Source organism: Pristiophorus japonicus, chromosome 8 (assembly GCF_044704955.1).
Source record: "Pristiophorus japonicus isolate sPriJap1 chromosome 8, sPriJap1.hap1, whole genome shotgun sequence".
In the NCBI taxonomy this organism is placed as follows: Eukaryota; Metazoa; Chordata; class Chondrichthyes; family Pristiophoridae; genus Pristiophorus; species Pristiophorus japonicus.
Genome location: NC_091984.1, coordinates 69,151,382 through 69,295,560, shown reverse-complemented (window position 1 = coordinate 69,295,560; position 144,179 = coordinate 69,151,382). Strand labels below are relative to the sequence as shown.

The window sequence follows — 144,179 nt, the reverse complement described above, 5'->3', positions numbered from 1 at the left end:
CCAGTGAATACAAGCCCAGTTGATCCAGTCTTTCTTGATAGGTCAGTCCCACCATCCCGGGAATCAGTCTGGTGAATCTTCGCTGCACTCCCTCAATAGCAAGAATGTCCTTCCTCAAGTTAGGAGACCAAAACTGTACACAATACTCCAGGTGTGGCCTCACCAAGGCCCTGTACAACTATAGCAACACCTCCCTGCCCCTGTACTCAAATCCCCTCGCTATGAAGGCCAACATGCCATTTTCTTTCTTAACCGCCTGCTGTACCTGCATGCCAACCTTCAATGACTGATGTACAATGACACCCAGGTCTCGTTGCACCTTCCCTTTTCCTAATCTGTCACCATTCAGATAATAGTCTGTCTCTCTGTTTTTACCACCAAAGTGGATAACCTCACATTTATCCACATTATACTTCATCTGCCATTCATTTGCCCACTCACCTAACCTATCCAAGTCACTCTGCAGCCTCATAGCATCCTCCTCGCAGCTCACACTGACACCCAACTTAGTGTCATCCGCAAATTTGAAGATACTACATTTAATCCCCTCGTCTAAATCATTAATGTACAATGTAAACAGCTGGGGCCCCAGCACAGAACCTTGCGATACCCCACTAGTCACTGCCTGCCATTCTGAAAAGTACCCATTTACTCCGAGTCTTTGCTTCCTGTCTGACAACCAGTTCTCAATCCATGTCAGCACACTACCCCCAATCCCATGTGCTTTAACTTTGCACATTAATCTCTTGTGTGGGACCTTGTCGAAAGCCTTCTGAAAGTCCAAATATACCACATCAACTGGTTCTCCTTTGTCCACTTTACTGGAAACATCCTCAAAAAATTCCAGAAGATTTGTCAAGCATGATTTCCCTCTCACAAATCCATGCTGACTTGGACCTATCATGTCCCCATTTTCTAAATGCACTGCTATGACATCCTTAATAATTGATTCCATCATTTTACCCACTACTGAGGTCAGGCTGACCGGTCTATAATTCCCTGTTTTCTCTCTCCCTCCTTTTTTAAAAAGTGGGGTTACATTGGCTACCCTCCACTCGATAGGAAATGATCCAGAGTCAATGGAATGTTGGAAAATGACTGTCAATGCATCCGCTATTTCCAAGGCCACCTCCTTAAGTACTCTGGGATGCAGTCCATCAGGCCCTGGGGATTTATCGGCCTTCAATCCCATCAATTTCCTCAACACAATTTCCCGATTAATAAAGATTTCCCTCAGTTCCTCCTCCTTACTAGACCCTCTGATCCCTTTTATATCTGGAAGGTTGTTTGTGTCCTCCTTAGTGAATACCGAACCAAAGTACTTGTTCAATTGGTCTGCCATTTCTTTGTTCCCCGTTATGACTTCCCCTGATTCTGACTGCAGGGGACCTACGTTTGTCTTTACTAACCTTTTTCTCTTTACATACCTATAGAAACTTTTGCAATCCGCCTTAATGTTCCCTGCAAGCTTCTTCTCATACTCCATTTTCCCTGCCCTAATCAAACCCTTTGTCCTCCTCTGCTGAGTTCTAAATTTCTCCCAGTCCCCAGGTTCGCTGCTATTTCTGGCCAATTTGTATGCCACTTCCTTGGCTTTAATACTATCCCTGATTTCCCTAGATAGCCACGGTTGAGCCACCTTCCCTTTTTTATTTTTACGCCAGACAGGAATGTACAATTGTTGTCATTCATCCATGCGGTCTCTAAATGTCTGCCATTGCCCATCCACAGTCAACCCCTTAAGTAGCATTCGCCAATCTATCCTAGCCAATTCACGCCTCATACCTTCAAAGTTACCCTTCTTTAAGTTCTGGACCATGGTCTCTGAATTAACTGTTTCATTCTCCATCCTAATGCAGAATTCCACCATATTATGGTCACTCTTCCCCAAGGGGCCTCGCACAATGAGATTGCTAATTAATCCTCTCTCATTACACAACACCCAGTCTAAGATGGCCTCCCCCCTAGTTGGTTCCTCGACATATTGGTCTAGAAAACCATCCCTTATGCACTCCAGGAAATCCTCCTCCACCGTATTGCTTCCAGTTTGGCTAGCCCAATCTATGTGCATATTAAAGTCACCCATTATAACTGCTGCACCTTTATTGCATGCACCCCTAATTTCCTGTTTGATGCCCTCCCCAACATCACTACTACTGTTTGGAGGTATTTCTAGATTGTTTCCAAACCTTTTAGTTTTATTTCCTCCTTTTTTCTTTAAGAGATCAGATTCAATTTAATAACGTTTTTTTCCGTTTGAATCCACCTCAGTATTTTGCTGTGCCTTCTCTTAATATCTCAAAATCCCAATTCAAATTTTGTAATTTCAATCTTTATTTACAACTCTCTTTTTTTGAGCTAGAAGCTTTTTTAAAAGGCATTCTTTATCTCATTCCTAGACTAAATTTATGTCTTTCAACCCAATGTAATCAATCATTGCATGTTTTCTTTCGATAAGTAAGTGAGCGTGTCAAATAAATTCTTTTTTTTTCAACCACCGGGACCATGTTTTTTTTAATCTTTTACTCAACAAACCTATCCTTTGTGCATTTCCTAGCTCCGTAACTTATCATCCGAATAGATCCACATCTGCGTTCCTAACTTATAATGTCTTAAAACTTCCCACATACAGGACAACACTACAAAGGGTTGAAAAAACTTTCACTCTGTTTGGAGAAGTGGGTGGAGCTAAAATTAACAGACAGCTGCACCACTCTTCCAAACAGGCTTTTAAAAACATGAAAACATAAAAATTCATTCCGAGTCAAAAAAATCACACAAGGACTCTCACTCAATGACAGACATTCACAAAAGTCTCTCTTCATTCAACAAAGTTTATTGTTTAGCTGGCTCTATTCTTGGATCCATACTTCACTTAAGATAATCACTATTAGGTTTTTTTTTTATTTCTTACATATTGATTTACTTCCTCTGATAATTTTACATGGGCTCGCAGTATCAAGACCACAGCCTTTTCATTTTTATCTTTCTTTTCCTTCTCCCACCATTTCCGCTGATTTGCTGGCGGGTCCTGGGGGTCCCATCCTGACTTAATCATCTTCTCAATTAGTTTCTTTTGTTTTTCCACCAGATGGCGGGTAAGGGACCCTTCTGGTCCCCACTCAAGGTTATTTGCTTTATTGGCCATTCCTGGGTAGGACTCGAACCGTTAGGAATCTACTCTCAGAGGTTCGCTTTCTACCTAGCGTAACTTGTAGTAGACCGTCTCCTGGCTACTGTCAGGTCACAAGTTCTGCTGTTACACAAACTTATACAATTCTTAAAACGCGTTTAAGCAATTCCCGCAGTGCCCCACGCCTCCTTAACGACTACCTACCACAGTTTTGTCTGTCGGTCCGACCCTGTTCACAGGTTTGGTTTCCGTTGGTTGCTGTGCACCGCCTGGTCTCTGGGGTATATTTTCAAATCACACTACTTGGTCCGGGAAGTGTCGCTCGGTATCACGATCCCACGGTCTAAGTGTGGTCCCTATGCCTACTTAGTTCCTGGCCGTCACGTGGGACTAATGTCCTCTTAATTCAGGCTCAGGCTAGGCGTTTGAGATATTAGACCGTCTCCTCGTGTCGATCAACCGGCTTCGACCTCCCACACCCTTTATAATTAAACATTTTTTATACTCACCCGGGTTTTTCCAAGGGCGTCCAGCGACTCCGGGAAATCCTGTTCGTGACGCCACTGTTAGCGTGAATGTTTTCCTGCAAGAATCACTCAACACTCTGGGTTGGTTCCAACGCCAAAACGGCTTTTATTACGCCGGCGGGGAGAGAGCCTCTGGTCCAACTCTAGGCACTCCACTCCACCGAACAAAGAAATCCATCGATATTTATATGTTTTACAATAGTTCATTACAGTTACTCAGCCCACTTCGGCTAGACACAATCCAATCATAACAATTATAGATTACATATAGGTTTCTTTAACCCAATAGAATTCCCCTGATACCTCAGGGGCTGTATGTTCAGTTCTTGTCAGCTCTGGCTGATTAATGACCTCGTTATGTGACGTAGGCCCCCCCCCCTTATCTCTGTTCCTCGGGGCTCTGCTGTGTGAAGTCCTTGATTAAGGACATTCCATACCAGGTACTATAATGGTTCGTTATAGTTATCGTGTCTCAAGCGGATGATCCAAGGCATTCCCGGTAGTGGGCCTCATTAGGTCATTGTTTGGGCGGCCTCAGTCAACAGTTCATTGCTTGACTAACTGAGTTTCCATCATGCTTGGGCAGCCATTTTATATATGGCCACTTTAAACCTATATGAGTTTAGATATATTTAGCAGGTGCCTAATGCCTACAACACCATGTTCTTGCCCAATCACTTAGCCTGTATATATCCCCATGAAGTCTCTTTGCATCCTCCTCACAACTTGTATTCCCACCTAGCTTTGTATCATCAGTAAACTTGGATATATTACATTTGGTCCCCTCACCCAATCATTGATATAGATTGTGAATAGCTGATGCCCAAGCACTGATCCTCGTGGAACCCCATTGACCTATTTGGGTGTGGTCCATCCATACAGACCTGGAGAGATACAACTGGGAAACTGTGCTGCCTGCTTTCCTGCCATTTTGAGCTTCTTTCAAGGGTTAAATTTAAATATGGGGGACAATACTGATAATGCCATACCTTGGGCGAGCCTTCTACATCATGGTGCTATGTAGGAAACAATTGATTCGACTTCATCGCATCAGGAACATCAGAGCCCGTTGGGTGCTGGGCAGGAGGCCTTACCCACCTCGGGTATATCGAGACAGGCATTCATACCTCCACCTGAGTGATGCAGACTGTGTCAGAAGGTTGCGTTTCTGCAAAGAAGTTGTAAGTGAGATCTGTGAGTTGGTCAAAGCATACCTGCAACCTGCAACTGACTACTTTGTCAGTTGAAGTGAAGGTTACAGCTGCACTTTCATTCGAGGCCTCCGATTCATTTCAAGCTACAACTGGGGATGTGTGCGCCATCTCTCAACATGCAACACATGTCTGCACTCATCAGGTCATGGCTGCACTGTACGTGCGTAGGAATTACTTCATAAAGTTCCCCATGACCGACCAAGCAATCCATGACAGGGCTGTGGGCTTGTCCAGGATTGCTGGCTTCCCAAAGGTACAGGGTTGTATTGATTGTACCCACATCGCCTTGCGAGCACCTTTGAAGGATTTCAAGATGTACAGGAACAGAAAAGGCTTCCACTCCATTAATGTGCAGCTCGTGTGTGACATACATCATATCATGCCACTCGATGCAAGAAACCCTGGCAGCACCCATGATGCGTTCATCCTATGCGACAACGTTATATCTGCCATGTTTCAGCAGCAGCCAGAAGAGCAGAACTGGCTACTGGGAGACAAAGGGTACGGCCTCGCCATCTGGCTCATGACGCCCCTACACGTAACCCGGACAGAATCTGACCGTCAATACAACATGTCACACATTGCAACGTGCAGCATCATTGAGAGGACCATTGGCATATTGAAACAGCGTTTCCGATACCTGGACCCTTCCGGAGGCTACTTGCTGTACTCTCCTGAGATTGTCGGTCAGTTCACTGTTGTGTGCTGCATGCTGCATAACTTAGCCATCACAAGGCAGCAGCACCTGGTAATGGAAGACCCACCTGCGGTGAGTGTGGCTGATGATAATGACGTGGAAGATGCAGGTGATGAGCAGGAGGAGGAGGAGGACGACGAGGATGAGGAAGCCATGTAAGTGCCTGAGGCCGGAGCACGACGGCGGAGGAGGATGGGCCATCGTGCCCCTTTAACGATTGCTTGAGCCTTGTGCCAGCAGCTCATCCGTGAACGCTTTACTGATGCCTGAGGGCTTAGCGACAACTATTCCATATGGACCATGTTTACTACTTGGAGCTGTTCCGTAATGTTGTATTAATGGAACATGATTCAGTTTAAATGTAAAATATATTTTATTCAAAAGTTTACAATGTACTTAACTTTAATAAAATTATTCTTGTATCAAACTTTACTTTAAAATCACTTAAAAACTTTAAGATTACTTATAAACTTGTAGATTTACATAACTTTCAAAATATTTTTAATTTGAGAACAGTTACAACAGTAATAATAATAACAAGAGCAGCAGCAAAGAAAGGCTGCACCCAGCTCTCATCCCCCTTATTCTAAGACCGCCCGCTGCGCTTGGTCTCGGACAATCCACCACCCCTGCCCACAGGCAGTGGCGCAGTGTTTCTGAGCTTGATACCAAGCATATTCTTTCAAACATCTCGGGTACTGCGTACCTCTTGAGGGCGGCAGGGGGGGGTGGGGTGTCGGCGTCAGGTGGCAAGTTTGAGGGCCTAGCGGCAAATTGGAGGGCCCAGCTTTGGGCTCTTCAGAGGCTGGTGTGGGGATTGGAGTGGGAGTGGCAATTTGATTCTGTCAATGGATGTGGGGTCTGGGGGCGTTCCCTTATTGCAGCAGCTAATTCCAACATGCCGTCCCTCATACGCCCTGACAGTGTTTCAACAACCTGCAACATTCCTTCCCTCATGGTCAGTAATGTGGTTTGCACCACCTCTGACACTCCCTCCCTCATGGCCACTATTCCCTCACTGATGGTCCCGGATATCGTTCCCATTTCTCGTGTCATTGCTGTTACTTCTCCCGACAGTTCCGCTACCTCATCACTCACCCTACTGATGGCATCCAGGAGTGATCGGGTAAGGTCAATGCTCTCTGCACTCAATGACATCATCTGAACCACATCTGTTAGATCCTGCACCTCAGGAGAGTGCTGTCGAGCTCTCCTTCCCCTCTTCCCCACGGGTGTGGCTCGCACCCCACCACTGGGACCCGCAGCCTGGGACGGCGGGGCCCTGGGTGTGCCTTGCTGCACCACACCACTGGGACCCGCAACCTCGGAAGGTGTGAAACCATGGAATGTCCCACCAACACTCAAACCACTAGTCACGGAAGGAGCTGTCACCACAATGAGCGGCACCTCCTCCAAAGTCAATACAACAGTGGAAGCTTCATCCAGCTCCATCCCCTCTCCCTCACCCCCATGTTCTTGGTCTGGAGGGTTGGATTGGAAGATCTTCTCCTCTTCAGGCTTATCCTCGTCTGAATCTTCTGCATTGTCAGGGTTGGCCTCAAGTTCTGCAAAAGATAACAGAAATCAAATGGTTAGCAGCAGAGGAGGGGGTAGGGTGGGTGGCATGAGTAGGCTCGCACTTCGCAGGCCAGGCAGCAGGCTGATTTGAAGGGCCACGATGAATTTGCAGGACTTACCCTCTCCCTCGAGTGTGGGCCCAGCTTGTGCAGTGGTGGTTGCTTTTTTCCAGGCAGGACCCGTCAAAGCAGCAACCCTATCTTCCAAAGGTGTCAGTGGGTGCAGATTTGCCGGCCCTCCTCTTGTTCGAGTTCTTTCCCTTTTATTGTGTGCTGCCTTCCTCTGCAAAGATGAAAATGCAACTTTTTAGAGAGGGTGTCTTTCTGCTGGATGGGACATATACAGCTGGTCACATTTACAATTGCAATTCCATTGAATAAATGAAAATATCACTTGCACTAACTACTTGACCAACGTCCTCCCACTTCTTTTTACACTGGCCTCCAGATCCCATTACGCAGTAATCTTCTGCAACTTGGTTCCAGCATTTCTTCTTTTCTTTGGGTGGAACTTTTATGTGACCTCTGCTGGTGTCCAGCTCCTGCCATCTGTTACCAATCACAGTAACTAGTGCCTCCACTTCATCCTGTAAGAAATTCTTGGTCCTTGCACCGCATTGCATCTTGTATTGCTCCAGCTGCGATTTTCCCAATGCTACACAGCACTCCTTCTCACACACAAAACTGGCTCTTTAAAAATGGCTGATTGCCAAATCCGAGCTGTACTGAGCATGTGCGTCCATTGGAACGACGTCACAAAACATAACTTTTTTTCACGCGCATGCGCAGAAGGTGCGGTTTCATTTTTTGGTGCAGACAGCAGGCTCCACCCTCCGAGGTGACTGGACATGCTGCATGGCGCCAAATTTAAATTATACATCGGGGAAACTTTGGCAAAATATTTCTGCCACATTTCTGCCCTAGAAAAACGGGCGTAACTCTGGCAATAGGCCAGAAAATGGGCTTGGGGAAAATTGAGCCCATAGTGTGGTATACAAAACTGGACTGCAAGCTATGCCTCTCTACCTCTCTTTCCTCCTTCAAGATGCAGCTTAAAACATACCTCTTTGACCAAGTTTTTGGTCACCTGCGCTAATTTCTACTTATGCGTCTCAGTGTCAATTTTTAAAATCTCATAATACCCCTGTGAAGCGCCTTGTGTCGTTTCACTATTTTAAAGGCGCTATATAAATATAAGTATTTGTTATTGTTGTTGCAGAGATCATTACACCATACTGAAAACAAAGCTCCGATTTGAATGCAACATGCCCAATGGGAATTGGTTGAACGACAATTTAACAGTCTGTCTCATTGTACTCTCCGTTTACTTTAATGGAGAGTAAAATCAGGCATGGTGAAAAATGGGCATCGGACCCGAACCCGTCCATTGCCGCCGAGAGGGTTAGGTTAGAATGGACGCTTAAATGTCTGTCTTATAGATGATGAGAAAAATGGAGGTCAGGTATGAAAACATATGCTCACCATAATTGTGTTGCAGAAAGGCAAGGTCTTCACTTCCAATTGGTGGAATCAACATTCAACATGATGTGTGAGTTTCCACACTGCAGTCAGAAGAATGGTGGAAATTCACTCATTTTTTGGTGAATTTCTGCTATCTGTTGTCCACCTAATGAGGGCTCAAACTCACAGTTGTCCAATGATTAATTAGTGATTATGCTTCTTGTGAGAAGCTAAGGAATATCTTGACTGCCCACCAAGAACACACACCTGGTGATGGAAGGTTGGAAATGAACATTCTATGGCAAGTTTGGTAATCCGATCCTCAAACCAGATAGGTCATTAATCTCTCGACAGATCAATACTAAAACATTGACCTAGACTTGTCTCTACTAAAGCATTGTTCAGCAAATCAGTACTCATAAATTGATCTAGATCAATCAGTACTGAAACATTGATCTCTAGACAGTTAATTACTGAATCATTGCTATAGACTCGGCAATAATGAAGCATTCATCTAGAATGGTCAATATTTACTTTGCTTCAGTTCTGACAAATCTAGATCATTCAGCTGGACAGATCAGTACTGAAGCATTGATCTAAAGTCGTCAGTAGATTGATTCCTGGGATGAGGGGGTTGTCCTATGAGGTGAGATTGATTAGAATGGACCTATATTCTCTGGAGTTTAGAAGAATGAGAGTTGATCTCATTGAAATGTTTAGCTCGACAGGGTAGCTGCTGAGAGGTTGTTTCTCCTGGCTGGAGAGTCCAGAACTAGGGGTCATACTCTCAGGATATGTGGTCAGGCATATAGGACTGAGATGAAGAGAAATTTCTTCACTCAGAGTGTTTTGAATCTTTGGAATTCTCTACCTCAGAGGGCTGTGGATGCTCAGTTTATGAGTATATTCAAGACAGAGACTGATAGATTTTTGGGCACCAAGAGAATCAAGGGATATGGAGATAGGGCGGAAAAGTGGAAATGAGGTAGAAGATCAGCCATGATCTTATTGAATGTCAGAGCAGGCTCAAGAGACCGTATGGCTGACTCCTGCTCCTATTTCTTATGTTCTTATGGATTCAGTCCTCCAGGATACTGTTAATGATTAGAACCTAGAGGGTACATCTATCACTGGGAGCTGGGATTTCTTTCCTGCTCTATTCCAGATAACCCTGAAAACTAATGTTCAATCAATAGGATGGCCCTAACTGGACAAGTAGCATAACTTGGGAGTGAAACAATGTGAACTTGTGTATATAACCTTGATATATGAAATATTGTGTTCCTTCAATGTACTTCTCCAATCTGCCAAAGGGTAGACTGATTTTAACCTTAGTGAGATGAGGCCAGATACAAAGCATTAAGCTGATTTATTTTACACAGTGAGCATTCAAAGTAACAGTTATAGAAAATTTCACCTTAGCACAACTTAGCTTTAACTCCTCCATGTAAAAAAGAAAAATAAGAAAACACTGCCTAGTTAGCAGCCTAAGTAACACTTTCTTTCAATCAGTCATATCACTGACTCAGATCAAGACCAAGGCTTGGTCAACTCCCATAAGGTAGACCGACCTAGGCTTTACCAGCTCAGCTAACCTTATCAACTGACCTGGAAAATGTATGTCTTTTTTTTGTGACCTTCCCAGTGGACAAAAAGTTGAAGTTTTGGTCTACGGTCGTTTCTCTGTCAAGGGATCGTCCAGTAAAACTGCCTATTAAACCAGCTACCATCTCCCTCTGAATGTGGGTTTCTTAATGGTTATCTCCTCCAGGGCTGAAATATATATGACATTCAGTGTGTGACTGTTTCTTAGATCACCACCCCACCCCCTTCTCAACATTGTGTAAAGCCATCTGGATAATCACTTGGTCTGACTTCTGATCCATGTCCCCAGCATGTGGCTATCCTGTGATCTGAACCCTTGCAAGCAAACTTTAATTTAGAAACACATTTTAATATAAATTATACCAAGCCCTCTTTTTGTGGTAGCATGGTTAAAAATCCCAAAACACAATAACCTTGGATCAAATTAGTTTCTAATTAGTAACAGTCACTTCCCTAGAGCATGTTTCCAGCAAAAAATTCAATACTCAAATATTCATGAGTAACCAAAACACCTATAGCGCCAATTGATGTGTTGGGATAATCGGACTTCAACATTTCTTCTTTACTTTCACTTCAGGGTGTACAGTAGTGTCATGTATGTACATGCTGTTTGTAGCCACCAGATGGTGTCGTTGGAGGCCACTGAGCAGCATGCACATGGTGGTGCTCTGATATAAAAGGCCAGCCATTTTGTGAGTCAGGCACTTTGGGCCGTAATAAAGCAGAACCAAGGTTGTACCTTGTTCAGTTAAACAATACTCAGTTTGTACCTTTATTGCATAATAACATTTGGCGACGAGAATACAAGAAGCTTTGTTTGCAAAATGAGCTTGATTGGATTTTTAGAGCGATTCATGGAGGGAGAAGATTGGGCAGACTTTGTGAGTCATTTGAACCAGTACTTCGTGGCCAACAAAATGAAGGGGGTCGACGATGCAGATCGGCGCCGGTCCGTGTTACTCACTGTGTGCGATTCAAAGATCTATAGTCTTATAAAGAATCTACTCATGCCAACAGAGAAAACGTACGAGGAGTTGTGTACATTGGTACAGGAGCACCTCACGCCAGACGGCGGCAGCATCATCATCTCAAGATACAGGTTTTATACACACGTTCGATCGGAGGGCCAGAGCACGACGAAATTCGTTGCCGACCTGAGACACCTGGGACCGTGCAAGTTCAGGACGGTGTTGGCAGACATGCTGCGGAACTTCTTTGGTATTGGTATCAACCACGAAGTGATCCTGCGCAAACTTCTGGCGGTGGAGGAGTTGGATTTAAAAAGGTCGCTCAGTCATGTATGACGACGGACAGGAATTTATAGCAAATAGCGGTGAAGAACCGAACCTCGGCAAGTACTGTAAATGCGATTGATTCGGTGTTCGGCAGAGAGGCACATGGCAGGGCCTATCCGGCTGCATTTACGAAACCTGTGGCTGCCCAAAGTCCACCAGCGGGAATGTATCCGACTTCTCCGTGTTGGCGTTGTGGGGGAAATTATCGGCACCAACAGTGCTGATTTAAGCAATATAGTTGCAAAGATTGTCTGAGAGTGGGGATCTCCAGCGCAAGTGTCCGCAGATGAGCAAGTGAGCTGCGACACACCACGTGGAGGATGAGAGTCAGACTAGTGCAGATCCGGATACGCAATCAGAGATGCCAGAGGAGGAAGTGTATGGACTGTACTCTTTCATAACCAAGAGTAAACCAATTTTGTTTAATGTGAAGTTTAACGGGATACCGGTATCGATGGAATGGGACACCGGGGCGAGTCAATCAATCATGAACGACAGGGCATTTAATAAGCTGTGTGATACTAAGACTGTGAGGCTCAGGCTGAGCTCTGTTAACGCCAAGCTGCGCACGTACACCAAAGAACTGATAAAGGTGATTGGCAGTGCACAAATTAATGTGTTGCATAACGGTGTGGTTCATGAGTTACCGCTGTGGATTGTTCCAGGCAATGGCCCAATGCTGCTCAGCAGGAGCTGGTTGGAGAAAATCAGATACAACTGGAACGACATAAAGGCGTTGGCATCGGAGGAAGATATATGCGCCCAAGTATTGAGCAAGTTCCCCTCGCTGTTCGAATCGGGTATCAGCAACTTCACGGGAGCCAAGGTGCAGATTCACGTGGACTCAGATACAAGACCTGTCCATCATAAAGCTCGGGCAGTGCCGTATATGATGAGGGAGAAAGTCGAAATTGAACTGGACAGACTCCAGCATGAAGGGATCATATCACCGGTCAAATTTAATGAATGGGTCAGCCCCATTGTTCCTGTGCTGAAAAGTGATGGCACAGTCAGAATCTGTGGAGACTACAAGGCTACGATCAACAGGGTTTCGAAACAAGATCAGTACTCATTACCGAAGGCTGATGACTGGTTTGCGCTGTTAGCCAGAGAGAAGTCGTTCACAAAATTGGACTTGACGTCGGCCTATATGACGCAGGAGATGATGGAGATGTCGAAGAGACTTGCGTGCATTAACACGCACAAAGGACTGTTTATTTACCACAAGTGCACTTTCGGAATTCGCTCGACTGCAGCAATATTCCAGAGGAATATGGAAAGTCTACTGAAGTCCGTTCCCAGAACCGTCGTGTTCCAAGGTGACATCCTGATCACTGGTTGTGACTCCAAGGAACATCTGAACAACCTGGAAGAGGTTCTACTGCATTTGGACAGAGTGGAACTCAGACTTAAACGCTCGAAATGCATCTTCATGGCACTGGAGGTCGAATTCCTCAGGGAGAAAATCGTCGCTGATAGCACCAGACGTACTGACATGAAAACCAAAGCCATCAAGAATGCATCGTGATGGAGCTCGTTCATTCCTGGGTCTACTCAACTACTTTGGTAACTTCCTACCTAAATTGAGCACCTTACTTGAACCACTGCACATGCTATTGAGAAAAGGCAACAACTGGGTGTGGGGCGCATTGCAAGACATAGCTTTCGAGAAAGCCAACAATCTGCTTTGCTTGAACAAGCTGCTGATACATTATGACCCATGTAAACATTTAGTATTGGCCTGTGACGCATCGTCATATGGAATTGGTTACATGTTACAACAAGCCAATGAATCGGGGAAACTTCAACCTGTCGCGTATGCATCCAAAAGTTTGTCTGAAGCAGAAAGAGCCTACAGTATGGTAGAAAAAGAAGCTTTAGCGTGTGTGTACAGTGTTAAAAAGATGCATCAATACCTGTTTGGTCTGAGGTTTGAATTAGAGACCGATCACAAGCCGTTCATTTTGTTGCTTTCCGAGAGCAAAGGTATCAATACCAACGCTTCATCCCACATCCAAAGGTGGGCGCTGACATTATCTGCCTATGATTATGTCATTCGCCACAGACCTGGCACAGAGAATTGTGCCGATGCTTTGAGCCGGTTGCTGTGGAGGTGGAAATGCCACAACCGGCAGATTTAATGTTAATCATGGATACTTTTGAGAGTGAAGGTACCCCTCTCACGGCTCAACAAGTTAAGACCTGGACCAGCCAGGACCTGATATTATCGGTGGTAAAGGGTAAAGGGGATTGGTCTGCCATACCTAAGCAAATGTGCAAGGAGGCCAAACCATACATTCGTCGCAAGGACGAACTGTCTATTCAAGCAGATTGCATATTGTGGGGCAATTGAGTTGCAATGCCTAAGAAAGGGAGAGAGAAGTTTGTGAATGAGTTACACAGCACACATCCTGGTATAGTGATGATGATGGCTATCACCAGATCCCACATATCGTGGCCAGGAATTGATTCTGAGCTGGAAGCATGCATGCATCAGTGCAACACCTCCATGCAGCTCAGCAAAAGCACCAGCGGAATCGTCACTGAGTCTGTGGTCATGGCCATCCAAACCTTGGTCCAGGATCCATGTAGATTTTGCAGGTCCCTTCCTGGGCAAGATGTTTTTAGTGGTGGTGGATGCTTATTCGAAGTGGATAGAATGCATAATCATGTCATCCAGTACATCCATGGCAACCATAGAGAATATCAATGTTATGTTCATGACACATGGTCTGCCTGACATAGTGGTGAGCGACAATGGGTCGTGCTTCATCAGTCAGGAGTTTCAGGAGTTTGTAAAACTTAACGGCATAAAACATGTAAGGTCGGCACCTTTCAAGCCTGCATCCAACAGGCAAGCAGAACGTGCAGTACAAATTATCAAGCAAAGCTTGAGGAGAGTAACCCAAGGGTCACTGCAGACCCACTTGTCTTGCATACTGCTGAGTTACAGGACAAGACCACACACACTCTCAGGGGTCTCACCTGCTGAACTCATGATGAAAAGAGGTCTTAAGACCAAGTTATTTCGTAAACCCAAATTTAAGTAATCATGTTGAATACAGAAGACAGAGTCAACAAGGGTACCATGATCGCACAACTGTGTCATGCAAGATTTCTGTTGATGATCCTGTATATGTGTTGAATTATGGTCAGGGTCCCAAATGGATTGCTGGTACAGTCATGGCCAAGGAGGGCAACAGAGTATTTGTTATTAAGCTTAAGAACGGGCAAACTTGCAGGAAACACATGGATCAAACAAAGCTGAGGCACACAGGCGAGCCAGAGCAGTCAGACGAAGAAATCGTCGACGACCAACCAACCTACCAGCAGCCTTCAGTGGACTCGAGGGTCATCAGTGAACCTGGAATTTCCATCACGGATTTGTTCAATAAAAATGGACTTGCAATTCCTGACATGGCCACTGCCACCGCCAACAAGTCAGCCATCCAGCCACCAGCCACAACAGACTCCGCACATTCATCCAAGGCCGGAATCAAACTGAGACGGTCAACCCGGGAGCATAAAGCACCGGACCGTCTCAACCTGTGAAAGACTATGATAAGATCTCAGAGGAGGGTATTGTCATGTATGTACATGCTGTTTCTAGCCACCAGATGGTGTCATTGTTGGAGGCCACTGAGCAGCACGCACATGGTGCTGCTCTGGTATAAAAGGCCAGTCATTTTGTGAATCAGGCAGTTTGGGTGGTAATAAAGCAGAACCAAGATTGTACCTTGTTCAGTTAAACAGTACTCAGTTTGTACCTTTATTGCATACATAACAAGTAGCATCATCTGTGAATTTAAAATCCACTGAAGTTTCTGGGGGTGGGGAAGTTCAGCTTTCTGGAGCATGGATGGTCAGAAAAGTCTTAGTATCTTTGGTCTGTACACCCTGAATAGTGGCATCTAAAATGGAGTTTCAAACTATATATAAGGAAAGAATAATTGGAAGAGGAGTTGTCACTGGTGTCCTGACCAATGTTTATGCCTCAACATTACTAAAACAGATGATTTGCTAATTTATCTCATTGCTGTTTTTGGGACTTGCTGTGTACAAATTTCCTACTGCATTTTTCTATCTTGCAATAGTGATTACACATTGGTTGTAAAGTGCTTTGGGACATGCTGAGCTTATATAAATGCAAGTTCTTTCTTTCCACTATAATTGTCTTCAACCTCCATAAGCAAGACCAGTCTTCATCTATTTTCACCAATAATTGTATAGGCAACAAATTATTTTTGTTTTACTTATTTGCCAGCAACTGGCTGATGACAAAAGTCATCACAACTGATCATGTGCACCAGTTCATGCACAAGCAGAGTATTTTGACAAATCTGTCTCTGGAGACGTCAGAATAGCCAGGAAGAGTGCGAAGTTCAATTCTGACTGATATTTGTAAATAAATGCTGACAAGTGGACGAAGCATAGAAACAATGATGGCCTGAATGTATGTTTTCTCTCAATAGTGCCACTTGTAGCAACTGCACTGACAGCCTTTCTAATCTCATGCAATGCAGAGAAGAGATCACATTTGGGATGTTCATGGTCTGTACCAGACCTCACCAACTGAACCACTAAGTAAGCCTCACCAAACATGTATGCTTGTATATTTTGTATACTGTCAGCAGAAGAAACAACTTTTGAAAGTATATCCAGACCTACCAACTCTCCTACATTGCCCTTCCCTATCCCTCCAGCCCTATAATCCTCAGAGAACTCTACTCTGGACTCTTGTACATCTCTCATTGGCAGCTGTGCCTTCAGCCATCGAGACCCTAAGTTGTGGAATTACCTCCCCTAACCTCCTCCTTTTACTCAGTTTAAAACCTACCTCTTTGACCAAGCGTTTGGCCAAATATCCTATCTTATTCTTGGTCCTGATGTCAATTTCTGTCTGGTTATGCTACTGTGAAGCACCAATGGGACATTTTACTACATTAAAGGTGTGATGTAAACACAAGTTGTTTTTAATGATAAGGCATAACATCTATTACTACCAGTTACATTAAAGACTATCAGCAAGTTATTGGATTATTGTTGCTTATGAGAGGAATTTCAGTGTTACAATTAAAGAAAAAGATTTACAAGGATGATACCAGAACTGCAGGATTACAACTATCAGGAAAGATTGAACAGGCTTGAGCTATTTTTATCTAGAGAAGCTCTGGTCTTTAAAATTATGAAGGGGTTCAATTTGGTAAATGTAGAGAAGATGTTTGTGGGAGAGTCCAAAACTAGGGGTCACAAATATAAAATAATTGCTAATAAGTAATTCAGGAAAAACTTTGTTACTCAGAGTGTGGCGAGAATGTGGAACTCAATTCCACATAGAGTGGTTGAAGCAAATAGCATAGATGCGTTTAAGCAGAAGATAGTAAGTAAATAGGGGTAGAAAGATTTGTTGATGGAGGTGAAGTAGGGTGAGAGGAGGCTCATGTGGAGCATAAACACAGCTTAGACCAGTTGGGCCAAATGGCCTGTTTCTGTGCTGTGATTTCTATATAGGATGTAGTATTAGAAACATAAAAACATAGAAAATAGGTGCAGGAGTAGGCCATTCGGCCCTTTTAGCCTGCACCGCCATTCAATGAGTTCATGGCTGAACATGCAACTTCAGTACCCCATTCCTGCTTTCTCGCCATACCCCTTGATCCTCCTAGTAGTAAGGACTATATCTAACTCCTTTTTGAATATATTTAGTGAATTGGCCTCAACAACTTTCTGTGGTAGAGAATTTTCTCCTCATCTCGGTCCTAAATGGCTTACCCCTTATCCTTAGACTGTGACCCCTGGTTCTGGATTTCCCCAACATTGGGAACATTCTTCCTGCATCTAACCTGTCTAAACCCATCAGAATTTTAAACGTTTCTATGAGGTCTCCTCTCATTCTTCTGAACTCCAGTGAATACAAGCCCAGTTGATCCAGTCTTTCTTGATAGGTCAGTCCCACCATCCCGGGAATCAGTCTGGTGAATCTTCGCTGCACTCCCTCAATAGCAAGAATGTCCTTCCTCAGGTTAGGAGACAAAAACTGTACACAATACTCCAGGTGTGGCCTCACCAAGGCCCTGTACAACTGTAGCAATACCTCCCTGCTCCTGTACTCAAATCCCCTTGCTATGAAGGCCAACATGCCATTTGCTTTCTTAACCTCCTGGTTCTTGGAACTTCTCACACATCAAGTGCTGGCAAAGATTCTCACCTACAGGGACCCAAACTTTCTAAGATAAATAAATGCAGTAACATTTGCCAATGTCACATGATGAGATGTTGTGGCCGGAATGTCACATGATCAAATCTCCAGGAATACCTCCAACCAGAGTTCGCAACTAATGCAGACTAAAATGTAAATGGGTGAGATAGAGCTTTGAGTGTCTCATATAAAAAAAACGAGATGTAACAAATTGATAACATTTATCATTAATGTGATATATTCACAGAGCACAGCACACACAGCTTCCGAACATGGCAGGCAGGTCTCTCGGAAGTCTCCGGAAATCTGTCTGGTTCTGTTTATTATTAACCCTGCACTTGCAGTACACAATACATCCACATCCACAGTGTGGAGCTACAAACATTATAAGCTCACAGACATTACACTTCTCCCCCCTTAATGAAGAAGCCATCATAACAAACATCACACATAACTTTCATGTTTATACATAACACAGGATATAAACTGATTTTTTTTCCATATTTACAAATTTAACTTTACCACTTGTTTTCTGTTTCGAAGATGATACCTTCGCTCTCGAACAGAACCTTACAAACATGGTTTTGAATCTAAACTCATTCGAGGCTCATCCTGAGGAACGTTTTCCTCCACGGAATTTCCTTGATTTTCATTTGAACTCACTCTAACTTCAGGCTCTTTGTTTTCCTGACTCGGACTCAGACTTTCATGATGATTCTCTCCTGGATTTGTTCCCAGTACATTGGATTTAGGATTTGCTACTGGTGTATCAAAACTATCTGATGGATCAGAAATAATTGAATCATTCCCAACTTCAACTCCTTCCATGTCTGTAGGTAAAATATGATCAATATGAACAAACCTAACCTGTCCATTATCAAACATCTTTCCTAAATATGTGTGAGGACCACATATCTTCACCACTCTTTCTGGTAACCACTTTAACCATTTATGGTGATGGTTCTTCACTCTCACCTTCTGGTTTAATTTCACACTTCTCTCTTTTACTCTACCTTTATCATGATTCTCTTTCTGTCTTAATTGTGTCTCTTCTACGGACTGTGCCAAATTTGGCTTTAACAACGAGAATCTGGTTCGTGGTTGTCGTTTGAGAAACAACTCTGATGGTGTTCTACCAGTAGTTGTATGAGGAGTGTTTCGGTATGTAATCAAAAAATTAGCCAATTTGTGATCCAATGACAACTGTCATTTCCTTGGATTTGGATCTATCATTTGTTTGGTATAACCACTCTTGCACCCCACATGATACAATCTTTATTGACTAATAATTCATTCCTACGAATGAAGAATGGATGTGCATCTTTGTCTGTTACCTGGTTTGGCCATCCATTTGCAATATACTCGTTCACCTTTGACATCACTGGGTCACGTTTGGTTGCTCGACCAATCTCTTCAGCTGTGACTGGCAGTTCATCAATGTATGAAAAATAAAACACTTCTTCCCTATCGGGTGTAACTTGTGATGGGGAAGTCAATCTAGACATTGCTGTGATCAGCTGATCGTCTGTATTCAATAGCATATGTATATGCTGACAAAATCAAAGCCCATCTCTGCATTCGGGCTGCAGCTAATGTTGGAACTGGGGTCTTTGGATGGAGGATTGCTGTTAGGGGCTTATGGTCCATAACGATGGTAAACTTACAACCATACAAGTATTTGTGAAACTTCTTGACCCCAAAAATTAATGCCAAAGCTTCCCTTTCAATTTGCTCATAATTACTCTCACTGGCACTGAGAGTGCGTGAAGCAAAAGCAATTGGTCCCTCCTCCCCATTACGTGATACATGAGAGATCACTGCCCCACTTCCATATGGAGAGGCATCACATGCTAGCTTAATCTCCTTAGATATGTCATAATGAACTAACATGGTGCTCTCTACCAATTTGCTTTTACACTCCTTGAATGCTGTGTCGCATTCTTTTGACCACTTCCAGTGGACCTGTTTTTTCAATAGTTCATTCAGTGGATGTAATACTGTAGCCAAATTTGGTAGGAACTTCCCACAATAGTTCAAAAGACCCAAGAATGAACAAAGTTCAGTGACATTCCTGGGAGTGGGTGCATTTCTGATTACATCCAATTTTTCCATGGTTGGATGGAAACCATCTTTGTCTACTCTGTACTCTAAGTACTCCACTGAGTTTTTAAATAAACTCACACTTACGAGCAGACACTCATACTCTGCTTCTCTAGCCGTTTGAGGACTTCATTCAATATGTTATTATGAATTTGCCTATTTGGTGCTGAAATTAGTATGTCATCCAAATAACATACTACCCTTTCAATACCTTGCAAAATCTGGTTCATTGCCCGTTGGAATATGGCAGGGGCGGAAGACACTCCAAACGGTAGCTTATTAAATTGATATAGGCCTAGATGAGTATTTAGTCAAACATGACTTGGACTCCTCATCTAGTTCAAGCTGTAAGTAGGCATTCGTAAGATCCAGTTTTGAGAAGATCTGACCACCTTTCAGTGTTGTGAACAAATCTTCTATATTCGGCAATGTATTGGGGACATTACCCTCTATAACCTGGTTTACGGTTACTTTATAATCACCACACAATCTTACCTTACCATCGGACTTAGGTACAACAACAATGGGTGTAGCCCAATTACATCGATCTATCTTACAAATAATGTTCTCAGTCTCTAGTCTTTTGAGTTCTTGCTCAACTTTCTCCTTGAGTGCATATGGTATGGAACGTGGCTTGTAGTAAACTGATCTAGCGTCCTTCTGTACCCTGACACTCGCCTTGAAGCCTTGGATCGGACTGCCCGTTTCGCAGAACACCTTTGGATACTTCTTGATAACCTCATCCATTGCTGAAAGTCTCGCTTCCACACAGAAAATCTTACTCCAATCCAGCTTCAATGAGCTCAACCAATTTCTTCCTAGTAAGGCCGGCTTGTCTCCTTTCACTACTATTAGAGGCAAGTTCTGAAATTGATCTTTATATTTCACCAGTACGGTGATACGACCTACCACAGGAATTTTCTCTCCCGAGTAGCCTCGCAGCTCTATCTTGGACTTCTCCAGTTGGAAAACACGCAATTTGTCGAGGTACAGTGACTCTGGTACTACACTCACGGATGCACCCGTGTCAATTTCCATTGGTATGTTGAATCCTGCAACATCTATGTGGATTTTAATGCTTTCCGAATCGTTGTCCGTTAACCTCGTGCTCCTGATGACGTGTAACTCTAACATCTCTTCGTCCTGTTGTTGTTCTTCCATGCTATGTAGTCTCTTGGGATTTCTACTCAAAGCTTTGAACGTTGGACTCATAGCTTTAAAAACTGATTTACTCTTCAGTCGGCATGCCTTCGCAAGATGCCCACCTTCCTGTAGAATAAACACTCTGCTCAAAGATGTCCATACGTGAAGGCAATGTGTTGTCCCAGGCACCTATAGCACGACTTCGACGCTCTGTTATAATTTCCTGTTTCTGAGACTTTGGGCCATTCCCGTCTTTTACTTTGAACCTGCAGGTGATTTACCTCGGTTGACTAACAACCGTAATCATTATTTAATTCTCGGGGATATTGTTCGGCCATGCTCATCGACCTCGCTGTCTGACAAGCAATCTCAAAAGTCAAGTCATCTGTTGTCAATAACTTCCTTCTGATCGCATCATTTTTCACCCCACAAACAAAACGATCCCGTAATGCTTGGTTTTGAAAATTTCCAAAATTACAGTGCATCGATAGCTTTTTTAATGCAACGATGTAATCACTGATACTTTTATCAGCCTTTTGATTCCGAATCCCGAAATGATAGCTTTCAGCAATTTCTAACAGTTTGGGGTTATCGTGCTGCTGCAGCTTCATTAAAATCTCTAAGTGTTGTGTCCTTTGGCTCGTCAGGCACAAGCAGATTCACAGGGGTTTCGTAGAATGTCGGACCCGTCCCCGATAAGAAGATCGCTTTCTTACGTTCCAACACAGCCCGGTTCTGGACTGCATTGTCTGGAACTTCGATTATGTTATTTGCAATAAAATACATTTCTAGCCGATCCACATACGCTTTAAAATGTTCCCGGTTGTGTCTATATTCTCCCAAATATCCCAATACACCCAATTTAATCTCTCGCTGTTCACACCGTGTGCTGTATTTTACCTCGGATTTTGTAGCTTTTTTCCAAAGACAGAAACTTCCAAAGTCTCTCTGTCAGCTGGCTGAACCCTTCACCAACAAAATGTAAGCTTTAAATCATCTGAAAAATTCCATCTCAGTCACCAAATGTGATATATTCACAGAGCACAGCACATATAGCTTCCTAACATGGCAGGCAGCTCTCTCGGAAGTCTCTGGAAATCTGTCTGGTTCTGTTTATTATTAACTGTACACTTGCAGTACACAATCCGTCCACAGCCACAGTGTGGCGCTACAAACATTACAAGCTTGCAGACATTACAATTACATACATCCGAGTTGAAAGGAGTGTTTCACTACATTCTCTTGGGAAAGACACCCATTTCCGAAAATGTATAATTCATCTGTGTTCAGAAAATCTCACTCCAGTAAACGGGACAAGATTAGAGGCTGCACCGTATCAGCGGGCTCCCCATTCGCGGCGGGCGGGGAGCCGCCGGGGGCCGGGCCCTGGAACCTCAGTTGTGAGCCGCTGTTGTGGTGAGGACTCGGTCCGTGCGCTGAACACGTCCGGGTTCTGCAAATGGCGGCACCGTGGAGCGCACGGCTCTGGCGGGCTGTGACGTAAGTAGCGCCAGCAGATTAAAACCGTGAAATGTCAGGGAGCAAAGCGCAGACAGACAGAAAGAGAGAGAGAGAGAGAGAGGAGGGTGGGGACAGCCAGCCAGACAGAGAGGGGCAGACAGACAGGGAAGAGAGTGAGAGAGAAAAAGAGACAGAAAGAGAGAGGAGGGTGGGGCCAGAGGGGCAGTCAGACAGGGGAAAGAGTGAAAGAGAAAAAGACAGGGTGACAGAGAGAGGCAGATAGACGGGGGAAAGCGTGAGAGAGAGAGAGAGGAGGAGGAGGAGGATGGACAGACAGACAGACAAGAGAAAGAGACAGCAACATGGGGGCTTGCTGCATCTATGCTGAAACCAGTGTGTAACTGGTACTGATTACATTGTTCCCATCACTAATTGGAGGGCAGTCCCGGGACCTCCAGAAAGTTTTTAATTAATGTTTTAAAAGAGTGAATCATATCAGTTGCAGTTGTTCCTAAAGTTGATACACTATTAACTAAGTCAGCGAGCGTCAGTGTCTCTGACCCTCTGTACCTCCAGTTAAATTATAGTATTTGCTTTGTTGTAACGTGCAAACCGAAGTGTCATGTGAAAAATAAAACCCATCTGTCCAAGTAAACATGATCAACACATCTAGGGTTCAGCTTTCCTTCCGATCTCTGCCATGTATTTGCCTACTTTGTTGGAGCAACCGATTCCACACAAACTACTTGATAAGGAAAGCAGTATTTATGCAAAAATATCTGCTGCCATTCAACAGTGCTTTTTGTTAGCATGCATATTTTATTTTAAAAATGTGCTCTGTGACAATGTCTATTCCTTTGGGGAAATAAATGGATTCATATCTTTAAAGTAGTTTGCAATCATTTGGTGTTCAGAATTAATCTGATATGACATCCTTTTTTGTGCACCATTTTCCAGAATTTGGAAACCATTATAATATCTTTTGGAAACGTCAACTTTTTTCAAACTAAGATCTCCAGACTTTGGGACGGTGGGGGAGAAGATCCTAGGGGATTATCAGATTTCTGCATGGCCAGCATCTGATTTCTGTATTTCTTAACTTGTTAGCACATTATTTGTGTTTCTAGATGTTAATGATTTTTTTTAATAATATCACTTCTGCTTTTGATAGCTGACACTGATTTTTGGATCTCAGAATAAGTACCCCACAGAAGATAGTTAAAAACCACTGCACTATTATTTTTAATTTTCTAAAATATTGCCAATTTTTTATGCCCGAAGGTTTATAGACCTTTGATAATAGTGAGAAACAATGGTTGGAGGTGGTGGAGCAAAAGTTACTTACTGATAATAAGAATTTTTAGTAACAAGAAATTGCAACAATCCCTTACATATTCACCTTCCCACTATATCCTTTAAGCCATTCTCCAGAAATACATCAAACCGTCTCTTGAATTTATTTCAGTGTCGCTTCTTGGTAACTTATTCTACAACTCCATTGCCCTTTGGATAAAAAAAGTTCCACCTGAATTCCCTTTTCATTCCTAAATAAGTTAACTCACCTAAAACTGTGAAAATATAAGGTGTGCGATACAGAAGTTTCATATCCGCAGTCAGCCATCTGCATTGCTCGTATATCTTCACTGAGCTGAGTGCGAATTGGATCAAGGGTTGACTGTCAAAGCAATGCCCCATGCCGAATAAGAACAATAGAAAGATTCCAAGAAATAAAATATTAAATGGCAGTTTCTTCACCATCGATCACTTTTTCCATTGCTCAGTGGTAGCACTCTAGCCTCTTAGTCAGAAAATGTGTGGGTTTAAGTTCCACTTCAGAAACCTGAGCACAAAATCTAGGCTGATATTTTAGTACTGAAGGAGTGTTGCAGTGTTGGAGGTGCCATCTTTCAGGTGAAATGTTAAACCAAGGTCACATCACAGGTGGACATAAAAGATCCCATGGCACTATTTTGAAAAAGAGCAGGGAGCTATCCCTGGTATCCTGGCCAATATTTATCCTTAAACCAACATAAAAAAAACAAATTATCTGTTCATTATTACATTGTAGGACTTTACTGTGTGCAAATTGGCTGCCACGTTTCCTACATTACAATAGTTACAACACTTCAAAAGTACTTTACATTTGGCTGTACAGTGCTTTAGAACGTCCTGAGATTGTGAAATGCACTATATAAATGCAAGTCTTTCCCAAAAAACTAATATGTAACGAGAAAACTATGATTATTTGACCTCCCTGTATCTCGTAGCATATTAACCTAACTGGAGGGAACCAAAAGTCTGAATTTTAAGTAAGAAGTTAGTTATTTTTGTAAAAGTAATTTTGACAATTTGATTATACATTCAAAGCCAGCCTCTTCCACAATGACTGAATTTCACACAGGATTGGTATGTTGTCTGATTTTGTAAGTGATTTAACTGTTTGGGTAACCATTGCTTTAAATTTATTAGTAAATAATTTTACTTTTTATAGTTCTTTACAGCTAAATTCTTCTGAAAGATTGCTTCCTGCCGTGTATCCCGTGCATAGCATGCCCAGGCGGAACAATTCTAATCGAACTTCAATCGTTCGCTGTGGAAGACAGGCCTATGGCAGGCTGTATCCTGTTTTGCTGGTTCGACCTGACGGATCCGCTATCAATATCCGATACAAGGAGCCTAAAAAAATTTTTATTGTAAGGATTAAATTATTATTGTTTGAGGAGAAACAGGAATTTTGTTGAAAAAAACAGTTAATTCATTGTTTACCAAGTACTTTATAATATTTTGCAAGAGATGCAAAAATTAACAGAAAGCAGAGAGTTGGGATAAATGGGTCCTTTTCGGGTTGGAAATCGGTGGTTAGTGGTGTGCCACAGGGATCGGTGCTGGGACCACAACTGTTTACAATATACATAGATGACCTGGAAGAGGGGACAGAGTGTAGTGTAACAAAATTTGCAGATGACACAAAGATTAGTGGGAAAGCGGGTTGTGTAGAGGACACAGAGAGGCTGCAAAGAGATTTAGATAGGTTAAGCGAATGGGCTAAAGTTTGGCAGATGGAATACAATGTCGGAAAATGTGAGGTCATCCACCTTGGGAAAAAAAACAGTAAAAGGGAATATTATTTGAATGGGGAGAAATTACAACATGCTGCGGTGCAGAGGGACCTGGGGGTCCTTGTGCATGAATCCCAAAAAGTTAGTTTGCAGGTGCAGCAGGTAATCAGGAAGGCGAATGGAATGTTGGCCTTCATTGCGAGAGGGATGGAGTACAAAAGCAGGGAAGTCCTGCTGCAACTGTACAGGGTATTGATGAAGCCGCACCTGGAGTACTGCGTGCAGTTTTGGTCACCTTACTTAAGGAAAGATATACTAGCTTTGTAGGGGGTACAGAGACGATTCACTCGGCTGATTTTGGAGATGTGGGGGTTATCTTATGATGATAGATTGAGTAGACTGGGTCTTTACTTGTTGGAGTTCAGAAGGATGAGGGGTGATCTTATAGAAACATTTAAAATAATGAAAGGGATAGACAAGATAGAGGCAGAGAGGTTGTTTGCACTGGTCGGGGAGACTAGGACTAGGGGGCACAGCCTCAAAATACGGGGGAGCCAATTTAAAACTGAGTTGAGAAGGAATTTATTTTCCCAGAGGGTTGTGAATCTGTGGAAGTCTCTGCCCAAGGAAGCAGTTGAGGCTAGCTCATTGAATGTATTCAAATCACAGATAGATAGATTTTTAACCAATAAGGAAATTAAGGGTTACGGGGAGCGGGCGGGTAAGTGGAGCTGAGTCCACGGCCAGATCAGCCATGATCTTGTTGAATGGCGGAACAGGCTCGAGCGGCTAGATGGCCTACTCCTGTTCCTAATTCTTATGTTCTTATGTAATAAGGTACCATACAAATGCAAGTTTGTTCTTCTTCATCTCTCATTGCAGCAACCACAGCATTTTCACACATTTTAACTCATGAAATATTTCACAAGTTATTTTTAAATGAATATTTTCATAGGATATGCTTTTTTTAAGGTTAAATATTTTTAATGTTCATGGGTTTCCCACACCATACATTATCCTGAGTTGCTGACTTCCAATGTAATCCTGAAACTAGGCATTAGTAAATAAGACATTGGAGGAGGGTGTATGTGCATCTCTTTATTTATTTATGTATTTATCTGTCTATCTATCTATCTGTCTATCTATCTGTCTGTCTATCTGTCTATCTATCCATCCGTCCATTCCTCCATCCCTCCATCCATCTATCTACTTACACATATCTCTTTATCCAGATAGTCTCGAGGATTATAGGGAATACTAGTATCTGGACTCTGTTACCTTTAACAAAAATATTTCCTGTATTACTACTTGCAAAATTTAAGTAAGATGCTTTTTAAGATAAAGAATGAAAATGTAAAATGATCATGATGTTCATACTGTATGTGATGTATGCTTACAGTACAGTTGTATTTTCTGCTATGAAACTGAGGTGTTAAAAGTCTCTGCAGTGGTTGATGCATTTATGGAATACAGGATCCCAGATACACTTGTTACTGTACATATTTGCAGAAGACTATAACTGTTTATTCAAGGAAAGGAATATGTGAAAAGAAATGGGCTTCTATTCATTCTAAGAGTAGTTCTCTCAGATCAACAGAAACAAGTTCTAGATTGAAGTATTCTGTAATTATTTTCCTGTCCTTTGAATCTCCTGAATCTACACTGGGATGCATTTCCCCTCGCTGCCTGATATTGGCAAAAAATGGGGAAGCTCCATCTTGTAGTGATGCTGACTTTTTCATTAACGTTAGTGAATAGGGAAAATATACCCTATGTTCTGCAGTTTTTGTTCTAAGCAATTCTGCATGTACCACTGCAGGTGCTCTGAGTTAAAATGCTTACTTTAACTAAAACATAGGCGCAAACGTGAATTAGACTTCCATTCCTTTTTTTCTGAAACCTGGGGCATCGACTCTACTTAATCGAGGTGAAATCTAAAAAGGAAGATCAGGTGGTGCTGTAGATTTCCTGCAGTAGTAAATAAACATCAGCAAGAGCATCAAGGAGTTTCAGAGCATTGTGAGGGACCATAGTCCCTTTCTTACTGAGCAATAAAACATTACACATTGAGTGAAAAGTTAGATTTAAAGTCAAAATTAATAAGCAGTAATCTTTCTACACTAAATGTTTTGCAGAGTTGATGTATTAGTTATGCTTGACATCACAGACTCACTTCAATGTAATTGACTAGAGCATTAACTAGAGCACCAGGGAACACAGGAACAGGAGTAGGCCATTCAGCCCTTCAACCTTGTTTCGCTATTCAGTTATCATGGCTGATCTGTAGCGTAATATCCTTCTCTGACTTAGCATCAACAACTTTTTAAGAAGATAGTTTCAGATTTCCACTACCTGTTGCTTCCTGACTTCATCCCAGAATGGCATAACTCTAATTTTAAGGTTATGCACCTTTGATCTGGATTTCCCCACCACAGTAAATAGTTTCTACCACATCAAATCTTTAAATTATCTTAAAACACCTCAATTAAATCACCCCCTTAATCTTCTATACTCAAACCCCGCCACTACGTAGAAGTGAAGTCAAATATAAAGAACAGCTGCAAACAAGCTACACAGCATTCTCACAGTAATTTTATTATAGTGGCCATTTCACTCATTGTGAATGATTTTTCATATCCCACTTTTTTTTTTAAACCAAAACATCTTTTGTTCATTTGTATCGCGTGTTGGCCCCAATTGCATGTTTTCCTGTTGTAACTTCTTTGTAGTTCCATGCACTAACACAGGGTAATCGGGGCCACCCAGGTTGTTTTGACAACAATTTCTAGAATACTAATAAAATGATTTGTTACAGATGCCAGTCGATTTTTCCCTTCTGCCAGAAGCTGAACGGAAAGCAAGAATGCGCAAACGTGACCCCAAGAGAGCCAAAATGAAAGAGGAGCAATTTGAAGATGAATTTAAAGTTGACGATTATAGCAAATTCTGGAAGAAAAAGTAGTCTTCAGTGTTTTGGATTTTAGAAAGACGAAACAATCAGTGCACTGCTTGCCTGGTGTTGGTGTGAATAAACCTTGACAGATGGACAGTGCACATATTACTATTGTAATAACTATTAATCTCAATAAATTAATAAGTAGAGGTTTTGTATGATCTGATCCCTCAAGTCAAGTTTGCATTTCTACAGGAAAGCCTCAGAGAATGAATCAACAGCTTCCTGATTTTATTTATCCACCTTTCGGATGAGATGTTAAACCTAGGCCCCATCTGCCCACTCAGGTGGACGTAAAAGATCCCATGGCACTATTTAGAAGACGAGCAGGGGAGGTATCCCCGGTGCCCTGGCCAATATTTATCCCTCAATCAACATAACAAAAAACGGATTATCTAGTCATTATCACATTGCTGTTTGTGGGAGCTTGCTGTGCACAAATTGGCTGCCTTGCTTCCCACATTACAACAGTGACGACACTTCAAAAGTACTTCATTGGTTGCAAAGCGCTTTGAGACTTCCGGTGATCGTGAAAGGTGCTATATAAATGCAAGTCTTTTCTTTATTTCTAGTATGATACGGCTTCAAGACTACATGCTAGGGGAAAAATTTTGAATGTATAGAAACCTTGCCCCCACCATCAGCATACCCATTCATTCTGTGCCTACGTAGAATTGACATGTATGTAATATATTTTGTTAAATTGCTTGAAGCATCATGAAAACTTAGCCACAGCAAAATGGACTTGAGCATTATGTTAGCTATTTATTATCTTATTTACAGAACATTTAATTGGAGGATTACAAGTGCTTTGACTTAATTATTATCCTAGGAGTAGAATGATATTTACAACAATCTCAATAATGAATCAGTAGTGGGTTTGGCACAAAAAGTAAAATCTTTACACTTTGAAGTTCGGTTAGTAAGATTTGACCAGAAAACCGCTGATATTAAGTTTATTTTGTCCACTTATATAAAATCATAGAAGTTTACAGCACGGAAGGAGGCCATTTCGGCCCATCATGTCCGCCCTGGCCAACAAAAGGCTATCCAGCCTAATCCCACTTTCCAGCTCGAGGTCCGTAACCCTGCAGGTTACGACACTTCAAGAACACATCCAAATACTTTTTAAATGTGGTGAGGGTTTCTGTCTCTACCACTCTTTCAGGCAATGAGTTCCAGACCCCCACAACCCTCTGTGTGATGAAATTTCCCCTCAAATCCCCTCAATGACTAAATTTAAGCCCCCTGGTTGTTGACCCCTCTGCTAAGGGAAATAGATCCTTTCTATCCACTATATCTAGGCCCCTCATAATTTTATACACCTCAATGAGGTCTCCCCTTAGCCTCCTCTATTCCAAGGAAAACAAACCCAGCCTATCCAATCTGTCCTCATAGCTAAGATTCTCCACTCCTGGCAATATCCTCGTAAATCTCCTCAGTACCCTTTTCTGTGGAATCACATCCTGCCTGTAATGCGGTGACCAGAACTGCACGCAGTACTCCAGCTGTGGTCTAATTAGTGTTTTATACAGTTCAAGCATCACCTCCCTGGTCTTGTATTCTATGCCTCGGCTAATAAAGGCAAGTATCCTGTATGGCTTCTTAACCACCTTATCTACCTGGCCTGCTACCTTCAGGGATCTGTGGACATGCACTCCCAGGTCCTTTTGTTCCTCTACACTTCTCAGTATCCGACCATATAATGTGTATTTCCTTGTCTTGTTAGCCCTCCCCAAATGCATTACCTCACACTTCTCTGGATTAAATTCCATTTGCCATTGTTCTGCCCAACCGACCAGTTGATTGATATCTTCCTGCAGTCCGCAGCTTTCTTCATTATCAACCACAAAGTCTAGTTTTGCTCAAACTTTTCTCTTTTTTAATTGATAAGGTATATTCAAAAGTAAGAATTTCACTTGTCTTTGACTGAAGTTGCAATGCAGCAAATCCAATTCATGCACGGTGAAGCATATCACATATAATCCTTAGCAAGGAATTGTTTTGCTTGGCACCTACATATAATTAAACAGAAAAAGAAAATGCTGGAAATCTCAGCAGGTCAGGCAGCATTTGTGGAGAGAAACAGTTAATGTTTCGGGTCTGACCTTTCGTCACACCTGGAAAAATTTGAGATGTAACTGATTCTTAAGGAAGTGCAGGGGCACTGAAAGGGGGAGGGGAGGAAAGAACAAAAGGGAAGGTCAATGACAGGGTGGAAGGCAGGAGTGATTTTAGAGACAAAAGGGATGATGGGCCAAAATGAGATGGTAATGGCATAAGTTAGGAAACAAGATGAGTCTGGAATCATTATTAAAGAAGCAATAGCAGGACATTTGGAAAAGCATAATTCAGTCAGGCAGAGTCAGCATGGATTTATGAAGGGGAAGTCCTGTTTGACAAATTTACTGGAATTCTTTGAAGATGTAACAAATAGGGTGGATAAAGGGGAACCAGTGGATGTGGTGTATTTGGACTTCCAGAAGGCATTTGACAAAGTGCCACATAAAAGATTACTACACAAGATAAAAGTTCACGAGGTTGGGGGTAATATATTAGCTTGGATAGAGGATTGACTAACTAACAGAAAACAGAGAGTCGGGATAAATAGTTCAGTCTCGGGTTGACAATCAGTAAGTAGTGGGGTGCCGCAGGGATCAGTGCTGGGACCCCAACTATTTACTCTAAATTCTATATTAAAGACTTGGATGAAGGGACTGAGTGTAACGTAGCCAAGTTTGCTGACGATACAAAGATGGGAGGAAACGCAATGTGTGAGGAGGATACAAAAAACCTGCAAAAGGACATATACAGGCTAAATGAGTGGGCAAAAATTTGGCAGATGGAGTATAATATTGGAAAATGTGAGGTTATGCACTTTGGCAGAAAAAAATCGAAGAGCAAGTTATTATTCAAATAGAGAAAAATTGCAAAGTGCTGCAGTACTACAGGACCTGGGGGTCCTAGTGCATGAAACGCAAAAGGTTAGTATGCAAGTACAGCAAGTGATCAGGAAGGCCAATGGAATCATGGCCTTTATTGCAAAGGGATGGAGTATAAAAGCAGGGAAGTCTTGCTTCAGTTATACATATTGGTGAGGCCACACCTGCGTACAGTTTCGGTTTCCATATTTAAAAAAGGATATACTTTGGAGGCAGTTCAGAGAAGGTCGCTAGGTTGATTCTGGAGATGAGGGGGTTGACTTATGAGGAAAGGTTGAGTAGGTTGAGCCTCTACTCATTGGAATTCAGAAGAATGAGAGGTGATCTTATCGAAACATAAGATTATGAGGGGGCTTGACAAGGTGGATGCAGAGAGGATGTTTCCACTGATGGGGGAAACTAGAACTAGGGGGCATAATCTTAGAATAAGGGGCCGCCCATTTAAAACTGAGATGAGGAATTTTTTCTCTCAGAGGGTTGTAAATCTGTGGAATTCACTGCCACAGAGAGCTGTGGAAGCTGGGTCATTGAATAAAGTTAAGACAGAGATAGACAATTTCTTAACCGATAAGAGATTAAGGGGTTATGGGGAGCGGGCAGGGAAGTGGACTTGAGTCCATGATCGGATCAGCCATGATCGTATTAAATGGCAGAGCAGGCTGGAGGGGCCGTATGGCCTACTCCTAATCCTATTTCTTATGTTCTTATGTAGATTGGGTGTGAATGGGGGAATCATCACCAGCTGCCATGGGAGAGCAAAAAATATAAAGGGGATGGGGGGGGGTTTGTAAAAAAAAAAAGGAGGAAAGGGAAAAGTAAATGGCAGAGGTCATGGTCTGAAATTGTTGAACTCGATGTTGAGTCCAGAAGGCTGTAAAATGCCTAAACAAAAGATGAGGTGCTGTTCCTCAAGTTTGCTTTGAGCTTCATAAGAACAGTGTAGGAGGCCGAGGATGGAGAAGTCGGAGTGGGAGTGGAGCGGAGAATTAAAGTGACAGGTAACTGGAAGCTCGGGGTCATGCTTACGGACTGAACGAAGGTGTTCTGTAAAGTGGTCACCCAATCTGCATTTGGTCTCCCCAATGTAGAGGAGACCACATCATGAGCAGCGAATACAGTATGCTAAATTGAAAGAAGTACAAGTAAATCACTGTTTCACCTGGAAGGAGTATTTGGGGCCCTGGTCAGTGGGAAGGGAGGAGATAAAAGGGCAAATGTTGGATCTCCTGTGCTTACACAGGAAGATGCCGTGGGAATGGGAGGGGGTGCTGGGATGATTGCGGAGTGGACCCTTTGGAATGCTGAGAGGGAAGGGGGAGATGTGATTGGTAGTGGGATCATGCTGGAGATGGCGGAGGATGATCTGTTGAATCTGGTGGGGTGAAAGATGAGGACAAGGGAAACCCTGTCGTGGTTTTGGGAGGAAAGGGAAGGGGTGAGAGCAGAAGTGCGGGAAATAGAATGGACACAGTCGAGGGCCATATTAACCATGGTGGAGGTGAATCCTCGGTTGAGGAAAAGGAAGATATGTCAGCGGCACTAGTGTGGAAGATGGCATCGTCAGAGCAGATGCAACAGAGATGGAGAAACTGGAAGAATGGAATGGAGTCCTCCCAGAACCATGACAGGGTTCCTCGTGTCATGCTACCTTTCATGCTACCAACCGCCATGTTCAACAGATCATCCTCCTCCATTTCCGCCACCTCCAGCATGATCCCACCACCAATCACATCTTCCCTTCCCTTCCCCTCTCAGCATTATCATTCCAAAGGGACCATTCCCTCCGCGAGACACTGATCCACTCTGCAATCACCCCCAGCACCCCCTCCCCTTCCTACGCCATCTTCCCATGCAAGCACAGGAGATGCAACACCTGCCCTTTTACCTCCTCCCTTCCCACTATCCAAGGCCCCAAATACTCCTTCCAGGTGAAACAGCGATTTGCTTGCACTTCTTTCAATTTAGTATACCGTATTCGTTGCTCACGATGTGGTCGCGTCTACATTGGGGAGACCAAATGCAGATTGGGTGACTGCTTTGCAGACACCTTCATTCAGCCTGCAAGCACGACCTCGAGCTTCCGGTCGCCTGTCACTTTAATTCTCCGCTCCGCTCCCACTCTGACCTCTCCATCCTTGGCAAACTACACTGTTCCAATGAAGCTCAATGCATGCACAAGGAACAGCACTTCATCTTTTGTTTAGGCACTTTACAGTCTTCGGGACTCAACATCGATTTTAACAATTTCAGGCCATAAACTTTGTCAATATTTTTTTCCCTTTCCACCTTTTTGTTACAACCCCCCGTCCCCCCAACACGCCCCACCACTTTAAAAAAAAAATGTCTCTTTCCCATGGCAACCCATCTAGACTCATCTTTTGTTTCCTAACTTGTGCCATTACTATTAGGTATGGAGAATGAGTCAGACTGAACACTGTGAGCTCAAAGTAAAGTGTGACCTTAGTCTTTTATTGCAGGTCTCCAGAGTGCCTCTCCAACCTGTGAGACCTCCTTAAATACCTGTGCTCCCAAGGGATTATAGGATCCCTTGGGACGCCAGGGGATGAGCCCTCTGCTGGCTGTACAGAGTAATTACAAGTTTACAAATATAACAACACTCCCCCCCCAAAGTCAATAATGTAACTATTTACAATGTGAGTCGATCTGGGGCCCTTCTTGCCCTGGTTGATCGTCTCGGTGTGAAAGTTGGTATTGTTGAATCATTTGTTGGGCCCTTGCTGGGCTGCTGTGCAGTTGGTCCTGCTGGGCTGCTGTGGATGATGGGTTCTGCTTCGTGTCAACCGTGGTGCCAGTTGCCACTGGTGTGTGTGTTGGGGGATCAAAAAAGGTAGTGTCTAAGGTGGGTTGCTCAGGATAGTCCGTAAATCTGAGTTTGATTTGGTCCAAGTGTTTCCGGTGAATGAGTCCATTTGAAAGTTTGACCCGAAACACCCTGCTCCCCTCTTTGGCCACGACAGTGCCGGGAAGCCACTTGGGACCTTGTCCATAATTCAATACAAATACAGCTTCATTGATTTCAATCTCACATGACACATTTGCGCTATCATGGTATGCACTTTGTTGAAGCCGCCTGCTCTCTACCTGTTCATGTAGATCAGGGTGAATTGAGGAGAGCCTTGTCTTAAATGCTCTTTTCATGAGCAGTTCAGCAGGTGGGATCCCACTGAGTGAGTGGGTCTCGTGCGGTAGCTAAGCAGGACTCAGGATAGGCGAGTCTGCAGTGAGCCTTCAGTTACCCTCTTCAGGCCTTGCTTGATGGTTTGCACTGCTCTCTCTGCCTGACCATTGGACGCTGGTTTAAACGGGGCAGATGTGACATGTTTGATCCCGTTGTGGGTCATGAATTCTTTGAACCCAGCACCGATAAAACATGGCCCGTTGTTGCTCACCAAGATATCGGGTAAGCCGTGAGTGGCAAACATGGCCCGCAGGCTTTCAGTAGTGGCAGCGGACATGCTAGCCGACATTATCTCACAATCAATCCACTTGGAATACACGTCAATAACCACAAGGAACATTTTACCCAAGAACGAGCCTGCATAGTCAATGCGTACCCTAGACCACAGTTTGGAGGGCCTAGACCATAAACTTAGGGCTGCCTCCCTGGGTTCATTGCTTAACTGCGAGCATGTATTACATCTGTGAACGCAGGACTCTAAGTCCGCATCGATACTGGGCCACCACACATGGGATCTGGCTATCGCTTTCATCATCTCGATGCCTGGGTGGGTACTGTGGAGGTCATTGATGAAGGTGTCTCTGCCCTTCTTGGGGACCACTACTCGATTGCCCCAGAGAAGGCATTCTGCCTGTATTGACATTTCATCTTTGCGCCACTGGAACAGCTTTATCTCTTCCTGCATTTCCACTGGGACACTGAACCAGCTCCCGTGAAGCACACAGCTTTTGACTAGAGATAATAAGGGGTCCTGGCTTGTCCAGGTTATGATCTGTTGGGCTGTGACGGGTGATTGCTCACTCTCAAATGCTTCCATAACCATGGCCAAATCTGTGGGTTGCGCCATTTCCACCCCCGTGGTGGGCAATGGCAGCCTACTGAGAGCATCGGCGCAGTTTTCTGTGCCTGGCCTGTGGCAGATGGCGTAGTTGTATGCGGACAACATGAGCGCCCATCTCTGGATGCAGGCTGATGTGTTGGTATTTATCCCTTTACTCTCGGAAAACAGGGATATGTGGCTTATGGTCGGTTTCCAATTCGAATTTTAGCCCAAACAGGTATTGATGCATTTTCTTTACCCCATAGACACACGCTAACGCTTCTTTCTCAATCATGCTGTAGGCTCTCTCAGCCTTAGACAGATTCCTGGCTGCATTAGCAACCAGTTGCAGTTTCCCAAAATCATTAGCTTGTTGCAATACACACCCGACGCCATATGACGCATCACATGCTAGTACCAAACACTTACATGGATCATACACCACAAGCAATTTGTTTGAGCATAACAATTTTCTCACTTTTACAAAGGCATTTTCTTGGCTTTTGCCCCAAACCCATTCGTCCCCTTTCCATTGTAAGACATGCAGTGGTTCTAACAGTGTGATAAGACCCAGTAAGAAGTTACCAAATTAGGTCACCAGTCCCAGAAACAACCGCAGCTCCGTCACGTTCTGTGTCCTCAGTGCATTCTCGATTGCCTCCATCTTCGCGTTGGTGGGCCTGATGCCATCTGCTGCAATCCTCTTTCCCAAGAACTCCACTTCAGGTGCCAGGAAAATGCACTTCGAGCATTTTAGCCTGAGCCCCACGCGGTTGAGTCGACTAAGAACCTCCTCCAGGCGCTGCAGATGCTCGACTGTGTTCCAACCTGCGACCAAGATGTCGTCCTGCAAGACCACGGTGTACGGGACCAACTTCAGTAAACTTTCCATGTTTCTCTGGAATATCGCCGCCACTGATCGGATTCCAAACGGGCATCTGTTATAAACAAAAAGACCTTTGTGCGTGTTGATGCATGTGAGGGCCTTCGATGATTCCTCCAGCTCCTGCGTCATGTAGGCTGAAGTCAGATCCAGCTTCGTGAATATCTTTCCTCCCACCAGTGTTGCAAAGAGGTCGTCGGCCTTTGGTAGTGGGTATTGGTCCTGCAGGGTGAAACGATTGATAGTTACTTTGTAATCGCCACAGATTCTGATGGTGCCGTCTCCCTTGAGGACTGGGACGATAGGACTGGCCCACTCGTTGAACTCGATCGGTGAAATGATGCCCTCTCTTTGCAGCCGGTCTAGCTCGATCTCTACCCTTTCTCTCATCATGTACGGTACTGCTCTCGCCTTGTGATGGATGGGTCGTGCCCCCGGAATTAGGTGGATCTGCACTTTTGCTCCTTGGAATTTCCCGATGCCTGGTTTGAACAGCGAAGGAAATTTGTTTAAGACCTGGGCACACGAAATATCGTCAGCGGGCGATAGCGCTTGGACGTTGTCCCAATTTCAGCGTATCTTTCCCAGCCAGCTCCTGCCGAGCAGCGTGGGACCATCGCCCGGTACCATCCAGAGTAGTAGCTTGTGCACCGCACCATGGTAGGGGACCTTTACGATAGCACTGCCGATTACAGGAATCAATTCTTTTGTGTAAGTTCTCAGTTTCGTGCCAACTGGAGTTAAGACTGGCCTTGAGGCCTTGTTGCACCACAGTCTTTCAAAAGTCTTTTTGCCCATGATGGACTGGCGCGCGCCCGTGTCCAGCTCCATTGACACCGGGAGTCCATTTAGTTCAACATTCAGCATTATCGGGGGACAATTCGTGGTGAATGTGTGTACCCCATGTACCTCTGCCTCCTCGGTCTGAGGCTCTGGTTCGTCGTGATCCTCCGTGGATATGTCCTCCTCTGCAATGTGGTGGTTTGCAGGTTTAGCAGGATTCGCAGTTCACCTGCACACTCGTTGGAGGTGTCCCATTGTTCCACAGCCCTTGCAAATGTACCCTTTGAATTGGCATGAATGGAAATGATGATCACCCCCGCAGCGCCAACAAGGTGTTAATGGCCTTGTATTCATCACCTTTGATGGTGGACTCTGAGACATCTGTGGACGTGCAGCTGCAGGTATGTGTGACCTGCCCTGTACGTTACGATTCGAAAAAAACATCACTTTGTTCACAGTACTTGTAGCAGCACTTGTGTGCTGAGAGATTTGCTTCGTATTATCACTGGTGGCAATGAACGCCTGGGCTATCGCTATGGCCTTACTCAAAGTTGGGATCTCTACAGTCAAAAGTTTGCAAAGTATGGTTTCTTGGCCAATGCCAAGTATGAAAAAGTCTCTGAGCATGTGCTCCAACTGTCCTTCAAATTCGCAATGTCCTGCAAGATGTCTTAGCTCGGCGACATAACTCGCCACTTCCTGGCCTTCAGACCTTTTTTAAGTGTAGAACTGGTACCTCGCCATCAGAACGCTTACTTTCGGGTTCAAATGCTCTCGGACCAGTGTGCACAAATCATCCTATGATTTCTCCGTGGGTTTCGCTGAGTGAGCAGATTCTTCATGAGGCCATACATTGGTGCCCCACAGACAGTGAGGAGGATCGCCCTTCGTTTGGCCGTGTTCTCTTCCCCTTGTAGCTCGTTGGCTACGAAGTATTGGTCGAGTCGCTCCACAAAAGTTTCCCAATCATCTCACTCCGAAAATTTCTCCAGGATGCCCACTGTTCTCTGCATCTTTGGGTTCACTATCTGTATCTCATCGCCAGTTGTTATGTATGGAGAAAGAGTCAGACTGAACACTATGAGCTCAAAGTAAAGTGTGACCGTAGTCTTTTATTGCAGGTCTCCAGAGTGCCTCTCCAACCTGTGAGGCCTCCTTAAATACCTGTGCTCCCAAGGGATTATGGGATCCCTTGGGACTCCAGGGAATGAGCCCTCTGGTGTCTGTACAGAGTAAATATAAGTTTACATATATAACAATTACCATCTCATTTTTGTCCATCACTCCTGCCTTCCACCCTATCACAGACCTTCCCTTTTGTTCTTTCCTCCCCTCCCACTGGAGGGGAGGCTGTTCTAAGAAGGTTCACTGGGTTGATTTCAGAGATAAGGGGATTGACATATGAAGATAGGTTGAGTAGGTTGGGCCTATACTCATTGGCGTTCAGAGGAATGAGAGGTGATCTTATGGAAACATATGAGATAATGAGGGGGCTCGACAAGGTAGACAGAGAGAGGATATTTCCACTCATAGTGGAAACTAAAACTAGGGGACAATGTCTCAGAATAAGGGGCCACCCATTTAAAACTGAGATGAGGAGGAATTTCTTCTCTCAGAGGGTTGTAAATCTATGGAATTCTCTGCCCGAGAGAGCTGTGGAGGCCTGGTCATTGAATATATTTAAGGCGGAGATAGACAGATTTTTGAGCGATAAAGGAATAAAGGGTTGTAGGGAGTGGGCAGGGAAGTGGAGCTGAGTCCATGTCAGATCAGCCATGATCTTAATAAATGGTGGAGCAGGCTCGAGGGGCCAGGTGGCCTACTCCTGCTCCTATTTCTTATGTTCTCTCCCTTTCAGTGCCCCTGCACCTCCTTAAGAATCTGTTACATCTCAAACTTTTTCAGTTTTGACGAAGGATCACAAACTCGAAACATTAATTCTGTTTCTCTCCACAGATGCTGCCTGACCCATTGAGATTTCCGGCAAGTACATCTTGTACTTTACGCTGTTGCACTTTTTGGTGGGAATTTCCATTTGTTTTTACTTCAGATTCCAGCATCAGCAGGATTTTGCTTGTGTATAATTATAACAGGGTAGCCTTACAACAATGCACTCTTTCTTTGGCAAACCTGAATTTTGTTCTAATCATTCAACAGGAGGCTTATTAGTAAAAAAAAAATCAATTGTCACATCTTGGCAGATAATTCAATGGCCATACTTCACCACCACCTTCTCAGGGGCAATTAGGGATGGGCAAAAAATACTAGCCTTGCCAGCCACGCCCACATCCCGGAATGACTAAAAAGTCCAAAGTTCAGTTTAAATGTGTTGCAGCTTACAAAATTCATTCATAGTGATGGACCACAGAATGGAACCGGCAACCAAAGTTTCGAGAATGTTTGCTTTGGAGATACCAGACATCATTGTGATCGTCATTTACTTTGTGTTTGTTTTAAGTGTTGGAATATGGGTGAGTTCAGAGTACTCTGCGTTAAGCAGTCAGATTTCTCAGTTTACAGTTAGTGAAGAGTGTAATTTTGAACTCTGACGTTTATTAATGTAGATTTGTGCTGTTTGAATAAAATTAATGATTGTGCATCTTGTACTTTATGCTGTTTCACTTTTTGGTGGGAATGCATTCCCTCCCCTTTGTAGTCAAACCCTCCTTTGGCTTATATTGGAAACTGGCTTATATTACTCTCACATTACAACAGTGACTACACTCCAAAAAGTACTTAATTGGCTGTAAAGGGCTTTGAGACGTCCGGAGGTCGTGAAATGCGCTATATAAATCCAAGACTTTCTTTTATATTGCCAAAGTAGTACAATAGATTGCACTATAAACGAGACTGTCTGTCAACAGAGCTATCACTCTTCCTGACCTTATGAATTTAGAAAACCTAATCAATTTTCTAATATAAAAGCATTTTAGGAAAAAATAATGTAGTTCTGATATTTTTAGCTTTCTTTCATTTTTGTTAGCTTCTATCTGTAGAATCGTTTTGGAGACTTGCATCTGCATTAAAAAATCAGTTGCCGATTGCCAAACTTTTATGTTACGTCCTTAAAACTTTCTGTATTTTCAGTGATTATATATGGATTGCATTTCAATATTTCGAAAGCAAAATTAAACACATATTACATGTTTAAAATCCAATAACAATGAAGCTGTTAAAGAATTTCATTAACCAGCCCATGTTGTTCTGGAATCACGGCAAATATGAGGAACTATTTGATTACAGTATATTTAAAATAAGTTTTTATGTGAAAAGTACTCAAGGGGCTCGCTTGCTTAAACAGAAGTTTATAGAAATGTAATTAAGTTAACAGAGAGGTCGTTTTTATTATGAGCTTAGCAGGCTAAAGAAATACTGTGCTGACAATGTTGTTTTCATGCAGTTCCTGGTTCCTGTGTGCCAAGTCTGAACTGTGTTCCAACGACCTTGGGGCATACAGTTTATTTTTAACCCGGCTATATTCTATTTTATTTGGACTTTGATTAAGAGAATTGACATCTATATCTTTCTGCATTACAGTCATCTGTGAAAGCCAACCGGAGCACAGTGGGAGGATATTTTCTTGCTGGAAGATCTATGACCTGGTGGCCAGTAAGTCTATTATTAAAGTTATTTTTTGAAGTATGTTAATATTTGATGTGGATTAGTGCAATGTTCAAATAATATATCAACTGTAATATACACGTTTTGTTAATAAATGTTATTGCTTTTCTTTACCACATCAGCAATAATAGTATGATGAAAACAACCTCCCTTTTTAACCTTTAAGTATAATATTAAGGTCAAAGACTACATAAAATCATAGAATGATACAGCACAGAAGAAGGCCATTTGTCCCATCAGCCTGTGCCGGCTCTTTGGTAGAGCTATCCAATTAGTTCCACTCCTCTGCTCTTTCCCCATAGTGGGTGTAACATTTTCAATCCTTCAGTCCCCTGGCACCACCCTTATATCTAGGGAGGATTGGAAGATTGTGGTCAGAGCCACCACAATTTCCACCCTTACCTCCCGAGGACACATCCCATCTAGACTGAGTGACTTTTCTACTTTGAGTGCTGCCAATTTATTAAATACCTCTTTATCTATTCTATCCTATCCAATATTGATACTATTCCTCCTTTACTACTACATTGCTAGTGAAGGCAGAGGTAAAGTATTCATTTAGTACCCCAGCCACACCCTCTGCCTCCACAAGAAGATCTCCTTTTTTGGTCCCTAATCGGTCCCATCCTTCCTTTTACTACCCTTTTACTATTTATATGTTTATAAAAGACTTTTGAAATCCATTTTACGTTAGCTGTTAATCTACTCCCATATTCTCTCTTTGTTCCTCTTATTCTCTTTTTAGATCTCCTCTGTACTTTTTATTTTCAGCTTGGTTCTCTACTGTATTATGAACCTTACATAAGTCTCCGTTTCTGTTTCTTTTTAATCTATGGCCTAAAATTCCCACTGTTTGTGCTGACTGTTAATAACCCGTTATTTCCGGCGTGGGCGGTAAAAAAGGGTTTTCAGATCACCGGCTTCTCGCCCATTCTCAAAGCATCTAGTCTCCATTGTTGAAAATGGCCGTTAACACGAGCGATATGAAATGGGCGGTAGCATTAAATCTCGCGGCCCTTCTGCCGTAAAGTGTCGGCGTCCTAAATGGCTTACCTATTATTCTTAGACTGTGACCCCTGGTTCTGGAACTCCCCAGCAACGGGAACATTCTTCCTGCCTCTAACCTGTCCAATCCCGTCAGAATGTTATATATTTCTATGAGATCCCCTCTCATTCTTCTAAACTCCAGTGGATACAAGTCCAGTTGATCCAGTCTTTCCTCATATGTAAGTCCTGCCATCCCGGGAATCAATCTGGTGAACCTTCGCTGCACTCCCTCAATAGCAAGAACATCCTTCCTCAGATTAGGAGACCAAATCTGAACACAATATTCCAGGTGTGGCCTCACCAAGGCTCTGTACAACTGCAGTAAGGCCTCTCTGCTCCTATACTCAAATCCTCTAGCATGAAGGCCAACATGCCATTTGCTTTCTTCACCGCCTGCTGTACCTGCATGCCAAACTTCAATGACTGATGTACCAAGACATCAAGTCCCTCCTGCGTGCATACAGGGCTTCAGTGACCTGTCTAATGCAGCAATGTGTGGCATGCTGAGAAAGTCCGCACATGACGCCAGTTGTAGCCTGAAAAGAACCCGAGGCGTAGAACAACAGTACCACGGTGACTATGACCTCACCAGACAATGCAGTTCTGATGGTGCTGATAGGCTTCAGATTTTCCCTTATCAGCTGGCATACCTCAGTGATAACCTCTTTGCGGAAGTGCAGTCTCCGAAGGCAGGTGGTGTTGGGCAAGTTGAGGTAAGACCGCTTCTCCATGTACTTGTGGGGGGTTGTAACGTCCGATCCTCCTCATCAGTCTGGCACGTCTTAAATTGGGCACATAATGCTGTGGAGCATACCTTCGGCAATTTCGAGTCTGCTGCATGTAATTTCTCATCAAGGGAGGGTGAGAAAGGACAGGCCCCATTGCAGTAGCTCTCTGTTTTCCACCGATTGGTCACAAACAATGAATGTCCCGACAAAGACACCTATTCAATTCCAATTGGTCACAGTATGGTCAAGATGTTTGCACAGATGTTCAACTCCAATGACCTACAGAGTACATCCAAATTTCCCCGAGGTTGAAGCACAGCAGCCTTTTAAAGGATGCGACATGTGATGTAGAACATGGCGTCCATACCGCTGTGATTAGTTCCGGTTAGTTCCACTTTTTCTGGGCCTTTTTTTGGGCGAGCGATATTGTGGTCGATATGTGTGCGAGGTGTTGAAAGTGACGCTGGGCGATCTCATGGCCGCTAGTTTCAGTAAATATTCTCTTTACGACCCAAAAAAAGTGGGTGGGCGGTATTATTGAATCTCGGCGTTAAATCAGTGTGGAAATTAACGCTGGCCGATATTATGGGTGTTGATTTCGCCCATTCTGATGATTCCGCCCAAAAAAAGTGAGCCGGCGGTATCATTTTTTCCCGGCGTTACGCACATGGGGAAAGTAACGCTCGGCGATAAGTTTCTGAAAAATGCCTGTCAGTTTCCATTTTGTGGCTAATGGGTGCTATGTGGGCATTATACATCATTTCAGTGATAAAATGGGCGTTAAGTGGGCATAAAGCATGTAAAAAAAGTGGAAAATCTAGTCCTATGTCCCCTAGTTTTAGTTTCCCCTATGAGTGGAAATATCCTCTCTGCATCCACCTTCTTGAGCCTCCTCATTATCTTATAAGTTTCAATAAGATCACCTCTCATTCTTCTGAACTCCAATGAGTATACGCCCAACCTACTCAACCTATCCTCATAAGTCAACGCCCTCATCTCCGGAATCAACCTAGTGAACCTTCTCTGAACAGCCTCCAATGCAAGTATATCCTTCCTTAAATACGGAGACCAAAATTGTACGCAGCACTCAGGTGTGGCTTCATCAATACCCTGTACAGTTGTAGCAGGACTTCTCTGCTTTTATACTCTATCTCCCTTGCAATAAAGGCCAACATTCCATTTGCCTTCCTGATTACTTGTACCTGCACACTAAATTTTTATGTTTCATGCACAAGGACCCCCAGGTCTCTCTGTACTGCAGCACTTTGCAATTTTTCTCCATTTAAATTATAATTTGCTTTTCTATTATTTCTGCCAAAGTGGATAACATTATACTCCCACATTATACTCCATCTGCTAAATTTTTGCCCACTCACTTAGTCTGTCTATATCCCTTTGTAGATTTTTTATGTCCTCCTCACAATTTGCTTTCCCATCCATCTTTGTATCATCAACAAACTTGGCTACATTACACTTGGTCCCTTCATCCAAGTCATTAACATAGATTGTAAGTAGTTGAGGACCCAGCACTGATCCCTGCGGCACCCCACTAGTCACTGTTTTCTTAAAGGGACACACATATCTTTCAGGTAAGTGTGGTTTTAAGATTTTGGTGGAAGGCTGCTGACTTTCAGTGGGGGACACTGCAGATTGCCTTGCAGGACGCCCTACAGGAGCTGGTGGCTGGAAGTGTCAAATTGAGTGATGGTGTTTCTTCTTCTTCACTTCCCTCCCTCTTTTTGGTGAGCAGGCTGGATTTCTTGGGTGTCTGAAATGAGGAAGTCACAAGGGTCGAGTTGTGGTGAGGGGAGGGCGGGAAAGCAAGAGCTGCATTCTTACAAGATGTGCACCTTGTAAATCAGAAGATATTGTGGGATGAGATGTAAGTGGGATGTGAGAAGGAGGATAACGTATGAGGACACCGGCATCTTGCATCCTTTTAGCCCCACCGCTGGCCATGCCCTGCCAAGAGTGACCTAGCACTGAGCCCTCCAAGGGGGTTGAGGTGCTGCTGGGAATATGAGGTGGGTCTCATGTTTGATACAGATTGTTGGTAGATAGTGGGGGGTGTGGAGGGTCTGGGGGGGTGGGGGGAGGGTAGGTGTCATCCTGCTTTTTAACTTACTCCCTAACTCCTGAAACTCTGACTGCAGGACCTTCAGCCTTTTTCTTCCCATGTCATTGGTTCCCACATTGATCACAACTTCTGGCTGTTCCCCTTCCCCACTCAAAATGTTCTGCATCCTCTTAGTGATGTCCTGACTTGAACGTCAATTATCCCCACCCACCAGAAAAAAAGACATGGAAGATAAATAAGTAATGAAAGCAAATTGGAAGAGAGATATTATTCACCTCCGATCAGGATACCCGCTTTCATCCCAAAGTCCTTCATAAAATCAATTTTCCCTTTTCCTTTTTTCCCCCTTGGGATGACTAGCTGGCTGTTCAGAAAGGAAGCTTATTCCTACACCTCATTGACCCAGAATTTGCGGTCCTGATGTCAGTGAACTGGCAGTGTTTGCCGTCATTTCGCCTTTGAAAATGACCGCAACTTCAGGATTTTGTGGTCTTTCATTCACAGCTCCTCCACAGGTTGTGCTGTGCCCCCCTCCCTTCCCCCTCCCTTCCCCCTCCCCCCCACCCCCACCACAGAGCTGGCAATCAGTGAAATCTCTCAAATCATGGAAACTGCTGAAAACTTCAGCTCTTCCACAGTAAGTACGCTGTTAAATTCCCCACTAAAAGTTGGACCCTTTTGGATCCGCCCCAAGTTTTTTTTGCGCTGTCTAATATTTTTAAAAGTCAGAATTTTAAGCGCTTACCCATTTCTTTCTACATTGTCTGAGAATTCTGCATTTTGATTTGCTGCTTAGACAGCTTGTTCACATCACAGCAGCTCCCACAGTGGGCAGAGGAAACATTTCAAGGACACCCTCAAAGCCTCCTTGATAAAATGCAACATCCCCACTGGCACCTGGGAATCCCTGGCCCAAGACCACCTAAGTAGAGGAAGAGCATCCAGGAGGGTGCTGAGCACCTCGAGTCTCATCGCCCAAGAACATGCGGAAATCAAGCGCAGACAGCAGAAGGAGCGTGCAGCAAACCAGACTCCCCACCCACCCTTTCCTTCAACCACTGTTTGCCCCGCCTGTGACAGAGACTGTAATTCCAGCATTGGACTGTACAGTCACCTGAGAACTCACTTTTAGAGTAGAAGCAAGTCTTCTTCGATTTCGAGGGACTGCCTATGATGATGACGTTGATTTGAATTACGTGTCGGAAAACCCAAATTTCTCAACATATAGATCGCAAGATCTTTGTGCAAAGCTTACTTTGGGGCTAGCAGCAAAAGCCATTGCTGCGCCGCTGACCCCAATTTCCAGGCCAATACAAATGTTTACATTTAGGAACGATGATATCATCTTCCACACCAGAGTAATGCTGAAACCTGAATTCCAACTTGTATCTGAAATCCGTCTCTTTGGTTTCACATTAAAGAAAAAAATAATGAAAGTAATTGTTAAAAATAAATTTCTGTTGTCTGAATAGATATATTTAAAGTTGCAATTAAAGAACAGAATTAACACCGATGAATTTCATAGATGTTGCAAGCTACAGGAAATGAAATGCATGTACATTATAAAATTGTTTAACATTGAAACCAATATAACCTGTTTGTTTTATCTTTTTATTTTCAATATATTAACAGATTGGGGCATCACTTATGTCCAGTAATGTGGGCAGTGGCCTGTTTATCGGTCTGGCAGGCACAGGAGCAGCTGGGGGCGTTGCTGTTGGAGGTTTTGAATGGAATGTAGGTTTGGCTGTTACAGTTTCTAAATTATTATATGCACAGTCTTACTGATAAATTGCATGTTCTTTTTTGTAACCTAGTCAGTCTACAATATGTAGCTGGTCTCATGTTCTTCCACCCACAGCCAGATCTAAAACCATAGCACCATGGGTGGCTCAGCTGTACAGCGGGAGAGGAGAAAGGTCAAGCGAGCGATAGTTATAGGGGATTCGATAGTCAAGGGAGCAGACTGGCGTTTTTGTGGTCGCAGATGTGATTCCAGAATGGTATGTTGCCTCCCTGGTGCCAGGATTAAGGAGCGGCTGGAAAACAATCTGAAGTGGGAGGGTGACCAAGCAGAGGTCTGGTTCATATCGGTACTTGTAAAGTCCTTACACAATATCACAAATCCACACGAGGCACATTCTATGGACAAGGTCACTCCATGACCTGAACCTTTATTCAAAAGACCAAGAAGTGATGACCCTGCGTGGGACCTCCCTTTATATACCTGGATGACCAGGTGAGGAGTGTCTCCCACAAATTCACCCCCTGTGGTCAATGTGTGCATTTCTCAAGTAAATACAGTATTGCAGTGTTGTTACATGAAGGTTACATACATGACATCACCTCCCCCCCAACGTCTTATTGAGATCACAGGTTAAGTCTTTCGGGTGGTCTGCGCTCTCTCGTGGAGCACCGCAGTTGGGGCTCTGGCTGTTGAGCCTTGGCCTGCGTGTCTGTCCCCTGTGGTGATTGCGGCCTGTCCGGGCTAACTGCAGGGACTGTGCATGCTGCTGAATGTTCTTGTTGCTCGTTCACTGGCGTTGGTGTGAATACCATCTCATGATCTTCCTCAGAGTCCATGCTGAACCTTTTTTTTACTTGGTCAAGATGCTTGCGGCATATCTGCCCATTGTTAAGTTTAACCACTATGATCCTATTCCCCTCTTTGTCTATTACAGTACCTTCAAGCCATTTGGGCCCCAAAGCGTGATTGAGAACAAATACGGGGTCACCAATTTCTATACATCTCCCCCTTGAATTACGGTCAATGTACTCATTTTGGGACTGGCGCTTGCCTTCAACAATGTCAGACAAGACTGGATGAATGAGGGACAGTCGAGTTTTGAGTGTACGTTTCATAAGGAGCTCCGCAGGCAGGATCACCGTGAGCGAGTGCGGTCGGGACCTATAGGCCAGCAGGAGGCGCAATAGGCGGCATTGAAGGAGGGACCATGAATCCTGAGTATGCCTTGTTTTATGATTTGGACCGCACGTCATTGCCCGGTCACACGTTTGGTGGCCGGCTTTGAACGATGCTGTCCTGACATGGTTGATGCCATTACCCGACATGAACTCCCGGAACTCGTAGCTAGTGAAACATGGGCCATTATCACTAACAAGGATGTCCGGCAAACCGTGGGTCGCAAAGATCGCACATAGACTCTCCACAGTGGTGGATGTCGTGCATGAATTCAAAATGATGCAATCGATCCATTTCGAGTACGCATCAACCACGATGAGAAACATTTTCCCCATAAACAGACCTGCGTAGTCTACGTGAATGCGTGACCATGGCCTGGTGGGCCAGGGCCACGGGCTGAGCGGGGCCTCCCTGGGGGCATTTCCCAGCTGAGCACACGTCGTGCACCTGCGAACACAGTGTTCCAGGTCTGAATCAATTCCCGGCCACCAAACGTGGGACCGGGCAATGACCTTCATCAGCACGATGCCTGGGTACTTACTGTGGAGTTCTCTGATGAAAGCTTCCCTGCCCCTCTGGGGCATGACTACCCGGCTGCCCCATAGTAGGCAGTCGGCTTGGATGGAGAGCTCATCCATCCGCCTGTGAAATGGTCTGACCTCCTCAGGGCATGCTCCGTGTGCGGGCGCCCAATCCCCAGTCAGGACACATTTCTTAATCAAGGATAGGAGGGGATCTCTGTTGGTCCAGATTTTGATCTGGCGGGCTGTGATGGGGGAGCCTGCGCTGTCAAAGGCATCAACGGCCATGACCATCTCCGCGCTTTGCTTCACTGCCCCCTCAGTGGTAGCCAGTGGAAGCCTGCTGAACGCGTCGGCGCAATTTTCAGTGCCGGGCCGGTGCCGTATGGTGTCATACGCAGCCAGCGTGAGAGCCCATCGATATATGCGAGCTGACGCATTGGGATTGACAGCCTTGCTGTCTGACAACTGGGATGTTAACGGCTTGTGGTCCATTTCTAATTCGAACCTCCTGCCAAAAAGGTACTGGCATCTTTTTCACCCCATAGACACATGCGAGTGCTTCCTTCTCAACCATCCCATATCCCCGTTCAGCTTGAGAGAGCGACCTGGAGGCATAAGCCACAGGTTGTAGTTGGCTCTCAGCATTGTACTGCTGCAACACGCACCCAACCCCATAGGACGATGCATCACATGTCAGAACCAATTTCTTACAGGGTTTGTACAGGGTCAACAACTTATTTGAACAGAGTAGGTTCCCCGCCCGATTGAAAGCCCGTTCTTGATAGTCCCCCCAAAACCAATCGCAACCCTTACGCAGGAGCACGTGTAGTGGCTCCAACAATATGCTTAAGTTCGGCAGAAAGTTCCCGAAATGGTTCAAGAGCCCTAGAAATGAACGCAACTCCGATGTGTTGTAGGGCCTGGGCGCTCGTCGAATTGCCTCTGTTTTGGATTCGGTAGGCCGAATCCCATCTGCAGCATCCCTCCTGCCCAGAAACTCGACTTCGGGAGCCAAAAACATACACTTAGGTTTTGTGAGTCACAGGCCTACCCGGTCCAGTCGGCATAGCATCTCCTCCAGGTTGTGGAGGTGTTCCTCGGTGTCCCGACCCGTGATCAGGATATCGTCCTGGAATACAATCGTTCCAGGAATGGATTTGAGCAGGCTTTCCATGTTTCTTTGAAAGATCGCGGCTGCTGACCGAATGCCAAACAGGCACCTGTTGTAAACAAACAGTCCCTTGTGCGTGGTGATTGTGGTCAGTAGTTTGGATTCTTCGGCCAGTTCCTGGGTCACGTAGGCTGAAGTGAGGTCCAACTTGGTGAACAGCTTGCTACCTGCCAGCGTGGCAAAAAGATCCTCCGCTCTCGGAAGCGGGTATTGGTCTTGTTGGGACACCCGGTTGATAGTGGCCTTGTCGTCGCCACAGATCCTGACCGAGCCATCCGCTTTTGGGATGGGAACAATGGGGCTCGCCCAGTCGCTGAATTCAACGGGCGAGATGATGCCGTCTCTCAGCAAACGGTCCAATTCGCTTTCAATTTTCTCCCGCATCACATACGGCACAGCTCTGGCTTTGTGGTGCACTGGTGTGGCGTCCGGGGTGATGCGAATCACTACTTTCATACCTTTGAACGTTCCGACGCCAGGTTGGAATAGCGACTCAAATTGCTATAGGACCTGTGAGCATGAACTTCGCTCCACAGATGACACTGCGTGCACATCCCCCCATTTCCAGTTCATCTCAGCTAACCAGCTCCTCCCCAACAGTGCGGGACCAATTCCCGGGACAATCCAGAGCGGCAGCCTGTTCACTGATCCATTGTGTGTGACAGCCAACATTGCACTGCCTAGCACTGGAATGATTTATTTGGTGTACGTCCGTAATTGCATCTCAATGCGTTCTAGTTTGGGTCTGCTGGCTTTGAGTTGCTATAGCTTTTCAAATTATTGAACGCTCATGAGGAGAAATTAGATAGGCTGGGGTTATTTTGTTTGGAACAGAGGAGGCTGAGGGGAGATTTAATTGAGGTGTATAAAATTATGAGGGGCCTAGATAGAATGGATAGGAAGGAACTATTTCCATTAGCAGAGGTGTCAATAACCAAGAGGCATAGATTTAAAGGAGTTGGTAGAAGGATTAGAGGAGAGATGAGGAAATTTTTTTTCTCATTGCCTGAAAGGGTGGTAGAAGCAGAAACCCTCATCACATTTAAAAAGTACTTGGATGTGCACTTAAAGAGCTGTGACTGACAGGGCTTTGGACCTATTGCTAGAAGATGGGATTAGGCTGGGTAGCTCTTTTTTGACCGGCACGGACACAATGGGCTGAATGGCCTCCTTCTGTGTCATAATTTTTCTATGGTTCTATGATTCTAAGATTTTTGATTCTTGCTCAAAAGCTGTCCATTGCTGAAACATAAATTTCTCATGTACTGTATGGTTCAGTCTGTATTTAACTGCAGTCAATTACTGTTTCTAAATATTAGAAGCTGCAGGACAAAATTAACAAATCATACATCTTCAAATCTTTTATGTTTTTCTTCCTGCACTTGTCTTGATTTCGTGTTGTGTTTTGTATTCTGAATTAGTTATTACATTTGAGCTGACACAGTTTTACTCCAGTACTGAGTTACTTACTTGGGAAGCACATTGAAGAGTGTACAGACAAATTTAAATGGGATTTGAGTGCTCTTTACTATGATTTTCTTGCAGAGGTTATGAAGATTGTAGTATAAAGCAGTGAAATCCCATCAAATGAGCAGTAAAATAACAAAGATATTAATTATTTCAACCCACTACTCAGTAGGCAAATCGCACAGAGGCTTTGCTAATACGCCAAGGCCTTGCTGTCCAAGCTTTTGTGAGTTGCATAAGTATCTATGATGGAGCCTTGGGAGCCACATATAACGTTTAAATCCATGTTTCCACTGATTTGCTGATAACTATCAGATCTTGGTGTTCTGTTTAGGATCATCCCACCAATGAGAAAGTAGGGCTAAAATATGAAGGGGTTCGATTGGGTGGCTATTGGTTTTCAAGCTTGGCCAAGTTTCTGTAGCCAGTTGTTTTGAAAGTTCTTATAAATTGTGTGTTAATTTAAAGGAATGAGACAACAAAACATTACATTTTATCACAATGGGCACACTCAGGCCACGATTTCCCCAAGCGAGGTGGGCGATGTCAAGGGCAGATTCGAAAGCCGCTCCTGGCTCCATTTTAGCTTTCCCCACGACTTTCCCCTAATTGGGCTTGTTCAGCCCGCCCTGCGAGGTTCCCGGCCAATTAAAAGGAAGTGGGTCTGATGATGTCATTTGATAACATGACATCAGTCGGTTTCCTTAAAGGAACCATGTCCACATTCATTTTCACAGTGGTTCTGGTCAGTTGTTCTATATCATTGAGGTGCTGCAAACACTGACAAGCACAGCATTACACTGGCTGCACCCAGGCTTTCTCATGACTCCCTCTATATACTTTTGAGGGAGTCAAAGCATGCAGGGAGGTTCTATTCCTTTCCCATGGGCGGAAGAGCCCTTCCCAGGACACAAACACAGCCTGGTTGCATTTTGCACAGGAGAGCACAGGCAGGAATGTCAGCAGGAGGACCAGGCTGCCATGGCAGAAACCTTTCAATGATCTCAGTAGATCACAAAACATTATTGCAAAGCTACACTTAACCTTATCCTGCTGTGCCACTTATCACATCCCCATCACTCTACCTTCCCTACCCTACCCCTGCACATCCTTCCTCACACCAACTTACCTTGCACCTCCGCCCATCCCTCTCTCTCTATCTACATTATCACATCCCCATCTCACTAGCCCCCCTCACACTCACCGCCATCCTTGTCCAATCATACCAACTGACAACACACAAGGTAGGCACTTGGGTTTTTTAGCCAATGTTCATCTCAAGTTTCTGTTAATGTGTTGTCTAACATTGAAATCTTTATTTTCAACACTTTGTCTTCTTGGACCGATTTGTGTGCTCCTTCGGAAGTGGCTTAGTGAGTTGTAGTGAATGGTCAGACATAACGGTATCCTCGCAGTGGTGATGAATGTGAAAGGAAAGGCTTTGGCATTGTGGGGCTGCTTTATGGTGTTGGTGTGGGGTGGTGCCAACCTGGCACATCATGTGGCGCAAAAGAGCTACCCGCCCCCATCCCTGGCCTCCCGGGCAGTAATGTGGTCAGGTGCTGATGACCTGTGGCCTGTGCAGCATCAGTTGATTGTGGAAAAGGTTGGTGTTGTTGCTGGTGTGCCTGGTGATGCTGGTGTTGGGGCTGGAGCTGAACATGGTAGGATTCTGAGGTCCAAAATGAAATTTTTTCAAATGGCACCAATGCTGATGGAATAGATGGCAGCTGAAGTTGAGATGACAGAAGCGATCTGTCAATAATTACTTGCTTTTGTACTCTATTCCTCTATTTATGAAGCCCAGGATCCCGTATACTCTTTTAACCACTTTCTCAATCTGCCCTACCACCTTCAATGATTTATGCACATATACCCTCACATCTCTGTTCATGCACCCCCTTTAGAATTGTACCCTTTAGTTAATATTGCCTCTCCTTGTTCTTCCTACTAAAATGTACCATTTTGCACTTTTTCCATAAAATTTCATCTGCCACGTGTCCGCCCATTCCACCAGCCTGTCTATGTCCTATTGAAGTCTATCACTATTCTCCTCATTGTTCATTGTACTTTTAAGTTTTGTGACATCTGCAAATTTTGAAATTGTGCCCTGTACACCCAAGTCTAAGGGCTAGATTTTATACTTTTGTGCAGATCACCCAAAAATGGGCGGTATTTCCGGTTTGGGCGGTAAAAATAGGTTTTCAGATTGCCCATTCTCAAAGCCCCTAGTCTCCATTTTTGAAATTGGGCGTTACCATGACCGATATGAAATGGGCGTTAGCATTAAATTTTTCTGATCTTCTGCTGTAAAGTGTCGCCGTCCTTAGCAACAGCACGGCATTGTTCGATTCCTGCGATTCAGGAGGTCAGGGGTCATCATGACATGCGCAGAAGAGGAGACAGAGAGAGAGGGAGCAAAGAGGGACTGAAAGCGTGTGTGGCTGTGGTGTGTGCATGTTTGGCTGTTGTGGGAGGTACAAGGGAGATTCACCAGCAACAAAAGGCCTACTAAGCACCAAGAACATAGTTGGCACCGAGTTTTTGTCCAACAAATAATATATAACATGGAAGAGATGGAGGAGGCCCTGAAGTTGGTAGCCAGGAACACTGGTGGCAGAGGGCTCCCAGTGGTCCCGGAGCGCGGCACTGCACCCCAAGGTGCTGCACCCCCATTGCCAATGACACATGAGAGCCAGGAGCAACATCTTGCTTCTGGCTCGAAGCATGTTCCCACCTCGGGACCGTCCTCTCCCGCATCCGTGCAAGCAGCGGTTCGGCCGTCATCCCCGCCCTGCCCACTCCCCCCCCACCAATGAAGCAATGAAGCATCGCCTGAGGAGCTCCTCGGCCAGGGGGCTTGGAGTCAGGAGGCGAAGGGGAAGGGGTATAGGTGGGGAGGAGAAGTGGAGGGAGCGGGGTGGGGAGTGGGGGGCAGGGAAGGGTTAGCTTTTGCAGAAATACTTATGACAAATGTTCGGTATAAATGTTTTTTATTTAACAAAACCTTGTTGCACATTGGCTCAGATAGCTGCACCGTTACACGCTGGTGATTCCTTAACATCAAAGGGTATAAGTACACTTAACTTCAATCAACTTAAACTTTAACTGTCAGCAAGGTGATGCACACCATTGATGTATGACCTGCACACCCAGCAGTGTGTCAGTCTTGTAAATACCACCAATGTTCTTTCAGGCAAAGCGCTCATTTATGAGCTCCTGACATTGCAGCTATCATGCTACGACCGGCCCTTTCATGCGGTCTACAGGGGAGCGGGGGCATGGCTTCAGCGTCAGCCTGATTGTCTGCGCCGATGTCAGCATCCACCTCCTCATCCTCCTCTTCCTCTCTCTGGTGAGGTGGACTATCAGGGTCATCAGGCAATTCTTGTCCACCCCTGATAGTCAAGTGGTGCAGCATGGAGCACACCTCCATGAATTGAGCTACCTGCTCAGGGTGGTATTGGAGGTCACCTCCTGAGTGGTCCAGGCATCTAAAGCGCTGCTTAAGCACTCCAATGGTTTTCTCCACGATATTGCGAGTGGCTCTGTGGCTCTCATTGTATCGCTTCTTGGCTTCGGTGTGGGTGTCACACAGGGGGGTCATCAGCCAGGTGGCGAGGCCATATCCTTTGTCACCAAGCATCCAGCATTGACCTTGTGGCTGATTGTTAAACAAGTCAGATTCAGTGCTCTCACACAGGATGTGAGCATCATGGATGCTGCCCGGAAATTTAGCATTCACTGCCATAATAATTTGCTGGTGGTCGACAACCAGTTGCACATTCCTGAAAACCTCTGCATCCTGAAAAGGTGCCCGCATCGCGATGTGTGTACAGTCTATTGCTTCCTGCACCTTGAGGAAGTTAGCAATTTGATAGTGTAGTGTATGGAGAAAGAGTCAGACTGAACACTGAGCTCAAAGTAAAGTGTGACTTTAGTCTTTTATTGCAGGTCTTCAGAGTGCCTCTCCAACCTGTGAAGCACTTTTAAATACCTGTGCTCCCAAGGGATTATGAGATCCCTTGGGACTCCGGGAAATGAGCCCTCTGGTGGCTGTACAGAGTATATACAAGTCCAGATACATAACAACATTCCCCCCCCCCCCAAAGTCAATAGTGTAACTATTTACAATGTGAGTCGATCTGGGACCCTTCTTGCCCTGGTTGATCATCTTGGTGTGAAAGCTGGTGTTGTTGAGTCATTTGTTGGGCCCTCACTGGGCTGCTGTGCAGCTGGCCTTGCTGGCTGCCCGGTGTGTTGGGCCCTTGCTGGGCTGCTGTGGATGATGGGTTCTGCTTCGTGGTCAACCGTGGTGTCAGTTGCCACTGGTGTGTATGTTGGGGGATTAAAAAAGGTAGGGTCCAAGGTGGGTTGCTCAGGGTAGTCAGTGAATCTGAGTTTGATTTGGTCCAAGTATTTCCGGTGAATGAGTCCATTTGAAAGTTTGACCCGAAACACCCTGCTCCCCTCTTTGGCCATGACCGTGCCGGGACCTTGCCCATAATTTAATACAAATACAGGATCATTGACATTGATCTCGCGTGACACATTTGCGCTATCATGGTATGCACTTTGTTGAAGCCGCCTGCTCGCTACCTGTTCATGTAGATCAGGGTGAACTAAGGAGAGCCTAGTCCTAAGTGCTCTTTTCATGAGCAGTTCAGTAGGTGAGATCCCAGTGAGTGAGTGTGATCTCGTGCGGTAGCTAAGAAGGACTCGGGATAGGCGAGTCAGCAGTGAGCCTTCAGTTACCCTCTTCAAGCCTTGCTTGATGGTTTGCACTGCTCTCTCTGCCTGACCATTGGACGCTGGTTTAAACGGGGCTCGACTGTGTTTCGACCTGTGACCAAGATGCCGTCCTGGAAGACCACAGTGTGCGGGACCGACTTCAGTAAACTTTCCATGTTTCTCTTGAATATCGCCGCCGCTGATCGGATTCCAAACGGGCATCTGTTGTAAACAAAAAGACCTTTGTGTATGTTGATGCAGGTGAGGGTCTTCGATGATTCCTCCAGTTCCTGCGTCATGTAGGCTGAGGTCAGATCCAGCTTCGTGAACGTCTTTCCTCCCGTCAGCGTTGCAAAGAGGTCGTCCGCTTTTGGAAGTGGGTATTGGTCCTGCAGGGAGTAATGATTGATAGTTACTTTGTAATCGTCACAGATTCTGACGGTGCCGTCTCCCTTGAGGACTGGGACAATAGGACTGGCCCACTCGCTGAACTCGATCGGTGAGATGATGCGCTCTCTTTGTAGCCGGTTGAGCTCGATTTCTACCCTTTCTCTCATCATGTACGGTACTGCTCTCGCCTTGTGATGGATGGGTCGTGCCCCCAGAATTAGGTGGATCTGTTCCTTGGAATTTCCCGATGCCTGGTTCGAACAGCGAAGGAAATTTGTTTAAGACCTGTGCACACGAAGTGTCGTCAGCGGGCGATAGCGCTCGGATGTCGTCCCAGTTCCAGCGTATCTTTTCCCAGCCAGCTCCTGCCGAGCATCATGGGACCATCGCCCCGTACAATCCAGAGTGGTAGCTTGTGCACCGCTCCATCATAGGAGATCTTTACGGTAGCACTGCCGATTACAGGAATCAGTTCTTTCGTGTAAGTTCTTAGTTTCGTGCGAATTGGAGTTAAGACTGGCCTTGAGGCCTTGTTGCACCACAGTCTTTCAAAAGTCTTTTTGCCCATGATGGACTGACTCGCCCCCATGTCCAGCTCCATTGACACCGGGAGTCCATTTAGTTCAACATTCAGCATTATCGGGGGACAATTCATGGTGAATGTGTGCACCCCCTTTACCTCTGCCTCCTCTATCAGAGGTTCTGTTTCGTCGTGATCCTCCGTGGATCTGTCCTAGTACCGACCTCTGGAAACATCACTGTATACCTTCCTCCAGTTCAGAAATCAACCATTCACCACCATTCCATGTTTCCTGTCACTTAGCCAATTTCATATCCATGCTGTCACTGTCCCTTTTATTCCATGGACTTAAACTTTGCTAGCAAGCCTATGCTGTGGCACTTTATCAAACACGTTTTGGAAGTCCATGTACATAGGATAGACAGCACAGAAACAAGCCATTCAACCCAACCAGTCCATGCCAGCATTTATATTCCACTCGAGCCTCCTCCCATCTTTCCTCATCTAAATCTATCAGCATAACCCTCTATTCTCTTTTCCCTCATATGTGTAATGTCTGTGAGCTTGTAATGTTTGTGGCTCCACACTGTGGATGTGGGCATAGCAGGCATGTTCTGGAGGCTTCCGACAGAGCTGTCAGCCATGTTAGAAGCTGTATGTGCTTGTGCTCTGTGAATATATCACATTTGGCGACGAGGATGGGATTTTTCGGATGATTTAAAGCTGAAATTTTGTTGGTGAAGGATTCAGCCAGCCGACAAAGAGACATTGGGAGCTTCTCTGCCTTTGGAAAAAGCTTCAAAATCCGAGGTAAAATACAGCACACTGTGTGAACAGCTAGAAATTAAAATGGCAGCACCTGCAGGTATAATGGGACATTTGGGTGAATATAGACATGACCGGGAACGTTTTAAAGCGTATGTGGATCGGCTAGAAAGGTACTTCACTGTAAATAACATAATCGAAGTTCCAGACAATGCAGTCCAGAATCAGGCAATATTGGAACGTAATGGAGCAATTTTCTTATCGAAAGCTGGACCAACATTTTACGAAACCCTTGTAAATCTGCTTGTGCCTGACGCTTAAAGAGATTTTATTGAAGCTGGAGCAGCACTATAACCCCAAACCGTTAGAAACTGCTGAAAGCTATCATTTTGGGATATGGAATCAAAAGTCTGATGAATGTATCAGTGATTGCATTGTAGTATTAAAAAAGTCATCTATTCACTGTAATTTCGGAAACTTTCAAAACCAAGCATTGTGGGATTATTTTGTTTCTGGGGTGAAAAATGATGCGATCAGAAGGAAGTTATTGACGACGGATGACTTGACTTTTGAGATTGTTTGTCAGACAGCGAGGTCGATGGGCATGGCCGAACAATATTCCCGAGAATTTCATAATAATTACGGTCATCAGTCAACCGAGGTGAATCACCTGCAGGTTCAAAATAAAAGGCGGTGGGGGCCCAAAGTCTCAGAAACTGGAAATTCTAACAGAGCATTGAAGTCGTGCTATCGGTGCCTGGGACAACACATTGCTCAAAGTTGTCCATACGTGAAGGCAGAGTGTTTCTTCTGCAGAAAGACTGGGCATCTTGCGAAGGCATGCCGACTGAAGGGTAAACCAGTTTTTAAAGCTATGAGTCCAGCGTTCAAAGCTATGAGTAGAAATCCCCAGAGACTACATAGCATGGAAGAACAACAACAGGACGAGGAGATGTTAAAGTTACATGTCATCAGGAGCACGAGGTTAACGGACAGCGAATCGGAAAGTATCAAAATCCACATAGATGTTGCGGGATTCAAGATACCAATGGAAATTGATACAGGTGCATCCGTGAGTGTAGTACCAGAGTCTCTATACCTCGACAAATTGCGTGATTTCCCATTGGACAAATCCAAGATAGTGCTGCAAGGCTCCTCGGGAGAGAAAATCCCTGTGGTAGGTCGTATCACCGTCCTGGTGACTATCTTATATTGATGGTCTCTAGTTATGCTCTTCTCTACAAGTGGAAACATTCTCTCTGTATCCATTCTATCAAAACCTTTCATAATTTTAAATACCCGTTACGTCACACTTCAGCCTTCTTTTTTCAAGAGCAAAGAGACCCAGCCTGTTCATCCTTTTCTGATGTGTATACCCTCACATTTCTGGCGTCATCCTTGTAAATCTTCTCTGCATCCCCTCCAGTGCTGCTGCTACATCCTTTTTATAATATGACGACCAGAACTGTAGGCAGTACTCTAAGTGTGGTCTAACCAAGGTTCGATACAGGTTTAGCATAACTTTCCTACTATTCAATTCTATGGGGCTGAAATTGCCCCTTTCCTTAAGGCTTGTTACCATCGCAAATCGGCAGCCACGCTGTGGAGTGGAGTGGCCGCCGACTCTTGGTGGAATGGCTGCTACTGGTCCAATTGCCCTCCCGCGTTTTCCCGGTGGTGCCCCGATCACCCCGCCTTACCGCTCCGCTGCTGCTGATCCGTCTTAAGGTCGTCATCACCGTGCGCACTGCCGACCTAATCCCCCGACGGCAACATTCCGCTCGGAAAATCTTCGGCCTACCAAAACAAGCTTTTTCCCGCTGATCCAGTGAGGCTGTGGCCTTCTGCAGCGGCGGTGCGGCTTGCCTTAAGGGGGAGGGCGCACTGCTGCTGCCGCCATGTTTTTTTTTTGTTGGCCGACCGTTACGTCAGCCTGACAGTTATGCTCCCGGGTTCAGTCGGGTGGCCAACAGGCAGCCTGGCACCCCCTCTTAGGTGCCAGGCTACTTGTCCGGTCGAAACCCTCCCTGGTGGCCCAGTGGGCCAAAGTTTTTAAATCACGAAGACTCTCCTCTGTAAGTGAAGGGGAGAGCAAATGGAACAGCGCTGTGATGACGACATCGCGGCGGTGACTCCGCTCCGACTTGTCACCGCCGCATCTTTGCCCCTCAGGTGCAGTCACCGCCCCCATTAAGACTGACTTCTGGATCAAAACAAAAAACCAAAGAGCCGAATGTCGCTCAATAGGCGACCTGAACCGCAGCTGCAGTAAAAACCATCGAAACGGGGTGGAAGCACCCCATTTCGGGCAGGGGGCAATTTGTACCCCTATATCTCTAGAAATAAACTCTAGTGCTCGGTTTGCTTTTTTAAGGCCTTGCTAACCTGTGTCGTAACTTTTAGTGATTAGTGTATTTGTACTCCGACATCCCTTTGTTCCTCTACCCCACCTAGACTCGCACCCTCCAAGTAATAAGTGACCTCCCTATTCTTCCTAACAAAATGTAACACCTCACATTTGTCTGTTTTGAACTTCATTTGAAAATTATATACTCATTCTGCAACTTTATTAATGTCCTCCTGTAATTTGTTGCAGTCCTCCTCAGTATTGACTATCGGCCCCAATTTGGTGTCATCCGCAAATTTAGAAATTGTGTTTTTGATTCCAAAGTCTAAATCGTTAATGCAAATTGTGAAAAACAGTGGTCACAGCACTGATCCTTGGGGAATACCACTACCTACCTTTGCCACTGTGAATAGCTACCCTTTACTCCTACCCACTGTTTTCTGTCTTGAAGCCATCCATTCTGCTACTTGTCCCCTGACTCCGCATTCTCTGACCTTATTCATCAGTCTATTATGGGTTACGTTATCGAAGGCCTTTTGAAGATCTAGAAAAATTACATCTGCTCTCTCTGTTACCTCTTCAAAAAATTCAATAAGTTTGGTCAAGCAAGGCTTTCCCTTTTGAAATCCATGCTGACTATTATTGTATTTTTGGTTTCTAGATGCTCTTCTATTTTCTCCTTTTGTAATGTTTCCATTATTTTTCCTACCACCAATGTTAAGCTGACTGGTCTATAATTCCCTGGTCATGCTCTATCCCCATTCTTAAATGTAAGTATTATGTTAGCTATCCTCCAGTTCTCTGGCACTACACCTTCTTCTAACAAATTATTAAATATGTGTAGTCCGCCTAAGAAGTAGAAGATCTCTTCCCTAGATTCTTTTAAAATGTGTGGATGCAATCCATCCAGACCAGGGGTTTTATCCTCTTTCAGTTGATTAATTTATTTAATAGATCCCTTTTTTATTTTAAATGCACTTATCTCAATACTAATCTCATCATCCAATGCCATGTCCACCTTTTCTATCTCCCTGGTAAAAACTGAAGCGAAATAATTACTTAATATTTCTGCCTTCTCTCTATCATTAGCGGTGGTATTATCCTGCCTGTCCCTTAATGGCCTTATTCCCATCCCAACCTTCCTTTTTTTAATTGATGTGCCTGTAAAATATTTTACTATTTTGTTTTATGTTCCTTGATAATTTAATTTCATTGTTCTTCTTTACCTTCCAAATTGTTTTTTTTAAATTCTTTCCTAATCTTTTCATATTCTCCCTTATCATGCACTTCTCTACTGTTTATTTACTTAATGTATGGCTCTTTCCCTACTCTCAATTGTTCCCTTTTGGCTTTATTCATCCCTGGGGTCTCATTGGTGTTTGTTTTTTTCTTTCCTTTTAGTGGAATATATTTTTCCTGCAATCTGTTGACCACCATTTTAAATGTTTCCTATTGGTGTTCTGTATCACTTTTTGCCAATATTATTGCCCATTTTATTTTCTCAAGTTCTATTCTCAGCCCCTCAAAATCAGCTTTACTCCAATCTATTTACCTGGTTTTCATCATACTTATGTCCTTCTCAATTATCACCTTAAAATGAACTATATTATGGTCACTATTCCCTAGATGTTCCCCTACTTTTACTTCTCTTATCTGCTCTGGTTCATTCCCCATTACTGAATCCAATAGCTAATCCTCCCTTGTTGGGCGTATTACATATTGGATTAGAAAGCAGTCCTGTACACATTGTCCCCTTTACCTACCTCTTATTTCCAATTAATATCGGGGTAGTTGAAATCCCCCATGATTATTATTCTATGTTTTTTACTCATTTCCCTAACTTGTCTACATATTTCTTCCTCCACCTCCCTTCCACTATTAGGTGGTCTGTAGACTACATCTATTACTGTGATTAATCCTTTATTATCTTTTATCTCTATTCATGTGGATTCTATTTTTGTCTTGCTTATAGCTGCATCACCTTTTTCTACTGCCATTATGTTATCCCTAATAAGTACAGGTACTCCACCTCCCCCATTTCCCTCTCTCTTTTTTCTAAATATGTTATACCCTGCAATATTTAATTCCCAGTCCTAATTTTTCTGTAGCTATGTCTCAGAAATCCCTACTCTGTCTGGTTCGTCACAATGCATGATTGCCTCCAACTCCCCTGTTTTATTACGGACACTGTGTGCATTGTTGTACTGAAAGTTTAACTAATTATTAATAGGATTTCCTCTCACTTTCTGTTTAACCATCTTTTTAGACTCCTGTTCTATAACTCTATTTATTCCCCTGCCATTAATGTCCTCCCTTACTTTATTCTTTCCTATGTTCACTTTTCCTGTTTTGTTTATATTTATAGTGGTTATGTTTCTTGTCGATCCCTGCACCCATCTTACTAGTTTAAAGCCTTTTCCACCACCCTATTTACCCTTTCTGCTAGGACACAGGCCCCATCCCGGTTCAGATGGAGTCCATCCCATCAGTACAGCTACTTCCTGTGCCAGAACTGGTGCCAGTGTCCCATGAAAAGTAACCCGTCTTTCCCACACAAGCCCTTTCCCCATGTGTTAATTTTCCTGATCTGTCTGCTTCTATCCAGAGATTATTACCCTTGAGGTCCTGCTTTTAATTTAGAGCCTAACTCCTGATATTCCCTGAGTAGGACAACCTCCCTATTCCTACTTATGTAATCTGTTCCAACATGGACCACGACAACGGGATTCACACCCTCCCTTTCCAAGTTTCTCTCCAGCTGCCATGAGATATCACTTACCCTGGCACCGAGTAGGCAACACACCCTTCGGGATTCTCGGTCTTGGCTGCAGAGGACGCTATCTATCCCAATAATCATATAGTCCCCTGTCAGTACCACATTACTCTTCCGCAACCCCCCCCTCCCCCAACAGCTTTCTGAGCTACGGTGCCTTGGTGTCCATTGTGGCTGTCCTCCCTGCAATCTTTTTCCTTGTCCTCGCAGGTAGTGAGTACATCGTACCTGTTGTACAGGACCAGTGTCTGCGGGACCTCCTTCTCAACTTCTCATAAATCCCCTCTACCCAGCTCCCTAACAGTCACACCCTCCCTTTCCTAAACCTGTGCTTTCCTCTGGGGTATGACATGGGACACTAGATAAAACTATCCAGAAATTCCTCCCCCCTTCCTTATGCGTCAGAGTGTCTCCAACTTGCACTCCGAGCTCAATGACTCTGAGCCAGAGATATTCGAGATGGAGACATCTCCTGTAGACGTGTTTGCTCGGGACAGTCTCGCTGTCCACAAACTCCAGATACTGCAGTCCAGACACACAACCTGCCCTGTCATATCTCAGCCTAGCCTTATTTTTTTTAAATTTAATTAGTTAGTCTTTATTCAATGATTATATATAGTTATATTAATTAGGTTAACTAGTTAAGCTATAAATTTAATACAGTACGTTATAGTTTCCTGGCCCTAGTTTAAACCATTGTCCTAGGTTAGAGAAAAAAAAACCTTAATACTCACCAACCAATCACCTACCTGCTGTCCTGTGACATCACTCTTGGGTTTTTAGAAATCGTCGAAGGTTCCGTTGCCTCTGCTTTCCCTGCTCGCACTGCCTCTCTCCTTATAGTGCCACTGCTCTTGCCGTTTTATCTCAGGTCCGCTCCTCTCTCCGATGTACACCACATCAACAGCATTGCCCTCATCAACTCACTCTGTTACCTCATCAAAAAACTCAATCAATCCTTTAACAAGTCAGTTCTGGTTTTCCTTAATTAATCCATACTTGTCCAACTGACTAACTTGATTGAAGTTTTTGAGGAGATAACCAGGAGGTTCGATGAGGGTAGTGCGTATGATGTAGTGTATATGGATTTTAGCAAGGCTTTTGATAAGGTCCCACATGGCAGACTGGTCATGAAAGTTAAAGCCCATGGGATCCAAGGCAAAGTGGCAAGTTGAATCCAAAATTGACTCAGGCAGGAAGCAAACAGAATTGTTTGATGGGTGTTTTTGTGACTGGAAGGCTGTTTCCAGTGGGGTTCCACAGGGTTCAGTACTGGGTCCTTTGCTTTTTGTGATATATATCACTGATTTAGACTTGAATGTAGGGGGTGTGTAAATGACACAGAAATTGGCTGTGTGGTTGATAATGAAGAAGAAAGCAGTAGACTGTAAAAAGATATCAATGAACTGGTCAGGTGGGCAGAACAGTGGCAAATGGAATTCAATCTAGAGAAGTGTGAGGTTATGCATTTGGGGAGGGCTAACAAGGCAAGGACATACACATTAAATGGTAGGACACTGAGAAGTGTAGAGGATCAAAGGTGTCATGTTCGTAACCTCACATAACTGTAACCTTCATGTAACAACACTGTACACTGTATACACGTGAGAAATGCACACCTTGACCACAGGGGTGAACTAGTGGGAGACACTCCACACCTGGTCATCCAGGTATATAAAGGGAGGTCCCATGCAGAGTCATCACTTCTTGGTCCTGTGAATACAGGTACAGATCACAGAGTGAACTTGTCTCCAGTTTGTGCCTCGTGTTGATTTGCTGTAGTGTGTAAGGACACAAAATTTGGCAATGAGAAACGGGAATCAACGACTCAAGAGAATGGCCACCGGTAACACGGTGGAACGGTACTGTGTTGGTGAGGACTGGGACGATTTTGTTGAGAGGCTCCAGCAGAGCTTTGTCACGAAGGACTGGCTGGGAGCGGCAGTGGCTGACAAGCGAAGGGCACATCTACTGACCAGCTGTGGACCTAAGACGAATGCGTTGATGAAAGACCGGCTCGCACCAGAGAAGCCGGCGGACAAGACCTTCGAGGAGCTCAGCAAACTGATCGGTGAGCACCTCAAACCGGCAAGTAGTATACACATGGCCCGACACCGATTCTATACGCACCGACGTCGGGAAGGACAGAGCATACCGGACTTCGTTGCGGACGTCCGGCACTTGGCCAGCCTCTGTAAGTTCACAGACACCTGCAGGGGGGAGATGTTATGGGATTTCTTCATTGAGGGCATTGGTCATGCCGGGAATTTTAGGAAGCTAATTGAGACCAAGGACTTGACCTTGGAAACAGCGGCGTTGATGGCTCAAACCTTCATGGTGGGGGAGGAGGAAACCAAGATCATATACACGCGCAACTCTGCTCCCAACGTGGCGATGGAGCAGGGAGTTAACATTGTAAACACGACTCAGAACCCCACAGGCAGGCAAGGGCAATTCGACACCAACCAGGCAGTAACAGACTCTAGGATGGGCCCGCAACAGAGACAATGGCAGGTTGAACGGACATTTACACCATCACAAGGGACAATATGTCCCGGGATGGGACCATTGACACCCACAAACAGAGTGCTCAAGAGTAATCAAAGAGACAATCAGAGAGGAATGCCTGGTAACAGCTCTTTTGTTCGCAACAATCTCAGCTCATGCTGGAGGTGCGGGGGAAAACATGCTGCGAAGACCTGCTGGTTTCAACAATTCATCTGCAGAAATTGTAACTTGAGTGGACATTTAGCCAGGATGTGCAGGAAGCCCGCAGCGAGGCTGGTTTACGAAGTGAATGAACCACAAGAGGGGTCTGCAAGGCAGGGGTATGGCTGGGACACAGCAATGGACGCTGTAGTTCAGCGGGTCCAGGTGGCAAACATCCACAGCTCATACACAAAAACGCCATCTATGATGATGAGAGTACTGTTAAACGGCTTCCCGGTATGCATGGAGCTGGACACAGGAGCCAGCCAGTCACTTATGAGTGTCCAACAATTCGAGAAACTATGGCCACTCAGAGCTAACAGACCCAAACTAGGACACATCGACACGCAATTACGGACGTACACCAAAGAGATCATCCCAGTGCTAGGCAGTGCAATGTTGGTGGTCACACATAATGTATCTCAGAACCGGCTGCCACTCTGGATTGTCCCGGGAAATGGTCCCGCGCTTTTGGGGAGGAGCTGGCTAGCTGAGATGAACTGGAAATAGGGGGATGTGCACGCAATTTCATCTGTGGAGCGAAGTTCATGCTCACAGGTCCTACTAAAGTTCGAGTCATTATTTCAACCTGGCGTCGGGACTTTCAAAGGTACCAAAGTAGTGATACACATCACCCGGATGCCACACCAGTGCACCACAAATCCAGAGCTGTGCTGTATGTGATGTGGGAGAAAATTGAGAGTGAGTTGGACAGGTTGCTAAGAGAGGGCATAATTTCGCCCGTTGAATTCAGCGACTGGACAAGCCCCATCGTCCCTGTCCTAAAAATGGATGGCTCAGTCAGGATCTGTGGTGACTACAAGGCCACCATCAACTGAGTGTCCCTCCAGGACCAATACCCGCTTCCGAGTGGAGGATCTTTTTGCCATGCTGGCAGGTGGCAAGCTGTTCACCAAGTTGGACCTCACCTCAGCCTACATGACCCAGGAATTGGCCGAAGAATCAAAGCTACTGACCACCATCACCACGCACAAGAGGCTGTTTGTCTACAACAGGTGTCCGTTTGTCATTCGTTCAGCAGCCGCTATCTTTCAGAGGAACATGGAAAGCCTGCTCAAATCCATCCCCGGAACAATCGTATTTCAGGACGACATCCTTATCACGGGTCGAGACACCGAGGAACACCTCCACAACCTGGAGGAGGTGCTACGCCGACTGGACCGGGTAGGCCTGCGACTAAAGAAGTCCAAGTGTGTGTTTTTGGCCCCAGAGGTCGAGTGTTTGGGCAGGAGGGTTGCCGCAGACAGGATCCGGCCCACCGAATCTAAAACGGAGGCGATCCGTCGTGCGCCCAGGCCCGGCAACACATCAGAGTTGCGTTCACTTCTGGGGCTATTGAACTATTTCGGGAACTTTCTACCGAACTTAAGTACATTGCTGGAGCCGCTACACATGCTCCTGTGTAAGGGTTGCGATTGGTTTTGGGGGGACTGTCAGGAACGGGCTTTCAATCGGGCATGGAACCTGCTTTGTTCGAATAAGTTATTGACCCTATACGACCCCTGTAAGAAATTGGTTTTGACATGTGATGCATCATCCTATGGGGTTGGGTGCATGTTGCAGCAGAGTAATGATGAGGGCCAACTCCAATCTTTGGCTTATGCCTCCAGGTCGCTCTCCCAAGCAGAAAGGGGGTATGGGATGGTTGAAAACGAAGCACTTGCATGTATCTACGGGGTGAAAAAGATGCACCAGTACCTTTTTGGCAGAAGGTTCGAGTTAGAAACGGACCACAAGCCGTTAACATCCCTGTTGTCCGACAGCAACGCTGTCAATGCCAATGTGTCAGCTCGCATACAGCGATGGGCTCTCACGCTGGCTGCGTATGACACCATACGGCACCGGCCAGGCACCGAAAATTGCGCTAACGCGCTCAGCAGGCTTCCACTGGCCACCACTGAGGGGGCAACGGAGCAAAGCGCGGAGATGGTCATGGCTGTCGATGCCTTTGACAGCGCAGGCTCCCCCATCACAGCCCACCTGATCAAAATCTGGACAAACAGAGATCCCCTCCTATCTCTGATTAAGAAATGTGTCCTGACTGGGGTTTGGGCGCCCGCACACGGAGCATGCACTGAAGAGATCAGACCGTTTCACAGACGGATGGCTGAACTCTCCATCCAAGCCGACTGCCTACTATGGGGCAGCCAGGTAGTCATGCCGCAGAGGGGTAGGGAAGCATTCATCAGGGAACTCCACAGCGAGCACCCAGGCATCGTGCTTATGAAGGCCATTGCCCAGTCACATGTATGGTGGCCGGGAATTGATGCAGACCTGGAACACTGTGTTCGCAGGTGCATGACGTGTGCCCAGCTGGGTAATGCCCCCAGGGAGGCCCCACTCAGCCCGTGGCCCTGGCCCACCAGGCCATGGTCACGTATTCACATAGACTACGCAGGCCCGTTCATGGGAAAAATGTTCCTCATTGTTGTTGATGCGTATTCAAAATGGATCGAGTGCATCATATTGAATTCGTGCACGACATCCACCACAGTGGAGAGTCTGCGTGTGGTCTTTGCGACCCACGGCTTGCCGGACATCCTAGTTAGCGACAATGGCTGGTATTTCACTAGCTATGAATTCTGGGAGTTCATGTCGGGTAATGGCATCAAACATGTCAGGACAACGCCGTTCAAGCCGGCTTCCAATGGCCAGGCGGAACGTGCGGTCCAAATCATAAAGCAAGGCATGCACCAGATTCAAGGACCCTCCCTTCAATACCGTCTATCGCGCCGCCTGCTGGCCTACAGGTCCCGACTGCACTCGCTCACGGGAGTCCCACCAGCGGAACTACTCATGAAACGTACACTAAAAACTCGGCTGTCCCTCGTTCATCCAGTCTTGTCAGACATTGTTGAGGGCAAGCGCCAGTCCCAATATAAAGGGAGGTCCCATGCAGGGTCATCACTTCTTGGTCCTGTGAATAAAGGTACAGGTCACAGAATGACCTTGTCTCTAGTATGTGCCTCATGTTGATTTGCAGTAGTTTGTAAGGCACAACAAAAGTGACCTTGGAGTGCATGTCCACAGATCCCTGAACATAACAGACCAGGTAGAAAAGGTGGTTAATAAGGCATACAGAATACTTGCCTTTATTAACCGAGGCATAGAATACAAGAGTAGGGAGGTTATGCTTGAACTGTACAAAACACTAGTTAGGGCACAGCTAGAGTACTGTTTGCAGTTCTGGTCACTGCTTTACAGAAAAAATGTGATTGCACTGGAAAGGGTACAGAGGAAATTTTGAGGATGTTGCCTGGACTGGAGAATTTTAGCTATGTGGAAAGATTGGATACGCTGGGTTTGTTTTCTTTGGAACAGAGGAGGCTGAGGGGAAACCGTATAGAGGTGTATAAAATTATGAGGGATCTGGATAGAGTGGATAGGAAGGACCTATTTCCCTTAATAGAGGGGCCAAAAACCAAGGGGCATAGATTTAAAGCAATTGGTAGGAGGTTTAGAGGGGATTTGAGGGGATTTTTTTCACCGAGAGGATGGTGAGGGTATGGAACTCACTGCCTGAAAGGGTGGTAGAGGCAGAAACCCTCACCACTTTAAAAAAGTACTTGGATATGCACTTGAAGTGCCATAATGTACAAGGCTATGGACCAAGAGCTGGAAAGTGGGATTAGGCTGGATAGCTTTGTTGGCCAGCGCGGACACAATGGGTTGAAATGGCCTCCCTCCGTGCTATAAATTTCTATGATTCTATCATTCTAAGTAACTGTTAATTTTGTCCCAGATTGTTGTTTCTAATAGCTTCCCCACTACTGAGGTTAAACTGATTGGCCTGTAGTTGCTGGGTTTATCCTTACAAGGTTGTGACATTTGCAATTCTCCAGTCCTCTGGCACCAGCCCCGTATCTAAGGAGGATTGAAAGATTATGGCCAGTACCTCTGCAATTTCCACCTTTATTTCTCTCAGCATCCTAGGATGCATCCCATCTGGTCCTGGTGACTTATCTACTTTAAGTACAGCCGGCCTTTCTAGTACCTCCTCTTTATCAATTTTTATCCCATCCAGTATCTCAACTACCTCCTCATTCACTATGCCTTTGGCAGCATCTTCTTCCTTGGTAAAGACAGATGCAAAGTACTCATTTAGTACCTCAGTCATGCCCTCTGCCTCCACGCGTAGGTCTCCATTTTGGTCCCTAATCGGCCCCACCCCTCCTCTTACTACCCGTTTACTATTTATATGCCTATAGATTTGGATTCCCTTTTATGTTATCTGCCAATCTATTTTCATTCTCTCTCTTTGCCCCTCTTATTTCCTTTTTCACTTCCCCTCTGAGCTTTCTAAATTGATATACACATGTCTTTGAGATCATTATGGCCTAAATATATATTTTTAATAATCATTAGCCAGGGGTTAATGCAATTGTTCAAAATAATGTTACTCTGAACACAAATAGAGATCGGACTTCTGACCTCTCTGATTGCATCTTCTTGTTTTAGGCGACCTGGCTTCTGGTGGCACTTGGTTGGGTTTTTGTCCCGGTGTACATTGCTGCCGGTGTGGTCACCATGCCCGAGTATTTGAAGAAAAGGTTTGGAGGACAGAGAATCCAAATCTACATGTCCATACTATCCCTGATCCTGTATGTATTCACTAAGATATCGGTAAGTAGGAGAGGTGTTGCCAAGCTTTCAGTCTATTGCTAGCTCATGCCTGGAGCAGCATCAAGAGTTGCTGGCACCTAAAGTCAGATTTCCACATTTTATGTCACAAACGCAAGAACTGCTGCGGCTACACCCCCGCATTCTCTATCAATCTCAAAAGTTGATATGGAATACCAGCAGTGAAGCTTTCCGCACTACTGCTCTCTGTACAACCCTCTCGCAACTCAAACTTTCTTTGTTCTGCAATCTTACTCTGTTTAATCAAAAACCAAAAAGTTGCAGCTGTTGCAAATCTGAAAAAAGCAGAAAATGCTGGAAACAGTCTGCGGGTGAGGCACCATCTCTGGGAAGAGGAGAGGAGTTAAATGATTTAGTATCGCTGACGAACAACATTTAAAAATAAAACAGAACAAAGGAAACAGGGAGGGAAACACATAGACACATGTGCGCACACTCACAAACACACACGTCCACACACGCTCATTCAAACGCTCCTGAGAGAAGAAATAGAAGTGGAAAAAGGAGATGTTTAAGTGACAAAAGTGAAATTAGCATGAGACTGTGGCATTTGTGCTTGGTCACCTGTATATAAGCTGGGTGTCTTTGTCACGCTGGCACTCTTGGGCTGGAATAAAGATGGATCAGGTTGCACCTGAGTGAGTTTACAATAACCAGACTCCTGAGCTTATATACAGGTGACCAAGCACAAATGCCACATGCGTACAGCCCGATGACCTCCGACCGCGGCGCCCTCTGGTGTCTGGTGACCCCCAAGCATTAATACATAACAGAGACAATAGAAGGTATAATGAGCAAAATTAAAAACACAATGTGTGAATAGGCCAAGAGGAGGTGGGTAAGGCAGGCAGAAATGGAAACAGGAAAAACTGCAAAGCAGAAAAGGGTCATAAGAACATAAGAAATAGGAACAGGAGTAGGCCATTTGGTCCCTCAAGCCTGTTCCGCCATTTAATAAGATCATGGCTGATCTGATCATGGGCTCAGCTCCACTTCCCTGCCCGCTCTCCATAACCCTTTACTCCCTTATTGCTCAAAAATCTGTCCATCTCCGCCTTAAATATATTCAATGACCCAGCCTCCGCAGCTCTCTGGGGCAGAGAATTCCACAGATTAACAACCCTCAGAGAAGAAATTCCTCCTCATCTCAATTTTAAATGGGCGACCCCTTATTCTTAAACTATGCCCCCTAGTTCTAGATTCTACCATGATTGGAAACACCCTCTGTGCGTCTACCTTGTCAAACCTCCTCATTATCTTATATGTTTCAATAAGATCACCTCTCATTCTTCTGAACTCCAGTGAGTACAGGCCCAACCTGCCCAACCTTTCTTCATAAGTCAATCCCTTCATCTCAGGAATCAACCGCGTGAACCTTCTCTGAACTGCCTCCAATGCAAGTATATGCCTCCTTAAATAAGGAGACCAAAACTGTACGCAGTACTCTAGGTGTGGCCTCATCAATACCCTGCACAATTATAGCAGGACTTCTCTGCTTTTATACACCATCCCCCTTGCAATAAATGCTAACATTCCATATGCCTTCCTGATTACTTGCTGTATCTGCTTACTAGCTTTTTGTGTTTCATGCACAAGGACCCCCTGGTCCTTCTGTACTGCAGCATTTTGTAATTTTTCTCCATTTAAATAATAATTTGCTTTTTTATTTTTTCTGCCAAAGTGGATAGCCTCACACTTTCCCACATTATACTCCATCTGCCAAATGTTTGCCCACTCACTTAGCCTGTCTATGTCCCTTTGCAGATTTTTTGTGTCCTCCTCACAACTTGCTTTCCCACCGATCTTTGTATCATCAGCAAACTTGGCTAAATTACACTCGGTCCCTTCATCCAAATCATTAATATAGATTATAAATAGTTGAGGCCCCAGCACCGATCCCTGCGGCACCCCACTAGTTATAGTTTGCCAACTGGAAAATGACCCATTTATCCCGACTCTCCATTTTCTATTAGTGGTCGAGTGGTCCAGGAACCTGGGAGGAGGTTGACTCAAGGGTGCAGACCACCCCACCAGCACAGTGTTCTGACAGAGTGGGGATGAAATTCAGGGTCCGGATAAGGCCCATTACCGCTGTTTTGCGGTGGCCATGTGGCGGAATTGAGTGGTCGCCGCGTTCCAGTCCATTGGCCACCATGACCCAAATTCACTTCGGGGATTTTTCTGGTGGTCCCCACTTCCGCCCCGCTGCTGCCGACTGCCCCAAGCGCATCATCAAAGTGCGCACCACCACTCTCCCGCACCTCCATCCCACTCCCCTCAAAATTTACCTTAAAAAAATCGACATGCTGCCGCACGGTACAGCTTTTTCTGTCGGTGCACCTAGTTTCTTTTGTGTGAGTTACGGCAGCATAGCGGCCCTTCAAGGGGAGGTGCCGCCATGTTTTCTTTTTGCCGGCCGACTTCCCAATCAGCTGGACAATTATGGTCCAGGGTTTGGTTAGGCCACCAACAGACAGCCTGGAACCCCCTCTTGGGTGCTGGCCCAGTCGAAACCCTCCCTGGTGGCCCAGTGGCCGAACCTAAAGAAACGCTGCTCCTCTCCCCTTTAAATGAGGGGAGAGACGTGGTGACGCACCCGCGCACTGATGTCAGCACCACAGCGAAGGAGACTCGGTCCCGCCCCAACTTCCGCCCATCACCAGCATTTACTGCCGCACGTCCGCCCCGGCCCAAAAACTGCGGTCGGAGGCTTCCTGTGGGCAGACGCCTCTGACCGAAAATATTTCTACAAAATTACATAGTAGTCCTGGAGGAACGTATACTTGCGGTCCGAGGCATCCTTTCGCAGCCCAGAGTATGGGCTCACACATCCCAGGAACATAAACGCAATGTGGGTCTCAACCACAAATGAATATGGAGTATTCTCATTGATAATAATGGGAGCTCTGTTTGTACGAGCTCCCATTACTATCAATGAGAATACCCCCAAAAACTCAGAAACACAACACAATAAATAAAAAAACCTCACATATTTAAAATTATATGTTTTAAACAAAAAAACATTTTGTTGAATTATTTTTTAATATGTTTTAATAGGGGTAAAAATAAACTTACTTTAATGAACAGGGTTTTTAAATCTAAAAATTAATGATAACATTTAATTTTTCTATCTTTTAAAATTCTTAAGATGGTAAAAGTAAGCTGTATGCCTGCTTTTACCAGTCGTAAGAGTTTGAAGGACATTCGCTGGGCAGGTGTTGTGCAAATAGCCCAAATCTCTGCACACAAATGTCCTTCTCCCAGACATTTTGACAGATCACAGATGCCGGTTCTCGACGCATGCACATCGACATTTGCGAGGCTTCTTCGGGTGTGTGTGCACATAGTACGCACCCAGAGAGGCAGCAATTTATGGCTTATTGCCTCCACCCAACCTCGGAAATGCCGTTTGTTAAATCAATTCCTCCTCTTGATCTGGTCTTTATTACTTTCCTATTTTATCTTTAATGTTTCCTATACCCTTTGCTCCTTTTTTCTTACCTTTCTGAGTCACATCTTGTTTTATCCTTACTCCTGCTATATTAGTTTAAACCTACAGTGTTAGTTCCAAGTTACATTGGTCCCAGCCCTGTTTACATTGGGACACAGATGACTGATGACGTTGCATGCAGCTCTTGTCTCTTGAAAAACAGTTCTAATATAAAGTTAACTATCACTTGCTGAGAGTTATTGGAGTGCGCATTAAGCTATGGAAAAGTTTTGTTTTGTCCATTGACAACCCAGTACACATTCCCAAGGTCTTTCTGTATTTTCACCATCTACCAGGGTCAGTTTGTCCTTCTACACGTCTCCTGATGTGATTGATTTTTTTGGTAACCTGAAGCAGTGCTATTATTTTCAGTAAAATACTGCTGTACGTCAGCTGTTCACGAGTACGACTCACATTCAGGGAAAGAAATGACAAATCCATAAATCTTGTAAATGGGCATTACAGTGCAGAGAGCAACTAAAGTAGAGCACTCAGCAGGAAATACAAGTCACCACAAACTTAGCCATTTGTTCCTCTCTAGTGGAACTATAAACTTTATTTATATATTCTTATATATAAATCAACCCCACCATTTTGCTTCCAGACATGTGCAGGTGATCTCATCACAAGCTTTTGCTTTTGACAATTTGGAACCAGCAGTTAGAAGGTGCTTTAGACTGGTTTAGATAACTACTGATCAGTTGCTGATTCTCCCAGTCTCTCTCCTGCAGAATAGAAGCATGTAGTTGACATAGCCCACTCCCCCACCAACAGGGAAAGTCATCCTGCAGCAAGCTTTAATATCTTCAAACAGATATCAAAGAGACCTGGAAGCAGTTGTTCTAGCCGGCGATGATAAAACAGGGACAAATACACTTTGCAAACAATTTTCTTAAATTGATCTTGGAGGGGATCGATTATCTTGAATAGAAGCTCCCTTGTCTACGTTGGGGGCTGCGGGGATGGGGGGGCGTGTGTGGGGGTGGGGATGGTGGGAGGGCGCGGTAATGGGGGGGGGGAAATGAGGGGTGTGTGGTGGGGGCGGGGGGGAGGCGTTGGTGGAGGGAAACCTACCTTGTTCATTGGAGTGTTCCTGGGCCTTGGTTCTGCCCTCAGAGCAGCATGGAGCCGTTATGATTTTCCTGGCCTCCATCAGGGCAGGTGTTGGGATGTGGCATCAGCTCTGCATCCTAGTGCCTGTAATTAACTGCAAGTTATTTACCCATAAACCTTCAGTAATGGAATGACAATCACCAATCCTTTTGTTTACATCATTGTACATCAAAGTCGTGGGAAGTACTGAATGTTGCTGCCAACATAAATCAGGCCCAAATAGCTTAAACCACCCCACATAAAGTGTACACTGTAAACAGTAACAAATCATTTTAAAATTGTAATCTAATCTTAAGGTTTAGTGAACGATTGCAAATTACTAACATTTTTATGACATCATCTCAACCCCTTGATTCAATTTTCTTCTTGTACTCAGTAGTTTAAAATTTTGGTTCTGATGGAAAATTATCACCAATATCTTTTTTTTAAGTGGCTTCTTAAAGCATCTCAAATCTTTTATTACTGTGTGTCTACTTCAATAGGTAGATTATTAATGTAGGTTTCTTATTGTTATTTAAAAGCAACAATTATATTCCTGCTTTCAGACTGACATTTTCTCTGGAGCGCTTTTTATCCAAGTCTCACTGGGTTGGAACCTCTACATTGCTACAGTAATCCTGCTGGTGGTGACTGCCATTTACACAATAGCTGGTAATTATTTATACCACACATCTACTTTTGAAAGTACGAGAAAAATGTTGCTATCTCTAGGACACAAATCATCCACATATCCTGCAAAAGGACATAGACAGGTTAAGTGAGTGGACAAAAGTTTGGCAGTTGGAGTATAATGTTGGAAAGTGTGAGTTCATGCATTTTGGCAGAAAAAAATCAAAGAGCAAGTTATTATTTAAATGGAGAAAGATTGCAAAGTGCCGCAGTACAGTCGGACCTGGGGGTACTTGTGCATGAAATGCAAAAGAATAGTATGCAGGTACAGCAAGTGATCAAGAAGGCCAATGGTATCTTGGCCTTTATTGCAAAGGGGATGGAATATAAAAGCAGGGAAGTCTTGCTACAGGATATTGGTGAGGCCACACCTGGAATACTGCGTGCAGTTTTGGTTTCCATATTTACGAAAGGATACAAATGCTTTGGAAGCAGTTCAGAGAAGGTTCACTAGCTTGATTCCGGGGATGAGGGGGTTGACTTATGAGGAAAGGTTGAGTAGGTTGGGCCTCGACTCATTGGAATTCAGAAGAATGAGAGGTGATCTTATCAAAAACTATAAGAATATGAGGGGGCTTGGCAAGGTGGATGTTTCCACTGATGGGGGAGACTAGAACTAGAGGGCATGATCTTAGAATAAGGGGCCCCCCATTTAAAACAGAGATGAGGAGAAATTTCTTCTCTCAGAGGGTTGTAAATCTATAGAATTCGCTGCTTCAGAGAGCTGTGCAAGCTGGGATATTGAATAAATTTAAGACAGAAATAGACAGTTTCTTAAATGATAAGGGGATAAGGGGTTATGGGGAGTGGGTGGGGAAGTGGAGCTGAGTCCATGATCTTATTGAATGGTAGAGCAGGCTTGCGGGGCCGTATGGCCTACTCCTGTTCCTATTTCTTATGTTCTTATGTTCTTATCACTTTTAGTAACAGATAGTTCCTGGTACCCACATGCTATGAATTGTTCTATAGCCAAGAAAGCATGCAGGTGATCTTCTCGCACATCTTGCAAGACAATAAAATGAGTGTTTTAGGCAGTTACTGACTGTGAAATTAAACCAGTGATCCAGATAATAGATGGCTACCTGAAGAATGCTAAACAAAACCTTCTTTATCTTGAAACGGTCATCTATTGCAAGAGCACTTCCAAGTGTCACTTCATTGAACTAGTATTCCTGTCAATGTTATATTTACTTTTCTTTAAAAAAGTTAATCATGGAGGATTGGTAATTTATTTCAATTTATAATGTGTTCCTAGAAAAAGGGTCTATTGGAGTTAATAGAGATAGAAGTGTAACAACATAGCCTCTGTTCTCTCTCCATCGACATGGCCTTTAAATTGCTGCTTGATGTTTGCAGTGTTCGCTCTTCTTCAGTTGACAGGAAGCACAATCCTGGAGCTGGCAGCTTTCCAAGGATCCTGTCAGCTGCTGAAAGCCAAATTTGTAGAACTAGTTCAAAAGGATCTTTCTCCATGAAAAAAATACATCTTAACAGTGTGAGAAGTGTGTTAGAACTCTTCCACATATCTCCTTCTAATTGTCCTTGAAAAATATCAGTGGACTCAAAATACTATTGTAGGAGAAGTGACTAATGCACTGCTATACGGTTAGGTTTCCGTGTGTGATTTTGGTACCATAAGGGAAGCTGGTGCTTGAAGTTAATTTGAACCTTGCATAGAGCTGGGGTTTCAGGTAATTTATCAGTAACAACCTGCACTTATGGAATTCTTTTAATGTGAACAAAACAAGGAAACAATAAGATGTACCTTGTTAACTTTTAACTAAGCACACATGCTAAGCACCTGGAGTGATAAGATAGTTGTACAACAGATGGTGTGCCATTTTAATTGGATTCTTAAACTTGGTTTTGAGATTAACCCCAAAATGAGCTTCTGACCACATATCCACTCCATCACCAAGACTGCTTACTTCCAGCTCCGTAACATCGCCCGACTCCAACCCTGCCTCAGTTCATTTGCTGCAGAAACCCTCATCCATGCTTTTGCTACATCTCAACTTGACTATTCAAATGTTCTCCTGGCCGGCCTCTCATCTTCCACCCTACATAAATTTGTGCTCATCCAAAACTCTGCTGCCCATATCTTAACTCACTTCAAATCCCATTTACCCATTACCCCTGTGCTTGCTGACATTCCCTGGCTCCTGGTCTGACAACGTCTCATCTGTTTTCAAATCACTCCATTGCCTTGCCCTTCCCTATCTCTGTAACATTCCCAACCCTACAAGTTGCCGAGATCTCTGCACTCCTCCAATTCTGGCCTCTTGCACATCCCTGATTTTAAGTGATCCACCATTGGTGGCCGTGCTTTTAGCTGCCTTGGCCCTAAGCTCTGGAATTTCCTCTAAGCTTCTCTCTCCTCCTTTACGATGCTCCTTAAAACCTACTTGTTGGCCAAGCATTTGATCATCTGTCCTGATATCTCCTGCTGTGGCTCGGTGTCAAAAATGTTTTATTGATATCGCCCTTGTTAAGCACCTTGGGATGTTTGGTTACATGAAATACGCTCTATAAATGTCAATTGTTGTTGTTGATGGGAGTCGTTAATTGATTAATCTTCTGATATAATGCTTTAATTTTGATAAGGGAAGATATTTAAAACGCAAGTTTTTACTTTAAAAATATGAATTTTAAACAGAAGTTAAAGAAGACAAGCAGCAGGAAAATTGTAGATAAGTTTGGAGAAGATTGTCATGTATCTTACATGGCCACTGTTGGTACTATCACAAGGTGTGTCACCAGGGGGCACAGCATTGGGAGACTCATACGTTACCTGTACAGGTGTGCCTGGCCTAGTATAAAAGGCAGGCCTGCAGATGTGATCCTCACTCTGGAGTTAACTAATAAAGGACTAAGGTCACTACAGTTCAAGTACAACACACTGCCATATGGAGTCATTGTTAGAGCATCTAAGGCCACAACAACTGGCGACGAGAATACGAACTTTAGCGCGGAAATAGCTACTCTTGGTATGTTGCAGCAGTTCACCGATGGTGATGATTGGGACGACTTTGTGGAGAGGCTAGAACACTTTTTTACAGCAAACAACCTGGCAGGAGATGACCCAGCCACGCTGGCTGATAAGCGCCGCGCTATCCTGCTAACCAGTTGTGGGCCCAACGTCTATGACCTCATCAGTGACTTGCTGGTACCAGCAAAGACAATGACCAAGTCGTACAAGGAGCTCGTAACCCTGATCCAGGAGCAACTCAAGCCCAAGGAGAGCATCCTCACAGCCAGACACCGGTTCAATACCCACCGACGGCCCGAAGGCCAGGAAGTCGCGAAGTACGCCGCGGACCTCAGGAGGCTGGCGGCACCGTGTGACTTTGACACCCATCTTAATGAAGCACTGCGGGACATTTTTGTCATTGGAATTGGCCATGAGGGCCTTCTTCACAAGCAACTGTTGGTGGATACCACAGTCACCCTGCAGAAGGCCATCTCGGTGAGCCAGTCATTCATGACCCCGACCTGCGGCTCTAGGCCGATGTCTCACCCTCAGGACTCAAACCCGGCAGGTACTGTGCACAGAGTGGTGCCGTTCAGGAGCTGGACTGTAGAGCACGAATCCTCTCAGGGAAGAGAAAACAGGCCTCCGAGTCCCTTAACTCAGAGTCTGCCGAGGGGGACTAATCGAGTAGCACCATGCTGGCGTTGCGGAGGGAATCACAGGACTCACCAGTGCCGTTTTAAAGACTATGTATGCAAAGGCTGCGACACAAAGGGCCACCTCCAGCGAATGTGTAAGAGAAACAGGACTCACTGTGTCGATGAGGAATCCGCAGATGGCCATGAATCCAGCGTGGATTATGAATTGTTAGACAGAGAGGCTGCCCAGTCCCACGGGGAGGTACCTGCACCATCGAGTGTTCCCCGCTGAAGATGGAAGTCGAGATAGAGGGAAGTCCAGTCTTCACGTAAGTGGACACGGGGACGAGCCAGTCAGTGATGAATCAAGAAGCCTTTGAGAGGCTATGGGACAATCCGGCTGAACGACCCGAGTTGGCCCCGGTTCAGGCAAAACTGCGCAGCTACACCAATGAAATCATCCCAGTCGTTGGTAGTGTGAATGTAAAGGTACTCCATGATGGCGCAGTGCACAAGTTACCTCTGTGGATTATTGCAGGTGATGGACCAACGCTGCTCGGCAGAAGGTGGATGGAGAAGATCCAGTAGAAGTGGGAAGATTTCACCCCTCCAGCGATCGAAGCCCTCTGCACTCAGGGGCAAAGCAAGCCCTCACCTGAGGGTGGACCCGGCACCGATGAGCTGACCCGCACGGCACCCGAGACATAGACTGCTCAGCACGACTGTGTGGGGATGATCCAGCTGAGACGACCCGAACGCACCTTCCAGGCCCCAGTGGCAGGACTCAGGAGGGAGAAAATCAGATCCAGAAGCAACTTCCCAACTGCGGAGGCAGAGCCCAGGGAGAAGAGGAACACCGCAGTCAACATCGTGGATGAAGAAAAGATGGCGCCCGCACCACGAGGCGATGCGCTGAAGACAAAGATGGCCGCGGCCAGACCACGAGGTGCAGCGCTGATGGAGCAACACGTGGCATCAAACGGAGAAGTGGATTGGGGTAAAGCAAGCAAGGATCTCTTAAAGGAGGCCTGCAACCAACTACAATTAACGAGACAATTCCACACAATTAAGCAATGTAACAAGAATTGTAAGTTAGAGACTAAAAGTGTAACAGAGTATGTAAAGTGTGTAACTGATAATCGGAACTGTATACATGTAACCAGTGAGGAAAAGTCACGCGATTATGTACAATGTGCAATTGATGATTTGAACTGTGCATATGCAACCAGTGAGGAAAAATTGCGCGATCGTGCTCGGACGCCGAGAGTGTCCATCAGAAGCAAGGAAAAGCTGTGCGATGCAGGATTCCCAATGCACACAGCCAATGCAGCGGGCAGACACCCATTGATGCACACAGGTCCAGCAAGCTACCCAATGCTGTAGCTTGCATCCCGGGGACCAGAGTCATGTACTGTCATGTATGCAACCTTCATACAAATGTAACCTTCATGTAACTGTAACCTTCATGCAACCACACTGTATACTATATATACGTCCTGGAAATGCACACCTTGACCACAGAGGGTGAACTTGTGGGAGACACTCCTCACCTGGGCACTCAGGTATTTAAAGGGAGGTCCCACGCAGGGTCATCACTTCTTGGTCCTGGGGATAAAGAAAGGTCACACAGTGACCGTGTCTGCAGTACATGCCTCATGTGATTCAGTAGCAAGGTGCAGGGACACCACATTTGGCGATGAGAAACGGGAATCACCGAACCACGAGGATGGCCACCGGTAGCACAGAGGAACGTTACTGTGTGGGTGAGGACTGGGACGACTTCGTTGAGAGACTCCAGCAGAGTTTCGTCACGAAGGACTGGCTGGAAGAGACAGCGGCTGACAAGCGGAGGGCGCATCTACTGACCAGCTGCAGACCAAAGACGTATGCGCTGATGAAAGACCTGCTCGCACCCGAGAAGCCGGTGGACAAGTCCTTCGAAGAGCTCAGCCAGCTGATCAGTGAGCATCTCAAACCGGCGAGTAGCGTACACATGGCCTAGCACCGGTTCTGCACACATCGGCGTCGGGAGGGACAAAACATCTCGGACTTCGTTGTGGACCTGCGGCGCTTGGCCAGTCTCTGTATGTTCACAGACGCCTGCAGGAGGGAGATGTTAAAGGATTTCTTCATTGAGGGCATTAGTCACGCCGGGATTTTCAGGAAGCTCAAAGAGACCAAGGACTTGACTTTAGAAGGGGCGGCGTTGATAGCTCAGAACTTCATGGCGGGGGAAGAGGAGACCAAGCTAATTTACGCGCACAGCTCTGGTTCCAACGTGGCGATGGACCAGGGAGTTAACATGGTGAACGCGGCTCAGGACCCCACAGGCAGGCAAGGGCATTTTGAAACCGGCCAGGCAGCAACAGGTTTTAGGGTGGGCCCGCAACAGGGACAATGGAAAGGGGATCGGCAATTCACACCATCTCGAGGAACAATGTGTCCCGTGATAGGATCATTGACACCCACCATCAGAGAACTTAGAAATAACCAAAGGGACAATCAGAGAGGAATGCCTGGCAACAGTCCTTTTGTTAAACAACAACCTCAGCTCAAGCTGGAGGTGTGGGGCTAGACATACTGCGAAAAGCTGCAGGTTCCAGTAATTTATCTGTAGGAATTGCAACATCAGTGGACACTTGGCCAGAATGTGCGGAAAGGCTGTAGCGAGGCTAATCTACGAGACAGAGGAACCAGACGAGGGGTCTGCAATGCAGGATGATGCTTGGGGCAAAGCCATGGATGCTAAAGTTCAGCGGGTTCATATGGCTGACGTCCACAGCTCATATACCAAAACGCCACCCATGATGATGAAAGTTTTATTGAATGGCATCCCGGTGCGCATGGAGCTGGACATAGGAGCCAGCCAGTCCCTTATGAGCGCCCAACAATTTGAGAGACTATGGCCACACAGAGCTAGCAGGCCAAAACTGGAACGCATTGGCATGCAGCTATGGACGTACACCAAAGAGATCATCCCAGTGCTAGGCAGTGCAAACTTGGTGGTAACACATAATGGATCAGAGAACCAGCTGCTACTCTGGATTGTCCCGGGAAACGGCCCCGCACTTTTGGGGAGGAGCTGGCTAGCCGAGATGAATTGGAAATGGGGGGATGTGCACGCCATTTCATCTGTGGAGTGAAGCTCAATGCTCATAGGTCCTACAGAAATTCGGGGCACTGTTTAAACCGGGTGTCGAGACTTTCAAGGGCGCCAAAGTAGTGATACACATCACCCCGGATGCCAGGCCAGTGCACCACAAAGCCAGAGCGGTGCCGTATGTGATGTGTGAGAAAATTGAAAGTGAATTGGACAGGCTGCTCAGAGAGGGCATCATTTCGGCCGTTGAATTCAGTGACTGGGCAAGCCCCATCGTTCCTGTTCTCAACGCGGATGGCTCGGTCAGGATTTGTGGCGACTACAAGGCCACCATCAACTGAGTGACACTGCAGGACCAATACCCGCTTCCGAGAGCGGAGGACCTTTTTGCCATCCTGGCAGGAGGCAAGCTGTTCACCAAGTTGGACCTCACTTCAGCCTACATGACCCAGGAACTGGCTGAAGAATCCAAGCTTCTGACCACCATCACCACGCACAAGGGGCTGTTTGTCTACAACAGGTGTCCGTTTGGCATTCGTTCGACGACCGCTATCTTTCAGAGGAACATGGAAAGCTTGCTTAAATCCATTCCTGGAACGATCGTATTCCAAGACGACATCCTAATAATGGGTCGAGACACCGAGGAACACCTCCAAAACCTGGAGGAGGTGGGACGCCGACTGGACCGGGTAGGCTTGCGATTGAAAAAGCCCAAGTGTGTGTTTTTGGCCTCAGAGGTCAAGTTTTTGGGCAGGAGGGTTGCCGCAGATAGGATCCAGTCCACCGAAGCTAAAACAGAGGCGATCCGCTGGGCACCCAGGCCCGGCAACACATCGGAGTTGCAATCATTCCTGGGACTTTTGAACTATTTCGGGAACTTTCTGCCGAACTTAAGCACATTGTTGGAGCCGTTACACATGCTTTTGCGTAAAGATTGTGAATGGTTTTGGGGGGACGGTCAAGAACGGGCTTTGTTCCAACAAGCTGTTGACCTTGTACGACCCCTGTAAAAAGCTGGTTTTAACGTGTGATGCATCATCCTACAGGGTTGGCTGTGTGTTGCAGCAGGGTAACGATGACGGCCGACTCCAACCGGTGGCTTATGCCTCCAGGTCGCACTCCCAGGCAGAGCGTGGATACGGCATGGTCGAAAAGAAAGCACTCGCTTGTGTTTACGGGGTGAAAAAGATGCACCAGTACCTTTTCGGTAGGCGGTTTGAGCTAGTAACGGACCACAAGCCGTTAACATCCCTGTTGTCCGACAGCAAGGCTGTCAATGTCAATGCGTCAGCTCGCATACAGCGATGGGCTCTCACGCTGGCTGTGTATGACTACACCATACGGCACCGGCCAGGCATCGAGAATTGCGCTGACGCGCTCAGCAGGCTCCCACTGGCCACCACTGAGGGGGCGACGGAGCAAAGCGCTGAGATGGTGATGGCCATTGAGGCTTTTGACACCGCAAGCTCCCCTATCACAACCCGCCAGATCAAAATCTGGACCAACAGAGACCCCCTCCTGTCCATGATAAAGAAATGTGTTCTGACTGGGGATTGGGCGCCCGCACACGGGGCGTGCCCCGAGGAGGTCAGACCGTTTCACAGACGGATGGATTTGCTCTCCATCCAAGCCGACTGCCTGCTATGGGGCAGCTGGATAGTCATGCCCCAGAAAGGAAGGGAAGCATTCATCAGGGAACTCCACAACGAGCACCCTGGCATCGTGCTAATGAAGGCCATTGCCCGGTCACATGTATGGTGTCCGGGAATTAACTCAGACCTGGAACACTGGGTTCGCAGGTGCATGACGTGTGCCCAGCTGGGCAATGCCCCCAGGGAGGCCCCCTCAGTCCGTGGCCCTGGCCCACCAGGCCATGGTCACGTGTTCACATCGACTACGCGGGCCTGTTCATGGGAAAAATTTTCCTGATCGTTGTCGATGCATACTCGAAATGGATCCAGTGCATCATATTAAACTCGTGCACGTCATCCATCACAGTGGAGAGTCTGCGTACGGTTTTCGCGACCCACGGCTTGCCGGACATTCTGGTCAGCGACAATAGCCCGTGCTTCACCAGCCATGAATTCCAGGAGTTTATGTTGGGTAATGGCATCAAACACGTCCGGACAGCACCATTCAAGCTGGCTTCCAATGGCCAGGCGGAACGTGCGGTCCAAGTCATAAAACAGGGCATGCTCCGTATCCAAAGACCCTCCCTTCAATACCGCCTATCGCGCCTCCTGCTGGCCTATAGGCCCCGCCCGCATTCGCTCATGGGAGTCCCGCCAGCGGAACTACTCATGAAACGCACTCTTAAAACGCGGCTGTCCCTCATTCATCCAGCCCTGGCAGACATTGTTGAGGGCAAGCGCCAGTCCCAAACCGAGTGCCATTATCGAAATGCAAGGGGGAGGTGTATAGAAATTGATGACCCGGTATTTGTTCTTAACCATGCTTTGGGACCCAAGTGGCTTGAGGGCACCATAATTGGCAAAGAGGGGAATAGGGTCATAGTGGTCAGATTCAACAATGGGCAGATTTGCTGCAAACACTTGGACCAAGTAAAGAAAAGGTTCAGCATAGACACTGAGGAACCTGAGGAAGAGCATGAGATGTTACCCACACCACTGCCAGTGGACGAGCAACAAGGACATTCACCAACATGCACAGTCTCTGCGGCCAGCCCGGACAGACCAGAATCACCTCAGGTGACAGAGACGCATGCCAAGGCTCAGCCACCAGAGCCACAACTGCGGCGCTCCACGAGAGAGCGTCGACCACCTGAAAGACTTAACCTTTGACACAAAAAGATGTGAGGGGGGAGGTGATGTCATGTATGCAACCTTCATACAACTGTAACCTTCATGTAACTGTAACCTTCATGCAACCACACTGTACACTATATATATGTCCTGGAAATGCACACCTTAACCACAGAAGGTGAACTTGTGGGAGACACTCCTCACCTGGGCACTCAGGTATTTAAAGGGAGGTCTCATGCAGGGTCATCACTTCTGGATCCTGGGAATAAAGAAAGGTCACGCAGTGACCGTGTCTGCAGTACATGCCTCGTGTGATTCAGTAGCAAGGTGCAGGGACACCACATATACCACAAAGTGTGGCCACAAGCAGCCAACACACACGAGCTGCGAAGCAAGCAACCTCAGCAGAGCAAAGGCACCGGTAGTGACACCATGCCCTGGGTCGGCCCCATCTCTCAGGCAATCGGTGGCACCAACTGTCACGAGCCTGAAGGAGCAGACTGCACCAAGGCCATACCCCTAGACGTAGAGTCACCCGCCACTGTTTCCCCAGAGGAAACAAGCACCAACCAGGATCTCAAACCAAGCGACGCTCAGGCCAGCAAGTCAGCAGTTCCCTGTGCACTGCTAGATGACAGCTCCTCAGGGAGCAGCTGGGACCCAGGGCATAAAGAAAGAACGGGGGGGGTCACAGTCATTTGTGAACCTGCCTGATGCTAGGGACCATGGCAACAGCCCCGGGAGCAGGCTACGCGAGCCAACCGGCTTCCCACTGCCAGCACCAGGCACGGAACCACCACCAGACTGCAGGGACACCACCCAGCAGCTCCGGAACTAGCTTGTCCTTACGCACCGGTCACTGTATCGATAAGGCATCTAACTCCCTTGTCACACCACAGAACCACAAAAAGCAACGCAACACCCACCTATCTGAACTCGTATGTACATGAATGTCAGGAGCCCCCGCCACACCAACGTGGGAAGGGGGAAAAATGGAGTGGTCAGGAACACACACGCACACAAACAGCAACCACCAGCACACTACCGCACCAACTACCCGCCTAAGGTTGAGCCGGCCCGCTAGAGGTCTACCCGACAGAACCCATATCGAGCTAAGTCCAGAGCATAGTTAATGCAGAGGCTATTTGCACTGAGGGTTCAGGGGGGAGTGATATCATGTATCTTACATGGCCACTGTTGGTACTATATCAAAGTGTGTCACCAGAGGGCACAGCAGTGGGAGACTCGTAAGTTACCTGTACAGGTGTGCCTGGCCTAGTATAAAAGGCAGGCCACCAGGTATGATCCTCACTCTGGAGTTAACTAATAAAGGACTAAGGTCACTACAGTTCAAGTACAACACACTGCCTCATGGAGTCGTTGTTAGAGCATCTAAGGACACAACAAAAATGATTTTAGAACTTTGGAGAAACTTTTTAGAAGGTTTGGGGGAGAGTGAAGAATGTTAAATAGAAGATGTATAAATTATTTGAATCATAAGAAATAAATGCCAGGAATTGCCTCGAGAAGTCAATGGAATAGTGAATGAAAACAGACGGGATGTAAAATGGGCTGCTGATTCGCTATCACCCATTTTGAGCTGCTGCCAAATATCAATGTCACCCCTGTTAAAGATGTGATCCTGCAATTCTAATCTGAGTTGTGGTATATTAAGTTGAACTCATTTAATCTTGACACCAAATGTACCATTTATGACATTCACCTAGACAACTGTATTATCATTGCCTGTGTAAAAGTAGGGAAATAAATAAAGCAGTTAGCAATATGCCAAATTGTGTTCAGTTCAGTTCTTGAAATCCTTGAAGTAGCTATGCGATAAATGGTACTTTAACTAATATTGTATTGCATTTCTGCTGGTGTCTAAGCCATGCCTGGATATTTTCAATTTGAGTTGCTTTACGTATGGAAATTCAACAGCCAAATTAGGTATCATAATAAGACGCTAGATGTAAGTATAATTTTATTCCTACACCTGTATTGTCATTTTTACAGCTCTGTTCTATATTGAATTTTGTAATCTGTTTTCTGCCTTTTATCAATGCATTACAGTGGGTTGACACACTGATACACAAAACTACAGGAGTTGGACATGAATTTGAACCTTTGCTTTCCTCACATGGTGATTTCCAGATTAAGCAAGTCATTAGAAGGAAGAACCAAGGGGGGAAAAAATACATGAGTTACCCTGAGGCAACACACCAGCAGCCAATTCTAGAAATGTATAATCTGCGGCCTGGGAGTACATTTCCCCTCACTCAGCTTGGAAATGACATGGAGCCAAAGAAGGGATCACAAATAGATTTTTTTTAGGTTCTTTATAAAAAAAATTCTTCCTTCTTCTCTCAATGTCACACTTAGACCAAAGGGTGGGTGTGAAATCTGCTTACAAACCCTCATCTATGCTGCCCTTTAATTGTCTCCAGATTGTGCCGAACAAGAGTTCAGCGCAACTTACTCTCCAGTCTTTCCTCCTGCTCCATAAAGAAGTGCCTTGCTTCCACTCGATACTTTTCCCAATATTGCACCAGAGATTAGAATTCTGTCACATGAGGTCTTTCAGAATCAAACCTGTGTTGTACCACTCAGTGTCACAGTGGAGCTCCAGCATACTATAGCATTCAGAAAAAAACAGGAAAATAAATTAAGTAAAGCAGAATGCTGCCCACATTTCATTAATCAGAGGGTAATCATTTCCCCCGTTCCCCCATAATTAGCCTTGCATTAGCAGCTGACGTTCATCAATATAACAGTTAACCTTTCAGAGATCCGATTAGTCATGCCACCTGAACGCTCGTCGGGGCTGAATAGAGATCAAATCATGTTCAGCAGCAATATTAGAAAAGGCCAGCAGTAAATTACCTTCCACTTCGTGCGTGGCACAGGAACACCTAAAAAAGATGAAAAAGTAAAAACAAAAAAAAAGTACTATAGTTTATCTTGAGTAGACATATATCTGAAGTCCAACAGATTAATATTTCAAATTCCCCGCTAATAAGGAATGAAGTAGTTAAGGAGTGTTACAAAATCCTGAGGTCTTACCCCCCTTCCCTTTTATTTATGCACAGAACTAGCTCAAACCTTGCTCCCAGCCATGTGCCCATCTACTCCCTTATAAATCGGAAATATGTCCTGATATATTTACTGCATTGGAGCCTCGGTAGGTCCTTGTATAATTCCCAGTCATAAATGTATTAAAATAAGTTGAAAACTAAACTATGACGAGTATAATTTCTGGCATACAGCTCCACAGGCTAAGTGTTCAGAAAGATTTATCTTCATTTAAATTCATCTAAAAGCTTCAGGGAAGAACATGACTACATTTATATCAGATTTATTATGTACAGTCTGGGATTATTTGCTTGGAAAAAAATCAGTAAATGGCTATTTTTGCCTTCCCACTGGCAGGTGGTTTGACTGCTGTGATTTACACGGATGCCCTTCAGACTGTGATTATGGTGGCAGGAGCTCTCACCCTTATGTTCATAGGTGAGTCTTTCGGTATGAACAAATATAAAAATTGTACACATAAGTTACAGTATTACGGAGACGAATGAGTCCATACTGCAGCGCAGATTCAGCTTCCGGCCTTTGAACCCAACACATTCATCACTTATCTGTTAGTTAGAATATGATGGCTTCAGACTGAACATAATAAGCTTTTAATATAAACAGAGTCTCAATAGCTTCAGAATGCATTTTCTGAAATGAATAAATCACAGAAAAGCTTTTATATTTCATTGTACCAGTATATTTTCCTGTATTATATTGAAAATCTAATCTAGTATTCATGTGTCTCAGTCGTATGATGTAATTTATCTTCAACCCATATGTCCCTATCATTGTTATTACACTTCCAAATACATGATGCTGTCTCTACTGCACAAGCCCTCAGCTACCCTCTGTGCCTCACTCAGCAATAGGCCCATCGTGGAACCCATCACTGGCTCCTTAAGAGCAGTAATCTCAATTGCCCCATTCTGTTATCTCACTAACCTTTCTGCCCGACATGCCCATTGAGAGTTAATCTCACCAACCTCGTTCCCATCCCACTCCCATGCCCCAGCCTCTGCTGTCAGGTCAATAATCAATACCCTCTACTCATTTCCCTTCAGAATCTCTGCTTATTCTTGAACAAGTCCCTTGCTACCCATGACATCATTGGGGATAATTATATTGGCATGCTGGCTTTGATTGAAACTTGGTTTGCTGGTGTAAGCACCTTGCCCCTTACAGAAGCATTTCCACCTTATTATACTTTCCACCACCTGCCCCACTCAAACTCAAACAGCGATGGGGCCCTTATCACAGAGTTGCACTTTGACATCTTCCACCCTTCACTGGCACCTTTTCCTCCTTTGAACATGTTACCTCTAACAGCAGTGAACCTGTGGCTCCGATCCACTACACATAAGGTAAAACGTTATTTTAATCTATATTTGCCCAAATACTGACCAAAAAGTATTACAATACTGGCTCAAAGATTCATACATACCCACAATGCTCCATCCTACCATGTCCTGCCCTGAGTACCCTTTCCCTCTCCCTCCTACCACAGAGCGCTCCAAGCACCCATTCCTTCATGCTCTTGCCTTTTCTCTGCCTCTCCTCTCACCTCCTACCTCTAACCAAATCCATCCCATTATTTGCCACCAATAAATGCATACTGTCACCTAGATAACTCCCCCATCCATGACCTGTGGCCCAAAAGGCACCCATAACTTGCCAGCCTGTAGTAATGTCCAGATTCCTCCCCACCCAGCACCCCATAGCTACCACAAAGAAATGCTACCTTTCCCGTCACCAACCATCCATCTAGAAGGGAGGGTGGGGAGCAAAAGTAGAAAGAATAGTGGAAAAGAGGGGCGAGAACCTGAAGACAAAACAAAGGGATAGAGAAGCAGAAGAGGACAGAGGGAAACACAGCAATATTAAGATGACAGTGACAGATAAGAGAGAACGGGGGAGAAATTCGTGTGGTTTGCACCACAGGTTAGTGCCACAAGATGGCACTAAAACACCATTGACAGCTGTAATGATAGCTGATATTGGTTCCAGCGCCGCACGCCATATCAGTGTTGCCGGTAGCACTGCAGCTAAACTCCATCGCTGGGGACCTTGCCATCATGGAGATTGTGATGTCAGTGAGTGTGCAACGCTCACTGGATCTCCGATCTCCCAACTTCATTTTAGCCACTTACCATAATAGCAGCGCAGAACAGCGACAGGGAGAGCCGCTGTCTACCAGCAGGAAGTAGGCTGCAGCAACGATATCGAAGGTATCATCCTCAATCAGCTGCAACTAACATTGTTCTGCGGTTTCTGTGCCTGTTTGCTACTTCCTGCAACTGAAACAGCTTTCCTTAGTTATTTCAAGTTTTTTTGGTGATAGGAAGTATTGATTCAAGTGCAGAAGTCACTCATTATTTGTTAAAGGCTTCTGCTCACAACACTTCTTCACAGTCATGGGATGGGGCCTGTGGGATTGTGGGAGTACCTCAGAAGGACGATGAGGCAGAGGAGGATGAGGAGGAAGTGGACGAGGCAGAGGAGGACAGGGAGGACGAGGGTAAGGAGGAGGAGGAATGAGGGAGGGCAGAGGCAGCAAGAAAATCGGCATTCTGGACGGGCTCTCTGTGACCAGCTCATCAGACTCTGTTTCGCATGAATTAAACTCCAGATCCCCATAGCTTACCACATCCCTGTCTCATGCCATCTCACAGCATCCTCCTGGGCAAAAAGGTGAAATGAGAGAGACTACAAAATATTCCAAACACACTTAATAAATTTATCTATAAACATATCACACATATGGCATGAATTCTAATAACTAATGACCCTTGTGCCTGTCATAGTTGAATAGCTGTCATTGTGTGCAAGGTATGAGATGTGGGTGTGAGTGTTGATAGGTTGAGGTTGTTAGTGGGTGAGTGGCTGGGGGTGTGGTGCATTGAGCAGTGTGTGAAGCTTCTGGTACAGATGGTGGGATAGAGGGATGTTTGGGGGAGTGTCTGCGAGTGCTGTTGGGGAGGGGTTAAATTAATATGGCAGGGAGATAAGAACCTATGCAGGGAGACAGAGAGAAGGAGAATGGAGGCAGAAGCAAAATATAAAATGAAGAAAAGTAAAAGTGGAGGGCAGAGAAACCCAAGGCAAAAAGCAAAAAGGGCCACATTACAGCAAAATTCTAAAGGGGCAAAGTGTGTTAAAAAGACAAGCATGAAGACTCTGTGCCTCAATGCGAGGAGTATTTGGAATAAGGTGGACAAATTAACTGCGCAAATAGCAGTTAACGGATATGATGTAATTGGCATCACGGAGACATAGCTCCAGGGTGACCAAGGCAGTGGTATTCAACATTCAGGAAGGATAGACAGAAAGGAAAAGGAGGTGGGGTGGCATTGCTGGTTAAAGAGGAAATTAATGCAATAGTAAGGAAGGACATTAGCTTGGATGATGCGGAATCGGTATGAGTGGAGCTACGGAATACCAAAGGGCAGAAAACGCTAGTGGGAGTTATGTACAGACCACCAAACAGTAGTAGTGAGGTTGGTAACAGCATCGAACAAGAAATTAGGGATGCGTGCAATAAAGGTACAGCAGTTATCATGGGCGACTTTAATCTACATATTGATTGGGCTAACCAAACTGGTAGCAATGCGGTGGAGGAGGATTTCCTGGAGTGTACGAGGGATGGTTTTCTAGACCACTATGTCGAGGAAGCAACTAGAGGGCTGGCCATCCTAGATTGGGTGATGTGTAATGAGAAAGGACTAATTAGCAATCTTGTTGTGCGAGGCCCCTTGGGGAAGAGTGACCATAATATGGTAGAATTCTTTATGAAGATGGAGAGTGACACAGTTAATTCAGAGACTAGGGTCCTGAACTTAAGGAAAGGTAATTTCGATGGTATGAGATGTGAATTGGCTAGAATAGACTGGCAAGTGATACTTAAAGGGTTGACGGTGGATAGGCAATGGCAAACATTCAAAGATCACATGGATGAACTTCAACAATTGTACATCCCCGTCTGGAGTAAAATGAAACGGGGAAAGTGGCTCAACCGTGGCTAACAAGGGAAATTAAGGATAGTGTTAAATCCAAGGAAAAGGCATATAAATTGGCCAGAAAAAGCAGCAAACCTGAGGAATGGGAGAATTTTATAATACAGCAAAGGAGGACAAAGGGTTTAATTAGGAGGGGGAAAATAGAGTACGAGAAGAAGCTTGCCGGGAACATAAAAACTGACTGCAAAAGCTTCGATAGATATATGAAAAGAAAAAGATTAGTGCAAACAAACGTAGGTCCCTTGTAGTCAGATTCAGGTGAATTTATAATGGGGAACAAATAAATGGCGGACCAGTTAAACAAATACTTTGGTTCTGTCTTCACGAAGAAAGACACAAATAACCTTCCGGAAATACTAGGGGACCGAGGGTCTAGTGAGAAGGAGGAACTGAAGGAAATCCTTATGAGGCGGGAAATTATGTTAGGGAAATTGATGGGTTTGAAGGCCGATAAATCCCCAGGGCCTGATAGTCTACATCCCAGAGTACTTAAGGAAGTAGCCCGAGGAATAGTGGATGCATTGGTGATCATTTTCCAACTATCGACTCTGGATCAGTTCCTATGGACTGGAGGGTGGCTAATGTAACATCACTTTTTAAGAAAGGAGGGAGAGAGAAAATGGGTAATTATAGACCAGTTAGCCTGACATCAGTCAGGGGGAAAATGTTGGAATCAATTATTAAAGATGAAATAGCAGCGCATTTGGAAAGCAGTGACGGGATCGATCCAAATCAGCATGGATTTATGAAAGGGAAATCCTGCCCGACAAATCTTCTAGAATTTTTTGAGAATGTAACTAGTAGCAAGGACAAGGGAGAACCAGTGGATGAGGTGTATTTGGACTTTCAAAAGGCTTTTGACAAGGTCCCACACAAGAGATTGGTGTGCAAAATTAAAGCACATGGTATTGGGGGTAATGTACTGACATGGATTGAGAACTGGTTGGCAGACAGGAAGCAGGGAGTCGGAATAAACAGGTCTTTTTCAGAATGGCAGGCAGTGACTAGTGGGGTGCCGCAGGGCTCAGTGCTGGGACCCCAGCTCTTTACAATATACATTAATGATTTCGATTAAGGAATTGAGTGTAATATCTCCAAGTTTGCGGATGACACTAAACTGGGTGGCGGTGTGAGCTGTGAGAGAACGCTAAAAGGCTGCAAGGTGACTTAGACAGGTTAGGTGAGTGGGCAAATGCATGACAGATGCAGTATAATGTGGATAAATGTGAGGTTATCCACTTTGGTGGCAAAAACACAAAGGCAGAATATTATCTGAATGGCGGCAGATTAGGAAAAGGGGAAGTGCATTGAGACCTGGGTATCATGGTACATCAGTCATTGAAAGTTGACATGCAGGTACAGCAGGCGGTGAAGAAGGCAAATGGTATGTTGGCCTTCATAGCTAGAGGATTTGAGTATAGGAGTCGGGAGGTCTTACTGCAGTTGTACAGGGCCTTAGTGAGGTCTCACCTGGAATATTGTGTTCAGTTTTGGTCTCCTAACTTGAGGAAGGACGATCTTGCTATTGAGGGAGTGCAGCGAAGGTTCACCAGACTGATTCCCGGGATGGCAGGACTGACATATGAGGAGAGACTGGATCGACTGGGCCTGTGTTCACTGGAGTTTAGAACGATGAGAGGGGATCTCATAGAAACATATAAAATTCTGACGGGACTGGACAGGTTAGATGCAGAAAGAATGTTCCTGATGTTGGGGAAGTCCAGAACCAGGGGATATAGTCTAAGGATAAGGGGTAAGCCATTTAGGACTGAGATGAGGAGAAACTTCTTCACTCAGAGAGTTGTGAACCTGTGGAATTCCCTACCGCAGAGAGTTGTTGATGCCAGTTCATTGGATATATTCAAGTGGGATTTAGATATGGCCCTTACGTCTAAAGGGATCAAGGGGTATGAAGAGAAAGCAGGAAAGGGGTACTGAGGTGAATGATCAGCCATGATCTTATTGAATGGTGGTGCAGGCTCGAAGGGCCGAATGGCGTATTCCTGCACCTATTTTCTATGTTTCTATATGACATTTGTCTGGACTATTTTCAAATGGCGCTACTTAGCCATTTTTAGTCTAAAGTCTGCCCATTCCTTGGCTATAACAAATTTCTAGCCCATGTGTTCTTTGACTTATTGTGAGCAACACCTCAGAGGATCCACTAGTACATATTTAAATGGCAAATGTGCCGTAATATGCCTTTCTTTAATTATTAATTTACTACTTAATACATATTGCCTCACTGGCCAAAAGGACTCTGTACATAATTCATTGTAACTGCAATTATCATAATAATTAAAGATACTTACTTGCTAAGTTGGCAGACCCCTGAAGTACGATCTTAGAAGGTATATCTTAACTCCCTATTTGGCTTCTTAATCCTTTAAAGTGCCAGTAATGCTATTTCTTCTGGTAACTACATGGAGTTTGTATTTATTCAGCAATGTGAGAACATTCAGTTCAGAGGTAGTGGCTGGGTAAATCAATAGAAACATAGAAATTCTTAATGCAGAAGGAGGCCATTTTGGCCCATCGTGTCCGCATCGGCCGACAAAGACCATATGGCCCACGATCAGTAGCCCTGAAGGTTACATATAAATCTATGAACAATCAACAATGGAGGAAAGGTAAAGAGCACCCAGCCCAACCAGTCCCCCCCACACACTGCAACACCCCTTGCATCGAAACATTCGACATAACATCCCAACTGGAGCCATGTGATCTCCTGGGAGAGGCAAACAATGGATAAAAATCCAGGCCAATTGGGGAAAAAAAAATATGGGAAAATTCCTCTCCGACCCATCCAGACGATCGAAACTAGTCCAGGAGATCACCTTGGCCGTCTTCGATTCCCTGCAGTACTTACGATCGTATCTGTGCCAGCCAACAAGAGGTTATCCAGTCTAATCCCACTTACCAGCTCTAGGTCTGTAACCCTGCAGGTTACGGAATTTTAAGTGCCTTTTAAATGTGGTGAGGGTTTCTGCATCCACCACCCTTCCAGGCAGTGAGTTCCAGACTCCCACAACCCTCTGCGTGAAGAAGTCTCCCCTCAAATCCCCTCTGAACCTTCCACCAACAACCCTAAAACTATGCCCCCTCGTAATAGACCCCTCCACCAAGGGAAATAGACCCTTACTATCCACTATATCCAGGCCCCTCAAAATGTTGTACACCTCAATGAGGTCTCCTTTCAACCTCCTCAGTTCCAATGAGAACAAACCCAGCCTATCCAATCTGTCCTCAAACCTAAGATTCTCCATTCCAGGCAGCATACTAGTAAATCTCCTCTGCACCCTCTCTAGTGCAATCATGTCCTTCCTATAATACAGCGACCAGAACTGCACGCAGTACTCCAGCTATGGCCTAATCAGAGTATTATACAATTTAAGCATAATCTCCCTGCTCTTGTATTCTATGCCTCAGCCAATAAAGGCAAGCATTCCGCATGCCTTCTTAACCACCTTAGCCATCTGGCCTGCTACTTTCAGGGATCTGTGGACAAGCACTCCAAGATCCCTTTGTTCATCTACACTATTAAGTGACCTACCGCTTAATGTGTATACCCTTCCTTATTAGCCCTCCCACTTCCCTGAATTAATTCCATTTGCCACTGCTTTGCCCATCTGACCAGAAGATTGATATCCTCCTACAGTCCATGACTTTCCTCTTCATTATTAACCACACAGCCAATTTTGGTGTCATCTGCAAACTTCTTAATCATACTCCCTATATTCAAATCTAGATCATTGATATATACCACAAAAAGCAAGGGACCCAGTACTGAGCCCTGCAGAACCCCACTGGAAACATCCTTCCAGTCACAAAAACATCCATCCTACCCTCTAAGCCAATTTTGGATCCAACTTGCCATTTTGCCCTGGATCCCATGGGCTTTAACCTTTGTGACCAGTCTACCATGTGGGACCTTATTAAAACAGAGATGAGGAGAAATTTCTTCTCTCAGGGTTGTAAATCTGTGGAATTTGCTGCCTCAGAGAACTGTAGAATCTGGGGCATTGAATAAGTTTAAGACAGAAATAGACAGTTTCTTAAACGATAAGGGGATAAGGGGTTATGGGAAGTGGACGGGGAAGTGGAGCTGAGGTCATGATCAGATCATCCATCATCTTGTTGAATGATGGAGCAGGTTCGAGGGGCCATATGGCTTACTCTTGTTCCTGTTTCTTATGTTCTTATGTTCATATGTAAAAGCTTTGCTAAATCCATATACACTACATTGTACACACTACCCTCATCGACCCTCTTGGTTACCTTCTCAAAAAGTTTAATCAGGTTAGTCAAACACGATCTTCCCTGAACAAATCCGTGCTGACTGTCCCTAATTAATCCTTGCCTTTCCAAATGTAAATTTATCCTGTCTTTCAGGATTTTTTCCAATAATTTTCCTACCACTGAGGTTAGGCTGACAGGCCTGTAATTATTTGGCCTATTCCTTTCTCCCTTCTTAAACAAGGATACCACATTAGCAGTCCTCCAGTACTCCGGCACCAGGCCCAAATCCAAAGAGGACTGGAAAATGATGGTCAAGGCCTCTGCTATTTCCTCTTTTACTTTGCTCAACAGCCTGGGATGCATTTCATCCAGGCCTGGGGACTTAACTGCTTTCAAAGCTGCTAAACCCCTTAATACCTCATCTCTCACTATGTTTATTTCATTCAGAATTTCACACTCCTCCTCGATAGCAGTATCTACATTGCCCCTTTCCTTTGTGAAAACAGATGCAAAGTTTTCATTAAGAACCATACCAACATCTTTTGCCTCCACACAAAGATTACCCTCATGGTCTCTAATAGGCTCTACCCTTTTTTAGTTACCCTCTTGCTCTTAATATATTTATGGAACATACTAGCCAAAAAATTTTCATGCTCTCCCTTAGCATTCCTAATATCCTTTTTAATTTTACCTCTTAACTTTCGATATTCCTCCAAAGATTCTACAGTATTTAGCCGTCAGTAAATGACATAAGTGTAAAGTCCTGACTCCTCAGTACAGATTCACACGAGGCATGTAGTGAAGTCAAGGTCACTCTGGACCTGCACCTTTATTTCACAGCTCTGGAATGCTGTCCTTATATACCTGTCTCTTGCAAGTGCACCCTGGTGGTAAGGTATGCTGGTGGTTACAGGTCATATCTTATTACAGTCATGTATAGCATGTTATTATACAGTTATATATAATAATGTAAGATACATGACATCACCCTCCCCCAAGGTTTTATTGTCTTTATAGGTTCAGTCTCTCAGGTGGTCTACGCTCTTGCGTGGAGCGTCTGAGTTGTGGTTCAGTTGTTTGCCTTGGTGTCTGTTTTTCTTTGGGTGTGATTGCTGGTATCTCGCCTGGGCTGTCTGTTTTGATTGGTGTGATTGTTGTTGACTCGCCTGGGCTGTCTGTTGGGATTGCCCTTTCCTCAGGTTGTTCCCTCTATCTGTCCACCGGGTGTGGTCCGAGTTCCACATTGTAGTTCCGCAGTGTTGTTGCTAAATCTGCTTTTGACTTGGTCTACATGCCTCCGGCAGGTTTTGCCATTGTCCATTTGTACTACCAGTAGCCTGTTTCCTTCCTTGCCCGTTACTGTCCCTGCAAGCCATTTGGGACCCCTGCCATAGTTTAGTACAAACATTTTGTCCTCTATCTCATTCCATCTCCCCCTCGAATTTCTGTCATGGTACTCAGTCAGCTTACGGCGCTTTGCCTCAACGATTTCGTGCATGTCTGGGAGGATTAATGAGAGCCTTGTTTTTAAAGTCCTTTTCATCAACAGTTGCGCGGGGGGGATCCCAGTCAATGAGTGCGGACGAGATCTGTATGCCAGCAGCAGTCGCGACAGGCGACCCTGCAGCGTGGGACCTTGGATTTTAAGCATGCCTTGTTTAATGATTTGCACTGCTCTCTCCGCCTGGCCGTTGGAGGCCGGCTTGAACGGTGCCGTCTTGACGTGATTAATGCCGTGGTCAATTATAAAATCTTGGAATTCTGCGCTGGTGAAGCACGGACCATTGTCACTGACCAATATGTCAGGGATTCCGTGCATTGCAAACATGGTTGCGAGGCTCTCCACAGTGGTGGAGGTTGTGCTCGAGTATAAAATGGTGCATTCGATCCACTTTGAAAATGCATCTACAACTATGAGGAACATTTTTCCCATGAATGGGCCCGCATAGTCTACGTGCACCCGCGACCACGAATGGTAGGCCAGGGCCAGGGGCTCAGGGGAGCCTCCCTGAAGGCCCACCGTTGAATTCGCGCCGAGGCGATGCCGTTTATTGCCTTGCTCTCAGATAGGAGGGACGTGAGGGGCTTGTGGTCGGTTTCTGACGCGAACTTGGCCCTGAAAAGGTATTGGTGCATCTTTTTGACACCGTACACGCACGCGAGCGCCTCCTTCTCTACCATTCCGTACCCGCGCTCCACCCGCAAAAGTGACCTGGAGGCATAAGCTATGGGTTGTAATTTGCCCGCACTATTGACATGTTGCAAAACGCACCCGACCCCATATGCTGACGCATTGCATGTGAGAACTAGCTTTTTACCTGGATCAAAGAAAGTCAAAACACTGTTGGAACATAGAAGGTTGCGTGCCTTATTGAAGGCGCATTCCTGGGCGTCCCCCCAAAACCAATCGCACCCCTTCCTGAGTAGCACGTGGAGAGGCTCCAGCAGTGTGCTTAAGTTCTGCATAAAGTTCCCAAAGTAATTGAGTAGCCCGAGAAAGGTGCGCAGTTCTGAGACATTCCGGGGCCTGTGTGCCAGGCGAATTGCTTCTGTTTTGGACTCTGTTGGGCGGATTCCATCAGCGGCAATCCTTCTTCCCGAAAATTCAACCTCGGGTGCGAGAAACAGGCACTTGGATTTCTTGACTCGTAGGCCTACCCGATCCAACCGCTTTAGTACTTCCTCCAAATTACGGAGATGGGAGTCGGTGTCCCTGCCCGTGATAAGTATGTCATCTTGAAATACAACCGTCCCCGGGATGGACTTGAGCAGACTCTCCATGTTGCGCTGGAATATGGCAGCTGCCGACCTGATGCTGAATGGGCATCGATTGTACATGAAAAGGTCTCGATGTGTGTTGATGGTGGTGAGTATCTTGGATTCCTCAATCAATTCTTGCGTCATATACGCAGATGTGAGGTCCAGTTTTGGGAAAAGTTTACCTCCAGCCAATGTGGCAAATAAGTCCTCCGCTCTGGGCAGCGGGTACTGGTCCTGTTGGGAGACTCTGTTTATGGTAGATTTGTAATCCCCACAGATTCGTACAGATCCATCAGGCTTCATGACTGGGACGATGGGACTTGCCCAGTCGCTAAATTCCACAGATGATATAATGCCTTCCCACAGAAGCCTGTCTAGTTTGTGTTCAATCTTTTCCCTCATCACATAGGGTACAGCTCTGGCCTTGTGATGGACCGGTCTAGCATCCTGTGTGATGTAGGTTTTGACTTTGGCCCCTTTGAAAGTGCCCACACCTGGCTGAAAGAGATGTTCAAATTGCTTTATAACTGTTGAGCAGGAGGTCCGTTCCTCTAATGACACGGCATGGACATCATCCCATTTCCAGTTTAGTTTTGCCAGCCAGCTTCTCCCCAGCAGTGCTGGGGGGTCTCCGGGGACAATCCACAGGGGAAGTCAGTTCACTGTCCCTTTGTGTGTGACAGAGAGCATGGCGCTGCCGAGGACTGGTGCGATTTCTTTGGTATAGGTCCTTAGTTTGGTGTCGACCCTTGTGAGTTTTGGTTTGTCTCTTTTATGCAGCCACAGTTGTTCAAATTGTTGAGCGCCCATGAGAGATTGACTCGCTCCCGTATCCAGCCCCATGTTGACAGGTATCCCGTTGAGTAGGACCATCATCATTATAGGAGGCGTCCTGTTGTAGGAGCAGCGGCCATTGATCATGTTGACCGCTGTACATCGGTGTCCCGGGTACTGTCCCCACCATCTTCTGGTCTGCTTTCCGACCCATCCGATTCGTATACCAGCCGAGTTGCTGTTTTTTTGCACATGCGGGCCAAATGCCTTGTATATTCACAAGTTCTGCAAACAGCCTGCTGAAATCGACATCCCCTTGACGAGTGCCCACCCCCACACCTCCAGCACAGACCGGTTCCATTGTTCAAAGTGTTCCCAAAGAATGAGCTGCGTCTGGCTGATCTCTCTTGAGCTTCTCTCAGTTTGTAGTTGATTGCTCGCTTTGTGGGTTGATGAGATGTGAACGGCCGTTCCTGTGGCCCTTGATGGCTTCTGGCACCACTGCCTGCTGTCGAGAGCCTGTTCTCCCGGTTTTGTCTGTGTGTGGGGGTAGCAGCTTGTTTAGTGCTGTGAACTTCTTGTTCCGATATTTCGTTAGTTGTCGTACCTGCATTGTAAATCAACCTCGTTTCTTCTTCCCCTACCAAGAATGTCTGTGCAACCAGTGCTGCTGCCTCTAAGGTCAGGCTCTTGGTCTCTATGAGCTTTCGGTATATGCTTGCATGGCCTATTCCTTCAATGAAAAAGTCTCTCAGCATTTCTCTCCTCAGTTCATCGGAGAACTCACATAAACTAGCCAACCTCCGAAGTTCCGCCACGAAGTCGGGTATGCTCTGGCCCACACAGCGTCTGTAGTTGTAGAACCTGTGTTTGGCCATGTGTAGGCTGCTCGCTGGCTTCAGGTGGTTTCTTACCAGTATGCTCAATTCTTCAAACGACTTGCTTGCTGGTTTCTCGGGTGCCAGCAGATCCTTCATTAAAGCGTATGTTTTCGAGCCACAGCTGGTCAAGAGATGGGCTCTTCTCTTGTCTGCCTTATCGTCGCCTAACCAGTCTTTGGTTACAAAGCTTTGCTGGAGCCTTTCTATAAAGTCCTCCCAATTGTCTCCCGCATTGTACTTTTCATCTGATCCATTGTTCGCCATTCTGTGGATTCTGTAATTTCATAACTCGTCGCCACTGTAAAGTCCTGTCCCCTCAGTACAGATTCACATGAGGCATGTAGTGAAGTCAAGGTCACTCTTCATTTCACAGCTCTGGAATGCTGTACTTGCCTGAGACCTGTCTTTATATACCTGTCTCTTGCAAGTGCACCCCTGGTGGTAAGATATGCTGGTGGTTACAGGTCATATCTTATTACAATCATGTATAGCATGTTAGGATACAGTTATGTATAATAATGTAAGATACATGACAATAAGCTTCCCTTTTTGTCTTTATCCTCCCCTGTAAGTCCCTGGACATCCAGGTGGCTCTAGAATTGTTATTCCCACCTTTTTTCTTTAAGGGCACATGTTTGGCCTGAGCCTTCCGGATCTCCTCCTTGAATGCCTTCCACTGTTCCGAAACTGAATTACCCACAAGTAACTGTTTCCAGTCCACTGTGGCCAAATCACTCCACAACTTAGCAAAATTAGCTTTTCCCCAATTTGGGACTTTTATCCCAGGTCTCTCCTTGTCTTTATCCATGACTAACTTGAATCTGACTGAATTATGGTCACTGGCACCCAAATGCTCTCCCACTAATACCCCTTCAACCTGCCCAGCTTCATAATGTAGGAATCATAACCATCAGGAGTTCCATGATAATTGTGAATTGAGAGGTCTTTCATTTAAGTAACAACATTTCGGCAATAGTTTTCAGCTGCAAAAGATGAATTGAATATAGTGACTTTTGAAAAGCCAATTATCTAAACTGTAACCGACATTTGTAAGAGCACTACTTTTCAATAATTACTTCAAGTGCCACAGAAGAGCTGGTACCACTCATTGCATCAGATTGTTTGAAAATAGCTCAAGGTCAGCAATACCATGTTGTAAGTTTCCTTACAGAGTACTAACGTGCATTTTCACAAAACAAACCTACCAGGATTGCAGTATATGGTTGAAGCATGCAGCTGATTCCACTGGAGGGCAGAAGCAAAGCAGCTGTGGTATTCAAGGATGATTAATGGAATGTGAAGCTTAAGTGTCGGCTTAAGTTTTTCCAACTCTAAAGAGGAGAAATTCACGTCGATTGTGCAAATGACTTCTTGCCTTGGGCGTGGGGCCGCTACCACCCCCCGCAAAACTCCGCGGGAGTTAGTGGAGACACAAACCAGTAGCACCTCACATCTTCCGGTAGCGCCCCGGGCCGCTGTGCCGACGGTGACAATGTCATTGCAGTGCGCAGCGACCCATTTTCGCCCGGAGCAAAACTTCAGTAGCGCCCTGTGAGGCCGCCGTGGGTCAAGCCTATGTCAGCTTCGCAGGTCGCAAACTGGGCCCCACTCCACTCACAGGAAGAAAATTAAAGGGGAGGTGCGGCAAGCAATTTTTTTTACAATGGCCGGCTTACTGGTCATGGCCTTACCTTGTCAAGTTCGCAGGGTCCGTGCCAGTTCTGTACTGGGCTGCTGCTACGACACCCCGCTCCCCAATGGTGAAGTGGTGGCCCCTTCGATCCATTGCCAAGTTCGCAGCACGCCCTCCACTTTAACAGGAGGGGAGGGCCCTGTGCTCCTGCCAGCGCTATGCGGTGCTCTGCATAGTGCTGGTAAATTCCCAGCACGCGATATTGTGCCAGGCGCAGGAATTCCCATCTCGCCTCGGTTATCACCCCGATGGGGCAGTCCCATATTTCGGCCCCTTATTCTCTTCCCTCCTCTTCTCAAGGTGTTCCCTCTTATTGGGGTTCAATTCTATTTGCAACAACGACTTTTCAATCAATCCCCCCAAACAACCATTCCTCATGTTTCAGCCTGGATTCTCTTCATGCTGGCAGGGTAGTAGGGTGTTGGGACTTCCACCTGCCACAGTGACCCCGCTGTAATCCCAACCCAATTTCCTGGGTGAGGCTCATTTGTCAAGCAGGGTGAACTCTTGGCGGGATCCCCATTACCAAGAAGGAGCCCATCGTGGGAAATTCTAGCAGTGCTGCCGTGACCTGAAGAGGCAGCCATGAAGAGAAAGACAGGGGCTAGCAATTAGATAAGGCCTGAAAATGGGAGGAGGCTTTGCCCAGAGCTATTTGCCTGCGTCCGTTCTAAGTGGTGGAGGCAGCATGCAAAATTCACGCTGCCTGCTCATTTACATGATTGGTGTGCTGATCTCAGCGCTAAACACACTGCTGATTGGATTATCACTCAATGGGCAGGGGGCAATATCGGGAGCAATCTACTGGCCAATAAAGTTGGCCGAGGCCCTCCACTACATAAAAGGGAGGTGCTTTGTTGCAGAAGCACCTCATTGTCAGGTGAAAGGAAGCCATGGTCCAACACCCGAGAGAAAGGGCAAAATGATTTTCTGATGTGGCACTGGAGGCCCTGGTCCTGGGGGGTCCAACAACAACAGAACATCCTTTACCCGCATGGGGGCAAGAGGCCTTCAAAGTTGACCACAAGAAGGATCTGGGACAAGATCGCTCAATCCGTCACTGCGATAAGTGTTGTCCCCTCTTTATTTACTCTATCTAAATCCTTCCATGATTTTAAACAATTCTATCAAATCACCTCTTGACCTTCTCTGCTCCAAAGAGAACAACCCCAGCGTCTCTAGTCTATCCATGTAAAAGTATTCCCTCATCCCTGGAACCATTCTAGTAAATCTCTAATGCAACCCCTCCAAAGCCTTCACGTCCTTCCTAATCTCTTTTCACTTATAAGCTGCTGATGGTGTATGCATAGTTACCTTGCTTTGCCACCCCCCAACCCTTGTGCCTTTCTGCTTACAGACACAAGGAGGGCAAAATTGCTCTTTTTTATAGCCCCATTAGCACCTCTGGGGGGGCGGCACTAATGGGGCGCTATGAAGTTCTCGCCAGGGGGAAGAGGTTGATAGCGCCTCCCGGGAAATTGCCCCGGAGGCTTGGTGGGGGGGGGGGTGTTGTGTTGTTAGCACCACACCCTGCGATTAGCACCGACCCCTTTGCGCCTCACAGGCGGTGAATATGGCTTCTGTCGGCCTGACAATGGCAGCCCTTGCCTTGATCGGGCCGCCATCCTGTAGCTGGCATTCCGTTATTGGTGGCGGGCTGTTGGTCTGGTCGAAGGTGTCCCTGGTGGCCCAGTGTTGGGTGCCAAAGGGACTGAAGAGCACGCAGCAGTCCTCTCCTTTAATTGAAGGGGAGGTGCGTTCTGCCGCGTCAGCGCTACGTGGAGAATTCGTGTAGCACTGATGTTGCCGGAAGGGTGCTGGAACTATTCTAGTAAATGTCTTCTGTACTCAGCTTCTGTTCCAGGGCGAGCACCTGGCGAGCGCCCTTCCATGGACGCGGAGCACCTACGATAGCGCTCCATCGCCGTTGAGGGGCGGAAGGGACAAATTCCGCACCGGGGGTGGAACTTCTGGGCCGGGTGATAAATGTCCCGGCCCTGGAAAGTTACAACCTCCAAACGGGGCACAGGGAAATTTTGCCCCCAAGAACTGCAACCTGGCTAGTCTGTCCCTGAAGTTGTGGAGGAGAGTGATGGCGGAGAAGAAGACACATCGGCACTGCATCTGACACGCGCAGACATCACCTCAGAAAATGGCACAGACTGCTTTCCTGCAGGCTCAGCTTGCTGCCACACAAGATCAGACTGCTGCCATCATGGCTGGGTTTACAAGTGTTAAAAGGGGCTTTCAGGGTGTCGCAGCAGGCCAGCAAACTGTGCTCCAACAGAAGGCTAGGAATGCTGAGGTGCCATCCCAGGGGAGTGGCTGTGGCTCCGAGGAGCAAGAATCTGCTGTCCTCTCTCAGGATGACAGCATTCCTACTCCAACCACTGCCACTCTGCCAGTGCCCATATTGTTGCCTGTCATCCAGCCTGCCCAAACTGCTGCCACACACGTCGAGATGGTGCAATGTACAGCCGGGCCTTCTAGTTCCAGAGCTGCTCAAAATTGTCGTACACAGCCGTCTGCCGTCTCCCCCACTGTAAGCCAGCAGTCTTTCACCAGCCATGCTGCAGCCACTGGGAGAGCACTGCACAGGAGCACTAGAGTCGGAAAAGGCACATGAATACAGACACTATGAGAATGCACAAGGGTGATTAGTTGACTTTGCTCTTTTGTTTTGAATTTGATAAATTTATAAATTATGTTTGGAATGTGTGTTTTGTGGGGGCGCTCATTTTAGCTTTGTGCCCAGGAGGACACTGTGATGTTCCGTGACAGAGGGATGGTATGATGTGGAAGTGATGAGCAATGGGGATCTGGGGTTTCATTTACTGGAACCGGAGTCTGATAAGGCGTTCACGGACAGCTCAACCCGAATAGACATGTGTTGCCTGAGTCCTCTCTTCTTCCTCCTCCTCCGCTTCCTCTTCCTCCTGAGCTGGTCCTGGAAGCCTTGGTGGCAAGGGTAGCGCCCTCATGATAGCCAACTTGTGAAGCATGCAGCAGACCACCACGAACTGTGCCACCCGCTCCAGTGAGCACTGGGGGGCTGCTCCCGAGCAATCAAGGCAGCGGAATTATTGCTTGAGCATTCCAATTGTCTCCTCGATGATGTTCCTTGTGACAGCATGACTGTCATTGTATGAATGCTGGCCACGAGTGGTGGGGTTGTGGTAGGGAGTCACCAGTCAGGTGCAGAGCGGGTAGCCCTTGTCTCCATGGTGGCTGGAAGATTGCTGGCACACTGGACTGCTGCCAGGATAGCGGCCATTCACCATCTGATGCACTTGGCGTGGTCGCACACCAACTGCACATTGAGTGAATGGACGCCTTTGCGGTTACGGAACATCTCAGGATTGGTATATGGTGCCTGCAAAGTCACGTGTGTGCAGTCGATGGCCTGCACCGTGGGGAAGCTCGCAATCCTGGCAAAACCGTATGTGCGCTCGTCCTGCTTCTCTCTGTTCAGAGAGAAGACAATATAGTCCTATCTCCTGGAGTAGAGAGCCTCAGTGACCTCCAGATGCAGCGATGGACAGTGAACTGTGAGATGTTAGCTACGTCTCCTGCTGCAGACTGGAATGATCCGGTGGCAACAAGATTGAGGGCCACTGGGAGAGCTGTCATCGCCCTGCTCTGAGATTGCAGGAAGTGGCAGAGTTTTGTGACCACTTCCTTGGTGAAGCAGAGCCTCCTAATACACTGCTCCTGGTTTAAGTGTAGGTGGAAGTGCTCTCAGAAGACTCTAGGTTGGTAAGGCACTTTAGAAAGCTCAGAAACTTTAAATAACTTTAGAAAACTCCAAACAGTTTCACAAACTTCGACAGAGCCAGTAGAACTGAAAAAGAAAGTCAGCCGCACATTGTTGATAATCCCTTTAAATAGCACTGCTGGGAGATCCTTCCTGCTGCTGAATGCCTGGTCAGCTGATCATGATTAGAAGAGGGAGTTGAATTGAGTGGCAATGTCGAAAATGGCAGATGGTGCATCAAATCAGCGTTGCACACTCACTGACATTACGATTTGTCTCGTCTAAATATGTGGAGCAAGCTCTGGCAATGACAGCGCTGTCAACCTCCCCAAAATGGTGGCCATCACTGGACCTGCCGAAAGCAGGCGTAAGCGAAGCGGCCGCCATTTTTTCAGCAAAACAGTCCTTTACATTCAGTGCTAAACCTCCAAATTCCACGGCCAGGAAGTTTATTTTAGGTGCTGGCTGAAATGGAGGTCTAAAAAGTCTGAAATTTGCTGAGTGAACAAGTAGGGGATTGAGACTAATTGGACAGCTCTTTCAAAAAGCCAGCAGAGGCACAATATGCTGATTGATCTCGTTGTTTGCTGTAAGATTCTATGATTCTAATGGGCCATTATGAAGGGAGAAGAGACCACTACAAGGTGTGACCTCAGGTACTTACCACCACTATCCTAGGGTAACCTTTACCTGATGGTTTGAGATCAGCAATAAATAAGAAATGAGGCTTGTTGGGTGCTGTCTCCTCACTGACATTTATATGCGGGAGGTGGAGAATCAGTGGGCAGCCACCATTCCAACGGAGGTGGAGATAGTTCAGTTGAGGTCGAGGGGAGGGGTGGGGGTGAATTCAGTGGTAGGCCTCACATCTTGATTTTCTCATCACTATTGTGCCTGATTTTGTGTGGGATAGCGAACGAAATTGCAGTCATAAATGTCAATGGGTTATTCATTGATTGGATAGGAATCGGGGATCACAGCTAAGGCTGCACAGACATAGACTGTCCAGCAGGGGTCACTGGTTAACAAACTCAGCACAGGCTTGCAGTCAAAAAGGAGATCTTGTCATTTGTATGGTTTAATGCAACACTGAATTAGGGCACTGGTGAAGCTTCTCATTTTTAATTTTAAAGCAGCAAGTAATTCATACCTATACGGATTTCATTTAGTATTTTTACCTCATCAGTTCAACGCACTGAAGCAGCACATTTTTTTAAGTTATCGTATGTGCAGGATGGAGCAGTGCTTAGATTTTTTTAAATTTTAATTGCCACACTTTTTATTTCTATCAGAGTTTCAGTGTAAATTTCCCTTTTATTTTTGTATTTTTATTATCCTGCAGTTATATGATCTGCTCACAGGCCACTGCCAATGATTCCCTCTCATCAATGTCAGGGGATGCCAGAGGCTAACCAGGTATGATTCTCCTTTCTGATTCTCTCTTCCACACAGAAGGCAGGTGTCACAGCCCCACTCCTTCCTCTGTGTTTTTTGCCAATGTTTTCTTTCTCTTTCCATTATTATGACTGCTCTTTCCATGTACTATGGTCTTCTACCAGTGGCAATCCCATCAATAGGAATTAAAGATATTTGACACCTCCAATTCTCCATCCTTCAAAACTGCTGTCTTCACAGACCTATATTGGCTCCCAGTCTCTTAACACCTCAAATTTAAAATTCTCATCCTTGTGTTTAAATCGCTCTGTGGCCTTGCCCTTCCCTAACTATGCAGGAAACCATCTCCAGCCTTACAAAGGCCTCCCTCCCCATACTATTCATTCCTCTGACTCCAGTCTCTCGTGCACCTTGCCCTCTCTTTACCCTTCTGAATGCACTGCCTGAAAGGGTGGTGGAAGCAGATTCAGTGGTAACTTTTAAAAGGGAATTGGCTAAGTACAGGTTGAACCTCCCTTATCCGGGACTTCCTTATCCGGCACCTCCCCTCCGTATGGAACCATTCCCGGCCACCGGGTGGCGCATGCACAGAACTCCAACATGAACAAATTGAAGTCCTTCCTCGCTGTCGACTCCCGCAATCGCTGGCCTGACCCTGCGATTCACTACACCCCCCCAATCTCTTTGCCGCACTCCCAGCCCCGAGCCAGCCAGCCCCGATATCCCCTTGCTCAGTACCTGTACCATCCAATTTAATGTGGAATTATTCCCTGAAGCACATTAGTGAACAACAATCTAATAGACTTCACAGTTATTTTCTCGTGGTACCCACAAATTGCAGATTTATTATGTTCAATTTTACAAGGTCGGATTTGAACTTATGACCTTTAGGTTACTAGTCTAGCAACATAACCACTTGGTTCCTGTAATTAACCAATTTGTTTTACCTCAGTTGTGGATAGAGCCCATAATTTTGATTAAATTAGTGAATTAGAAAGGCATGGACTAATCAAGGATTTGTAATGGGCAAATTGTGCTTGCTTAATTTAATTGAATTTCTGAGGAAATCACAGAGTTTAATGATACAGAGAAAATGTGGTGGATGTTGTATATATGGATTTTTAGAAGGCACTTAATAAGATGCCATGAAAGAGACTTGTTCCAGAGGATCAGCTTCCTGGACATGACTGAACATCACTGTCTCAGGAGGCTCAGGCTATCGCATCAGGTCATGGCAGATGTTTGTAGCCTGCAGGAAGAAGATCTGCTGGACACGCATTTCCTGTGGCTGTCGAAGTGACCACAGCCCTCAACTTCTTCACTTCAGGCTCATTTCAGGGATCTGCGGGAGATATTTACAGGACCTCACAGTCATGCGCCCACAGATGCATCAACCAGGTGACCGATAACTGTCTGCCCTGACAAATATGACATGTACACTTTGCCACCAATGAAGCCAGTCAGAATGAGCGGGCGCTTGAATATGCAGCTCTGGCTGGCTTCCCACAGGTGCAGGGCAACATCGACTGCACATATGTGGCCATCAAGGCACCCCCAGATCACTCAGGAGTGTTTGTGAACCGTAAGGGCTTCCACTCCATCAATGTGCAGCTTGTCTGCAACCACAAAAATATCATCATGCTTGTGTGTCCCAGATTCCCAGGGAACTGTCAAGATTGATTCGCCCTGCGCCAGTCCACCCTCCTTCAGCTCTTGTTGCTTGGAGACAAGGGATATCCACTGAAGATGTGAATGATGATTGAGGAGGCCAAGCAATGAGGCCAAAGAGCTACAATCAAAGCCAAATGACGGTGAGATGTGTAATAGCATACGCAATCGAGATGCTGAAAATGCGCTTCAGATGCCTGGACAGATTTGGAGGAATCCCTCAACATGCACCAGCCAGAGTCTTTAGAATGATCGTGGTATGCTATACTCTGCTGGACATAGCGCAGTAGCGAGGATTGGAGTTGCTGGAGGAGCAAGGTGCAGAGCACACAGCCTCTTCAGAGGAGAAACAGGAGGAACTTGATGTGGATATGGCAACAGCAGCAGCACACATTACTGCCCAGATGCCTCATAATGGTACGATTTAGTTAGGTTGCAGCCATCTGACACCCAGATGCTGAACCAACATCCCACCACCCCCAACCCCAATCACAAAGCAGTCCTACAATGACCAAACCAATCCTGTCACACGCACCCCTTGCTCACAGTTAATTCATGGCTTACCATTCATTACAAGTGACAAGGTCACTTGGCAGACAGCAAGCAAAAATGGGCAAGCTGGGAAAGTGGTGCAAAGAAATAATGTTATGTGCCTCCTAATAGCATAACCTTCACAGTGCAACATTATCCAACACACCCATGTGCATATCATTGTGCATCTAGAATTCTTTCATCTTCCTCTTCCTACCACTTGTACGTCGTGCTATCCCTGGTGGCTTCAGCAGAGAAAGAGGCAGGCTGCTCACTTCCCTGCTGTCACTGCCGAGATGCTTTTGGCCGATGTCTTCCAGGTTTTGGAACCCGTGAGGAGAAAAGACTGTTCCTCCTGCACCTGTGCACAGGCAGACGGCCATCGGGAGATGAGGCAGGATGTGGGACTCTGATTGAATGGAGGGGCAACATCATAGGCAGTCCCTCGGAATTGAGGAAGACTTGCTTCCACTCCCAAAGAGAGTGCTTTGATGGCTGAACAGTCTGATACGAAAGCCACAGACCCTGTTACAGGTGGGACAGACATTCGTCGAGGGAAGTGGTTGGTGGGGCTGGTTTGCCGCATGCTCCTTCCGCTGCCTGCGCTTGGCCTCCTCATGCTTTTTGCGTCGAGACTCGAAGAGCTCAGCGCCCTCCCGAATGGATTTTCTCCACCTCGGGTGGCCTGTGGCCAGAATCTCCCAGATGTCAGTGGTGATGTTGCACTTTACCAGGGAGGCTTTGAGGGTGTCCTTACAACGTTTCCGCTGTCCACCTTTGACTCGTTTACCATGAAGGAGCTCCGCATAAAGCATTTGCTTAGGGAGTCTCGTATCTGGCATGCATACTATGTGGCCTGCCCAGTGAAGCTGATCGAGTGTGGTCAGTGCTTCAATACTGGGGATGTTAATCTGGTCGAGGACACTGATGTTGGTGCGCCTGTCCTCCCAGGGGATTTGCAGGATCTTGCGGAGACATCGTTGGTGATATATCTCCAGCGACTTAAGGTGCCTTCTATACATCGTCCAGGCCTCAGACCCATACAGGAGGGCGGGTATTACTATAGCCCTGTAGACCATGAGTTTGGTGGTAGATTTGAGGGCCTGGTCTTCAAACACGCTTTTCAACAGACAGGCTGAAGGCTGCGCTGGCGCACTGGAGGCGATGTTGAATCTCCACATCAATGTCTGCCTTTGCTGATAAGAGGCTCCCGAGATATGGGAAATGGTCCACGTTGTCCAGGGCCGTGCCGAGGATCTTGATGATTGGAGGACAGTGCTGAGCGGCGGTGACAGGCTGGTGGAGGACCTTTGTCTTACGGATGTTAAGCGTAAGGCCCATGCTTTCATATGCTTCAGTGAATGCATTGACTATATCCTGGAGTTCAGCCTCTGATTGTGCACAGACGCAGGCGTCGTCCACATACTGCAGCTCAACGACAGAGGTTAGGGTGATCTTGGACCTGGCCTGGAGGTGGCGTAGGTTAAACAGCTTCCCACTGGTTCTGTAGTTTAGTTCCACTCCAGTGGAGAGCTTGTTGATTGTGAGGTGGAGCATGGCAGCAAGGAAGATTGAGAAGAGGGTTGGAGCGATAACGCAGCCCTGTTTGACCCTAGTCCAGACGTGGATTGGGTCTGTAATGGATTCGTTGGTAAGGATCACGGCCTGCATGTCATCATCGTGAAGCAGCCGAAGGATGTTGACAAACTTTTGGGGGCATTTTTCCTGCAGGGGAGAAGTGGAAGTGCTTTGAGCAGAGTCCCCACTTCCATGTACTGTAGGAAGTAGTCAATATGTTTGTCGTGTATCTCACACTACTGTACATAACTGTATCTTACCATGCTATACATGACTAACTAGATATAACCTGTAACCACAAGCATACCTTACCACCAGGGGTGCACTTGCAGGAGACACTGCATACCTGTTCCACACAGGTATATAAAAGCAGGTCTCAGGCAAGTGAGGCATTCGAGAACTGTGAATTAAAGGTGCAGGTCCTGAGTGACCTTGACTTCAGCATGTGCCTCATGTGAGTCTATACTGCAGGGACAGAACTTAACAGTGGCGACGAGTTACGGGATCACAGAATCCACAGAATGGCGACCAACGGCTCAGATGAAAAATACAATGGCAAAGATAATTGGGAGGACTTTATAGAAAGGCTCCAGCAAAGCTTTGTAACCAAAGACTGGCTAGGCAACGATAAGGCAGACAAGAGAAGAGCCCATCTCTTGATCAGCTGTGGCTCGAAAACATACGCCTTAATGAAGGACCTGCTGGCACCCAAGAAACCAGCAAGCAAGTCGTTTGAAGAGTTGAGCACACTGGTAAGAGACCACCTAAAGCCAGCGAGCAGCCTACACATGGCCAGACACAGGTTCTACAACTACAGACGCTGTGTGGGCCAGAGCATACCCGACTTTGTGGCGGAACTTCGGAGGCTGGCTAGTTTATGTGAGTTCCCCGATGAACTAAGGAGAGAAGTACTGAGAGACGTTTTTATTGAAGGAATAGGCCACGCAGGCATATTCTGAAAGCTCATAAAGACCAAGAACTTGACCCTAGAGGCAGCAGCACTGGTCGCACAGACATTCTTGGCAGGAGAAGAAGAAACAAGGTTGATCTATACTGCAGGTACGACAACTAACGAAACATCGGAAGAAGGGATTCACAGCGTGAAACAAGCTGCTACCCCCACACACAGACAAAGGCAGGAGAGCAGGCCCTCAACAACAGGCAGTGGCACCAGAAGCCATCAAGAGCCACATGAACGGCCGTTCACACCTCATCAACCCACAATGCGAGCAATCAACTACAAACTGAGAGAAGCTCAAGAGAGATCAGCCAGACGCAGCTCATCCTTCGGAAACAATGGAAGCGGTCTGTGCTGGAGATGTGGGGGAAGGCACTCATCAAGGGGGTGTCGATTTCAGCATGCCGTTTGCAGAAACTGCAACGATACAGGGCATCTGGCCCGTATGTGCAAAAAAACAGCAGCTCGGCTGGTATACGAATCGGAAGGGTCAGAAAGCGGACCAGAAGACAGTGTGGACAGTGCCTGGGACACCGAGGTAAAGCGGGTCAACATGATCAATGGCCACTGTTCTTACAACAAGACGCCTCCAATAATGACGAGTGTCCTACTCAACGGAATACCCGTCAACATGGAACTGGATACGGGAGCGAGTCAATCTCTCATGAGCGTTCAACAATTTGAACAGCTGTGGCCGCACAAAAGCAACAGACCAAAACTCACAAGGATCGACACCAAACTAAGGACCTATACCAAAGAAATCGTCCCAGTCCTTGGCAGCGCCATGCTCTTAGTCACACACAAAGGGACGGTGAACCGACTTCCCCTGTGGATTGTCCCCGGAGATCTCCCAGCACTGTTAGGGAGAAGCTGGCTGGCAAAACTAAATTGGAAATGGGATGATGTTCGTCAGTGGAACGGACCTCCTGCTCAACAGTTCTAAGTCGATTTGAACATCTCTTTCAGCCAGGTGTGGGCCCCTTCAAAGGGGCTAAAGTTAAAATCTGCATCACACAGGATGCTAGACCGGTCCATCACAAGGCTAGAGCTGTGCCCTATGTGATGAGGGAAAAGATTGAACATGAAATGTAAAGGCTTCTGCGGGAAGGCATTATCTCACCCATGGCAAGTCCCATCGTCCCAGTCATGAAGCCTGATGGATCCGTACGAATCTGTGGGGATTACAAATCTACCATAAACAGAGTCTCCCTACAGGACCAATACCCACTGCCCAGAGCCACATTGACTGGAGGAAAACTTTTCTCGAAACTAGATCTCACATCTGCATATATGACACAAGAACTGACTGAAGAGTCGAAGCTACTCACCACCATCAACACACATCGAGGCCTTTTCATGTGCAATCGATGTCCATTCGGCATCAGGTCGGCAGCTGCTATATTCCAGCGTAACATGGAGAGTCTGCTCAAGTCTATCCCGGGGACGGTTGTGTTTCAAGACGACATACTCATCACGGGCAGGGACACCGACTTCCATCTCCGCAATTTGGAGCAAGTACTAAAGCGGTTGGATCGGGTAGGCCTAAGAGTTAAGAAATCCAAGTGTCTGTTTCTCATGCCCGCGGTTGAATTTTTGGGCAGAAGGATTGCCGCTGATGGAATCCGCCCAACAGAATCCAAAACCAAAGCAATTCGTCGAGCACCCAGGCCCCCGGAATGTCTCGGAACTACTCGCCTTTCTCGGGCTACTCAATTACTTTGGGAACTTTATGCAGAACTTGAGCACCCTGCTGGAGCCTCTCCACGTGCTCCTCAGAAAGGGGTGCGATTGGTTTTGGGGGGACGCCCAGGAACGCACCTTCAATAAGGCACGCAACCTTCTATGTTCCAACAGTGTTTTGGTTTTATTTGATCCAGGTAAAAACCTAGTTCTTACATGTAATGCGTCAGCATTAGTTAGATATTGGAGTTAGATATGGCCCTTATGGCTAAGGGGATCAAGGGGTATGGAGAGAAAGCAGGAAAGGGGTACTGAGGGAATGATCAGCCATGATCTTATTGAATGGTGGTGCAGGCTCAAAGGGCCGAATGGCCTACTCCTGCACTTATTTTCTATATTTCTAATTTTCTATGTACAGGGTCGGGTGCGTTTTACAGCATGTCAATGGTAAGGGTAAATTACAACCCATTGCTTATGCCTCCAGGTCACTTTCGCGGGCGGAGCGCGGGTACGGTATGGTGGAGAAGGAGGCGCTCGCATTCGTGTACGGTGTCAAAAAGATGCACCAATACATTTTCGGGGCCAAGTTCACGTTAGAAACCGACCACAGGCCCCTCACGTCCCTGCTATCTGAGAGCAAGGCAATAAATGGCAACGCATCGGGCGCGCATTCAACGGTGGGCGCTTATGCTGGCGTCTTACGATTACACAATAAGGCACAGACCAGGCACAGACAACTGTGCCGACGCACTTAGCAGGCTACCCTTGGCGACCACGGAAGGGTCTGATGAACAGGACTGTGAGATCGTCATGGCAATCAATGCCTTTGAGCCCACAGGTTCGCCCATGACGGCTCGCCAAATCAGAGCCTGGAAAACCAGCGACCCCACGTTATCCTTAGTCAAAAGGTGTGTCTTAACCGGTGACTGGGCAGAGTCTAGCGATGCCTGCCCCAAGGAGATTAAACCTTTCCATAGGCGCATGCATGAACGATCACTGCAGGCAGACTGCCTGATGTGGGGCAGCCGAATAGTTATGCCTCTGCAAGGCAGAGAGGCGTTTGTCCGGGAGCTCCACCGCGAGCACCTAGGGATCGTTCTCATGAAGGCCATAGCCAGATCCCACGTCTGGTGGCCTGGCATTGACGTGGAATTGGAGCTCTGCGTCCAACGGTGCACCATTTGTGCCCAACTCAGTAATGCCCCAGGGAGGCCCCCCTGAGCCCCTGGCCCTGGCCTACCAAACCGTGGTCGCGGGTGCATGTAGACTATGCAGGCCCATTCATGGGCAAAATGTTCCTCGCAGTCATCAATGCATTTTCAAAGTGGATAGAATGCACCATTTTAAACTCGAGCACCACCTCCACCACTGTGGAGAGCCTTGGAACTATGTTTGCAATGCATGGCATTCCTAACATATTGGTCAGTGATAATGGTCCGTGCTTCACCAGCACAGAATTCCAAGATTTTATAGTTGACCACGGTATAAATCATGTTAAGACGGCACTGTTCAAGCCGGCCTCCAATGGCCAGGCGGGGCGAGCAGTGCAAATCATTAAACAAGGCATGCTTAAAATCCAAGGTCCCACGCTGCAGGGCCACCTGTCGCGACTGCTGCTGGCTTACAGATCTCGTCCGCATTCACTGACTCGGGTTCCCCCCGCGCAACTATTGATGAAATGGACCTTGAAGACAAGGCTCTCGTTAATCCTCCCAGTCATGCATGAAATCGTTGAGGCAAAGCGCAGGAAGCTAACTGAGTACCATGACCGAAATTCGAAGGGGAGGTGGAATGAGATAGGGGACAAAGTGTTTGTGCTAAGCTATGGCAGGGGTCCCAAATGGCTTGCGGGGACAGTAACAGGCAAGGAAGGAAACAGGCTACTGGTGGTACAAATGGACAATGGCCAAACCTGCTGGAGGCATGTAGACCAAATAAAAAGTAGATTCACCAACAACACTGCAGAACCAGAGGCAGACTACAATGTGGAACTCACACCACACCTGGTGGACAGACAGAGGGAACAACCTGAGGAAAGGGCAATCTCAACAGACAGCCCAGGCGAGATACCAACAATCATACTGAACGAAACGGACAGCCCAGGCAAGATACCAGCAATCACACCCGAAAGAAAAACAGGCACCAAGGCAAACAACTGAACCACAACTAAGACGTTCCACACGAGAGCGTAGACCACCTGAGAGACTGAATCTATAAAGACAATAAGACCTTGGGGGAGGGTGATTTCATGTATCTCACACTACTGTACATAACTGTATCTTACCATGCTATACATGACAGTAACTAGATATGACCTGTAACCAGAAGCATTCTTTACCACCAGCGGTGCACTTGCAGGAGACACTGCATACCTGTTCCACACAGGTATATAAAGGCAGGTCTCAGGCAAGTGTGGTATTCGAGAGCTGTGAAATAAAAGTGAAGGTCCTGAGTGACCTTGACTTCAGCATGTGCCTCGTGTGAGTCTGTACTGCAGGGACAGGACTTAACAATTTTCAGTAGAGGAGAGGAAGGTTAGTTTAATACAAATTAATTATCCTCTCCTTAATGGAAGTTTGCTCAATCTCTGGCAAAATATGAATAAAGTTAAAGGGATATTTTTAATGAATAGTTTCTGATCAGATGAAAATGAAAAGAAAGTCTTCAATAGGTGCAGTGTGAAGACACATTGGCCTGGAATTTGCAGTCAGCGGTGAAGCCACTGACCTTGAAGAAAGCTGCCCTTAAAAGTCTTTCGATCTCTGTGGCGAAAAATTTAGCTTCTTCAACATTAATTTGATTGTCACACTGTCAAAAGGGGATCCCCGGCATAGAGCAACAGTGATGTCATCCAGCTGTCTAAGCAGCCAATTACATTAAAGAATTCTCACAGACAGTAAACTAGGAAATAGATTATCAATTCACTTAAAAATTTTTTTATATAGAGTGAAATAAAGATTGGACATACATGTAGGGTTAAGGTAAAGGTAGAAGCTGAACTATCAAACTTTTCGCCACAAAGACTTTTAAGGGCAGCTTTCTTTGAGGTCAGTGGCTTCACCGCTGAACGCAAATTCCAGGTCAATGTGTCTTCACACTACACCTATTGAAGATTTTCTTTTCATTTTCATCTGACCAGACACTAATCAAACTTTAAGACAATTTGAAGAAATATTTTTACTACTTTAAAAATCTAGTAATTTTTATCATAATGGAGAAATTTGACATTCCACAAATATGAAATTTGTTTTTCAGGGCCAGAGCAGTTGATCAGCAATCAATACACTGTTAAAGCCCAGTTACACCTATTCCAAAAAGGCTTAACTTTTTATGGGGTGTTTTAACAGCGATATGAGAGCAGAAAAAGCATCAGTTTTCGTCAGTTGAACTGATTTCATGATTACTGGCTATGGGGAGTTCCACAGCACAGCCTGTGGCGGAGCAGGGAATAATTGACCGCGACGTCAGGATTTCTGCGTTTATCTGCGCATGCACTAAATCCTGAAGTTACGGTCAGATTCAGAGGGATAATGACGGCAAACAATGGCTGTTTCGCCATTATTACCACCGCAAAATCCGGGCCATTACATTCAGAAACAAAGATCTGTATAGTGACTTGTTCAACCATGCATGGGGTATTATTGACTGCATCTCATCCAAGTTTTTTAAATTGAAAAATACTTTCCAAAACTTAATAATAAAACGCAGCGTAACACATCTTTAGTTCATATCCCAAAGCTCGTCACAGCAAATTAATTCCTGTCACGTATAGACAAACAGAGCAGTCAATTTACAGCAAAATCCCATAAATTTCCATTGACATGAATAACAAGTTAATCAGCTTGTTGGATGTGGAAGAAATGTTAACTAAAGACAACAGAACGACTTTCTTTTCAAAAGATGCCATGGGATCCGTTACATCCACCCGAACAGGCAGATCAGGCAGATCAGACACCCAGGCCTTGATTTAACATCTTATCTGAAAGGCAGCACCTTCAACAATGCAGTATGCCCTGAGTGCTGCACTGGATTGTCAGTCGAGGTTACTTACTCAAGAAAGAAGTTTAAACCCACAAGCTTCTGACTCATAGGTGAGAATGCTACCAGCTGATTAAACCAACACTTATCACACTTAATGCAGCAGTTTGTGTCTGCTACAATACCAACTTAGCCTGCATGCCAATACTGGAGACTTTTCTGGTAAAGGTTATTCCTGGTTGTTCAAAGAATTTAGCCATCTTGAAAACTCCACAACATGGTGATGCCAATTCTTAAAATCCTGTAAACTTATATTTTTGAATTGATTAAAAGGGAAAGAAGCATAATTTCAGGACCATTATGTCATAGTGCTGAGGCAGACACAGCAAGCTATCACAGAATTGATATATTTCCAGAATTGATACTACTGTAGTTCATGATGCAAAATATATAACATATTAAGAAGTATCATTCCCTTTTACTGTAATTTTAATGTACTTTTCAGGTGAAATTTCCAAATGAACTGTAAAAGTCCTCATGGCATGTGGAAGTAAAATGTATATCTTTTTGAATTCAGGTTTTAACAAAGTCGGTTGGTACTCAGGGTTGGAGGAGAAGTATTTCCAAGCAATTCCCAATATCACTGTGGCAAACACTTCATGTCATATTCCACGTGCTGATGCTTTCCACATATTTCGAGATCCAATCAGTGGTGACATTCCTTGGCCTGGACTCATATTTGGCCTCACAGTGCTTGCCACGTGGTGTTGGTGCACTGATCAGGTAAAGCACATCAGCCTGAAGATGGAAAATGTGGTAACAATTGTATTCTTGAAATGATTTTTCCTCCATATGGTTAGATACCTGGCAATTATTGTGGAAGTTATTTAAGTAATTATTTTATGAACTTAAAAAAAAGTATTTATTTTTTTCTCATTTTTCGAACCATCTTTTATGTTTCCCTTCTTATAGACACTCATACCCATGTGTCCATTCACAAAACACAGATAAGGAACTCCCATATCTCTGGGAGCATAAGGATGTCCTTAAGTTTGAAGGGACAGATTGTTTGTTGTGGAGTGGGAGCATGTACTAAACAACCAGGATTCTGCATTGCATTGATCTTCACACACCTACTCAAATGAACTAAAACCATCAACTCGGCAGCCCATGTCCGAACTCGCACCAAGTCCCGTTCACCCATCACCCCTGTGCTCGCCGACCTACATTGGCTCCCGGTTAAGCAATGCCACGATTTCAAAATTCTCATCCTTGTTTACAAATCCTTCCATGGCCTCGCCCCTCCCTACCTCTGTAATCTCCTTCAGCCTCACAACCCCCCGAGATATCTGCAATCCTCAAATTCTGCCTTTTTAAGCATCCCTGATTATAATCGCTCAACCATCGGTGGCCGTGCCTTCAGCTGCCTAGACCCCAAGCTCTGGAACTCCCTCTCTAAACCTCTCCGCCTCTCTTTCCTCCTTAAAGACACTCCTTAAAACTTACCTCTTTGATCAAGTTTTTGGTCATTTTCTTATGTGGCTCGGTGTCAAATTTATTTGTTTTGTCTTAAAATGTTCCTGTGAAGCGCCTTGGGACATTTAACTACATTACAAACGCTATATAAATACAAGTGGTTATTGTTTATTGATGGAGAGCTCAGACTTCTCGGTTTGTCACACAATAGTCTAATTATTAGGCTAGAAATTAATGTCGGTGATAATAGCAGATGAATGCTGAATGAATTTGTATTACATTTCTCTGTTATTTCAACAAGCATATATTAGATATGTTAAGCATTTTCCCACTATTATTACCAACCGTAATTGCTAGCCTACTGACACTGAAATTAAGCTGCGGGATGCTAACATGCAAATGCTTACTTTGTGCATCTGAACTTTTTCTCTCTGTTATCTTAATGGAAATGCTAACCCATTTAAAATAAATGGATTAATGCCTCCAACAAAAACAGAAAGAGGAATTTCAAACAAAGCCATTAAGAGCTTGAATGTTAGTATTCCACAGTGTAATTTCAGGAGCATTATATCATAGTCCTGAAGGCAGACACAGCAAACTATCATCAAAATAAAGCTTTCTAACTGTCAATTCAGTTGGATGTAATGAAAGATTTGACATTCTCTACACAATTGCTTGTGCCTCCATGAATTGCCTTGGGACATATATTCTATGTTAAAGATGCCGGGGGCTATTTTTGAAGTTGGGTGCGAAGATGGCCACTTTGCCCGCTTGTTCTAGCTGGTATGTTGCCGCCCAATTTTCAGACCAGAATCGGGTGGCTGGCAGTTGAAAATCACCCCACTATATAAATGCTGCTTGTTGTTGTTAATAGACCCTAATGAAAAGATAAATTTTATTTATTTACAGTTGTCTCCTTTAAATAGGTAATAGTACAGAGGTCCCTTTCAGCAAAAAATCTTTCTCATGCTAAAGGAGGATCAGTTTTGGGAGGTTACCTGAAGATGTTGCCCATGTTCTTCATTGTTTGGCCGGGCATGATTAGTAGAGCACTGTATCCAGGTGTGTACAATATCGGTATGAACCACTTTAAAAGGAACAGGAGGCTTTGCTTTGAAACTGTCATTCAAACAATTTCAGCCTGTAACCCCAGCTTTGCATAGAAAGATCAATTAAATATTTAAATGTTGTTCTCGTGATAGCGATGTAGTCAATCTATATTAGTAAAGTGATAGAAGGATGAAAAGAAATGCTTTCATTTGATCCATAATAGAGAGAAATTGGCACACCTGTGACAAATTCACAACACAAATAGGGTCGAGGGTTGCATTTATGTTGTACATTGTTTTAAGAGTTAAAGAATGCATTTACCTGAATTTTATCATTACTGACTTAATTTCCTTTGGTATAAATATTATTCTAACATTCCAGATCAGGTGGGCTGTGTGGATCCTGATGTCTGTGAGTCAGTCTGTGGAGCCAGAGTAGGATGTTCAAACATTGCATACCCCAAACTAGTAGTGGAACTTATGCCTGTAGGTGAGACTGCATTTATTCTTATCTTTTAGTTTCAGAAATGTATATCTATGAGCAATGAGACTATTGTTTGTTGCTTTGTCTACTGCTTGATGTATATTGTCTCTCACTGGCCTATCCACAAGACTGTTGAAACTGTCAGCTATAGTTATGGACCAGTCTCACAGATAATTTATTTCCTATCACATTTCTAAAGGTTATTTTCTTCCATCTTCCAGTTATTTATCATGTGAACGAGGTGCCTATTTTCCAGCAGAGATCAGGCAGGCAAACCACTCAGGCCAATGAGGCTCTGTATCTCACTGCGAGACAAGTGGCACAGTGTGACTTACCTTTCCTTTTTCTCTATGTAGGGAGCTGTTCAGCCTCTATTCAGGCAATTTCCGTGGGTGTAAAACTTACAAACTTAGTGCATTCCAATGGAAAGATTTTGTTTCTGTTTGAGATATTTGGGAAATCGCAATAGGATTCATTAATTTTCTACCAGCTGCAAACTTCAAAATCAAGGACATAGGCCCCAAATATCCGGAACCAATGACCTAAATCAGAGATTCATTTGGGAGAACCTTAACTCTCCCTGCCCTGCAGGATTGCGGCAGAGCAGGAGTTAAAATGATGCTGGATAATTTCCCCTCCATTCGAAACTGCAGCCATTTCAATGCTGTTGTTTTTTCTGTTGGCTGAGGTGCCCACCTGATTCAGGCAAGGGCCTCATATGTTTCTGCCAATGGGGAGCGCTGCCCCAAATTTGGGCGAGATCAAAAGTTCAGCTACTAAATAAGTTCCTATACATAGCATTACCTATCGATCTGCTATAGCTTCACAAATCTCACATACGGAAACAGAAAAATATAGAAGAATGCACACTTAATGATTTGGGGGTCATTAACTCCAACCCACAGATTCCTGCATGTAGATAGTGTCTTATTTAAAACAGTAATTATATGATTTAATCCCGAGCACTTCTTTGAAGTTGCTGAAAAAGATTGTGATTGGTATCAATTTACATTATGGGGATTTACGGGTTTCAAGCCAGAAGTTCTGGAAGATGGCTGCCTCTTCCCCACCCTACCCTGCCACCCCACCAAAAAAGACTTTGGGGCCGAAATTAGGTATTGGCCGTTTGGGGACGGTAACCGAGGCGAGGCGGGACTTCCTGCGCCCGGTACGGAAGTCCCGCCCCAGCAGCCAAATTGGGGTTACCGCCCCAAGAGGAAGTGGAGCACAATGTCGCACGCACCACTTCCTCTCGGGGGTGGGATCAGGGCACTAAGCGCAAGAATTTTCCAATGCTATACAGAGCACTGCATGCGTTGGCGGGAGCACAGGGCCCTTCCCTTCCATTAAAGGGGAGGGCACGCTGCGAACTCTGCAATGGGGTGAGGGGTCATCACTTCTCCACCGGGCAGTGGGGTGCCGTGACAGCAGCCCAACACAGAAGATGAGTGCCGGGCTGCAACGTCGAGGCATGGACCCCGTGAATTCAGCAAGGCAAGGCCAGTAAGTTGCCCATTGTAAAAAGACTTGCGCACAGCACCTCCCCTTTAACTTTTGCCCTGCGAGCAGAGTGCGGCCCTGTTTCGCGACATTGCCCATTGCAGCCTCATGGGGCGCTACTAAAGTTCCGCACCAGGGTGAAAACGAGTCGCTGCGCACGCCGATGATGTTGTCATCGTGGCACAGCGGCCCAGGGCGCTACTGCCAGGAGTGGGGCGCTGCCGGTTTGTATCTCCGCTAACTCCCGTGGAATTTCATGGGAGCCGGTAGCAGCCCCGAGCCCCGGGCGAGAAATAGTTTGCGCTAACGGGAGGCGCAAACAATGCAAATTTCTCGCCCTTTATCTTAAATATAATTGCTTTTATTTCCTTTGTTTATTTTAAACCAGGGCTGAGGGGGCTGATGATAGCAGTAATGATGGCTGCTTTAATGAGTTCACTCACCTCAATCTTTAACAGCAGCAGCACACTTTTCACCATGGATATCTGGCAGCGAATCCGCAGAAACGCCACTGAACAGGAGCTGATGATTGTTGGCAGGTACCTTCGCATTTCAACAAGACTGATAACAAAAAAACAATCTGCAGGGGGATATTTTTGTTTCCCATGCACTCCATCTTTTGGTAGTGGGACAAAAATTTAAAAGATTCACCAACTTACCACCAATGTTCCTTGTAAGCTGCACTTTATTCTGCGCGGCCTGCTTCTTTTAATGCGCGGCCCTTTAAATTTCTGCACATGTGCAGTATTTGCAGTGTAAAAGCCCGTGAGCGGGCAGTGCGGGACCTTTCTCATTATTGTGCGGCCACGCAGCTTAGAAGGAACATTGCTTGCTGCACCACTGATTAAGCAGCCAGTGCTGCCACTGAGACCGGCTGGCAGCTTCATTATCATGTTCAAAAGGGTGCATGCGGAATGGCCCCAGGGCCGTGCTGGACACCGAAGGGTAGATTTTCAACTTGCTGCCTAGAGGAGAACTGACATTGCAGATTGGCTGCCTGTTCTAGAAACCACCCGATTTTTGTCTCCAGCGGAAGCATACCAGGTTGTCTTCCTGTGAGAGAGGTGCTTTGTTCTCTTCCATCCTCACTTACGTCCTAACATCTGCAGAGAAGTTAGCAAACATCATTTCGGCAAACCTTATAGGTAGAGGCTCCTCTTTCCAATGACAGCTATTCTGGCAATCGTCCCTGTGGCATCACAATGAGATGTAAATGCCTGTCTGTCTACTATTTTATGCTGGACGGTTCCTCAGAAGCATTCCAATCATGGCATATCTTGCATGAAAGAAGGCATGTCAGGGTGATCAGGAGCTAGCGTTGTTCGTTTGGTTGCACCTGCCAAGATGTGGCATCTAAAAAATCCACCTGTGAATGACTGTGTAGCCCAACTTGCTAGTATCCAGATAAGAAAAGGGGAAGATGTTGAGCTCTAACATCTGGTGCAAGGGCTCTAGCATGACCATGCAGCATAGAGCTTGCACATGTACAGGGACAATAACGGTCAGCTGTGGCCTGAAACTCGGCTTCAGTTTCTTGCCGCACTCTGCAGTGCTGAAACCTATGGGATGGTACTGTAGAGGCACAAGTGGAAACCCACCTTGCAAGCATTTGGTAGAAGAGCCATTAAAGAGCAGACCAAATGTTAGGCTGTATCGTCGCTTTTCTGCCACTTGTGACACTCCCCTTTAATGGTCCTAATTCCTTTCAAAACTGACTTGCATGAAATTTTCACTGGCGAAATTCCTAGAATTAATAGAGTTTACACTTGGAATTGTGAATCATTCGCCAAAACTTTTAAGTTCAGTGGAGAGGTAAAACGGGCGATATTACTTAGCCTGCCCATTATTTACCCTGCCCGATTTTCTTTACCATTAAAGTCAATGGATAAATTAATTTACACAAGAAAATTGAATGCAATTAGTACTAGAATTCTGGCGGATAGTAAAGCAGTGCAAACTAGGGAGTAGACTTTCGGGTTGAGCATTGAATTGATGGAGCGCCTGTGGGGCCCATCCAACATAGCAGGCAGGAGGCCTGAGCTACTCTCAGTTTCGGCCATCATTAACAAATGAGCACCTCGCTGCCGCTCACCAGTTTGGCGAGGATGAAAATTTGGACGGATACTGCATGCAGCCGGCTGGCAGGTAGGGGCTGTCGGAAGGAGTAGTGTGGAATCTGAGTGGCAGGGGCGGGCAGGGGGAGGCGGGAGGAACAGGTTCATGGTGGCCTGGAGAAAGTGGGACTATCATGCACTGTGCATGCTTACCTTGAAAGTTGCACTCATATCTCATAACAGGTGTAAGACACTGATTTGCATATTTAAACAACCTCTCGCCTGTTTTGGGCGAGAGTGCTGGGCGCCCATTCAAAGGCCTGCCTGAAATTTGATTTAGGATGGCAAATGGGTGGTCAAGTTCTGCACCAGATTTTCAACTGCCCGTCGTACATTTCGGAGGTGAGAAATGGGCAGCTAATGGAGCGCTGATATGCAGCTCGCCAATTGGCGGGGGTGGGTGGATCTGGTGGCTCCTCCATGTAACTGAGCTGGCAGCGACACTTTGGGGAGAACAGGTGATAGTGAGCGAGGATTTTCTATGTTCATTTCCACTGGCCGGAAACCCAAAATTGCATCTGGATCCAAAGTACTTTATAGGACCCTGATTAAATATAATAATGAGGCTCACCTCTTTCAGGCGGGAGTGCTGGCCAATTAAATTAATTAAGAATCTATTCTTTCCGAACACTCTCCAGTTCTGACGATGGGTCATCGACCCGATACATTAATTCTGCTTTCTCTCCACAGATGCTACCTGACCCGCTGAGATTGCCAGCATTTTCTGTTTTTATTCCAGATTCCAGCATCCGCAGTATTTTGCTTTTGTGCTCTCTGCATTCACCTTGTCGAGCCCCCTCAATATCTTATATGTTTCATAGAAACATAGAAAATAGGTGCAGGAGCAGGCCATTCAGCCCTTCTAGCCTGCACCGCCATTCAATGAGTTCATGGCTGAACATGAAACTTCAGTACCCCCTTCCTGCTTTCACGCCATACCCCTTGATCCCCCGAGTAGTAAGGACTTCATCTAACTCCCTTTTGAATATATTTAGTGAATTGGCCTCAACTACTTTCTGTGGTAGAGAATTCCACAGGTTCACCACTCTCTGGGTGAAGAAGTTTCTCATTATCTCGGTCCTAAATGGCTTACCCCTTATCCTTAGACTGTGACCCCTGGTTCTGGACTTCCCCAACATTGGGAACATTCTTCCTGCATCCAACCTGTCCAAACCCGTCAGAATTTTAAACGTTTCTATGAGGTCCCCTCTCACTCTTCTGAACTCCAGTGAATACAAGCCCAGTTGATCCAGTCTTTCTTGATATGTCAGTCCCACCATCACGGGAATCAGTCTGGTGAATCTTCGCTGCACTCCCTCAATAGCAAGAATGTCCTTCCTCAAGTTAGGAGACCAAAACTGTACACAATACTCCAGGTGTGGCCTCACCAAGGCCCTGTACAACTGTAGCAACACCTCCCTGCCCCTGTACTCAAATCCCCTCGCTATGAAGGCCAACATGCCATTTGCTTTCTTAACCGCCTGCTGTACCTGCATGCCAACCTTCAATGACTGATGTACCATGACACCCAGGTCTCGTTGCACCTTCCCTTTTCCTAATCTGTCACCATTCAGATAATAGTCTGTCTCTCTGTTTTTACCACCAAAGTGGATAACCTCACATTTATCCACATTATACTTCATCTGCCACGCATTTGCCCACTCACCTAACCTATCCAAGTCACTCTGCAGCCTCATAGCATCCTCCTCGCAGCTCACACTGCCACCCAACTTAGTGTCATCCGCAAATTTGGAGATACTACATTTAATCCCCTCGTCTAAATCATTAATGTACAATGTAAACAACTGGGGCCCCAGCACAGAACCCTGCGGTACCCCACTAGTCACTGCCTGCCATTCTGAAAAGTACCCATTTACTCCTACTCTTTGCTTCCTGTCTGACAACCAGTTCTCAATCCACGTCAGCACACTACCCCCAATCCCATGTGCTTTAACTTTGCACATTAGTGTGGGACCTTGTCGAAAGCCTTCTGAAAGTCCAAATATACCACATCAACTGGTACTCCTTTGTCCACTTTATTGGAAACATCCTCAAAAAATTCCAGAAGATTTGTCAAGCATGATCTCCCTTTCACAAATCCATGCTGACTTGGACCTATCATGTCACCATTTTCCAAATGCGCTGCTATGACATCCTTAATAATTGATTCCATCATTTTACCCACTACTGAGGTCAGGCTGACCGGTCTATAATTCCCTGCTTTCTCTCTCCCTCCTTTTTTAAAAAGTGGGGTTACATTGGCTACCCTCCACTCCATAGGAACTGATCCAGAGTCAATGGAATGTTGGAAAATGACTGTCAATGCATCCGCTATTTCCAAGGCCACCTCCTTAAGTACTCTGGGATGCAGTCCATCAGGCCCTGGGGATTTATCGGCCTTCAATCCCATCAATTTCCCCAACACAATTTCCCGACTAATAAAGATTTCCCTCAGTTCCTCCTCCTTACTAGACCCTCTGACCACTTTTATATCCGGAAGGTTGTTTGTGTCCTCCTTAGTGAATACTGAACCAAAGTACTTGTTCAATTGGTCTGCCAATAAGATCACCTCTCATTCTTCTAAACTCCAATGAGTATAGGCCCAACCTGCTCAACCTTTCTTCATCAGTCAACCCTTTCAACTGAGGGGTTATTCTGTGAAACGCCTTGAGATTTATTTTTACTTTAAAGGTTATATAAATGGAAGTTGTTGTTGTACGTCTCTCACTCTGCTTAATATGATTGTTTAGAGATTCATGGAGAATTATTTATGCAACTGTTACACAAAAGGAAAGGCATGTGTCCAGTTATTTAAAAAGGTCTTTTAGTTTTCAAAAACTCCATAACTGCAGGAATGAGGAGCACTCATTGAATAACTGATTTACTCCACTTTGCTTGTAATAATAAAAAGATCTCTTGAGTGTTTTGGTTATTATTAGGAAAGTGTCTATAAATAAAGAAGGTGGTTGGTGGACACACGAATCAGCACAGAGACTTTGCGTGTGTCTTATGGAACCCTAACCTGCACAGAAGATGTGTCTGAATGTTGTATTCTATTATTTATCAAGGCATTTGAATTACTTTTCACATGAGTGTACATCATTTTTTCTTTTGGCAGGATATTTATTATTTTCCTAGTTGCCATCAGTATAGCGTGGATTCCTATTATCCAGACAGCTAACAGTGGCCAGCTCTTTGACTACATTCAGTCTATTACCAGTTACCTAGCGCCACCGATCACTGCACTTTTTATCATGGCAATATTCTGGAAGAGAGTCAATGAGCCGGTAAGGACCAGTACCAGTGAAAGCTGTTACAATTACTGTAATTTAATTCCCCATTAATGTCAAAAATCTGCTGAAGCTAGCCTCAAATCTTTATGGATGATGTCTTTCAAAATATACAAATGCTAGTTGTTTTACAAAAGATTGACTCAATAATAATCCACACTGCTAAAGGAGCACTTTTCTATCAGCAGAAGAGTACTATACTTGGAATGGTTCCAAATCAGCAATGTCCCCATCCCACTGGCCAGGATACAATCCCATGGGTTCGGACAGGCCTTCAATAGTCCAACCAAGTGGTTATTCTTCAGTGACAAGAATTTACATTATTGGAAGGATATCTGATGTGGAGTCATTCATCATCATAGGCAGTCCCTCGAAGCGAGGATGACTTGCTTCCATGCCAAAAAGGGATGAGTTCATAGGTGTTTCAATGAAGGACCTAATATTCCAGATCCCGAACTACATCGTGAAGGGTGGAAGATGCCTGTGCTTGGATTTTTTTAACGTGTGATGACCGTTGCATACCAGCCACCACACGGGCTTGACAGAGCTAGGTCTTGGTCCAGTGGCAAGGATTATCCAAGACTAACTGGAGACCAGCTCTGCTGCACAGACCGAGTGCGCACACATATCGCAGTGTGGGCTGGCCCATGCTGCCCCTGGGCCCTTGCCTCTTCTGGGCCCCAGATTCACGTCTTTCCTGGAGTCATTACAGTCAAGCCCAATCCTGTTTCTATCCAACTTGTATGAGTACATATTTTCCAACAGGTGCCATTGATGAAGACTCTGGCTTTTTACCCACTCTAGCCTAATGACACTGAGACAAACTGGTGTCTCCATCATCGCACCAGTTGAGATCATGAATCCTTCATTCAATTTCTCTTTTATGTGCTGTTAGTTTCTAGTGGGCAGAATGGTATCTGAAAAACATATGGCCTATAAAACCGCTTAGATTACATAAAGATCAGCTAAATGACTCTCTCGTGGGTAGTTAGGAGCATAAATGTTACCATTGTTTACCTATGACATAGTCTAAAACATTCAGACCTATGTTAGCATTAGGCTTTTTCTCACAGCATTATGCAAAGGATTCAATATCTGACATATCATGATATCTTCAGTGACACAGTGAATTGACATTATTAGTGCAGATAACATTGATAAGCATGAGTATAGCAAATTTCAGGGACATTAGCTTAAAGGATTTTCTGGACGGTAAAACAGGAAAAATCCTATTTGAAACTAAAGTGAAAGATTAATAACACCATGGCAGATTCTATACGGCTGCATTTCAAGCATATAAGATTATGACGTGGTTAGTCAATATAGACACATATTAAGAGTTACATTTTTGCTACGCTCCAAAAGAAACTCTTACCTTGAGTGTGGCAACATAAGGGCTGTTAATGTTATACCTGGATTGTAAATTGTCTTTGCTGGGAATTAATATGTAGTAAAAGCATTGTGATGTGTTTTTGTATATCACAGGGTGCTTTCTGGGGCCTGATGATCGGGCTGGCTGTGGGTCTTGTTCGAATGATCATGGAGTTTGTTTATGGAGCACCATCATGTGGTGAAGAGGATAAAAGGCCAGCCTTCCTCAAGGATGTGCATTATCTTTACTTTGCTTTGATTCTATGTGGAATAAGTGCAATTGTTATCACTGTCGTCAGCCTAACGACTCCAGCAATCCAGGAAGAAAATGTAAGTAACAGGCATTCAGCATTTCATCAATCCTTTGAAGAAACTGCATCTGTTTTTTTTAAGTGGTGGTTTTCAGGGGGTCAGCTTTCCCTTCTGACCTTATATGAGCGGTTCCGAATCGCTCCCACACCCTTGGTTCTAGACACTGGAATTATGAAGGGACTGTGACAGACTTGGACAGACAATCGGTTTCAAGGTAGGAAGCAGGTATGGCTTTTTTGTGTTTAAAAAGAAGTAAAAAGGCACACCTTTAATAACACGCACAGAATAGGAATACCAATACACACTGAGGGGTACAACACATTGAATAAAATGTCAAATTACAGCCTGTGGGGAAAAGAATACAGCTTAAACTCTAAATGGGGAAAAGAGGAGAATGCAGATACATTTACACAAGTTATCCCAGCCTCCCCCCTCCCAATTCCCCTAACTAACTAAGTTATAGCTCTGGAGGGTTCAGGGGCTATGCTCACTAATCCCCTTTTGACAGTTCCAACTCCGGGGTTCGCCTTAGTTGTCCACGTTCTGTAGTCTGTACCCCTTGGTAGCATAGGACCAGCTTGTAGAATGTAAAATCTTCGTTTTTTCTTCGGTTTTGTTGGGTTGGTTCCGGTTGACTGCTTGGTTGGTTGCGATGGCCCGCAACTTTCCGATAGTCGTTTTGACAGCCTGTTTGCTGTCATGGTGCTGTTCTTCTGGGTTTTAGAGATTCCTTTCGCCAATGTTTCGGGGTCCCACTTTTCGAGGCTGGTGTAGAACTTATGCAACGAGACTGCTAACTTAATAGTGTCTCTAGAAGCACACCTAATTACCAGAACAGGCCTTCAATTATACTAAAACAGGCTTCCTTATCTTTGCGCCAAATCAGTTCTTGGGCTTTGTTTAAACTGTTCTGTCCATTGATTTTCAAATGTCTCCTTTGTCAGTGTCTTTGGTGGGCTAGTCAGCAGTAACTCGATTAGGGTGTGATAATGTGCTATAATTGGTTTTGCATTGTTTTAGGATTGTCCAGTTTCCTGGCCACCTAGTTGGGCCTATGATTTCCATTGTGCTTGATTGGGTAATTTGATTATCTCTTAGGGGGTGAATTGGTGTTGCATAGTTCCCCCAGACTGTCTGGGATCCTTAATACACGAATTTGCTTCACAGAGGTTAGCCCCACCTCCTGTATTCGGTAACTCTTTTTTGCAGCCAAAATGTTGTAGAATCTTAAAATTGATATGCTCCTTCCCATAGATGTTTAGGGGATCTCAGGCTTCTGTAATTTAGGTCCATTTTGAATTCCTTTTCCTATGAGTCCAACACTGGGGCGGGGGGGAGGGGGTGGTCTCCATGAATGCATCCCCTTTTATCCCCTGCAGGCATCGTCTGCCCCTTTAAACTCATTTTAAAAGTCCAGAAAGGGGTTTTTCTCCTCTGCAGGGGAAAGGTACCAGGAATCTTTGCGAAATATTGGTAAATTCTACATGTCTGTGTGTAAAATTGGCTTTTCCACTCCTGGAGAGTATTCCAAGCTCTTACCTGGAACTCTCGTTAGGTTTTTCTGAAAAAGAACCTGAATTTATCGTTCATAAAATCTATGCAATCCAATTAAAACATGGACTAATCTTGTTAGTTCATTCTTAGTTTGTAGTCTTCCTATCTCCCGTCTACTGGCTTTTAAGACTGAACCCTGGCATTAGCTAACCAGTACTTCTTGTCTGATCTCCTCTACTACACATTTTAACCTTCATGCCCATTACTATGAACCTATACTTAGATTTCTCTATTAGAAGAAAACAAATCTGTTCTACAAACATGAGGGATAACTTGATGATCAGGACTACCTATGTGAATCTTTGGAATTCTCCACCCCAGGGGGCTGTGGATGCTCAGTCATCTACTCAAGACTAAGATCGCTAGGGCAGAAAATGGAGCAAAGTTAGATGATCAGCCATGATCTTACTGAATGGCAGAGCAGGCTTAAAGGGCTGTCTGCTACTCCTGTTCTTGCTCCTATTTCTTATGTTCTTATGTTCTCAAAGACGGTAGCATTGATTTAAAACATATTGGGGAAGAACGGGGTGCTAACATTTGAAAGTTGAAAAAATTAGCACCAGGCGCTAATGATTTTCAGCTTTTAAAACATTCGAGTGATTGCTCTGTGCCCTGATTGGGAGTGGTAACCATCGGGGGCCTGGCGCAGAAGTCCCGCCCCAGCTGCAGAATTGCACTTACCACCTCTCAAAGGGAACTCAGCGCAATCTCACGCAGTCCACTTCCTTTGGGAGTGGTAACTGAGGTGCGACTGGGGTGTAAGGGATGGGGAGGACCGCTGTGCACTCTGCAAGGCCTCTGATGGCTTCCACTAGGCCACCAGGGCAGTGTGCAACTGGACCTGCAGCCCGACACCCAAAACAGAGTGGTTCAAGTGGAGCCTGTCCCAACAGAACAGCTCCCTCTTTCCACAGTACTGGTGCCAGTGTCCCACAAAGCAAAACCACTGACTCCCACACCACTCCTTCAGCCATGCATTTAACCTTCTAATCTGCTTATCCCTATGCCAATTGGTGTGTGACTCAGGTAATAATCCATTATTACCTTTTGAGGTTTTGCTTTTTAATTTGGACCCCAATTCCTCAAACTCTCTCAGCAGGACCTCATTCCTAGTTCTACGTATGTTGTTGGTTTCTACGTGGACCACAACAACTGGATCCTCCCCTTCCCACTCCAAGTTCTTCTCCAGCCGCAAGGAGATGTCTTGTGAAATTCGGCTGTATTTTAGTGGTCCGTGGCACTAACCGGTAGCGCCCCACTCCTACCGGTAATGCTCCGGGCCGCTGCAATGGTGATACCAACATCATCACCGTGCGCAGTGACCCATTTTTGCCCTGAAGCGAAAATTCGGTAGCATCCCATGAAGCTGCCATGGTTGATGCCTGCAACAGCTTCAGGGGGTGCATACTAGGCAGTAGGCCGCTCGCAGGGTGAAAAGTAAAAGGCAGGTGCGGCAGTAAAAAATTTAAAAATGGGCGACTTACCAGTCGCGGCCTTCTTTGTTGTAGATCGCGGGGTCCGTGCAGCGATCTTGTAGCCTGGCATTCCACTTGTGCTGTCACTGCACTGCACTGTCACTGCACCCCGCTCTCTGGTAGTCCAGCAATGGCCCCGTTTCCCTCCCGCAGAGTCGGCAGCCTGGCCCTCCCCTTTAATGGAAGGGGAGACCCGGCTTCCCGACAGCACTACGCGTCCCGCTGCAGAGTGCTGGAAACTTTGCGTCCCTTTACGCTCTGATGAAATTTTGAGCTGCAGTTTCTGTCGGGGGTGGTAAGCCCAATATAGCTCGCAGGGCGGGACTTACGCGCCTGGCGCAGGAACTCCCGCCTCGCAGCTGTTACCATCCTTCCCCGAATTTTCTGTCCAGCTCTGTGCAAATACTTACCTCAAACTTTCGCCCCAAAGCACCTGTCCTCCAGAACAACACTTCCTGCGGCTGTCGGTGTTTTCGCCTGTCGATACTGCAGAGGCCGGAACCGAGGTTCCGTCCGGTGAGCTACCGGGTCAATGTGCACGGCAATGGTGTCACGACCTCCAGGTGAAGGAGATCGGGGCTTAACGTCTTACCGCATCTACAAACCTCTCGCCAAAGTTAGCGGGAGTCAATTATCTCATCACACCTGATCGGTAAGTCTTAGCACCCCGTAATCGCCCCCGGAGGTAATAACGGGAGGCACTAAAGAGGCCAATTTCTAGGCCGTTGTCTCATTGCCCATGAAGAAAAGGATTCATGGAGCTGGTTTGAGCCAATCTATTTCACTGTGAAATGGGGATGGGATTTGATATCAAGACAGTGTGATATTAAATATGTTTTACAATCAGAATTTAGTTGCTGCACAGAACTGAAGCAGTGTTTGTACGGATCTCCCACTACTAGCAATGAGAATACCCCAAAAACACAGAAACACAATACATAAATAAAAAGAACACCTCACATATTTAAATTAATTGAAATTGAATGAAATTAAATGTTGTACAAAAATTTTTTTTGAAATTTTTAAAATTATAATGTTAAAAGTAAACTTACCTTAATGGATAGGGTTTTTAAATATAAAAATTAATTTTTCCATCTTTTAAAACTCTAATGCTGGTAAAAGCAAGCCTTATGCCTGCTTTTACCAGGCATAAGAGTTTGAAGGACATTCGCTGGGCAGGAGTTGGGCAAATAGCCCAAATCTCCGCCCGCAAAGGCCCTTCTCCCAGGGATGCGGGCGATCTGTCAAAATAAAGAGGCTAAGTACGGTGAGCTAGTTCAGGCATGACCTTACTCCAGTTTATTTATTCTCAAAGTGAGGATTCAACATGGCTGCCAACATTATATACACGGCTTGCACGTGTCTGCCAGTGACCATTAGGACTCTGACAGTCGCGCCCTCTGGTGGCAGGTAAAACCCAGTTAACATACATAACATCATTCCCCCCAAAGTCTTTGGTACAGGTTGTATTTACAAGTTGAGATGGTCCGGGGCCTTCCGCTCCCTGGTTGATCTTCTCAGTTCGAACCCAAGCTTGGGTGAACAGTCGGTGTGACAGAACTGTCACACAGAGCAGTCGGTCTGACAGGACTGTTGGGGATGGTAGGTTCGTCTTCGTGAATGACACAAGGGTCAACTGATGGTTGGATGTGTGTTGGTTGGTCAATGATAATGTCATCTTCAATTTGTTCTGGGCTGTCTGTGAATCGCAGTTTGGTTTGGTCGATGTGCCTTTTGCACGTTTGACCATTTAACAGTTTGACTACAAACACCCTGTTCCCCTCCTTGGCCAAAACCGTGCCAGAAACCCACTTTGGACCATGACCATAATTCAGGACAAACACAGGGTCATGAACAGCAATGTCACATGATACGGTCGCGCGATCGTGGTACCATTGCAGCTGTTGCCTTCTGGTTTCGACATGATCATTGAGATCCGGGTGTACAAGGGAGAGTCTGGTTTTAAGGCCTCACTTCATTAACAGCTCGGCAGGAGGGACACTGGTGAGCGAGTGGGGTCTCGTCCGGTAACTGAGCAAAATGCGGGACAAGCCGTGAGTTACGCGTTTTAGGCTCTGCTTAATGATTTGGACAGCCCGCTCCGCTTGACCATTAGACGTGGGTTTGACAGGGGCAGACCTGACATGCTTGATGCCATTACGGGTTATAAACTAGTGGAACTCCGAACTGGTGAAACACGGTCCGTTGTCGCTGACAAGGACGTCAGGCAGGATATGGGTGGCGAAAATGGGCCGAGGCTTTCAATAGTAGCTGTGGATATGCTGGATGACATGATTACGCATTCAATCCATTTGGAGTAAGCATCCATTATCACTAAAAACATTTTGCCAAGAAAGGGGTCGGCAAAGTCTATGTGGATCCTTGACCACGGTTTGGATGGCCATGACCACAGGCTCAACGGAGCCTCCACAGGTGCGTTACTCAGTTGCATGCAAGTGTTGCACTGATGCACACATGACTCCAAGTCCGAGTCAATGCCGGGCCACCAAACGTGCGATCTGACAATGGCCTTCATCATTACAATGTCTGGGTGGGTACTGTGTGAATCTCACAAAAGTTTCCCTGCCTTTTTTTGGCCTAACAACACAACTACCCCATAACAGACAATCAGACTGAATAGACAATTCAAATTTGCAGCAGCTATAAGGTGTAATTTTATCCTGCATTTCCCTGGGAATGGCAGACCAATTTCCATTTAGGACACACCTTTTTACGCTTGACAGTACAGGATCCTGGCTGGTCCAGGTCCTAATTTGGCGAGCCGTGACGAGTGACCCCTCGATCTCAAAGGCATCCATGACCAGCAGCAAGTCTGCGGGCTGTGGCATTTCCACCCCGGTTGTGGGCAATGGTAGCCGGCTAAGCGCATCAGCACAGTTTTCAGTGCCTGGTCTGTGGCGGATGACATAATCATAAGCGGATAATGTCAGTGCCCATCTTTGGATGTGGGACGAGGCATTGGTGTTTATACCTTTGCTCTCAGAAAACAATGAAATGAGCAGCTTGTGGTCTGTTTCAAGCTCAAACTGAAGCCCAAACAGGTATTGGTGCATTTTCCTAACCCCATATATGTATGCTAAAGCCTCTTTCTCTACCATACTATAGGCTCTTTCAGCCTTAGGCAGACTTCTGGACGCGTATGCAACTGGTTGGAGTTTGCCGGATACATTGGCTTGCTGGAGCACACAACCGACCCCATATGATGAGGCATCGCAGGCCAGTGGTGTACCAGTAAGTTATTGGAACATAGCAGGTTCCTGGCCTTCTCAAAGGCTCTGTCTTGAGATTTGCCCCAAACCCAGTCATTACCCTCTCAGCAACACGTGCAAGGGCTCTAGCAATGTGCTCAAACTAGGTAGAAAGTTACCGAAATAGTTGAGAATTCCTAGCAACGAACGCAGCTCTGTCACACTCTGGGGTCTGGGTGCATTCTTGATGGCCTCTGTCTTTAAGTCCGTAGGCCTGATGTCGTCTGCTCCAATCTTTCTCCCCAGGAATTTGACTTCTGGTGCCATGAAAATGCACTTGGAGCGTTTTAGCCTGAGTCGCACTCTGTCCAGACCACATAGAACCTCTTCCAGGTTGTGCAGGTGTTCGGTGGCATCACGACCGGTGATCAGGATGTCATCTTGGAACACGGCAGTTCTAGGGTCAGACTTCAGCAAACTCTGGATGTTTCTCTGAAATATGACTACCGGGCGAATTCCGAAAGGGTATCTGTGGTATATAAACAGTCCTTTGTGCGTCTTGATGCAGGTCAGTTTTTTTGAAGATTCGACCAGCTCCTGTGTCATGTAAATGGAGGTCGGATCCAATTTGGTGAACGACTTCCCCCCCGCTAACGTTGCAAACAGGTCATCAGCCTTGGGTAACGAATACTGATCCTGTATCGAGACTCGGTTGATCGTTACCTTGTAGTCGCCGCAGATCCTGACCGTGCCATCACTTTTCAACACCGGGACAATTGGACTGGTCCATTCACTGAACTCGACTGGTGATATGATTCCTTCCCGTTGAAGTCTGTCCAGTTCGATCTCCACCTTCTCCCTTATCATGTACGGAACCGCCCGAGCTTTGTGATGGACGGGTCTTGCATCAGGGCCTAGCTGGATCTGCACCTTGGCTCCCGTGAAGTTGCTGATGCCTGGTTCGAACAAAGAGGGAAACTTGCTCAGCACTTGAACACACGAAACGTCATCCACTGATAAGACTTTAATATCGTTCCAGTTCCATGTAATTTTCTCAAGCCAAATCCTGCCGAACAGCATTGGGTCATTGCCTGGAATGATCCCCAAAGATAAATCATGCACAGCTCCATCATACGATACCTTTACTGCCAATGACTGGTATGAGCTCTTTGGTGTAGGTTCGCAGCTTCGCATTGATTGGGCTCAGTTTGGGTCTTTTTGCCTTAGTGTCCCACAGCTTTTCGAAAGCCCTCTGGCTCATTATTGACTGACTCGCACCCGTGTCCAATTCCATGGATACTGGAACCCCATTTATTTTAACTTCCAGCATTATCGAAGGACTTTTGGTAAAAGAATGCATCCCATACACTTCTTCGTCCTGTACCTCGGGTTGAGTTGCCTGTGCCACTTGATCCACGCTTGATCGATCATCCTCAGTCATATGGTGTGTCGCAGAATGCTTGCTCGGTTGCGGACACATTCGCTGAAGATTCTCCATTGTTGCACAGCCTTTGCACATGTATTGCTTGAATTGGCATTGATGGGCCCGATGATAGCCCCCACAACGCCAACAAGGTGAGATTTGATTCACCCTCGATGGTGGACTTTGAGCAGTTACTGGTCGTACGAAAGCGGACGAGTAGGCCCTGCCATGTGCAGCTCTGCCTGTCGACGATATAATTTTATGCACAGTACTTGCCGGTGAGTTTTGATGCTGGGAAGATATCTGTTTCGAGTTTTCATCCTTGGACATGCATGCCTGGGCGATCGTGATGGCCCTGCTCCGGGCTCGAAATTCAGCAGCCAGCAGATTTTGAAGGATGACCTCATGGCCAATGCCAAGCATTTCCTCCAATGCAGGTCCGAAGTTGCACGGCCCAGCGAGACGTCTCAGATCGGCGACAAATTCCACCACGTCCTGGCCCTCGGAGCGATTGTGCGTATAGAAACGATACCTCACCATGATGCTTTCCTTCGGTTTAAAGTGGTTCCGAACCAGCATACACAATTCATTGTAAGTCTTATCTGTTGGTCGAGTTGATGAGTGTAGATTCTTGATAAGGCCATAAATTGTTGACCCACAAACAGTGAGGAGAACCGCCCTGCGCTTAATTGCGTTATGGGTTCCTTCCAATCCATTGGCTACGAAGTACTGGTTGAGGCGATCTGTGACATCCTCCCAGTCTTCCCCTTCCACGAATCTCTCCAAAATTCCAACAGACATGGTTGCGTGAAAGTTCGTATTTTTAATTCGTCGCCAATTGTTAAGTATCGAATAACTCCACGCGGCTAAGTACGGTGAGCTAGTTCAGACATGACCTTACTCCAGTTTATTTATTCTCAAAGTGAGGATTCAACACGGCTTGCACGTGTCTGCCAGTGACCATTAGTACTCTGACAGTCGTGCCCTCCAGTGGCAGGAAAAAACCCAATTAACATACATAACACTGGGTTTTGGCGCATGCGCTTTGTGTGCCTAAACACAGAATTTGCGGGGCCTCTTGAGGCGCGTGCGCACATCATACACACCCAGAGAGGCTGCAATTTACGGCCCGTTTTTGAAATTTAGTGTTTAAACAGTTAAATACTTCAAAAAAACACTCTATAAGCCCGTTACGTTACAGGTTTGAGTTTCAGACTAATATTTCAGGCTAGAGTTATGTTGCCAGCTGTGGATTGTATTCTACCCCGTGGCAATGGACCATTTTTAAAACTTATTGCAGACTTCAGTGCTGTGGTGTTTGAGACTACTTCCGGCAGGTGGTCCTGCATCTCTTGGCCTTAGTGCAGTCGAGAGTTAAATTGCCAACCTGCACTACTTCTGAATTCACGTGCAATAAAAACCACTTTGCCGTAGTGGTCCATGTAAGGTCAGAGGAAATCTGTTGTGACAGCAGAACAGTGTGATGCCTTGAATAAAAATATTTTGGGGGAAAATCAAACATCAATTTTTATTCAAATCCATCACTCTCCCATGCAACATTCTGAATATTTGTGAGGTATGCTTCAAGTTATTTGGGTTGTGTTCTCTCTGGGCTGCTCATAGACAAGATAAAGGCTGTGTTACTGGCTCTGAGACAAATATTACGTAGTATCAGATGCTATTTATAGCACAGAAACAGGCCATTTGGCCCAACTGGTCTATGCCGGTGTTTATGCACCACTCGAGCCTCCTCCTACCCTACTTCACCTAACCCCATCAACATATCCTTCTATTCTTTTCTTCCTCATGTGTTTACCTAGCCTCCCCTTCTTCTATGCTAGTCACCTCAACTACTCCCTATGGTAGCGAGTTCCACATGCTAACCACTCTCTAGATAAAGAAGTTTCTCCTGAATTCCCTACTGATTTATTAGTGACTATCTTATATTGATGGCCCCTAGTTCTGGTCTGCCCCGCAAGTGGAAACATCTTTCCTACATCTACTCTAGCACATCCTTTCATAATCTTAAAGACCTCTATCAGGTCACCCCTTAGTCTTTTTTCTAGAGAAAAGAACCCTTACCTGTTCAATCTTTCCTGATAGATAGAACCTCTCAGTTCTGGTATCATTCTAGTAAATCCAGTGCCTCTATATCTTTTTTAAAAGGAGCGGTGTGCGGCCCAGGGAGCAGTGTGGAGGCCACTACAAGGTACGGCGCGAGCTGGTGCAGGAGGGCAATGGCAGCGAAGAGTGATGTCAGCAAGTTCCAGGTCGGTGATTGGAGCGTAGACAGATACAGCAGGAGCAGCGAAGGAACTGTGAGAGACTGTGGAGGGATGTGATCGGGGCCCAGGGGAGGCGTGAGTTCGGGGCCAGAGGCCCAGGGGCAGCATGGGTCAGCCCACGCTGCAATATGTGTGCGCACTAGGTCCGTGCAGCAGAGTAAGTCTCCAGTTGTCTTGGGTAATCCTTGCCACTGGACCAAGACCTAGCTCTGTCAAGCCCGTGTGGTGGTTGCTGTACAACAGCCACCACACGTTAAAAAAATCCAAGCACAGGCATCTTCCGCCCTTGAGGATGTAGTTCGGGTTCTTCATTCGAAACACCTGTGAACTCATCCTTTTTTTGGTGTAGAAGCAAGTCATCCTTGTTTCGAGGGACTGCCTATGATGATGATATCCTTTTTATAATATGGAGATCAGAACACGAGTGGTCTAACCAAGGTAATATATAATTTTAACATAATTCTCTGCTTTTCAGTTTTGTCCCCTGAGAAATGAACCCCAGTGCTTAGTTTGCTTTTTTCATTCCCTTATTAACCTGCGTTGCTACTTTTAGTGATTTGTGTATCTGTAACCCCAGATCCCTCTGCTCCTCTACCTCATTTAGACAGTTATTTTTCAAGTAGTATATAGCTTCCTTATTCTTCCTACCAAAATGTACCACCTCACATTTGCCAATTGCACGTCCATTCTGTAAGTTTAATAATATCTTCCTGTTTTTTGTCGCCATCCTCCTCTGTATTAATTATACCCCCAATTTGGTGTTGTCTGCAAATTTTGAAACTGTACTTATGATTCACAAATCCAAATCGTTTATGTAAATGATGAACAACAGCGGCCCCAGCACTGATCCCTATGGAATACTACTTCCCACCTTTTGCCAGTCTGTTTTCTGTTTTGTAGCCAGCTTGCTATCCATTCTGCTACTGACTTCACATGGTCTGATCTTAGTCATGAGTCAACTATTTAGTACCTTATCAAAAAGGAGTTAGATGAGGTCCTTACTGCTAGGGGGATCAAGGGGTATGGCGAGAAAGCAGGAATGGGGTACTGAAGTTGAATGTTCAGCCATGAACTCATTGAATGGCGGTGCAGGCTAGAAGGGCCGAATGGCCTACTCCTGCACCTATTTTCTATGTTTCTATGTTTCTATGTCTTTTGGAAATCCCAATATATTCCATCTACTGAATTACCCTTATCTACTCTTTCTGTTACTTTTTCAAAGAATTCAATAGGGTTGATCAAGTATGACCTTTCTTTTTGAAATCCATGTTGACTACTCTTCATTATATTTTCAGTTTCTAGCTGTTTTTCTATTACATCTTTGAATAAGGATTCTATTACCTTTCTTATAATGTTTAATCATGAATAAAAATGCATTAAAATCATTACATGTTGGCAAACAGGGAGTTGAGTTTAATTATTTTGCTTCAAAAATTCTTTGCTTTACACATATTTGCAGGGTACCAATGTATTCTACCTTCATTCAAGTTGCATACTGGCTGTAACCATCATAATACAAGATTCCACCTCTGAGTGACGTGTTGCTGGGGCAGAGCTGCAAAACATTTACTGATTAATAAGATCTTATTTACATAGGCTCTGCTGCTGCAAACAGTACTGCTCTTTATTTTATTCCCCCATCTAACCCATGGACAAAACACACTTTATTTTACTGCATCGTATGTGGCCAGTATTTCGCAAATGAAATTCCAGCACACAAATGAATCGGTCTTTTTACGAGTGTGTAATGTTGACAATGAAAAATAAATTGTGCATGAATAATTTCCTAAAGTCAGAGAGTAAATGATTGTATTATTTTATATTTTAAAAGCTGATTCGATTAACATGGTGGACTAGACACAGTAAAACTTCTAAGAATGACTTGGATGATCCCTGGAGCCAGCCAAAGACAGTTGCCAAATCCGTCGAGAACAATGTTGAAGCGCTATCTATTACAGAGAGTGATGGATTGCAAGAAACAGGTAGACGAGTGATGAGTTTCTGAAAAGGACCAATGGTGATGGTAGTGTCACATGCTAAATATTAGCTATGGTAGTATTGGTTCGTCCAGTGATTCCAGTCCAAAGAGGGCCTGCAGTTGAAATTATGTTCTCGTCAGCCAGGAAATTCACTAAAGCAAAAGGAAATGACTGAGAAGGGGAAGGAGGTCTGGATCAAAAAGTATAAAGGTAGAAAAATGGAAAACAGTAAGGAATTTTGTCAACTGTTACAGGAAGTAAGGAATAAAAGACTGCCGTAAAATATTGTGGCATAACTTGCTGGAAGTGTGAGCATTTAATGATGTGACGAAGGCAACAGGTATCTGGGACCTTAGTGAATGACAGGACCAAAAGTGTATCTCCTTAACCAATGAGATTTAAGGATTGAGAAAGGAACAGAGGAATGACACAGAAGCAAGTTGAATTAGAATGGGTGAATCAGAGTCAAATCAAATACAGAAAGCAAAATACATATTACATAGGATTACATAGGATATACGAATAAAGAGAGAGAAAAAAGAGACAGAAAAGAAAAATAAGAAAAAAATTAAATTAAAGTTTGACTTTTTAAAAATCTCTAGCCACAATTGACTACATGCAGGAATGAGATTGAACAGTTTAAATGGTTCCCTTTTGGGGCCAGAGAGGTTGATTGGCATTGCATTAACAATTATCATGTCGCTAAAAAGGTTCTCGCGCTGTTAAATTCCAGCCCTAACTTTCTGCGTCGAGTATAATGGGAAATTAATGTGCAAATCCAGAAAGTTCTTAAAAATAACAGGGAGGGTGCAAGATGCTGTATGTGTGAAGCAAACAGCAAAGTGGCGTAAATCGACCAACAATTTCTGGAGATTTGCAGCTCACATTGTATCTAAAGCCCCTAAGCTTGCTGGCCAATTAGTGCATTAATAACTCCATGTGCGTTATCAATACAGTTATGTTTCCAGCAAGGTTATTGTTGACTCCCAAAATTTGGTCTTTCTTCATTACATTTCTTTTGAGAAACGTAACTGTGGCACTGCTTGTGTACAGTTGAAGCTGTTATTCCATTTAATTTTGCTGTGTTTACTTCTGTTCAAACAGTGGCACTTTCCTGGTGGAAGAAAACATTGTTTTGTTTCTGTGGCCTCTCTGTACATCAGAAACCTGAACTCACAGAAGAAGAAAATGACGCCATACAGGAAAGCTTAACCAGCATTGAAGAGAAACCTTTGTGGCAAAATGTGTGCAACATAAATGCTTTAATCCTGCTGGCTATTAACGTCTTCTGCTGGGGATACTTTGGGTAAGAAGAGTCCTTGGAATCCTAGGGTTACCGCAGGATTTGTTTGGTATCTCATTAATGAAATAATTGTTTGTAACAATAGGTTTATAGCAACAGTTATATAAGTGTTGGGTGCAGTTAACTGTTGCTTCCGCTGTGCCAGACAATTTTGTAAGATTTCAAGTGACATATTACTGAAATAAACACATTTCAATAATAAAGCTACTATAATGGCAGGAGTAGCTTAATTAAAATAATATCCACTAGAGCGTAAACATTTGAAAAAAAACAGAATTTTATATAAAAACTGAAAAAACCCACTCATTTTGCTCAATTTTCTCCTTTCACATTCTCTTTCATGTTAATGTTTTAAACTTTAATTTCGCCTTTCCTGTCTTATCGAATCTAAACTTATTTTTTACCCACTTCCTCATAAAATCTTTTTTTAAGTATTTCCGACTGAATCAATAAAGGAAGATCATGGCTTTGCATTCTTAAAATTATTTTATCATTAAAAAATTTATTTTGAATTTCATATTTCCATGTGTATACACGCATACATATTTATATATACACGCATACATATTTAAAATAGCCAAAGCTCAGATTTAACAAAGCAAATAAGATTGACTGTTTTTCATCTTTAGTCAACATAAATTTTGTTAATTCGCACTTCATCACTAACCAGTCAAAGATGAGTCCTTTCGTTAACTAGGTGCTGTTGCTGTTGTAGATTCTATGAGATCAACAGTAAATTCCAGTTAACGTTTTTTTTTCATTTTGTTAAATGTTCAATATAGTGTCATCCATTTCATTCACAACAATGTTTCAGAGTTGTGAAATGATATTTAATAAAGAAAAAAACAGCAGAACCAACAGAATGTATGTAGCAGAGATGTTGATAAGTTGCAGGAGTCCATGGTCCTGCAAGAAGTTTATCAGGCCATGCAGAACACATTTCAATAATAAAGCTGGAGAGTGTGGTAGTCCATGTCATGCCTGCTGCAACAAGACATCAGGAGGTTCTGAAGGCAAGAATGCTTCCAGAGTAGTAGGTTCAATTGCTTTGATAGATTCTTGCAAGAGACGCTTAACAGCTTACAGATTTCAGAATTTATTTGGGAGTATTTGGTTTATTCTCATGCCACCTGAGCCACGCCCAGCACCATTCGGCTGCAAGGAGTGGTAATGGATCTTGCTGTCTCTCAGAATAGTGACACTGATGTACCATCCTTCTGACCTCCTGATATCAGCATAGGAGAGACCTTTCTGTCAGGGATATCAACTCTTACAAGTGCAAGTTAGATACAGCCGGAAGCTGGTCCATCAGTGCCAATAATATCACCTGAGTCTTTGAGACTCTGAGACTTCACTCTCCATGAACCTTCAGTACTCAGCGAGAACCACATAGAAGTAAGAGGTTAGGAACACACATTAATGAAAAGGTAGGCACAAGGGGTATACCTGACTTTTTGCAATAAGTAAAATTGATATTTATCAGCCAAAATGTGTGTACATTATGATGTTGGAGTAGTTTTGTGAAGGAAAATCCAGACTTAAAAGACTCTCAGCCGAGGAGGATATTGTAAAATGGTCTATCTAGCTTGATTTAGATATGTCAAGCGGAATTTTAATATCATCTAACATGATTAAACAGTATCTTGTCTACAGATTTTTAAGGAATGGCAAAGAAACAGATGCCTTCCAAATGACCTTATTCACTAAGTGACTTTCCTTTAAATGTAAAATCTTTGAAAGGTTTTGTAAGTAATACTTTCAGCTTTAGTACACTTTCATATGTACAATCCTTTTAGAACAATTGATTTATTCTAGTTGTTTATAACAGTAATAAATGAAGCTGCCAGTTCTTTTTTTACTAATGATTTTCAAAGAATTTCCTAACTGGATGTTTGGCTAGCAATAACCTCATTTAATTATTATCTTCATGAGACAGGTTGTGATTAATAAAGTAAACTTATAAGTAGAAATGTAATGGAGTCTGGTTAGTAATTATTTTATTGATCTCTGTTATGTGATCAATAAGGTAAAGTAACTGTGCCCAGATACAAAGCTAAGTAACCTAAATTCATGAATAGCTTTGCTGTGTAATTTAAATGGAATCTGATGTATGTACATCACTTGGATCAGTA

At 45.3% G+C, this 144,179-nt stretch overlaps 2 protein-coding genes across 2 annotated transcripts; both read left to right on the top strand.

The window, feature by feature from the left end:
- The first annotated feature begins 22,150 nt into the window (after positions 1-22,150).
- On the top strand, positions 22,151-28,573 carry mrpl55 (mitochondrial ribosomal protein L55). Its single transcript, XM_070886109.1, has 3 exons — positions 22,151-22,451; positions 24,904-25,105; positions 28,287-28,573. Exons 1-3 carry the CDS (start codon positions 22,411-22,413, stop codon positions 28,431-28,433), a joined length of 390 nt encoding a protein of 129 aa, XP_070742210.1. The 5' UTR covers positions 22,151-22,410; the 3' UTR covers positions 28,434-28,573.
- A 10,829-nt stretch (positions 28,574-39,402) lies between these two features.
- slc5a9 (solute carrier family 5 member 9) lies at positions 39,403-142,356 on the top strand. Its single transcript, XM_070886910.1, has 14 exons — positions 39,403-39,522; positions 40,589-40,660; positions 46,157-46,261; positions 69,324-69,488; positions 74,655-74,760; positions 87,676-87,756; positions 117,801-118,006; positions 119,626-119,761; positions 120,131-120,238; positions 122,121-122,271; positions 126,965-127,133; positions 128,622-128,837; positions 140,597-140,747; positions 141,849-142,356. Exons 1-14 carry the CDS (start codon positions 39,409-39,411, stop codon positions 142,052-142,054), a joined length of 1,986 nt encoding a protein of 661 aa, XP_070743011.1. The 5' UTR covers positions 39,403-39,408; the 3' UTR covers positions 142,055-142,356.
- Positions 142,357-144,179: the final 1,823 nt, after the last annotated feature.

Coding starts and splice junctions, on each gene's coding strand:
- mrpl55 (XM_070886109.1), top strand. CDS start 22,411: ATGGCGGCACCGTGGAGCGCACGGCTCTGGCGGGCTGTGAC. Junction 22,452..24,903: donor CGGCTCTGGCGGGCTGTGAC/GTAAGTAGCGCC, acceptor TACTTTTTATAG/TTCTTTACAGCTAAATTCTT. Junction 25,106..28,286: donor AGCCTAAAAAAATTTTTATT/GTAAGGATTAAA, acceptor GATTTGTTACAG/ATGCCAGTCGATTTTTCCCT.
- slc5a9 (XM_070886910.1), top strand. CDS start 39,409: ATGGACCACAGAATGGAACCGGCAACCAAAGTTTCGAGAATGTTTGCT. Junction 40,661..46,156: donor GATCTATGACCTGGTGGCCA/GTAAGTCTATTA, acceptor ATATATTAACAG/ATTGGGGCATCACTTATGTC. Junction 118,007..119,625: donor GGTGTTGGTGCACTGATCAG/GTAAAGCACATC, acceptor TCCTTTAAATAG/GTAATAGTACAGAGGTCCCT.